The 114,590-nt window shown below is 43.3% G+C and overlaps 5 protein-coding genes and 1 long non-coding RNA gene across 12 annotated transcripts; 2 read left to right on the top strand and 4 right to left on the bottom strand.

Annotated features, from left to right (window-relative positions):
- Positions 1-12,737: 12,737 nt before the first annotated feature.
- Positions 12,738-33,464, bottom strand: LOC110497897 (protein NLRC3). 4 transcript variants are annotated; one of them, XM_036954854.1, is made up of 17 exons: positions 33,348-33,464; positions 32,802-32,887; positions 30,143-30,279; positions 29,880-29,996; positions 29,648-29,761; positions 29,416-29,529; positions 29,185-29,298; positions 28,953-29,066; positions 28,721-28,834; positions 28,495-28,602; positions 23,461-23,545; positions 22,713-22,941; positions 15,392-17,198; positions 14,720-14,893; positions 14,413-14,586; positions 14,181-14,227; positions 12,738-14,025 (listed from the first exon to the last, which is right to left on the bottom strand). In XM_036954854.1, the coding sequence occupies exons 3-17, from the start codon at positions 30,244-30,246 to the stop codon at positions 13,487-13,489; spliced, it is 3,954 nt and encodes a 1,317-aa protein (XP_036810749.1). In that variant the 5' UTR covers positions 30,247-30,279; positions 32,802-32,887; positions 33,348-33,464; the 3' UTR covers positions 12,738-13,486. The 4 variants fall into 4 exon arrangements, 3 of the variants coding, with proteins under 3 accessions (XP_036810749.1, XP_036810750.1, XP_036810751.1); XM_036954856.1 differs by lacking the exon at positions 33,348-33,464 and having other exon boundaries at positions 13,580-14,025; positions 14,181-14,297; positions 32,802-33,017; XR_005037740.1 differs by lacking the exon at positions 33,348-33,464 and having other exon boundaries at positions 13,935-14,025; positions 14,405-14,586; positions 32,802-33,017.
- A 1,144-nt stretch (positions 33,465-34,608) lies between these two features.
- On the top strand, positions 34,609-68,828 carry LOC110497898 (calcium permeable stress-gated cation channel 1). 2 transcript variants are annotated; one of them, XM_036954857.1, is made up of 24 exons: positions 34,609-34,850; positions 35,069-35,196; positions 48,686-48,946; positions 52,214-52,293; positions 55,743-55,830; positions 56,344-56,381; positions 58,096-58,238; positions 59,106-59,157; positions 59,275-59,383; positions 60,082-60,155; positions 60,242-60,322; positions 60,426-60,546; positions 60,748-60,881; positions 61,051-61,173; positions 62,000-62,153; positions 62,264-62,370; positions 62,873-62,959; positions 63,093-63,158; positions 63,277-63,439; positions 63,526-63,631; positions 64,131-64,298; positions 64,438-64,550; positions 65,005-65,094; positions 65,235-68,828. In XM_036954857.1, exons 3-24 carry the CDS (start codon positions 48,734-48,736, stop codon positions 65,430-65,432), a joined length of 2,508 nt encoding a protein of 835 aa, XP_036810752.1. In that variant the 5' UTR covers positions 34,609-34,850; positions 35,069-35,196; positions 48,686-48,733; the 3' UTR covers positions 65,433-68,828. The 2 variants fall into 2 exon arrangements, with proteins under 2 accessions (XP_036810752.1, XP_036810753.1); XM_036954858.1 differs by lacking the exons at positions 34,609-34,850; positions 35,069-35,196 and adding an exon at positions 45,652-45,862.
- Positions 45,039-76,907, bottom strand: ngb1 (neuroglobin 1; the record flags this gene model as incomplete). The annotated part of the gene is given in 7 exon segments (NM_001124388.1): positions 45,039-45,049; positions 52,695-52,716; positions 69,097-69,114; positions 74,686-75,177; positions 75,334-75,453; positions 75,710-75,818; positions 76,361-76,907. Coding segments are annotated over 4 exon segments (480 nt in total).
- LOC118941477 lies at positions 61,172-68,216 on the bottom strand. The gene is made up of 3 exons (XR_005037741.1): positions 68,042-68,216; positions 63,072-63,132; positions 61,172-62,147 (listed from the first exon to the last, which is right to left on the bottom strand). It is a non-coding gene; the product is annotated as an uncharacterized LOC118941477 (long non-coding RNA).
- Positions 76,908-82,517: 5,610 nt separating the features above from the next.
- Positions 82,518-92,486, top strand: LOC110497900 (ubiquinone biosynthesis monooxygenase COQ6, mitochondrial). Of its 3 annotated transcripts, none has more exons than XM_036954860.1 (10): positions 82,518-82,953; positions 83,671-83,805; positions 84,496-84,596; positions 86,282-86,408; positions 87,607-87,722; positions 87,830-87,930; positions 88,532-88,639; positions 89,226-90,177; positions 91,300-91,477; positions 92,142-92,486. In XM_036954860.1, exons 1-7 carry the CDS (start codon positions 82,923-82,925, stop codon positions 88,599-88,601), a joined length of 681 nt encoding a protein of 226 aa, XP_036810755.1. In that variant the 5' UTR covers positions 82,518-82,922; the 3' UTR covers positions 88,602-88,639; positions 89,226-90,177; positions 91,300-91,477; positions 92,142-92,486. The 3 variants fall into 3 exon arrangements, with proteins under 3 accessions (XP_036810755.1, XP_036810754.1, XP_036810756.1); XM_036954859.1 differs by having other exon boundaries at positions 89,226-89,483; XM_036954861.1 differs by having other exon boundaries at positions 82,523-82,953; positions 87,830-87,937; positions 89,226-89,483.
- A 1,071-nt stretch (positions 92,487-93,557) lies between these two features.
- LOC110497901 (ectonucleoside triphosphate diphosphohydrolase 5) lies at positions 93,558-108,463 on the bottom strand. The gene is made up of 13 exons (XM_021574355.2): positions 107,731-108,463; positions 107,261-107,340; positions 106,764-106,907; positions 106,311-106,386; positions 104,092-104,127; positions 98,329-98,417; positions 98,145-98,224; positions 97,962-98,023; positions 97,669-97,770; positions 96,739-96,882; positions 96,464-96,520; positions 95,385-95,500; positions 93,558-95,264 (listed from the first exon to the last, which is right to left on the bottom strand). Exons 1-13 carry the CDS (start codon positions 108,011-108,013, stop codon positions 95,181-95,183), a joined length of 1,353 nt encoding a protein of 450 aa, XP_021430030.1. The 5' UTR covers positions 108,014-108,463; the 3' UTR covers positions 93,558-95,180.
- Positions 108,464-114,590: the final 6,127 nt, after the last annotated feature.

Here is a 114,590-nt window from a genome sequence, read left to right on the forward strand (position 1 = left end):
GGACTGTAGCTTCACGTTTGATTTCTTGTTTTTTTATAGTTTGTTCATTGTTGTCTTTTATTAAAGAAGGAATATATTCATATTCATAGACTTGTTTATACTTTATTATTGACTGTATGTTTGTTTTACTCCATGTGTAACTTTGTGTTGTTGTATCTGTCGAACTGCTTTGCTTTATCTTGGCCAGGTCGCAATTGTAAATGAGAACTTGTTCTCAACTTGCCTACCTGGTTAAATAAAGGTAAAATAAAAAATAAATAAATAAAATATCCTCGTGACTGTATTGGTCTCCTCGTGACAGAATAACCCACCAAACCAGGACCAAGCAGCGTGAAAAGGAGGAACAGCGCTTAATGGGGAAATGGACCTGGGAGGAGGTGTTAGATGGAGCCGGACCCTGGACACAGCAGGGGGAGTATCGCCGTCCTAAGGAGGAGTTAGAGGCAGCGAAAGCGGAACGGCGATACTACAAGGAGAACAGAGGAACAGCGACAATATGAAGGAACACAGCTAGCACGGAAGCCCGAGAGGCAGCCCCAAGATTTTTGGGGGGGAGGGGCACACGAGGAGATTGGCTGTGTCAGGTAGGAGACCTGAGCAAACTCCTCGTGCTTACCGTGGGGAGCGTGTAACTGGTCAGGCACCGTGTTATGCAGAGATGCGCATGGTGTCTCCAGTGCACTATTCTAGCCCGGTGCGCTCTATTCCAGCTCCTCGCATTGGCCGGGCTAGAATGGGCATCCAGCCAGGACGTATTGAGCCAGCTCTATGTTCTGGATCTCCAATGCGTCTCCACAGTCCAGTGTATCCTGTGCCTCCTCCCCGCACTCGCCCTGAGGTGCGTGTCACCAGCCTGGTACCACCAGTTCCGGCACCACGCACCAGGCCTCCAGTGTGCCTCCAGGGTCCAGTACGCCCTGTTCCTGCTCCTCGCACTCGCCCTGAAGTGCGTGTCCCCAGCCCGGTACCACCAGTGCCGGCACCATGCACCAGGCCTATAGTGCGCTTCGGCAGTCCAGTACGCCCTGTTCCTGCTCCTCGCACTCGCCCTGAGGTGCGTGTCCCCAGCCCGGTACCACCAGTGCCGGCACCACGTACCAGGCCTACAGTGCGCTCCGGCAGTCCACAGCGTCCGGCGACAGTACCCAGTCCAGAGCTTCCAGCCAGAGCGTCCGGCGACAGTACCCGGTCCAGAGCTTCCAGCCAGAGCGTCCGGCGACAGTACCCGGTCCAGAGCGTCCGGCGACAGTACCCAGTCCAGAGCGTCCGGCGACAGTACCCAGTCCAGAGCGTCCGGCGACAGTACCCGGTCCAGAGCGTCTGGCGACAGTACCCAGTCCAGAGCGTCCGGCAACAGTACCCAGTCCAGAGCGTCCGGCGACAGTACCCAGTCCAGAGCGTCTGGCGACAGTACCCAGTCCAGAGCGTCCGGCGACAGTACCCGGTCCAGAGCGTCTGGCGACAGTACCCAGTCCAGAGCGTCCGGCGACAGTACCCAGTCCAGAGCGTCCGGCAACAGTACCCGGTCCAGAGCGTCTGGCGACAGTACCCAGTCCAGAGCGTCCGGCGACAGTACCCGGTCCAGAGCGTCCGGCGACAGTACCCGGTCCAGAGCGTCCGTCGACAGTACCCGGTCCAGAGCGTCCGGCAACAGTACCCGGTCCAGAGCGTCCGGCAACAGTACCCAGTCCAGAGCATCTGGCGACAGTACCCGGTCCAGAGCGTCCGGCGACAGTACCCGGTCCAGAGCGTCCGGCGACAGTACCCGGTCCAGAGCGTCTGGCGACAGTACCCAGTCCAGAGCGTCCGGCGACAGTACCCAGTCCAGAGCGTCCGGCAACAGTACCCGGTCCAGAGCGTCTGGCGACAGTACCCAGTCCAGAGCGTCCGGCGACAGTACCCGGTCCAGAGCGTCCGGCGACAGTACCCGGTCCAGAGCGTCCGTCGACAGTACCCGGTCCAGAGCGTCCGGCAACAGTACCCGGTCCAGAGCGTCCGGCAACAGTACCCAGTCCAGAGCATCTGGCGACAGTACCCGGTCCAGAGCGTCCGGCGACAGTACCCGGTCCAGAGCGTCCGGCAACAGTACCCAGTCCAGAGCGTCCGGCAACAGTTCACAGACCGGAACCTCCAACGACGGGCCACAAACCCGAACCTCCAACGACCGGCCACAGACCGGAACCTTCAACGACGGGCCACAGACCCGAACCTTCAACGACGGGCCACAGACCGGAACCTTCAACGACCGGCCACAGACCGGAACCTTCAACGACGGGCCACAGACCCGAACCTTCAACGACGGGCCACAGTCCAAACATAGTTGCTTAATACTCTAAATGGTTTTGAAATTAATTTACACTCTGTTGGCATAGTGTTTTTGTGAGCTCACCCAGCTCACCAGGAAAGACCACTGCCATATCAAACAATATTATTGGTATAACAGGAATAGAAAATTGACAATAGTTCTACAAAAGCAGTTTGTTTTTCACTAAGAGAAATCCTTTGGTCTAGTTCAGATGGAACCTAATACCAGATATTTTCATGACAGTTAGTGACAGGCTGTAAAATGTTGTGTTACTCAAAAAATGTGCAAGCAAAGTTTGGCACTTCAGGATCAGCAAACTACATTTTTAGCCTGTTTCCTCTGCTGTAGAAAAAAAATGTGTTTCTCCTTGTATGTGTAACTACAAATTGCCAACACATTTCAGCACCACATGGTGAAGCGTGATTCATCACTCCAGAGAATGCGTTTCCACTGCTCCAGTCCAATAGCGGCGAGCATTACAACCCTCCAGCCGACGTTTGGCATTGCGCTTGGTGATCATATACTTGTGTGCAGCTGCTCGGCCATGGAAACCCATTTCATGAAGCTCCCGACGAACAGTTATTGTGCTGACGTTGCTTCTAGAAGCAGTTTGGAACTCGGTAGTGTGTTGCAACCGAGGATAGACCATTTTTACGAGCTTAAGCACTCGGCGGTCCCGTTCTGTGAGCTTGTGTGGGCTACCACTTTGCGGCAGAGCCTAGACGTGAGCCTAGAGTCCTAGACGTTTCCACTTCACAATAACAGCACTGACCGGGGCAAACATTTGACAAATTGACTTGCTGGATGATGGTGCCACGTCACTGAGCTCTTCAGTAAGACCGTTCTACTGTCAATGTTTATCTATTGCGATTGCATGGCTGTGTGCTCGATTTTATACACCTGACAGCAATGGATGTGGCTGAACTAGCCGAATCCAGTCATTTGAAGGGGCACTTTTATATATATACAGTACCAGTCAAAGGTTTGGACACACCTACTAGATGGTACGTTCCTCTTTATTAATTTACTATTTTCTACATTGTAGAATAATAGTGAAGACATCAAAACTATGAAATAGCATATGGCATCATGTAGTAATAGCACCACTAAATATAAAAGATATGTCATACATTGTAAATGATTATAATCTTTCCGCTGTCTCATGTTGCACAGACAATGAGCATTAAGGAGACATAAGTATTCCTGAGGCATTTAACAGTTTCCCCAGGAGAGGCATGCAAAAGGTAGAGAGGTGTATGACATGGGATCCGACTTTGTAACAGTATTGCTTCTGTCCCACTCCTCACCCCAACCTGGTTGTGAACCAGGGAACCTCTGCACACAAAGACAAGTCCCCCTCGAAGCATCATTACCCACTGCTCCAAAAAGGCCACGGCCCTTGAAGAGAAAGAGAAACACCTACTGCAACGTCTCAGAGCGAGTGACGTCACCGATTGAAACACTATTAGAGAGCACAGCTAACTAGCTAGCAATTTCACACTGGTTGAGAACTTATTTCTATGTGTGAGAACTTGTTCGCTAAGGTCCAAACACTTAAAAGACACACGTATCCCCTCAGACCTCTAATTAAGTGGACACTTTTGATGACGTATCATGACGTCTGACTTGTATACACTTGCAGGGCAAGGGATGAAGGAATTATTTTTAAATGGACCACCCTTGGGCGGAAATTTGTCCCGCGATGATTGTGTTTTCAGCCATCGGTAGCTTGTGGTTGCTTCATCTGAACTACAGTCAATTATGAGAGCATGTCTACTTATATTAAATATCTAATTATTAACATACGCCTACTGTATGATAGCTAGCAAATGAATTAGCTAACTAACGTTAGCCTGGCTAGCTGGAACTTCTGGAGAAGGAAAATGTTATATTTCTACAATTTCCAAAAGTGTTCCAAACTCTTAAAAAGACATCCCCTCGTCCACTTACCCTCGCCTTATGCCCTTGGGGGGAATCCCCGTCGCCATCTTAGAGAGTGGTCCAAATTATCAGCCAAGCAAGGGAAGTTTGCCATGTAAGCCCATCAGCCCTCGTTTTTAGTCGGCTTTGCGAGTGTACAATAATGTAATGACATGACTAGATCATAAAGGAACAATTGTCCAGACAGAGGATTGACTTTACGAATTGACGGTGTATTAACCCAACTTTACACAGTAGGGCTACTGTTTGGCCGTAGCCCACGCCAAATAAATGAAAGCTAACCCACAAGCCAACAGTGACCTTCTCTTGTGAAGCCCAGACGTAAGAGAGAGAACAAAGGCTAAACCTGGTCTTAACTTCCAATGCTCCATCCCCATGCCCAACCCCCCTTCCGCCAACCGCCAGGATGCCCGGCATCAGAACATTCCAGGCATTCCCGTGATTGGCAGATAGCAGGTTGATAGGCATGTCGAACCCCGCGAACACTGGTAAGTACAACACAACCCACTACTAGCCTAACACATAACACACAGCTGTCTGTGCAGGTAATATTCACTCCGGTGCCTGAAACTCTCCATAATTCAATTCGTGACGAATAAATAAATAAATAAAATATCCTCGTGACTGTATTGGTCTCCTCGTGACAGAATAACCCACCAAACCAGGACCAAGCAGCGTGAAAAGGAGGAACAGCGCTTAATGGGGAAATGGACCTGGGAGGAGGTGTTAGATGGAGCCGGACCCTGGACACAGCAGGGGGAGTATCGCCGTCCTAAGGAGGAGTTAGAGGCAGCGAAAGCGGAACGGCGATACTACAAGGAGAACAGAGGAACAGCGACAATATGAAGGAACACAGCTAGCACGGAAGCCCGAGAGGCAGCCCCAAGATTTTTGGGGGGGAGGGGCACACGAGGAGATTGGCTGTGGTGGTCAGGCACCGTGTTATGCAGAGATGCGCATGGTGTCTCCAGTGCACTATTCTAGCCCGGTGCGCTCTATTCCAGCTCCTCGCATTGGCCGGGCTAGAATGGGCATCCAGCCAGGACGTATTGAGCCAGCTCTATGTTCTGGATCTCCAATGCGTCTCCACAGTCCAGTGTATCCTGTGCCTCCTCCCCGCACTCGCCCTGAGGTGCGTGTCACCAGCCTGGTACCACCAGTTCCGGCACCACGCACCAGGCCTCCAGTGTGCCTCCAGGGTCCAGTACGCCCTGTTCCTGCTCCTCGCACTCGCCCTGAAGTGCGTGTCCCCAGCCCGGTACCACCAGTGCCGGCACCATGCACCAGGCCTATAGTGCGCTTCGGCAGTCCAGTACGCCCTGTTCCTGCTCCTCGCACTCGCCCTGAGGTGCGTGTCCCCAGCCCGGTACCACCAGTGCCGGCACCACGTACCAGGCCTACAGTGCGCTCCGGCAGTCCACAGCGTCCGGCGACAGTACCCAGTCCAGAGCTTCCAGCCAGAGCGTCCGGCGACAGTACCCGGTCCAGAGCTTCCAGCCAGAGCGTCCGGCGACAGTACCCGGTCCAGAGCGTCCGGCGACAGTACCCAGTCCAGAGCGTCCGGCGACAGTACCCAGTCCAGAGCGTCCGGCGACAGTACCCGGTCCAGAGCGTCTGGCGACAGTACCCAGTCCAGAGCGTCCGGCAACAGTACCCAGTCCAGAGCGTCCGGCGACAGTACCCAGTCCAGAGCGTCTGGCGACAGCGTCCGGCGACAGTACCCGGTCCAGAGCGTCTGGCGACAGTACCCAGTCCAGAGCGTCCGGCGACAGTACCCAGTCCAGAGCGTCCGGCAACAGTACCCGGTCCAGAGCGTCTGGCGACAGTACCCAGTCCAGAGCGTCCGGCGACAGTACCCGGTCCAGAGCGTCCGGCGACAGTACCCAGTCCAGAGCGTCCGTCGACAGTACCCGGTCCAGAGCGTCCGGCAACAGTACCCGGTCCAGAGCGTCCGGCAACAGTACCCAGTCCAGAGCATCTGGCGACAGTACCCGGTCCAGAGCGTCCGGCGACAGTACCCGGTCCAGAGCGTCCGGCAACAGTACCCAGTCCAGAGCGTCCGGCAACAGTTCACAGACCGGAACCTCCAACGACCGGCCACAGACCGGAACCTTCAACGACCGGCCACAGACCGGAACCTTCAACGACGGGCCACAAACCCGAACCTCCAACGACCGGCCACAGACCGGAACCTTCAACGACGGGCCACAGACCCGAACCTTCAACGACGGGCCACAGACCGGAACCTTCAACGACCGGCCACAGACCGGAACCTTCAACGACGGGCCACAGACCCGAACCTTCAACGACGGGCCACAGTCCAAACATAGTTGCTTAATACTCTAAATGGTTTTGAAATTAATTTACACTCTGTTGGCATAGTGTTTTTGTGAGCTCACCCAGCTCACCAGGAAAGACCACTGCCATATCAAACAATATTATTGGTATAACAGGAATAGAAAATTGACAATAGTTCTACAAAAGCAGTTTGTTTTTCACTAAGAGAAATCCTTTGGTCTAGTTCAGATGGAACCTAATACCAGATATTTTCATGACAGTTAGTGACAGGCTGTAAAATGTTGTGTTACTCAAAAAATGTGCAAGCAAAGTTTGGCACTTCAGGATCAGCAAACTACATTTTTAGCCTGTTTCCTCTGCTGTAGAAAAAAAATGTGTTTCTCCTTGTATGTGTAACTACAAATTGCCAACACATTTCAGCACCACATGGTGAAGCGTGATTCATCACTCCAGAGAATGCGTTTCCACTGCTCCAGTCCAATAGCGGCGAGCATTACAACCCTCCAGCCGACGTTTGGCATTGCGCTTGGTGATCATATACTTGTGTGCAGCTGCTCGGCCATGGAAACCCATTTCATGAAGCTCCCGACGAACAGTTATTGTGCTGACGTTGCTTCTAGAAGCAGTTTGGAACTCGGTAGTGTGTTGCAACCGAGGATAGACCATTTTTACGAGCTTAAGCACTCGGCGGTCCCGTTCTGTGAGCTTGTGTGGGCTACCACTTTGCGGCAGAGCCTAGACGTGAGCCTAGAGTCCTAGACGTTTCCACTTCACAATAACAGCACTGACCGGGGCAAACATTTGACAAATTGACTTGCTGGATGATGGTGCCACGTCACTGAGCTCTTCAGTAAGACCGTTCTACTGTCAATGTTTATCTATTGCGATTGCATGGCTGTGTGCTCGATTTTATACACCTGACAGCAATGGATGTGGCTGAACTAGCCGAATCCAGTCATTTGAAGGGGCACTTTTATATATATACAGTACCAGTCAAAGGTTTGGACACACCTACTAGATGGTACGTTCCTCTTTATTCATTTACTATTTTCTACATTGTAGAATAATAGTGAAGACATCAAAACTATGAAATAGCATATGGCATCATGTAGTAATAGCACCACTAAATATAAAAGATATGTCATACATTGTAAATGATTATAATCTTTCCGCTGTCTCATGTTGCACAGACAATGAGCATTAAGGAGACATAAGTATTCCTGAGGCATTTAACAGTTTCCCCAGGAGAGGCATGCAAAAGGTAGAGAGGTGTATGACATGGGATCCGACTTTGTAACAGTATTGCTTCTGTCCCACTCCTCACCCCAACCTGGTTGTGAACCAGGGAACCTCTGCACACAAAGACAAGTCCCCCTCGAAGCATCATTACCCACTGCTCCAAAAAGGCCACGGCCCTTGAAGAGAAAGAGAAACACCTACTGCAACGTCTCAGAGCGAGTGACGTCACCGATTGAAACACTATTAGAGAGCACAGCTAACTAGCTAGCAATTTCACACTGGTTGAGAACTTATTTCTATGTGTGAGAACTTGTTCGCTAAGGTCCAAACACTTAAAAGACACACGTATCCCCTCAGACCTCTAATTAAGTGGACACTTTTGATGACGTATCATGACGTCTGACTTGTATACACTTGCAGGGCAAGGGATGAAGGAATTATTTTTAAATGGACCACCCTTGGGCGGAAATTTGTCCCGCGATGATTGTGTTTTCAGCCATCGGTAGCTTGTGGTTGCTTCATCTGAACTACAGTCAATTATGAGAGCATGTCTACTTATATTAAATATCTAATTATTAACATACGCCTACTGTATGATAGCTAGCAAATGAATTAGCTAACTAACGTTAGCCTGGCTAGCTGGAACTTCTGGAGAAGGAAAATGTTATATTTCTACAATTTCCAAAAGTGTTCCAAACTCTTAAAAAGACATCCCCTCGTCCACTTACCCTCGCCTTATGCCCTTGGGGGGAATCCCCGTCGCCATCTTAGAGAGTGGTCCAAATTATCAGCCAAGCAAGGGAAGTTTGCCATGTAAGCCCATCAGCCCTCGTTTTTAGTCGGCTTTGCGAGTGTACAATAATGTAATGACATGACTAGATCATAAAGGAACAATTGTCCAGACAGAGGATTGACTTTACGAATTGACGGTGTATTAACCCAACTTTACACAGTAGGGCTACTGTTTGGCCGTAGCCCACGCCAAATAAATGAAAGCTAACCCACAAGCCAACAGTGACCTTCTCTTGTGAAGCCCAGACGTAAGAGAGAGAACAAAGGCTAAACCTGGTCTTAACTTCCAATGCTCCATCCCCATGCCCAACCCCCCTTCCGCCAACCGCCAGGATGCCCGGCATCAGAACATTCCAGGCATTCCCGTGATTGGCAGATAGCAGGTTGATAGGCATGTCGAACCCCGCGAACACTGGTAAGTACAACACAACCCACTACTAGCCTAACACATAACACACAGCTGTCTGTGCAGGTAATATTCACTCCGGTGCCTGAAACTCTCCATAATTCAATTCGCGATGATTGTACATCCGCTAAGAAAAGTCTGCGAAAAGTTCAAAACAACATCAATGGAGAAGTCATCATACAAGTGTAAGTTAAAAACGAATGCAAATAAGTTAGAAATTGTGCTACTAATGCACATGATGGCACAACCATGTCTTGTAAATATGTTTTTGTTTGGTTATCTTTATGAAATTGTAGAAATAAAACATTTTCCTTCTCCAGAAGTTCCAGCTAGGCAGGTTAGCTAATTAATTTGCTAGCTATCATACAGTAGGTGTATATTAATAATTATATATTTAATATAAGTAGACATGCACTCAAAATTGACAATAGCGCATATAAAGCACCCACAAGCTACTGGTAGCTGAAAACACAATCATCGATGAAAGAGTGACGAATTTCCGACCATTAAATAGTAACATACAGAACATTTTTGACATTTTGTTTTGAACACAGTTGAAGTCGGTAGTTAACATACACTTAGGTTGGAGTCATTTAAAACTCGTTTTTCAACCACTCCATATATTTCTTGTTAGCAAACTATAGTTTTGGAAAGTCGGTTAGGACATCTACATGCCGGAACAAGTCATTTTTCCAAAAATTGTTTACTGACAGATTATTTCACTTATAATTCACTGCATCACCCAGTGGGTCAGAAGTTTACATACACTAAGTTGACTGTGCATTTAAACAGCTTGGAAAATTCCAGAAAATTATGTCATGGGTTTAGAAGCTTCTGATAGGCTAATTGACATCTTTGAGTCAATTGGAGATGTACCTGTGGACGTATTTCAAGGCCTACCTTCAAACTTTGTGCCTCTTTTCTTGACATCATGGGAAAATCAAAATAAATCAGCCAAGACCTCAGAAAAATAATTGTAGACCTCCACAAGTCTGGTTCATCCTTGGGAGCAATTTCCAAACGACTGAAGGTACCACGTTCATCTGGTCAAACAATAGTACGCAAGTATAAACACCATGGGACCACGCAGCCGTCATACCGCTCACGAAGGAGACGCGTTCTGTCTCCTAGAGATGAACATACTTTGTTGCGAAAAGTGCAAATCAATCCCAGAACAACAGCAAAGGACCTTGTGAAGATGCTGGAGGAAAACATGTACAAAACTACGGTAAAACGAGTCCTATATCGACATAACCTGAAAGGCCGCTCAGCAAAGAAGAAGCCACTGCTCCAAAACCGCCATAAAAAGCCAGACTACAGTTGGCAACTGCAAATGGGGATGGAGATTGTACTTTTTGGAGAAATGTCCTCTGATCTGATGAAACATAAATAGACCAGTTTGGCCATAATGACTATCATTATGTTTGGAGGAAAAATGGGGGAGGCTTGCAAGCCGATTAACACCATACCAACCGTGAAGCGTGGGGGTGGCAGCATCATGTTGTGGGGGTGCTTTGCTGCAGGATGGGCTGGTGCACTTCGTGCGTTTCCGTCGGTAGATTAGTGGGGTTCCGTGTGGTAGAGGGGACCAATCCAATTGGCAAAATAGATATAGTTATAGTGACCCAAGAAAATTGTCCGATAAATCTATTCAGATAGCAGCCCATAAGACAGATAACGTCGGTAGTCCAGTCGTGAAGGCCCAGTGGGGCTCTGCGTTGGCAGTAAAACGGGTCCGGATAGGTGATTGTAGCCCAGTGTGGAGTGCCATTGAGGGCTTTCACCATTTTGAAGTAGTCAACTAGGTGGGACTTGCTATGAGTTAAGGAAGAATCACAGAATTCAGCAGGAGGGGTCAGACAATGAAAAATATACTCCTGAGCAAACATTCCATAATTGCAGATGGCAGTAAATCAGCAACCTTCTTTTTATTTCTGTTCAAACTATATCAACTCCAGCACAGTAGGTGGTATGCACATTTTCAGTTTACTTACAAACTGCCAATACACTCATAAAAGTAAACAAAGAAGAAATTGACTACTTTAAAATGGATATAGCATCAATGGTGCTGCCCATGCTGTCACAGAAGCAGCCATTGCAAAGGTAAGAGATGAGCTCTCTGGTACATCTGTATGCACAGCAGCCTTCTATAAAAACAAAATGTTACTTGTCACATACTCAGTTAACAGCAGTGAAATTGATGTGTGCTAGCTCCCTCAACAGTATTACTGAGATTGAAAAATATTTTCATATCTGTCACATAATTCAACTGTATAATTATTGTCACTTAAAGTAATTGGTTGTCTATTTCAGGAGAGGAAGGACATGCATGACTTTCTTTCTGGCTCTCCTCCCTGCTAAGGCCGATCCGGCCCCTGCAGCGCAGACCTCTGCCAGCCACACCACCACTGCCCCTGAAAGCTTCTCCATGGGCCAATGAAGACAGGAGTATGTCCTGGACCACTGCTAGTGGACAGAGCCATTGAGAGCAGCTATTAATGGGCTACTGGCCAAGCACCACAGGAAGAAAGAGATCCATAAGCAGTTGGATCTGCTCTGCTATTAACACCAGCCCAGAGAACTCCTGGAGTCACTCAGCTCTGGCATTATGTTACTGCAGAGAGTGAAACGGTCAGTGTCCCAGTCACATACACTGCCATCTGCACTTACAAAACAGAAGGCCTCATCAACTCAATGATGCCATTTGAGGATTTTGCTACCTTCCTTCAGTGGAAGCTGTAGGCCACGAAGCAGAGGGGGGCAGTGTGGAAGGAGCAAACAGAGGAAATAGAAAATCCCCAGAACAGCATCCTTCCGGCCGTCTGTTCAGGTTCTGCCACCAGACGCTGAAACAAACCCCTAACACACATACCGGCTTTCCTGGAGTGGCAGGAAAATATCTACTTGCTAGCCAAAGTGTTTTGCCTGTACCGGGCACAGGAATTGGAGGGAGCTTCAACAGTATGCCTTTTGATAGACTAGAAAGTAGAAATGGATGGTGGAGAAGGGGGAGTGACTCTAAAGACACATCAAATCAAATTCTTTGGGTCAGAAACACACGTTTCACAGATGTTAATGCGAGTATAACGAAAATGTTGTGCTTCTATTTCCGACAGATATTACTGCACTAACAAGTAATCTAACAATTCCAGACAAACAAGTGCAGAAATAAATAGCTGAAAATCTATTTTCATTGAGTGAAGTGGATTGGACTCGTTTGATTTGCTTATTTCAGTTACTTTTCATTCTATTACATTACTGTGCATACATTGCTGTTTACCTATTTTGTGTAAATGTTGAACAAAGACTAACATTTTATTCTTATAGCTGTGATTAGGTCTTAAATTATAAACCAATTGCTATAGTTAGTGTGTGAATGTTTGTTGAACAAAGGATTGTGCTCCAACACTATCATAAATATGCCTTTGTTTTCAAAGTAAACCATTCTTTATGTTGTCTTTATAAGATGGACAAATATACATTACGATTGTGCTCCAACATTATAAATACGCCTTTGATTTCAGTAAAGTAAATCTCAACGATTTGAGAGAAACATGGTAATGTTTCACTGATTGCCCATAAAGGAAAATGGTTCCTACATGATAGTGCTGCTTTGTTACCCAACTGATCTGGTGTCCTTTCTGTCATCCTGTGAACCCCGTTCATTGCTGCTCGCAGCTATATTTCGATTCATAATATTTCTGTGGATACAATTATGACTGAGGCATCAGAACAAACGCAGCGAAGTCAGAATCCTGAAAAGCTAGTTTTATTTACAGCAGAATATACTTTACATGAGAACAGGACTTTACATGACAAAGACAGGACATAGAATGAAACAATACACACTTTATTGCCTGTAAAACAAATGATATTTGTTAGTACAATGTAAGATAAGTACAATGTAAGATAAGTTCATATGTATGCATAGTTAGATACAGTATTTAATTTAAATTGCTATTCCTGACATACATCACATTACTTAGTACATATGATATGCTTCAATGAATAACACACACAGTATGTAGACTACCTACATTAAAATAAACATTTACAGAGTATTGATGCTGAACATGAGAAAGAATAAGAAATAGATACATGTATAACTTTTAAGTGGATCTCCCTCAAGATGTGGCTGTTACTCTGACTTGTAAGAACAGGAAGTTATTCTACATGTCACAGACACAGAACCATGATGCCAGACCTAAACCCTGCATAGAGGGGCTCAGCGAATTGTACATTTCCATTTAAGTCATTTAGCAGACGCTCTTATCCAGAGCGACTTACAGTTTGTACTTAAGGTAGCTAAGACAACCACATATCACAGTCATGGTAAGTAAAACTTAAAAAAAACAGCTATCAGCAAAGTCAGTGCTGGTAAGAAAAGACAAGTGTGAGTGTTAGGCAAGCTAGATGTTTATTTTTTATTTTCAAGGGGGAGGTGTGCTGGGGACTTACTGGGCAGGGACTCTAAAGATGGGCAGGGAGAGGACTGTAGGAACAGGCTATTCTATCTGGCACAGGGACACTGCGGAATCATGACACCAAAGCCGAATTCCTAGGTAGAGTGGCTCAATGAATGTGGTGTGGAATGTGTGCAGGTGAGTCAGTGTGTCAGAGGAGACACTATAGAAGGACAGAGTGCCGGCTGACCAGTCCAGATACACTCCTACTCTGTTGGTGCTGGAAGGAGGGATAGGAATGGTAGTGGGAGTCTTATCATGCCTGGTAGTGAAGTAGTTTTTATAACAACTGAGAGCCCAGGAATTGTCATTGTAACCAAGCCCACACTCATCACCCCGTCCTTGCCTGTCAAGTCCATGGTAAGCCACTCCTATGTGAGCCTCTAGGCCTCTCCACTCCACCTCCCAGTAACAGCGCCCAGTCAGACGCTCTTTGCACAGCACTTGTTTCCAGAACAGAAACCTCTCTGGGTGATAAGGATACGACTGCTCATCTTCAAGCCGTGTCACTTTCCTGTTCTTCTCAGATAGAGTCATGTCATTGTGTGCTGTGTTGGGGTCCAGGGTCAACTCACAGGCATCTGATAGAGACACAAATACACATTTAAAATAAGACAACAGATTTGCACCTCAAATCTGAATAGGTAGAATAAAAACTGGATGAGGTAAGGTTAAGAGTTTTGCCCAAATTTCAAGACTTAAAATATAGTCATTCTTCACTGCAACCAAGACTTACATTTCTTGAGTGCTGATTTCAAATAACACTCTTCATTATGGTCCACGCTGTGACAAAACAGAACACCACCATATTTTAGGGTGTGAGACACCATTAGAATCATAGGATATGTTTTGTCTGTTCAAAAATACAAAAGATATCTTTCAATATCATACAATTGTTCGCAGTAGTTGTGTCAAAAAAGTACATTCATCAACTTAAGTTTTATGATTAACATCAATTACATTTCTACCTGAGTTTCTTCAGTCTGCAGTTTGGATCCCCTCGTACAGCAGTGAGCAGTTTCACTCCGAAATCACCTGGGTGATTGTAGCTCAGGTCCAGCTCTTTCAGATGGGAGGGGTTTGTTCTCAGAGCTGAAGCCAATGACGCACAGCCTTCCTCTGTGACCACACAGAATGACAACCTGCAAAAAGACTTGTCACTCTTAGAAATAGACCTATTGGTTCTGTGACATCCCAAGTATTATCCATGCCATGTGAAAGGCTGCTACACATCAAGGTTATGTTAATTTATGTACAAATGGGAGAAGTACTGACCTCAGTTTCTCTAGTTTACAGTGTGGACTCTCCAGTCCAGCAGAGAGCAGCTTCACTCCAGAATCTTTCAGGTTGTTGTCAGTCAAGTCAAGCACTCTCAGCTGTGAAGAGGTTGAGCTGAGAAGTGAGGCTAATGGTTCACAGCATCGCTCTGTAAGGTTGCATCCATTCAGCCTACACAATGGGAATACGAAAACAACACAATATCACGCTTTTAAAGTTCCAGTCATATGTTAATATCCCCTTGCTGTGGTTTTTCAGCTATCTTAATGGAAATAATACAATGTCACTTTAAAGGAGTACTACCCTACCTACTCCTCTTGAGATCAAATGTGGTACTCAAATGTGTACCTCTAGTTTACATTAAAATATCTGCCAAACAAAACTACTTTCTCAGATACCTTATTTTTTTTATTTTTTTATTTTTTACCTTTATTTAACCAGGCAAGTCAGTTAAGAACAAATTCTTATTTTCAATGACGGCCTGGGAACAGTGGGTTAATTGCCTGTTCAGGGGCAGAACGACAGATTTGTACCTTGTCAGCTCGGGGGTTTGAACTCACAACCTTCCGGTTACTAGTCCAACGCTCTAACCACTAGGCTACCCTGCCGCCCCAGATGAAATCTGTCTCTATTTTAAAACAAAATATTGTTTCATAGATGTATACTTACAGAGCTGTACTGGAGGCTTTGACCACTGGCAGCAGCCTAAGAAGACCTTCCTCTGATTTGGAGTATTTCTTCAGGTCAAACACCTCCAGCTCCTCTTCTGAAGTCAGTAACACAAAAACCAGAGCTGACCACTGTGCAGGTGAGAGTTTGGCTTCTGAGAGACTTCCTGAGCTCAGGTAGCTTTGGATCTCTTCCACTAGAGAATGGTCATTCAGTTCGTTCAGACAGTGGAACAGATTGATGCACCTCTCTGGAGAGGGATTTTGCCTGATCTTCTCCTTGATGTATTTGACTGTTTCCTCATTGGTCTGTGAGCGGTTTCTTGTCTGTATCAATAGGTCTAGTAAGTGAGTGTGATTGGACTCCATTGAGAGGCCGAGAAGGAAGCGGAGGAACAGGTCCAGGTGTCCATTCCCACTCTGTAAGGCCTTGTCAACAGCACACTTGTGGAGGATGGTTGCAGACGTGTCTTCAGACAACTGAAGTATTCTGGTAGTGGTTTCAGGTTCTGCCATTAGATTTACATTGTCATTGTTGAATGTGACAAACACATACACAGCAGCAAGAAACTCCTGGATGCTCAGATGCACGAAGCAGTACACCTTCTCCTGGTACAGCCCACTCTCCTCTCTGAAGATCTGTGTGCACACTCCCGAGTACACTGAAGCTTCTGTGACATCGATGCAACACTCTCTCAGGTCTTCCTCATAGAAGATCAGATTGCCTTTCTCCAGCTGTTGAAAGGCTAGTTTCCCCAGTTTTAGAATCATCTCTGCATCTGCTTTCCTCTGTGAATCTGTCTCAGCTTTCTCTAGTCCCTCTGGATATTTCTGTGTTTTGCGCAGTATGTTGCAGATCAGGAAGTGGTTGTACATTTCAGTCAGAGTCTTGGGCATCTCTCCACTCTGTGCTTCCAACAGTTTCTCTAGAACTGTGGCAGAGATCCAACTGAAGACTGGTATGTGGCACATGATGTAGAGGCTCCTTGATGTCTTCATGTGTGTGATGATTCTGCTGGCCAGGTTCACATCACTGAATCTCTTCTTGAAGTACTCCTCCTTCTGTGGGTCACTGAACCCTCGTACCTCTGTCACCTGGTCAACATACTCAGGTGGGATCTGATTGGCAGCTGCAGGTCTGGAGGTTATCCAGAGGAGAGCAGAGGGAAGCAGATTGCCCTTGATTAGGTTTGTCAGCAGCACGTCCACTGAGGTTGATTCTGTGACATCACAACAGCCCTCGTTGTTGAAGTCTAGAGGAAGTCGACACTCATCCAGACCATCAAAGGCAAACAGAACCTTGCATTTGTCAAAGTTAGAGATTTCAGATTCTGCGGTTTCATTGAAAAAGTGATGAAGAAGTTCCATCAAGCTGTATTTCTTATCTTTCATCAAATTTAGCTCCCGAAAAGGTAGAGGAAAGATTAATTGGATATTGTGATTTGCTCTTCCTTCAGCCCAGTCCAGAATGAACTTCTGCACAGAGATCGTTTTCCCGATGCCAGCGACTCCCTTCGTCAACACAGTTCTGATGTGTTTGTCTTGTCCAGGTAAGGATTCAAAGATGTCATTGCATTTGATTGCTTTTTCTTGTGCTGCTGGTCTCTTGGATGTTGTCTCAATCTGTCTCACCTCGTGTTCTTTATTGACCTCTCCACTTCCACCCTCTGTGATGTAGAGCTCTGTGTAGATCTTGTTGAGAAGAGTTGGGTTTCCTTGTTTAGCTATCCCCTCAAACACACATTCACATTTCCTCTTCAGATTGGATTTGAGTTTATTTTGACACACAGCAAGCTCACCTAGAAGACCTGAAAATGCAGACATCACTCATGTGTTACCTTAGTAAAGCGTTGAGAATCAAGTGGACATTTATGATAACCTATTCACTTCATTGAGAAAAACATGTAAAAAGAAAATGTAATTTTAATGAGTATTAAAAGGGGAAGTTCACCCAAAAACACTTCTGGGCCCTTTTGCCACCACCCCCCATCCCATGACTGCAATAGTCATTTTAATGACTTTCTCTACATCATTTTTCTGCTAACTTATTTCAGTAGGCAAATATTTGACAATTTATTTTGTTATTTTTGTATTGAAATCCAGGAAGTAGATTAATACGCATCATGAGTCGGGACCTAGGTCAGGACTGCTTATTAGTATTATATAAGTAATGGAAAAGGGACTTTCATCACAAAGCAAAGAACAAAAAAAAACAGTCAGTCGGACAGGATAACGTTACAGTAGCAAGCCAAATACATCACAAGCTACAGTAGCTCGCCGAATGGCAAACAAATAACGTTATAAATGACATTGTAGTGACTACAGGTGTTAGCAATTTAGCTTGCTAGCAACCTACTGTACCTTGAATGGTTGCATATTTTCCATCCATAGTGGAAAGACGGTAAACCCCCCCAAAGAATGCTGGGTTAAAAACAACCCATTTTGGGTTATTCGGTAACCCAGTGCTGGGTAAATATTGGACAGAACACAGAACATGGCCAAGATGTTCAAATGTTCATAAATGACCAGCATGGGCAAATAATAATAATCACAGGCAGAACAGTTGTTTTGACCTAGCCAGTTGGGTTGTGTAAACAACCAAGCATGTTGGGTTGTTTGGATTACCCAAACATGGGTTGATTTAATAACCTCTTAAGGATCAGACACTTTTTTTCAATTTTCATTAGTTGGTTTATTTTTAACAATCAGCTGTAATCCTTAGGTTCTTTTCAGGAGGTGTGGCCTATTAGGGAGGTGGCTTTCAGATCATTATTTTTGGCCACCAGTTAAAGTCATTCCTGTTCATCATGTTATGTATATACACTGCAAATTTCTATTTTCTTTTAATATTTTTTTGCATATTATAATATAAAATTCATAACATGAATATTTGCATATCCCAACATAGTTTTTAAGCTTTAATGAGCCTTAAACAAGTGTATCAGTGTTCAACCTTAACAATACAACAGAACAGATAACAGAACAGATGAACTGGAATGACATCTACTCTCACGGGTGGTCAAAAATAACTATACAATCCATATCTCAATAACCCAGCATCAATAGCCAAGCTGTTTAAAAAATAATAATAAATGGCCCAATGCCTGCAACCCAGCTGTTGGGTCAACCAAACAACCCAGCATTTTTTAGTGTGTGAACAGAACCCGGTTTCAACCAGTCCCAAAATAATCAATAACCTTTTTACATTAAAAAACATACTTTTTTGGCAATTCAATCCCGAGACACCAATCGTTGTTTATGCAACAATAAATACACATAGCTTTTAATGCATTTTAGGTCATTTCGGAAATGTACCATCTTGATATAAAAACACAGAAAACTATATACCAAAGCAATATACCTGTGGTGGGGGGTAAGTTGAGCCAAAGGGGGAAGTTGAGACACCCTTGTTTCTAGGAAACCATATGCAAAAATGAATAATTTGACCAAATATTTAGGGAAGATTTCATGGAGTCTGTGATAATTTCAGTCTGTGAATATTATCTGCTTGTAGTCATAGCAGATAATATTCTAATTTTTGTTGACTTTAATATTCAAAATGAAAAGTCCACAGACCCACTCCAAAAGGCTTTCGGAGCCATCATCGACTCAGTGGGTTTTGTCCAACATGTCTCTGGACCTACTCACCGTCACAGTCATGCTCTGGACCTAGTTTTGTCCCATGGAATAAATGTTGTGGATCTTAATGTTTTTCCTCATAATCCTGGACTATCGGACCACCATTTTATTAAGTTTGCAATTGCAACAAATAATCTGCTCAGACCCCAACCAAGGAACATCAAAAGTCGTGCTATAAATTCACAGACAACAAAGATTTCTTGATGTCCTTCCAGACTGCCTCTGTCTACCCAGGGACGTCAGAGGACAAAAATCAGTTAACCACCTAAGATGAAGTTGCACCCCTAAAAACTAAAAACCTTTCTCATAAGAAACTAGCTCCCTGGTATACAGAAAAAACCCAAGCTCTGAAGCAAGCTTCCAGAAAATTGGAACGGAAATGGCGCCACACCAAACTGGAAGTCTTCCGACTAGCTTGGAAAGATAGTACAGTGCACTATCGAAGAGCCCTTACTGCTGCTCGATCATCCTATTTTTCCAACATAATTGTTGAAAATAAGAACAATCCGAAATTCCTTTTTGATACTGTCGCAAAGCTAACTAAAAAGCAGCATTCCCCAAGAGAGGATGGCTTTCACTTCAGCAGTAATAAATTCATGAACTTCTTTGAGGAAAAGATCATGATTATTAGAAAGCAAATTATGGACTCCTCTTTAAATCTGCGTATTCCTTCAAAGCTCAGTTGTCCTGAGTCTGCACAACTCTGCCAGGACCTAGGATCAAGAGAGACAAGTGTTTTAGTACTATATTTCTTGACACAATGTTGAAAATAATAATGGCCTCTAAACCTTCAAGCTGCATACTGGACACTATTGCAACTAAACTACTGAAAGAGCTGCTTCCTGTGCTTGGCCCTCCTATGTTGACCATAATAAACGGCTCTCTATCCACCGGACATGTACCAAACTCACTAAAAGTGGCAGTAATAAAGCCTCTCTTGAAAAAGCCAAAGCTTGACCCAGAAAATATAAAAAACTAATCGGCCTATATCGAATCTCAAAGATTTTAGAAAAGGCTGTTGCGCAGCAACTCACTGCCTTCCTGAAGACAAACAATGTATATGAAATGCTTCAGTCTGGTTTTAGACCCCATAATAGCACTGAGACTGCACTTGTGAAGGTGGTTAATGACCTTTTAATGGCATCAGACCAAGGCTTTGCATCTGTCCTCGTGCTCCTAAACCTTAGTGCTTCTTTTGATACCATCGATCACCACATTCTTTTGGAGAGATTGGAAACCCAAATTGGTGTACACGGACAAGTTCTGGCCTGGTTTAGATATTATCTGCCGGAAAGATATCAGTTTGTCTCTGTGAATGGTTTGTCCTCTGACAAATCAACTGTAAATGTTGGTGTTCCTCAAGGTTCCATTTTAGGACCACTATTGTTTTCACTATATATTTTACCTCTTGGGGATGTCATTCGAAAACATAATGTTAACTTTCACTGCTATGCGGATGACACACAGCTGTACATTTCAATGAAACATGGTGAAGCCCCAAAATTGCCCTCTCTAGAAGCCTGTGTTTCAGACATAAGGAAGTGGATGGCTGCAAACTTTCTACTTTTAAACTCGGACAAACTAGGTCCCAAGAAACAAAGAGATTTTCTGTTGAATCTGACAATTAATCTTAATGGTTGTCGTCTCAAATAAAACTGAAGGACCTCGGCGTTACTCTGGACCCTGATCTCTCTTTTGACGAACATATCAAGACTGTTTCAAGGACAGCTTTTTTCCATCTACGTAACATTGCAAAAATCAGAAACTTTCTGTCCAGAAATTATGCAGAAAAATTCATCCATGCTTTTGTTACTTATAGGTTATAGGCTCCATTTTTATGGAATGGTCTGCCTACCCATGTGAGAGACACAAACTCGGTCTCATCCTTTAAGTCTTTACTGAAGACTCATCTCTTCAGTGGGTCATATGATTGAGTGTAGTCTGGCCCAGGAGTGTGAAGGTGAACGGAAAGGCTCTGGAGCAACAAACTGCTCTTGCTGTCTCTGCCTGGCCGGTTCCCCTCTTTCCACTGGGATTCTCTGCCTCTAACCCTATTACAGGGGCTGAGTCACTGGCTTACTGGTGCCCTTTCATGCCGTCCCTAGGAGGGGTGCGTCACTTGAGTGGGTTGAGTCACTGATGTGATCTTCCTGTCTGGGTTGGCGCCCCCCCCTTGGGTTGTGCCGTGGCGGAGATCTTTGTGGGCTATACTCGGCCTTGTCTCAGGATGGTAAGTTGGTGGTTGAATATATCCCTCTAGAGGTGTGGGGGCTGTGCTTTGGCAAAGTGGGTGGGGTTATATCCTTCCTGTTTGGCCCTGTCCGGGGGTATCATCGGATGGGGCCACAGTGTCTCCTGACCCCTCCTGTCTCAGCCTCCAGTATGTATGCTTCAGTAATTTGTGTCAGGGGGCTAGGGTCAGTTTGTTATATCTGGAGTACTTCTCCTGTCTTATCCGGTGTCCTGTGTGAATTTAAGTATGCTCTCTCTAATTCTCTCTCTTTCTTTCTCTCTCTCGGAGGACCTGAGCCCTAGGACCATGCCTCAGGACTACCTGGCATGATGACTCCTTGCTGTCCCCAGTCCACCTGGCCGTGCTGCTGCTCCAGTTTCAACTGTTCTGCCTGTAATTATTATTATTTGACCATGCTGGTCATTTATGAACATTTGAACATCTTGGCCATGTTCTGTTATAATCTCCACCCGGCACAGCCAGAAGAGGACTGGCCACCCCTCATAGCCTGGTTCCTCTCTAGGTTTCTTCCTAGGTTTTGGCCTTTCTAGAGAGTTTTTCCTAGCTACCGTGCTTCTACACCTGCATTGCTTGCTGTTTGGGGTTTTAGGCTGGGTTTCTGTACAGCACTTTGAGATATCAGCTGATGTACGAAGGGCTATATAAATAAATTTGATTTGATTTGTGAAGGAAGAAACCACATGGAAAAAGTGGTAAGCAAGTTAGGTGATTTGAAAAAAAATCACCAAGTCAATTGAATTTATTGCGTTAGAGGTTTCCTGATGCTTGCATCTAAAACAAAGTAGATCATTTTAAGATTGTTCTATACATCAGTTGGAGTCTCTATAAGCTTCAATATGCGGTCTTACACCTAACATGAAAGTGCACCGTAGTAGCTGTATGGGGCTAATATAGTCAAAATGTATGCCTTAGTGTAAGTTGAGCCAATGGCCATGCAATGTATTATCACTGGGATATGAGGTAACAACAGGACCTGGCCTATGTTAAAAGTGTTTTTTTAAAAGTACCAAATATTTGTGAGGTGTTAAGCATGTTTGTGTTTCAGAAATAAAGATACACATGGTTTTTAAAAGGTTCTGGTAATATTCCATTCAGTACAGAAATGTGTAGGAGCTTAACTTACCCTGTCCCGTGGATCAACTTACCCCATACCCAGAGATCACTTTTTTTGGACAAGCTATGTTTTCAGAACTGTAATGTTTAAATTAATTCGGATTATTTCCAGGGATACACACAATCCTGAAATATATGTATATCTCTTTATTATAAATAATACTATATTTCCCTCGACAGAGTGATGTTGAATAAATAAAAAAAGGCTCAACCCCACTCTCCCCTACTGACAAACAGCCAGGCAATCATTATAAATGGTCCAGAAGTATTTTGGGGTGAACTTCCCCTTTAAGGAATAAAGCCAGGAACCTCTTACTGTTCTCCAGTGTGTCAGCAAGCTCCTTCTGGTTCATTTTCCTCAGAATGTGCAGTGTGATCTTCAGCGCCCCCTCTCTGGGAATGCTCTCCTGCTCCACATCTTCAGCGTCCACCAATTCCTTATCCTCTGTCTGACTCTCAAAGCATTCTGGGAGATCTGGACACAGAATCTTCTTGAACTTCTTCAGCTCCCGTTTTACCAAAGCAATGGCATTTTTTTCAACCAACTGAAATGGATCAAAGGGTGTGAAAACCAATACAGTATGTATATGAATACAAAGATATAATACAAAATACTGAGGTTGGGAAAGTAAGGGAAATTGTAAGTAAGCATTTCACGGTAAGGTTGTATTCGGCGCATGTGACAAATCAAATTTGATATGCAACCAAAAATACATTATATGTTAATGAGATACTTTGGGATTTTGGCAATGAAGCCCTTTTATGTCTCTGCATCCAGTATGAAGGAAGTTAGAGGTAGTTTTGCGAGCCAATGCTAACTAGTATTAGCGCAATGACGAAGTCTATGGTATCTACTAGCATGCTAGCAGTTACCACAGACTTCCAGCCATTGCGCTAACACTAGTTAGCAATTGCGCTAACACTAGTTAGCAATTGCGCTAACGTTAGCAACTTCCTTCAAACTGCATGCCGAGACATAAAAATGGTATCCACGAGTTCATCTGACTCTGGGGAAGTAGATTAAACACTGCCGAATAACACATGTGAGACATAAGCCAGCCCACCCTGAATATGGAAGACAGTTCTGTTTGATGACTCTGGGAAGACTGACCACTGGGAACTTCTGACTCTGATCTCTGCTTTTTGTCTCTGTGGACAAAACATAAGATTTCACTTTACAACAACTGAAGGAAGGCCAGCTACAGGGGGTGGCACAGAGATGCCCCCGGCACCTCTCCGCCACCAATAGATGTACAAGGAGAAAAGTATTGAGCAGTGTTGGTTCCCTGGCTGATGACCATAGATGTCCAGAAAGAAATCACCCACCCGGTACAAATAATTTTTGTGTTACATAAATAGTCCACCCACCAAAAAAGGCTACAGAAAAGGTGTTTTATAGTCCAGGAAGCAAAACATGTCAACATCATTATGTAGATAATTTTATTAAGATGAATAGTTTGACCTTCAACTTGTAAAAGCTGCACATTAATTAAAATGTACATATTTGAAATTGTTTTGGGTTATTTCCCATAGCAACGTTAATTAGGTTGCCATGTTACATCTTGGTTACAATTGTTACACATGTTCCGTTGTCCATGCTTGCAGAAAGCAGCGCATGTACAATCTGTCCAATCAAAGATGGCGTCGCAGTGCAGACGTGGTTTGTTGTCCTCTCGTGTACTTTTTTTTCTTCGTATTTTTTGTATATATTTAAATTTATTTTCAATCTCTTTTCCATTTTTAAATTAAATATACCTTCCGGTAACCCGCCTCACCTAATGTGACACGGATCCGCTCATTTTTAGACCTCATAGCCAGAACCTCCATCAGAAGCTAGCCATCAGAAGCTAGCCATCAGAAGCTAACCAGCTAGCCATCAGCTAACCAGCTAATTAGCTACTAGCTATTTAGTCAATGTTAGCCACTGCTAGCGGCCTTTACCTTCTGCACAGACACCAGACGTTTTTTAAGCCTGAATAATACTTGCCAGGCTGCCAGTATCGGACTGTTTTCTCCACTACAATGCCGGATTCCTGCCGTAAACCCTGGACCATTACTCCTGATCATCACAGCTAGCTAGCTGCCACCGAGTGACCCAGCCCCGAAGCTAGCCCTGTGCCAGGCCCACCTCCCGGACTACTCTGTGATCACTCGGCTACACAGCCGATGCCTCCCGGACTCTCCCCCAACACGGCTAGAATCCACTACTCCACCGGATCCTTGCCGTAAGCTTTGCATCGGATCATCGCTGCTAGCTAGCTGCTACCGAGTGGCTATAGTGGCAAACGCCCCTGCCCCGAAGCTAGCTTACTACAACTACAATACCTCTTTCGCCATCTGGCCTGGACCCTTTGTTGACACGTCGCCCCGCCATACCACCATGACTGGTCCGCCGACGTAACTCCATCCGCTGTGCCCTCAACCGGCCTTTGCCGGATGTCGGAGCAGACGCCTCTACTTACCCCGGCCTGCTAACTTTAAATGCTGTGTCTCCCACGTGCCAGCGTAGTAACAACTACCCTGTACCCGGCTTCCCTGTTCACTGGACCCTATGATCACTTGGCTACATAGCTGATGCCTGCTGGAATGTTCATTAATCAGGGAACTCTATTTTGTTTATTTTTTGTTTATCAGTTGGCTCAGGCCCTGTGTGTAGTTAACCGACCCTCTCTGCCCATTCATCGCCATTTTACCTGTTGTTGTTGTCTTAGCTGATTAGCTGTTGTTGTCTTACCCATTGTTGTCTTAGCTAGCTCTCCCAATCAACACCTGTGATTGCTTTATGCCTCACTTTATGTCTCTCTCAAATGTCAATATGCCTTTAGTTTAGTTTACTGCGGAGCCCCTTAGTCCCACTCAACATGCCTCAGATACCTCCTTTGTCCCACCTCCCACACATGCGCTGACCTTACCCAGCATAACTAGCACGTCCAGGAATGCAACCTCTCTTATCACTCGGTGCCTGGGCTTACCTCCACTGTACCCGCACCCCACCATACCCCTGTCTGTACATTATGCCCTGAATCTATTCTACCATGCCCAGAAATCGGCTCCTTTTATTCTCTGTCCCCAACTCACTAGACGACCAGTTTTGATAGCCATTAGCCGTACCCTCATCCACTCCTCCTTTGTTCCTCAGGTGATGTGGTTAACCCAGGCCCTGCGTGTCCCCAGGCACTCTCATTTGTTGACTTCTGTAACCAAAAAAAGCCTTGGTTTCATGCATGTTAACATCAGAAGCCTCCTCCCTAAGTTTGTTTTACTCACTGCTTTAGCACACTCCACCAACCCTGATGTCCTTGCCATGTCTGAATCCTGGCTTAGGAAGGCCACCAAAAATTCTGAGATTTCCATACCCAACTACAACATTTTCTGTCAAGATAGAACTGCCAAAGGGGGAGGAGTTGCAATCTACTCCAGAGATACCCTGCAAAGTTCTGTCATACTTTCCAGGTCTTTGCCCAAAGAGTTCGAGCTTCTAATTTAAAAAATAGTCTCTCCAGAAGTAAGTCTCTCACTGTTGCCGCCTGTTATAGACCCCCCCTCAGCTCCCAGCTGTGCCCTGGACACCATATGTGAATTGATTGCCCCCCATCTATCTTCAGAGTTCGTTCTGGTAGGTGACCTAAACTGGGATATGCTTAACACCCCGGCAGTCCTACAATCTAAAATAGATGCCCTCAATCTCACACAAATTATCAAGGAACCCACCAGGTACAACCCTAAATCCGTAAACATGGGCACCCTCATAGATATTATCCTGACCAACCTGCCCTCCAAATACACCTCTGCTGTTTTCAATCAGGATCTCAGCGATTACTGCCTCATTGCCTGCATCCGCTATTGGTCCGCGGTCAAATGACCACCCCTCATCACTGTCAAACAGTCCCTAAAACACTTCTGCAAGCAGGCCTTTCTAATCGACCTGGTCCGGGTATCCTGGAAGGATATTGACCTCATCCCGTCAGTCGAGGATGCCTGGTCATTCTTTAAAAGTAATTTCCTCACCATCTTAAATAAGCATGCCCCTTTCAAAAAATTTAGAACTAAGAACAGATATAGCCCTTGGTTCACTCCAGACCTGACTTCCCTTGACCAGCACAAAAACATCCTGTGGCGGACTCCACTAGCATCGAATAGTCCCCGCGATATGCAACTTTTCAGGGAAGTCAGAGAGCTACAAAGAGCTACAAAACCTGGACCCGTACAAATCAGCTGGGCTAGACAATCTGGACCATCTCTTTCTGAAATTATCCACCGCCATTGTTGCAACCCTTATTAACAGTCTGTTCAACCTCTCTTTCGTATCGTCCGAGATCCCCAAAGATTGGAAAGCTGCCGCGGTCATCCCCCTTTTCAAAGGGGGTGACACTCTAGACCAAATTTGTAATAGACCTATATCCATCCTGCCCTGCCTTTCTAAAGTCTTTGAAAGCCAAGTTAATAAACAGATCTCTGACCATCTTGAATCCCACCGTACAGTCTCCGCTGTGCAATCTGGTTTCCGAGCTGGTCACGGGTGCACCTCAGCCATGCTCAAGGTACTAAACGATATCATAACTACCAGTGATAAAAGACAGTACTGTGCAGCCATCTTCATCAACCTGGCCAAGGCTTTCGACTCTGTCAATCACCGTATTCTTATCGGCAGACTCAACAGCATTAGATTCTCAAATGACTGCCACGCCTGGTTCACCAACTACTTCTCTGATAAGAGTTCAGTGTGTCAAATCGGAGGGCCTGTTGTCCGGGCCTCTGGCAGTCTCTATGGGGTTGCCACAGGATTCAATTCTTGGGCCGACTCTCTTCTCTGTATATATCAATGATGTTGCTCTTGCTGCGGGTGATTCCCTGATCCAGCTCTATGCAGACGACACCATTCTGTATACATCTGGCCCTTCTTTGGACACTGAGTTAACTAACTTCGAAATGAGCTTCAATGCCATACAACACTCCTTCCGTGGCCTCGAACTGCTCTTAAGCGCTAGTAAAACCATTTGCTGCCCGCACCCGCCCTACCGACTAGCATCACTACTCTGGACGGTTCTGACTTAGAATATGTGGACAACTACAAATACCTAGGTGTCTAGCTAGACTGTAAATTCTCCTTCCAGACTCATATCAAACATCTACAATCCAAAATGAAATCTAAAATCGGCTTCCTATTTCGCAACAAAGCCTCCTTTACTCACACCGCCAAACATACCCTCATAAAACTGACTATCCTACTGATCCTTGACTTCGGCGATGTCATTTACAAAATAGCCTCCAACACTCTACTCAGCAAACTGGATGCAGTCTATCACAGTGCCATCCGTTTTGTCACCAAAGCCCCATATACCGCCAACCACTGCGACCTGTATGCTCTTGCCGGCTGGCCCTCGCTACATATTCATCGCCAGAATCACTGGCTCCAGGTTATCTATAAGTCTATGATTGGTAAAGATCCGACTTATCTCAGCTCACTGGTCACGATAACAACACCCACCCGTAGCACGCGCTCCAGCTGGTATATTGCACGGGTCATCCCCAAAGCCAACACCTCAGTTGGCCACCTTTCCTTCCAGTTCTCTGCTAGCAATGACTGGAACAAATTGCAAAAATCGCTGAAGCTGGAGACTTATATTTCCCTCACTAACTTTAAACATCAGCTATCTGAGGAGCTAACCGATCGCTGCAGCTGTACATAGCCCATCTGTAAATAGCCCACCCAATCTACCTACCTCATCCCCATATTGTTTTTATTTACTTTTCTGCTCTTTTGCACAACAGTATTTCCACTTGCACATCATCATCTGCTCATCTATCACTCCAGTGTTAATTTGTTAAATTGTAATTACTTCGCTACTATGGTCTATTTATTACCTTACCTCCTCACGCCATTTGCACACACTGGAGTGTTGTTTTTTTATATTGTGTTATCGACTGTACGCTTGTTTATTCCATGTGTAACTCTGTGTTATTGTTTTTACAACTTTTACATGTTTTGAATCACATATTGTTCATGTTAATAAAATTATATATATAATGATGTTGACATTTTCAGTTTACGCTTCCTGGACCACCGAACACCACAACAGGTCTCTGAGATCACTTACCGTTGTCTTATGGTGATCTCTCTGAACTCTATTGGATGACCGATAGACTTGACACTCTTCATGGACAGACAGCTGGGTGTAGAGGAGTCTGGTCTCTCCATCTGGTTCCTGTTGAAAGGAACACAGTAATCAGAGCTGTTAAAACTATGTTCAGAATAAGTACATATTCTGCTAGTTTGACAACATGGTAAAAAGGAGAGGGTCGAGAAAATCATCAAACACAAACTTGTGATCAGTAGAAACATCTCTCCTCTGGAACTCTATGGGATGCCCCATTGACTTGTCACTCTTCATGGACAGACAGCTGGGTGTAGAGGAGTCTGGTCTCTCCATCTGGTTCCTGTTGAAAGGAACACAGTAATCAGAGCTGTTAAAACTATGTTCAGAATAAGTACATATTCTGCTAGTTTCACAACATGGTAAAAAGGAGAGGGTCAAGGAAATCATCAAACACAAACTTGTGATCAGTAGAAACATCTCTCCTCTGGAACTCTATGGGATGCCCCATTGACTTGTCACTCTTCATGGACAGACAGCTGGGTGTAGAGGAGTCTGGTCTCTCCATCTGGTTCCTGTTGAAAGGAACACAGTAATCAGAGCTGTTAAAACTATGTTCAGAATAAGTACATATTCTGCTAGTTTCACAACATGGTAAAAAGGAGAGGGTCGAGGAAATCATCAAACACAAACTTGTGATCAGTAGAAACATCTCTCCTCTGGAACTCTATGGGATGCCCCATTGACTTGTCACTCTTCATGGACAGACAGCTGGGTGTAGAGGAGTCTGGTCTCTCCATCTGATTCCTGTTGAAAGGACATAGTAATCAGAGCTGTTAAAACTATGTTCAGAATAAGTACATATTCTGCTAGTTTCACAACATGGTAAAAAGGAGAGGGTCGAGGAAATCATCAAACACAAACTTGTGATCAGTAGAAACATCTCTCCTCTGGAACTCTATGGGATGCCCCATTGACTTGTCACTCTTCATGGACAGACAGCTGGGTGTAGAGGAGTCTGGTCTCTCCATCTGGTTCCTGTTGAAAGGAACACAGTAATCAGAGCTGTTAAAACTATGTTCAGAATAAGTACATATTCTGCTAGTTTCACAACATGGTAAAAAGGAGAGGGTCAAGGAAATCATCAAACACAAACTTGTGATCAGTAGAAACATCTCTCCTCTGGAACTCTATGGGATGCCCCATTGACTTGTCACTCTTCATGGACAGACAGCTGGGTGTAGAGGAGTCTGGTCTCTCCCTCTGGTTCCTGTTGAAAGGAACACAGTAATCAGAGCTGTTAAAACTATGTTCAGAATAAGTACATATTCTGCTAGTTTCACAACATGGTAAAAAGGAGAGGGTCGAGGAAATCATCAAACACAAACTTGTGATCAGTAGAAACATCTCTCCTCTGGAACTCTATGGGATGCCCCATTGACTTGTCACTCTTCATGGACAGACAGCTAGGTACAGGGGAGACTGGTCTCTCCTTCTGGATTGGGCTTTAACACAACAAAGACAGATCTTCAGACAAGCTAGTTTAGCACACTCTGAAAAATACAGGCTAATTTAATTTCCATCCCTGCATATTATCACTGCTGAGCTTTGAGATGGATACACAAGATAACACCATCTCTTTTTTACTCACCTTTCTGTTACATTGGTGGAGGCAGTGGCCCCCTCCTCTCTGTCCCCAGAAATACTCCTTTTAGAAGCAGTGCCACTCCTCTCTTTCTCCCCAGAGAAACTCATTTTACAGGCAGTGCTCCCCTCCTCTCTGTTTTACTGTAGAAAAAGAAAGGGAACAAGTAAGATGAGATTCAGGGCAGCCTGGAAAATAAATCAAGAAAACTTGTACTGAGAGTGTTCTGACTGGGTGCATTACAGTAGGTTTGGTATGGCAAATAACTGTAGCTTACACCACCTTAAGGCTTACACAAAGGAATGTGAAAACAGCACAGAAAATCACTGCAACAGAGCTGCTATGCATAAATGACCTTTTCACCAATCACTGTCACAGCAAGGCACTCGTTCTGTATAGCCTAGTTAAGGACGGCCATTCTCGTTGTATTGTTGTGGCAGAGCCCCACCTGTTTAGCTACACATATACACATACATTGTGGTATCCCGGGAGGTCACCCTCTTGGTGATAGAGGGGAGGTACATGCCGCAACGCTGGCTCCCTCTGCTGGGAGTACATGGGCTGGGTACCCCGACACTGATGGCTCCAAGTAGAGGTAATTAGGGGAGTGTGCAGGCCACATAAAGGGAGCACCGTGGCACACCGCAAGGAAAAACAGAGAGACAGACACGGAGCAGACCCTGAGAAGAACGACCGAGCCAAACCTACGTTATTTTGTTATGTTTATTTTGTTGCCTAGTCAAGTCGTGTTTTCTGACTAGAACCTCCCTGTCTCTGTGTTAATCTTTGCACGCTCAACCCAACACCCCACGGATTACCACATATGGTGGAGAATGCGGGCATCTCAGTAGCTTTGGGTGCCGTGCGGTTGAGAGTACAGAGATTACCATGGAGGAACTGGTGGCTCAGTTTATCCTCAGCGAGCAGAAGCAACAGGCTCTCCAGGAGCGAGCACTGGAGGAACAACACCAACAAAACCTCAGACTGGTAGCAGATGTAGCCCAGATGAAGGATGGGATGGCTGAGGAGTCTAGCCCAAATTAGTTCCTGGTTAAGTTAATGGAGGAAGATGATGTGGAGATGTATTTGTGCACCTTCGAGAGGACGGCACAGATGGAAGGATGGCCCTCCCATATGAGATGAAGTCGGAGAGCATGCAGAACCCCCAGAGCCTGGAGGAATTGCTGACAGTGGTGGAAACCCACCAGAACACCCAGGACCTGCTGAAAGGGGCCCGGGATGAGAGAGTGGACACGGGGAGGGGGAAGAAAAGCACAGAGAGAGGCGAGGGGCTGAAGGGGGCCTGGACGGAACCAGCCGAGGCTGTGAAGCGGGAGGGCGACCTGAACCGACGCCGACATCCGCTGCTGGACCTAGATCAGAGGCGCTGCTATGAGTGTGCCATGCCGGGACACCTTGCGTGGAGCTTCCCGGGCCGGGAGGAGTCCATGCCCTCTGCATCCCCCCAGCTCCGGGGTAACCCGAATGGCGAGTTAAGTCACCTCCTGTTGGGCACACACAGACAGCCCCTCTGGTGGTTCCTGTACGAATCAATGGCGTCGATGCCAGCGCTCTGCTGGACTCTGGCAGCATGGTGACCCTGGCCCAACCGCAGTGGCTCACAAGAGAGGGGAAAGACAAACCAGGAGATGAGGAGGTGACAGTGTCCTGTGTACATGAAGAGGTACCCAGCTGTGCCAGTGTGGATAACCGCTCCAAGGGGGGAGTGCCAGATGCGCGCAGGGGCTGTTCCTAAACTGCCCGTGCCCATTCTCTGCAGTAGAGATTGCCCTCTCTTCCAGGCATGCGCGTGAGGTAGAAAGGAGAGGAAAAAGGATGGCCGCCTGCACAATCCCCAACCTGCTGTGGGAGGTGTCCACTTCCGGTTCTGACTTGGTGTACAGGGAGAACACTGTAAGAACGGCCCATGTTCTGAATTCTGTCGCTGTATATTTCAAAAGGGCTAAACAAATAGTTATTGAGTAACGTTACGTCCGTCCTAGCTCGCTCATTAATGTCGTAATTGAAATTACGGATGCCTCTTATCCGCTTGTCGTCCCCTTATGCCATAGTTTGTACATCTCAATTGTTATTAGAAACCACATTTGTTTAGGCAAGTCAACCATATCAGCTATGTTTAAAAAAAAAAGGAGTAAATGAGGCTGAATGAACTGTTTCGCTGCCAGACAAGGCTCCGCATATAGCCAGGTGTTGCAGTGCTAAGATGTTGGGACAGCTTTATGTAGGCCCTAACAGTTCGTGGGCACCGTTATACTGCAATTAATGTGTTGTGTAGTGGCTTTGCTGGCATGCATCCCACTTTTTTGCCCCACCAAGATTTACATGCTAAAATAGCAACTGCAGATGTATAACTCCCATTTATATTTGGATTTGGTCATCGTCCAAAAAGTTATTACAGCTTTAAGACCAAGTGATATTCGCTGTTATTTTAGAAATGGACATCTACAAAATGACTTCGACAGTCTATATTAGCCATATATATAACTCAAAAGAGAAGTCGTTTTACAATCGGAGTTATTTGTATCTCTTCTTGTCATACACTGAATGTAAATTATCTGTCCATATAAACCCCACACCCCTAGAGTGCAGTTCTGCAGCAAAAAACATTGACGGTTTTAATATTAAAACGTATTTTAAAGCCTACCTTTCATCGATCTAATGCGTGTTCGAGTGAAGTTTCACTTTCCAAATGAATGTGTTTCTATGGGCGCACGTCATCAAACATAGGCGCTAGTGGAATGGAAAATTAAAAAAATTATCAGAGGCTGCGGATTGTAGTTAGTAACCCTAACCATTTTACATTTCAACCATGAATGCTAATTCTTCAAATTTTACTGGTGAACCGTCCCAACCTGGACTCAGGGGTAGACGTAACATAGTAAAGTAAATCTGGAACAATCCAATTAGTATATGTTACATTTTGTATGGTATATATTAATTTGTGGATTTCCATCATCCATTTCATATGCCATGTTATGAATTGCAATTCGTAGAATATGTTCAGAATTTGCTAAACTTATTTCTTACGAATTTCAATTTGTTGTGGGTAATGTTAGCTAGGGGTTAAGTGTTAAGGTTAGGATTATTAGGGGAAGGTTTAGCTAACATGCTCTATACTAGAGCTTTTGTCAAATTAAATCAAATTGTATTTGTCACATGCGCCTAATACAACAGGTGTAGTAGACCTTACCGTGAAATACCTACTTACAAGCCCTTAACTAAATAAACTAAAGTTTTTTTTTATCAAATCAAAAAGTAACAAGAAAAGTACATAACAACAGCGAGGCTATATACAGTGTCAATGTGTCGAGTCAATGTGCGCGGGTACAGGTTAGGTAATTTGTAATTTGACTATGGATAGATAGAAAGGGAAAGTTCACCCTAGCTCTACCACTGCATATATATAGTCATTACTACATTACGTGTTTGTCATGAACATCAAAATTATCCACACCACAAGCTAGAACGAACGCAATTTAATTTTACTGGTACAATAATAATAATAATAGTATTCTACATAACATAACCGAAAATATAGTAGCACCGCCTAACGGCGTCAGCATACTTCCGTTCTGTTTGTCCATTTTGAGAAGCCGTAGCCAGTATGCTTCCTCGATTAGTCAGCATTAATCTAAAATAACTCAAGACATCTGTTATTCATTTTCATGTTTTTGGCTAGGAGATATTAGTCGCGCAATTTTAAATCAAACTACGATGTTTGGTGCATCATTTCTAAATGAAAACGAGTCGTCTCTCGTTGAATGATAACAAACACTTTATTGAAGAATTACTACAGTTGACCAATCGCTTACGAAGGGGCGTAGACTCCCGATCTTCCGCTGGCATGGAGAAAAAAATGTGTGTCAGAACAACCGAAAAAAAAAACCTTACGGATGTCTAAAACGTCTCAAAACTCTCCCGAACTGTTTCGGTTGGGAAGAATGCAGCAACTAAAAAAAAAAACGAATTTCTTATGAGATTTTAGGATGATTATGTGAATGGTCACATTTCTCTCATGATGCCACAACTCAACAACACGTGCCACTAGGCAAATATGTGCTGTCAATTAAACAAAACACAGATAGTCTATGATACAGTTAACACTGTCTGCTCACTGTATAATTCGAAACAACACTGTACATAACTAAGAAGATCTAAATGCATATTCCATGAAACTGATCGTGATCAAATGGTTGGCATGCAGATGCTGCATAGACGTTCAGCCTGGTCTCAAGTATTTCTAGCCATGGCCATCTTCTCTAGGGTACACATAGTTTTTTGTCTGCACAAGTCGCAAAGCGCGTGTTTGTCAAAATTATTCTCCAACAGGTGGCGATGATGCTTCTTCAAACTCCCTGAGTGTGGCAGTGGTCTAAGCATTAACAGATGCATCTACTTGTAAAACTTAAACTTTCCAAACATACATACAGACAGTAGCTTTAGCTTACAATGATGGGCTACATGAATATGATATTGCTCCATATGAATTAAAACCGACTTCTTAAACGCAGCTCAATGTCATATGTTAAATTAAAACATGTGTAGGCTAATAGACCCGCCATTGCACAATTTCATATTAAGTGTGAAAAAAGTGAACTGTCATAGCCGATCCAGATCTGATCATAGCCTATAAAAGTGCGGCATGTAGTGGTTAAACCGAAAGTTTGCTAGATCGAATCCCCGCGGTGACAAGGTAAGAATCTGTCGTTCTGCCCCTGAACAAGGCAGTTAACCCACTGTTCAAACTGTAAATAAGAATTTGTTCTTAACTGACTAGCCTAGTTAAATAAAGGATACATAAAAAAATTATAATACTCAATATAGAAATGCAGTCAAAACAATAACATATGGTCAATTGTCTATGCTAAACAACGTTTGTGCCCTTATCTTGGACTGGTGTCTAATTTACAGGCGGCCTGTTAGCCAACCCCTGAGCAGGTGGGAGTTCCTGCTCTTGTTTCTTGGAACTGATGCAAAATGAGCAGCAGCAATGCAGCATCCTTCCCGACCGGACGCTAGCGATAAGGAGCATTTGAGAGGTAATCCACATTCATTGGGCGTTTAAATCAAATTTTGCTTTTGTGCAATCTAATTCTATTTGGCGAGCGGTTGCTGGTTTTGGTTAAGTTATACAGCTTTAAAAAAAGTGGGCGGGTTGACTGTTTTGATTGTAGCCTGATAGTAGCCTACAGCAGTGAACAGCTAATAAAACCAACGGAATCACAGGGAAAATCGAAAACCTTGTCTCCTCATGCATTCCAGGATAATCCACATTTCCCTAAAAGGTTTGATGTGCAGCACTGGCGAATTGATGAAGACATCAATCAATATGTAGGCTATTGGTTCATTTGAAGAACTTGTTGTAGTCTCTCGGTCTGTTAGGAAACAACTATGTTTTTCATAAAGGACCTATTTAGTTATGATGCGTGTCTGTAGGTCAGGATAATGTAATATTGTGCAGGTTTCAGTCGGTTAGTGCGACACTGAAGGTACATTGCAGAGGTTTACACCACTGACAGACACACCCCTCACTATACCGTCGCGGGCATTGTGTTGATTAGTTAGTGCCCATGCACAGCCTGTTACTCTCGGGTCACTTTGAATACATTTAGGTTGAAGGCTATAGCCTAATTAAAGAAAACCAGCAACGGTTACACCAACTTCTTCTAAGATGTCTGATAATTGTGGTTTAGATTAGATTGCCATATCAGTGTGTTACTGCAATCACCAGTGGGATGTAAACTCAAACATTACCAATCCAAAGCAACATGGTAATTGCTACTCCACCTTAAATTATTTTATGCTTGCAGTCACACACGAGGCATTGAGAAGCCATTATTAGCCCCTTTAATTTTCTGTGATTTTTATTTAACTAGGCAAGTTGGTTAAGAACAAATTATTGTTTACAATGACAGCCTAGGAACAGTGGGTTAACTGCCTTGTTAAGGGGAAGAACGACATATTTTTACCTTGTCAGCTCAGGGATTCATTTGAGCAACCTTTCAGGTACTGGCCCAATACTCTAACCACTAGGCTACCTGCCACCCCCTGTATTTGGAAAGTATTCTGACCCCTTGACTTTTTCCACATTTTGTTACGTTACAGCCTTATTCTAAAATGGATTTAAAAATAAATCCTCAATCTACACATGACAAAGCAAAAACAGGTTTTTAGAAATGTTTGCAAATGTATAAAAAAAATTAAAAAACTGATAATTTATTTACATAAGTATTTAGACCCTTTGCTATGAGACTTGAAATTGAGCTCAGGTGCATCCTGCTTCCATTGACCATCTTTGAGACGTTTCTACAACTTGATTGGAGTCTACCTGTGGTAAATTCAATTGATTGGACATGATTTGGAAAGGCATACACCTGTCTATATAAGGTCCCACAGTTGACAGTGCATGTCAGAGCAAAAACCAAGCCATGATGTTGAAGGAATGGTCCGTAGAGCTCCAAGACAGGATTGTGTCAAGGCACAGATCTTGGGAAGGGTACCAACAAATGTCTGCAGCATTGAAGGTCCCCAAGAACACAGTGGCCTCCATCATTCTTAAATAGAAGAAGTTTGGAACCACCAAGACTCTTCCTCGAGCTGGCCACCCGGCCAAACGGAGTAATCAGGGGAGAAGGGCCTTGCTCAGAGAGGTGACCAAGAACCCAATGGTCACTCTGACAGAGCTCTAGAGTTCCTCTGTGGAGACATACATTTCTGCAGCACTCCACCATTCAGGCATTTATAGTAGAGTGGCCAGACGAAAACCCCTCAGTTAAAGGCACATGACAGCCCGCTTGGAGTTTGCCAAAAGGCACCTAAAGGTCTCTGACCATGAGAAACCAAAATCGAACTCTTTGGCCTGAATGCCAAGCGTCACGTCTGGAGGAAACCTGGCACCATCCCTACGGTGAAGCATGGTGGTGGCAGCATCAGAGACTGGGAGACTGGGCGATTAGTCAGGATCGAGGGAAAGATGAATGGAGACAAGTACAGAGATCCTTGATGAAAACCTGCTCCAGAGCACTCAGGACCTCAGACTGGGACCAAGGTTCACCTTCCAACAGGACAACGACCCTAAGCACACTGCCAAGACAACGCAGGAGTAGCTTCAGGACAGCTCAGATGAGCTGAAGGCAGTCATTAATGACCTTGGACCACAGAAGGTATTTGCACTGGTGCCAGACAATGCTGCGAACATGAAGGCTGCTTGATGTAAAGTGGAGGAGTCCTACCCTGGCATCACACCCGTTGGCTGTGCTGCTCATGTGTTGAATCTGCTCCTCAAGGACATGGCACTAAAAACAATGAATACACTCTACAAGAGAGCCAAGGAAATGGTTAGGTATGTTAAGGGTCAGTAAGTTATAGCAGCAATCCAACCTCACCAAGCAAAGTAAGAAGAATAAGAGCACCACATTGAAGCTGCCCAGCAACACCCATTAGGCTGGTGTTGTCATCATGGTTGACAGTCTCCTGGAGGGGAAGGAGTCTCTCCAAGAAATGACCATATCACAGTGTGCCGATATGGACAGCCCCATCAAGAAGATCCTCCTGGATGATGTATTTTGGGACAGAGTGGTAAGCAGCCTGAAACTCCTGAAACCAAAAGCAGTAGCCATTGCACGGATTGAGGGAGACAGTGCCATCCTATCTGATGTTCAGACTCTGCTTGCAGATGTAAGAGAAGAAATCCGAACTGCCCTGCCCACTTCACTGTTGCTCCAAGCAGAGGAAACTGCAGTTCTGAAATGCATCAAAAAGCGTGAAGACTTCTGCTTGAAGCCCATTCACGCCGCAGCGTACATGTTGGACCCCAAGTATGCTGTCTGGTGCAGAGATCAACAAGACCTATGCTGTCATCACTACCGTGTCTCGCCACTTTGGCCTGGATGAGGGCAAGGTTCTTGGCAGCTCTTTCCCCTGTTGCCTCAATCGTCCTCCAAATCCCACCAACATCAGCCACCTGAGAGTGCAACTGGTCCTTGTTTGGGAACACACACAAAAGCACGCAACAGGCTGACCAATACAAGGGTTGAAAACTTGGTGGCCATCCGGGCAAATTTGAGGCTTTTTGAGCCTGACAACGAGCCATCCTCAACAAGGTTGGAAAGTGACAGTGAAGATTAGGCCTTAGCATCTGCTATTCAAGAGGTGGACATTGAGGAGGTCCAGGGAGAAGACATGGAAGCTTGAGAGGAAGACAACCAAAGCTTTAGTTTCTAGACTATCATGTATGTTGGAAACATTTCTGGGAGATTTGTTGTTGAAGAGTTAACTCATTTAATTAAAGTTCAATTTGTAACTAAATAGATTTTTATTTCTATTGGAGGGATGTAATAATTTGCAATTGTCTACTTATGATAAGGTAAAAGGTTTATGTTTCTGTCTCCATATATGGTATATATTTCCAATGCAAAAAACATCTACATTTTTAAATGGTATTCATTTGCATATATTTTTGTTAATTCCATGGAAAGTTTCCACCTCTGAGTATTCCCCAAAATGTTTAACCCTAAATATCATATAGCTTCCCTGTGACGTTTCATGCTATTCAATATGAATGCACGATATATCGGTGAGCATATTGGAATCGGCTGATATTAGCTAAAAAGGCCAAGATCTGCATCGGCCCGATGTCTGTCTAGTTTAACGGCAACGTCAAAACTGACGTGCATACCTAACGTACGCAGATGACGTAATGACGCCATGAAAATTACAGCGCTACACAGAACAAAAGCAGAAATGTACTAAGGGAACACTTCCAACAACTGTTCAAGTCGAGCAGTCATTTGAAAGAGTAAGAATTTCAGCGAGACAACTCAAAGGCGAAATCCATTAACGCCAAGATAATGGAATTCATTGCCTTTGACAATCAACTTTCCTCTGTTGTGGATGATGTTGGTTTTTGCCAACTGGTCAAGCCCCGGTACACACTATTTTTCAGATGTTGCCCTACTTGAGTTACGCAGTATTGTTGAAACGTACATCTATGAGCTACTTGCTATGGGTGTCACTGCTATTACCTTCAAGACTGACATTTGGACCAGCGACGTCAGCCCCATGAGCATGCTGAGTCTGACAGCACAGTGGGTCGACGAGGATTTCGTACTGAGAAAAGCCATATTGCATGCTCATGAATGTGCTAGTTCTCATACCGCTGCTACCATTTCATTGGCATTTGAGAACATGTTTGAAACTTGGAAACATGAACACACTCATAGCGCCATTCGAACAACTGACTCGAGAGATAAGCTCATTAACTGCGTCTGCAGCAGACGTGAGCAGACGCTGGGCCAATTTGTGTGCCACCTTATGGGACTCCCAACCACGGCCAGATGTGATACAGCCTGATTTGAACCAGGGACTGTAGTGATGCCTCTTGCACTGAGATGCAGTGCCTTAGACGTGTGTGTGTGTGTGTGTGAGTGAGAGAGAACTATTTAATTGTACTAGAATGCTTAATGTTTATCGTTTCTTTGGCAAGGAAAATATTGGATATCGGTATCGGCCAAAAAAAGTAATATCGGTGCATCCATACTATTTAGCGGGAGTCCTCAGGGACTCCTTCCAACACAACCCAACTCAAACTTCCTCTCACATCAAATATATCAGTTTTCCCCATAGACATGTACCGACAGTGTCATGTATCTACCTCGCATTTGCCTTTGGAATTATACTTATATTACCCTCTCACAGGTCCCACTAATCCCAATCCATGACTCCCTACTGCCCAGGGCTATGCTGTCTGTATTGGACTGACCCCTCTGCCTCAGACTGGTTTAGGCCTCATATTGGGGCTTGGTCTAGTTCTGAACTGTGGGACTCTGCTCCACTCACAGAGATGCAGTCAGACAGCCCAGGAGCCCGGAGAGAAGCCTGTGATTTGTGGGTTTTACTCAGTGCCTCTAATTGGCTTCATTCATGTAACTCATCTGTCTGCCTGTTACATGGGTGATATGTGAGTTGTGTTGATTAAAAACCTGAATGAGATTGTTTGCCAGTGCCCTTTTGTTAAATATGTCATTTGTTTGATCATAATCTATTGATGTCTGGCAGATTTGATTTAGACATCACTGACTAGGAACAGAACTCTCTCAACAGAAATGTTATGAGATTGTATCGCCACTTTCTTATTCCAATCTAAGACAGTATATCTAGATGTTTATATAAGTAGCCTCTAGTTTTTATAGTAGCATGAATGATCTTCCTTTGTAGCCTACAAAATGAGAGCTACTTAAACTGCCAGCCTGGCCCTAATTATCAATGACATAGTCTATACAGCAGGCTTGGTATACACACAGTGACAGTGCTCCTTAGGGAGCCTACTGAGCATGTTCAGTGCAAACAGGAAACAGGTGTTCAGTTTGTTGAACAAGGCCAGTGTGTGCAGTCATCACCCCAGTCACGTTATGGATCACCCAGCCTTCAGTAAGAGGCTGCCTTGGCCAGAAGAGTCCTTTCAGCAGCCATTCTGAGTGTGTGTGCATTTGTGTATGAGAGAAAAAGTGAGAAGATAGTAAATAAGGAGAAAGCCCCCCTCCACCCCCACTTTAGAACAGGTGGAACAGCAGATTGTATCCCCTACGCCTCCTCCAAGCTGGGCCTCTTAAGGACTCCCCTTCTTCCCCCTGTCTCTCTGGACAGATGGACGTTCCTCAGTAGCCTGTGGTCAACCAGAACTGCTCAGGCCTAAACCAACTGTGATACAGAAATAAAAATAAACCTGACATAAAAACTAGCTTTGTAACAGCGTTTTGCCTTTTCCAATAGAACCTACAGTATTAGTAGAAATATGGTGTTATGGCTTTACATTTCATTGCATAACTAATGACCATTAACATAATAGGAGCTATTAGGGCTAGATTCAGTCTTTATCACTAGCTGTGTGATGCTGGTCATGCGTATATCACATCCATCTGTTATTTTAATTTTTTTAATTTGACCTTTATTTAACCAGGTAGGCTAGTTGAGAACAAGTTCTCATTTGCTACTGCGACCTGGCCAAGATAAAGCAAAGCAGTGTGACACAGACAACAACACATGGAGTAAACAAGCCAATGACACAAACAAGTCAATGACACAGTAGAGAAAATAAAGTGTATATAGTGTGTGCAAAAGGCTTGAGGTAGGCAATAAATAGGCCATATGAGTGAAATAATTACAATTTAGCAGATTGACACTGGAGTGATAAATGAGCAGATGATGATATGCAAGTAGAGAGACTGGTGTGCAAAAGAGCAGAAAAGTAAATAAAATAAAAACAGTATGGGGATGAGGTAGGTAGATTGGGTGGGCTATTTACAGATGGACTATGTACAGCTGCAGTGATTGGTTAGCTGCTCAGATAGTTGGTGAGGGAAATAAGTCTCCAACTTCAGCAATTTTTTTATTTAATTTATTTATTATTATTTTTTGCAATTTGTTCCAGTCACTGGCAGCAGAGAACTGGAAGGAAAGGCGGCCAAATGAGGTGTTTGCTTTGGGGATGATCAGTGAGATATACCTGCTGGAACGTGTGCTACGGGTGGGTGTTGTTATCGTGAACTGAGATAAGGCGGAGCTTTACCTAGCATAGACTTAGATGACCTGGAGCCAGTGGGTCTGGCGACGAATATGTAGCGAGGGCCAGCCGACTAGAGCACACAGGTCGCAGTGGTATAAGGTGATTTGGTAGCAAAACGGATGGCACTGTGATAGACTGCATCCAGTTTGCTGAGTAGAGTGTTGGAAGCTATTTTGTAGATGACATCGCCGAAGTCGAGGATCGGTAGGATAGTTTGGCGGCGTGAGTAAAGGAGGCTTTGTTGCAAAATAGAAAGCCGATTCTAGATTTCATTTTGGATTGGGGATGTTTTAATGAGTCTGGATGGAGAGTTTACAGTCTAGCCAGACACCTAGGTATTTATAGTTGTCCACATATTCTAGGTCGGAACCGTCCAGGGTGGTGATGCTAGTTGTGCGGGCAGCGAACAGTTGAAAAGCATGCATTTGGTTTTATTAGCGTTTAAGAGCAGTTGGAGGCCACAGAAGGACTGTTGTATGGCATTGAAGCTCGTTTGGAGGTTAGTTAGCACAGTGCTCTGTTATCAGAGCTCTGCTGCTCCATTGCTTAAAAATGGCAATATTCACTCATCTCAATTCTTTAATTTGAGAGGATTATCGGAGTGCTTTACTCTGACCTGTGAAAAGTGAGTGATGTCAGAAACTACCCCGAGGAGTCTTTTGGTGTGCTTCAAAATCACTCTTATATTTCAATTAGGGGGCTTCAGAACATTTCTTTAGCCTGTGGGGAGGACCTCCATCTCTGGACCTGCTATTGTTTTATTTATGCTATTTGCAAGCCCTCGGAGAGGGTCCTTTTATAGAGGTTGACCGATTAATCGGAATGGCTGATATAATGAGGGCCGATTTCAAGTTGTCATAACATTAGGAAATCGGTATTTTTGGACACCGATTTTGCAGATTTTAATTTTTTAATTTAATTTTTTAACACCTTTTTATTTAACTAGGCAAGTCAGTTAAGAACATTCTTATTTTCAATGACGGCCTAGGAACTAGGTCTATGATTTGATAGAGCAGTCTGACTGAGCGATGGTAGGCAGCAGCAGGCTCGTAAGCATTCATTCAAACAGCACTTTTGTGCGTTTTGCCAGCAGCTCTTCGCAAGCACAGCGCTGTTTATGACTTCAAGCCTATCAGCCAAATGGCTGGTGTAATCGATGTGAAATGGCTAGCTAGTTAGCGGGGTGCGCGCTAATAGCGTTTCAAACGTCACTCGCTCTGAGACTTGGAGTAGTTATTCCCCTTGCTCTGCATGGGTAACGCTGCTTCGAGGGTGGCTGTTGTCGATGTGTTCCTGGTTCGAGCCCAGGTAGGAGCGAGGAGAGGGATGGAAGCTATACTGTTACACTGGCAATATTAAAGTGCAGATAAGAACATCCAATAGTCAAAGGTATATGAAATACAAATGGTACAGAGATAAATAGTCCTATAAATACTATATTAACTACAACCTAAAACCTCTTACCTTGGAATATTGAAGTCTCATGTTAAAAGGAAGCACCATATGTTCTCATGTTCTGAGCAAGGAACTGAGACGTTAGCTTTTTTACATGGCACATATTGCACTTTTACTTTCTTCTCCAACACTTTGTTTTTGCATTATTTAAACCAAATTGAACATGTTTCATTATTTATTTGAGACTAAATTGATTTTTATTGATGTATTAAGTTAAAATGAGTGTTCATTCAGTATTGTTGTAATTGTCATTATTACAAATACAATTTATTTTATATCGGCTGCTTTAATCTGTATCGGCTTTTTTTGGTCCTCCAATAATCGGTATCGGCGTTGAAAAATCAGAATCGGTCGACCTCTAGTCCTTTATCCCAGAGTGACAGACAGTTGTCGAGGTGACAAAGGTGGTTGAGTCAATTTGAGTTCACACTTTATTTACGTTTAATTTCTCTGCCATGACCGGACTCTCTTCCCCTGGTGACATCTGCACGCTGAAGCAGGTCGCGTTAATGAATCTGGGTCTGACAAAGGTTTTACTGTCCATGAATCCTTCTCTTTATTTTATCTGCATTTAATACGGTAGGCAATGTCAGATACTGCATGGAGTCAGGTGGGCGCAGTATGTCTTTGATCTGCATTTAATACGGTAGGCAATGTCAGATACTGCATGGAGTCAGGTGGGCGCAGTATGTCTTTGATCTGCATTTAATACGGTAGGCAATGTCAGATACTGCATGGAGTCAGGTGGGCGCAGTATGTCTTTGATCTGCCACAAATGTTTCAGCACTGTTACCCATGGGCTGACCCTTTGCAACATGTATAGCATTTGTCATTGTCATCACTGTCATGTACAGCTATATTTTTGTTGACCTCTTTAGAAGTGAGAATCCTTTTCATAACTCCCATAACTCCCAGTTATAAGACACTTACTTATAAGATGAATATTGATTGGGCACATCTCAGAATCGTTGGCTGATTTGTGTGATAATTCTCGAACATCACTCTCTGTTCCTTGTTCTACTTCATTTAATGATTGAATCAGATTCAGATGGCATGCCTACTAATAATTCGATATTAAACTGATTTATGGCAGAATGCCGAGTATTAGCATTAGTCATGTAAACACCTTACTCTGCTTATCTTATTTGTTTTTCTGACCAATGTTTCGATTTAATAGGACATATAAACAGCTTAATCGGTGTTCCAGTTGTGTATTTGATCTGCGCATGTGCCAGCACTGGATAGCGCAAGCTTCCCTCTTATGCGCGACTGAAAGGTTGCGTCTTATAAATTGTTTCCACCACACACAAACTTTATTTAACCAAACTGTGGTAGAACATTTATTTTGATTGGCAAATTTCTGCATTTATCAAAAGTCCCATCAGTAGACAAGATTATTAGGGAAATCGTACTTCTTACAAAGCATGTAAACATTTTAAACAAACTATTATATTAACCTAACTATCCAAAATATTTGCATCATTGTGTGTATGTAACCATTAGTGTGTTCCTCTCATGCACTGGCAGAAACATTGATCAGAAAACCGGCCATGATTACAACCCACTCCAACTGAAAATTGCTTTCAATCAGTATCCTGAGGTACAAACATGGACTAGGCCTACCTCAGTTGGCCTTTGTAACATAATGTGCTGTTTGCTGGCTTGATTTGTGTTTCACAATAACCTATTGAAGGGGTACTCTAATTGGGATGACACAGCTGTTGGTCAAAGATGCAGATAATGTATTTCAGAGAATGATTTGACTGAACTGGTTGTGAGTAATGGGTAGAAGCAGACCCATTGAACTGTTTGCATTGCAGGTTTAGTGTTACCCAGATTTACCCTTTCAGGGTTTGTTTGTATAAAGTATTTTTCTGAGCATCATGGCAGCAAAACCTCAGTTGAGCACGCGTATGCACACACACACACACACACATCCACTTCTGCTGTTTTTCTGGTGCATTGACCAAATTAGCCGGTCTGAGCTAGCATTGCTCTTTTTATTTTTTTAATTGCCTCCTCGTCTTATAACTGAGGTTTCAGGATCAGCTCTTTTCCCATCCGCTTTTTGATGCTCTGGCCAGATGAGCCTCTTCCTAGTACTGCCTGCCAGCCAGTCATGGGAGAGAGGCACTTTTATAGCCTGAGCCAAAATCCAGTTTCTAATCTGCTGCATTGGCTCATTGTTCTTATTCAGGAATGAGGATCAGAGGAACGATCAGAACACCCAAGGCTCTAATATTCCCACAGCAGGCAACAGAATCTGAAGGACTTATAGGAAAGTGTTTGTACATTTTACTTGATTGCCTTTTTTTAAACCAGGCTGCCGTTTTGGAGGTGGGAATCATAAGTAAGTGGGTGTTTGTTTGTGAGGAAGTGTGTGTGTGTGTGTGAGCCACAGAGACTTTGTGAGGGGTGGGGTGTAGTACTGTACAAAACAGTGTAGCGTAATCTGCTGAGTCTCATTGCTCGAGACTGAAGTTGGTTGTAGTGCCCCATGACCTGACACAGTGGGTGGCCCACAGCATCCTGCCCTGCAGTGTGGAGCTTCTGTACAGTAGAGGAGGCACACATCACATCAGGAGCAGGATCCAGCCCTCTGGTGATGAAAGACTCAGGAGGGATGCTATAGCTAGCAAGGAGTGGCTATGGAGGAAGGGGAGGGACATCTCAGTGAGCCGATGCAGGTCTGTCTGAACTACAGTATGTTAAGCTCTTATTTGTTGGAGAGTGAGTATCTCTACCTTAGGTTGTCGGGCTGTTTCCCTGTGTATTGTGTATCTCTCCCTGTGCATGGCCGTTCAGTTTTGTGGTCTGCACTTGCTCAACAAGTGATGCAGTCACAGCTACTGTCTTTAGTGAATGGTTATTGGTTATATTTAATTTCTGTAATATTCACCATCCTCTCGATCCTTATCATTTCATCTACAACTAGTATGATAGAGCATCACCATTATACGCTAAAGTAAAATAAAATATCATTTTAATACATGTCATGCAAGTCTCTCTTGTGCTTTTGGTTACTGATAGGTTGGGCCACAGTTGGGCATTTGTGTTATTCCATCATTTTGTTTGTGTTTGCATAAACAGCAGTGTTCATTGTTGGATAGCCCTTTCCGATATCACATGACTGTGTCTCTGGCTGTATTGCTTGTTGGAAGAGCGCTTTTGCTTCAAGTCTGTAGTCAGCTTATTTTTTACTGTGCACAGCTGTACTGTAGTTAAGTGGTTAGAACTCTTATTGGAAGTGAACACTCATTTAACAGATAATGAAAATGGCATGCTGGGACAGTGAGGAGGGCAAATTCGATCACTAGTGTAGAAACGCATCTCCTCAGAGACACCGTGTTGGGTCTGATTTGGTCCTGTATCCATGGGAACTTCCCTCCCAGTGTTGTCCTCAGAGAAACCCAGATGCTCTGGGCAGCAGACAGATGCTGCACAATGATCTGATACCAATCTCTTCACAGATGGCTTTCTACATGAGTGCGCCCAGTGTGAAGTATATGCCTAGTGGTTTTATAGCTTTTAATGTAATTTTCACATCTCTATTCATGTAGCCATGTCCCAGTCTGATTTTTGCATCTGCTAGCGGTTCATTAGCTCGCCCACTGATGCTTGCAGGAAATATCTGCTTGTTGCTCCATCTCTCCATCTGCACAGCGAGCGCCCCATGGTGTACTTTAACATCACATACCATAAAGTGCCCTAGATTCACAGGAAGTGACGTTATTGACGCAGTCAAATCACACCAAATGGACTGCACTTAATGTTTTGAGGGTTTGGATGCCTACTAGCGTTTTCTTGCTCTCTGCAGTTTTGGCTGCCTTTTTTACTGCTGCAAATAACTGACTCAGTTATTTGAGGAACCTTAAAATTAAAGCATAACCTTGTTAAGCATGTCTCCTACTCATGTCTAAGTATTAGTTTGCAGTACAGCAAGGTTCAGATAGGGCTTAGGTGATGATATGGACTTTACTGTGTCCATTTGTAGAGTGAAAAGTGTATACAAATACTGTAGAGCTAAGAGATGATCTTTGTATTGATTGGTCAGAGAGCTTGGGAGTGTCCGTAGCTGCAGTTAGCTTGCTCAGACCCTGACCGAGGCCACCGCAGCGTGAGTGATGTGCTAATCTGTGTTCTCATCCATACCGAAGGAAATCCACAGATACCGTCAATAAACTCTGTACCTCAGCAAGCTGCTCATGGATCAGTTGAGTACACAGTGAAAAGCCTCTAAGCTACGTAGTATCATAAATTACTTCATTTTTACAATACCAATTTAGTGTACATCACCTCATTTATTGTAAGCAGTGTTGTGGTGCATACTCTAATCAATATTTTCCTGCTTCGGTGGTTCATCTCTTGCTCATGATTTGCGGTTCTTTAATAAGTCATTCTGCTGAGAATGAAGCTGTACCTGTAGGCTACCCCACTGAATTGTTCACAGCGGCCAGGCTATGTGACCTGTCCACTTCCTGTCTGTCTGTGGGCCAGTGAAGATTGACGGCCGCTCGTTATCTCCACATGGCGCTCCAGTCCACTGCTGCTCTGCGTTCACACGGCTTTATAAAGACCATCCATGGCTTTTTAATAGACCTTCATGACTTCCTCATACTCAGCTCATGGTGAAAGCCACACGCTTGTGATACTAGGACTGGCATCACTCTGCCATGGCCTGTTGACAAGACCAGGGAATATTATTACTGCTTGATAACCACTCGGTGGGTGTTTCACCAGCCATAAATGTCATGATTGACTGTTGACGGGGTGAAAAATAGCGGAGGCACATGTTAAAACTATCCTAGTTTTTAAGATCCAACTATAACCAGAATGTTTGATTTACGGCTTAGTTTTCTCAGAGACGAACAATAATATGCCTCGGTATGATGACAGCCTACGGTCTTTTTGACAGGCGGTCTGTTTTTATCACTGGGAAGATACTTCAGATGATGGCTGTGCTGTTTAGTAAGACATCCAGGCTATTGGATATGCACACTTACTGCAATATCCCCAAGGATAGAAATGACTCTACAGAGGGTGTTGAGTTACAGTTTCAGGAGTCACTTCTTGTTTAATGTGTGGGGTGCTCTGGAATCAGACTAACAAATAGGCCTTTTGTATTGGGGTGAATGGGAAAACGACAAACTACTATGGCAACAAGCGACATGAAGGAAGCTCATGCCAAACATTATCTCATTGGATTGATGGAAGCTATTAGTTTTCACCTGGTCCTTTGTGACCTCCAGATAAATTGTTGTGTGTAGGCACACAGACCAAGGTCAATGCCATGCCACTTGGGCCTGAAGGCATTGGAGGGATCCTCTTTGTGCATGTACAGACAGGCTGAGAGTGGCCCATAGGGAATCCACACTGTTGTCCTATTTTATTAGTCGTATGTACAGGATACACATGGTGTTCACTGTCCAACTAAATGCTTATTTGTTGTTTCCTTCTTTTAAAATTGCATACCTTTTCAATACTAATCACTTTACTGTTTCTCTCCTCAGTTGTGTTTGTATGACTTCAGCCCCTGAGACGTAGGCCGAGGCTCACTCATGGCGGACTCTAAGCTGTTTGTGACGGGGGCGCCCCCTCTGGATGTGAGGGATATGGAACTGGATGTGCTGGGCTTCCTGGACTCTCTGGGGGAGGACAACATCACTGCAGCAGAGAGGTGCTACCGCTCCCACTCCCGCAGCAGTGTCCTGCAAGGCCTGCCCTTTGGAGGGGTGCCCACGGTCCTCGCCATTAATGTTGTCATGTGGATGGTATGTTGCTGACACAGAGATGTATACGTACACACACACACACGGATACATGTATGTTCGCGCACACACACTACAGTGCTACGACAATCTCAACCTTTCATTTTATCTCTGATAACATGATAGTAAACATTGTTTAGTATCACGTTTTAGTACACTTTCTTATCCTTCCCAGATAGAGGAAGTGGTATGATATGAAAAGAAAGCCAATAAAAAGCTAAGCCTCTATCTTGACAACTCCACTTACTCTACCTACAAGCCTTCACATTCGTATGCACATGATGCATAGACTGTACTCATTCTCCTCCTCTCTCTAGCACAGTATGTCACCATGCTCATACTGTTTCTAAATTACCCTCCCCACTCCAGGATACTAATAGATATAAAATGAGTGATTGGACACACCTGTTCCACTGTCAGTTCTTGTCAAATTAGATTCCCTCTCTGTTTATCAGTCTGTCTACCAGCCCTGTTTAATTGACTCACTGTGATTGTTCCCTGGTTGTCAGGACAACACAGAAGGTTAATAGCAGTGTCTTAACGAAGGGTCCAAATGAAGTCAACTTGATTATCACCATGTGACGGCAGCATGCCTCTGCACCAATCAGAACTTCACACAGAATAATAATCTGTGGGGCATCAGCAGAACATGGACACCCACGCAGGGACAAGAAATATAAGACAGTAGAGAGAGGTGGAGAGAAACAGGGATATCAGCTATGCAGAGAGCTTGCAAATTGCATTTGGCTATGAAAGTAAAAGCAGAATTTATTAATCTCATCACCGCTTAATCCAATACCTTGTCAAACATTGTCCTCATTACCCATGCATGGCTTTACACGTTTTGGTAATGTATAGTTCAACCTCTTTAATGAGATCTTGCTTTTCACAACATTATACTCCTTACCCAGTACCCAATATCTCATCTAGCCAGCAGATGATTTACAGTGCATTCAGAAAGTATTCAGACCTCTTGACTTTTTCCACATTTTGTTACGTTAAATAAAAGCCTTATTCTAAAATGTATTAAATCGTTTTTTCCCCTCCGTCAATCTACACACAATACCCCATAATGACAAAGCAAAAACAGGTTTTTAGAAATGTATCACAACCCAGAAAGGTTTCCTCCAGATGTGACACTTGGCATTCAGGCCAAAGTGTTCAATCTTGGTTTCATCAGACCATGGTATTTTTTTTACCGGTTTTTGCTTTGTCATTATGGGGTATTGTGTGTAGATTGACGGAGGGGAAAAAAACAATTTAATATATTTTAGAAAAAGGCTGTGACCTACAGTGTAACAAAATGTGGATAAGGTCAACGGGTCTGAATACGCTATTCATTTTATAGATCTATTCCACAGGATATTGTGTAAAATGAGAGATGATCATGTTTTTTCCATACAGTGTATTATGTGCTCCAACACATTCTTTCTCTCCTTCATAATGATTCCCTGGTTCTCACTTCCTGTGTGTTTTGAGAGCATGGGACAGGGGTCCTATTCACAGTTGTCTTGCTATTAACCAGTGGGCCTAGATGTTTTTGTTCCAGCCCCAAACGTTTAATGTTTTGTCTGATAAGAAAATGTTTTACTGACACATTTTAATGACAAAAATAAACAATACAATGTGCTGCGCTAGTCAGTAGCAGGCACTGCAAGAAGCCTCTGTAGTGACGTAGCTACTGACTGGTTGGCTAGCTGAGACCGAAGAGACGAGAACGTTTTGCTAACTGAAGTATATATTCTGACAGTGACACAGTGCCCTCATGTGGACTGAAGCAGTACTACAACATTTAACCCCGTTTTTAAAATTGGTAATGTTGAGGTGGTAGAACTGGCTAAATGAAGTGAATCATAGAGGTCTTATTCCATTCTACAGGTAAACATGCATGGCTCATGTCTTATTTCCATATAGGCTATGTAACTATTTGTAAAAAATTTTTAAAAAAAAGCTTATTAAATTGGTGAAATTATTTAATTGAGCATTTTATTTTTGTTCCTATTTTATTCACTTAGCTATTTACTTTTTCTAGCGTTGCATTGTCAAGCATGTCATTGCAGTGAGTATTTCATGTGTATATGAAAAATAAACAATCTTGAACTTTGATGGGGAGAGGAGAAAAGATGGCCATTTTAGGGTTTGTACAGAATATTGAAAATACATAGGCCTTTAAATGATGTGACCTCAAATGTTGTGTCATTTGAAAATCTCACACTAGCTGGTAGAACTGACGAGGTCTTAACTTATCCATTCTACAGGTACATTTTATGGGGCTTATGTTTCTTTGTATTCATATAGCCTATATTGCTTCTTATCTGTCATATTCAGAGTTGTGTAATGCGTACACTTGAATTTGTCTTTACAGTTGAGATGCCTTGGTCATGTCAGTAACATACAGTAACTCTAAAGAGCATCTGGCCCTAAAAATCAACTTCTCCTTTAGAAAACAGCATGTGGTTTCGATATGAGTCAGGATCATTTTGGTCATGAAATCGGTCTCATCCAAAACTGAGTTTTGTGAGACTTGTGGTCATGACTGCATCACAATGTAAATTAAGGTTGGTTTTGTTTCAATCCTGCCCACAGCTGGCAGCACACAAGTAATCATCAAACTTAAAGGTGGGCAACATGAACATATTGTCTCATTTACATTGTAAGTTATTCACCATCTCTAACTAGCCCTGGAGATAGGCTATCCAAAGTCAGTCAGATCGCACACCAGGTGGCTGACGGTATCAGGCAACATAATTTGGCTAACCCTAGTAGTTTTTGCAATACACTATAGATGTATGTGTTTCAGAGTACAGAGATCCACAATAGCAACTAATTGAGTACTTGCAGTGTCTGCTGTGGGAAGGTACAAGTTACCTGAAAAATATCTAGTCTTTCAATGTTCTAATCTCTCAATATTCATCTCAAAGTGCACCAAATTCCTGCATTTTGCTGTTGAAATTCCATAATGTCTTTGTGCTAAGCTCCCAATGTCTTCAAATCATAGAAACGCCCCTGCTATTGACTACACTAGCCTGACTATACATGCTGACCCCTCCTTGGTAGTTTCCAAGACAACCAACCACATACAACTCTTAGGAAAATAGATTGTTATTGCTGCTGAATATTATTTGTGCATTCCTCATATTTATTTCCATCTGAAAATCCATGATGTACATACAAGTCAAAATATTATTTTTATGTTTAAGACTTAAATGAGAGATGGGTGAGTGTTCTGAGGAGCTCCTTATGTCCTATAACTCCTTCTTTATATTGCAGTTTCTGTTACTGATCTTCTCCTGTTTGAGGAAGGCTGCGTGGGACTATGGCCGCCTGGCTCTATTGATGGAGAATGACAGGTACAGTAAAACCTTTGCTCTCATCCTCCATTCATACTCCGTATGTTATAGGTTTGGTATATGAGTTGAGGCAACACTCAATCTCCATACCAGACCTATAATATACTGAATAAATTGAAAGCATAATTCATGACCACTTGACAATGCTCCTTGATATTAGCTCCCCCTCCTGAGAAGGCATGGTACTGCTCAGGCATTCTCATACTAATAATAGTCATATCTGCAAATAGTCATATCTAGGAAAACCAAAGTTCCAAAGGCTGGGCCTAATATAGTGTATAGGAGGTCATACAAGAAGTGCTGTAGTGATTCACATGTTGATGATGTAAAGAATATTTGCTGGTCTGTGGTGTGTAATGAGGAGCAACCAGACGCTGCACTTGACATATTTATGAAACTACTTATTCCAGGTACTAAGAAGCACTCACCCATTAAGAAAATTACTGTAAAAACTGATACATCCCCTTGGATTGATGAGGAATTGAAAAGGTGTATGGTTGAGAGAGATGAGGCAAAAGGTATGGCAATTAAATCCGTCAGCCCAACTGATTGGCAAACGTACTGCAAATTAAGAAATTATGTGACTAAACTAAAAAGAAATAGAAAATATACTATGAAACAAAGATGAATGATAGTAAAAAGCTTTGGAGCACCTTAAATGAAATTTTAGGACATTTTTGGCTCCATTCATTGAATCAGAGCTCATTCGTCACAAAGCCCTGGCAAGATAAGCAAATTTAGGGATGACATGCCAGCAACAAATGCTGACACTACACATCCAAGTATATCGGACCAAATTATGAAATAATTGTACTTTTGAATTCCGTGAAGTCTGTGTGGAAGAGGTGAAAAAATTGTCTTTCAACAATGACAAGCCACCGGGGTCTGACAATCTAGATGGAAAATGACTGAGGATAATCGCAGATAATATTGCCACTCCTATTTGCCACATCTTCAATTTAAGCATATTAGAGTGTGTGTGCCCCCAGGCCTGGAGGGAAGCGAAAGTCATTCCGCTACTCAAGAATAGTAAAGTCCCCTTTACTGGCTCAAATAGCCAACCAATCAGCCTGTTACCAACCCATAGTAAACTTCTGGGGGAAAATTGTTTGACCAAATACAATGCGATTTCATTGTAAACAAATTGACAACAGAATTTCAGCATGTTTATAGGGAAGGACACTCAACAAGCACAGCACTTACACAAATGACTTATGATTGGCTGAGTAAAATTGATGATTGTGGGGGCTGTCTTGTTAGACTTCAGTGCAGGTTTTGACATTATCGATCATCGTCTGCTGCTGGAAAAACACATGTGTTATGGATTTACACCCCCTGCTATAATGTGGATAAAGAGTTACTTGTCTAACAACTCAGAGGGTGTTCTTTAATGGAAGCCTCTCAAATATAATCCAGTTAGAATCAGGAATTCCCCAGGGTATCTTTTTTTTTTTTTTGCTAACGACACGCCACTGACTTTGAGTAAAGCCAGAGTGTCTATATATGCGGATGACTCAACACTATACACGTCAGCTACTACAGCGACTGAAATGACTGCAACACTCAACAAAGAGCTGCTGTTAGTTTCAGTAGGTGGCAAGGAATAAGTTGGCTCTAAATATTTCTAAAACTAAAAGCATTGTATTTGGGACAAAACACTCACTAAATCTTAAACCTCAATGAAATCTTGTAATAAATCATGTGGAAATTAAACAAGTTGAGATGACTAAACTGCTTGGAGTAATCCTAGATTGTAAACTGTCATGATCAAAATATATTGATGCATTAGTAGCTAAGATGGGGAGAAGTCTGTCTATAATAAAGCGATACTCTGCCTTAACAACACTATCAAGAAGGCAGGTCCTACAGGCCCTAGTTTTGTCGGACCTTGACCACTGTTCAGTCTTGTGTTCAGGTACCACAAAAAAGGACAGGAAAATTGCAATTGGCTCAGAACAGGGCAGCACGGCCCATGGATGTACACAGAGCTAATATTAATAATATGCATGTCAATCTATCCTGGCTGAAAGTGGAGGAGAGATTGACTTCATCACTACTTTTATTATGAGAGGTATTGACATGTTGAATGCACCGAGCTGTCTGTCTAAACTACTGGCACACCCATGCATACTCCACAAGACATGTCTCAAGTCCAGAACAGACTACGGTAGGAACACAGTACTACATGGAACTCTATTCCACATCAGGTAACTGACGCAAGCAGTTCCCCTTATGGAACAGCGGGGACTGTGAAGCAACACAAACATTGGCACCGACACACACACACACACACGATAACATGCACTATACGTACACATGGATTTAGTACTGTAGATATGTGGTATTGGTGAAGTATGGGCCTGAGGGCACACAGTGTATTGTGAAATCTATGAATGTATTGTCATGTTTTTAAAATGGTATAAACTGCCTTAATTTTGCTGGATCCCAGGAAGAGTAGCTGCTCCCGGGGATCCATAATAAGTACAAAATACTTTATTTTCCCTGGCTTTCTTGCTTTGAATGAGCTGTTACAGAATTGCATTGCTTTACTAGAATTAGTTTTTAATCACTTTTTACACACATCACAATCTGTGAGTATCTATTTTTGTTCCAAGATCTCCAATGTTGATACCATAATATTCATAAAGCATTCATGGCACAGACACACACACACACACACAGTAGCTCTGTAGGATGATTCTGATTTGTCTGACTTTTAGGACCTTTTTTTGCTTTCGAAGTGGTCTGAGGTCCAGTCAGTAGTCTGTGTGGGTCTGCAGATTGAGTCTCTGCAACAGCTTACTTCTGCCTGACCTGGAGCTACTCTCCAGTGAGCGTGGGGTTGATTAGTTCTGCCTGACCAGCAGCGGCTCTCTGCTACCCCCGAGTCAGCGACATCTGCCGAGCGGGCTGCCGTCGTGCTAATTCAATTATACCGCTTAAAGTGTCTCGCTGTCAGCGACGTCGCCACGAGAGAAGCATCACCAAACTTAACCATCACAATGCTTCATTGGATTCCAGGAACCCTGTCTAGCTCCTTTATTTCCCCTCCTATCATTGATATCTCAGCTGCGCTGGAGATCCCTCTGTTTCAGCTTGACTTGAGTTCTAAGAGGAGTACAGGGGCCTGCATGGTAAACCTATTAGACCCAGCCAACACTATTAGCACTCATGCTGTCTGCAAGCTCTGTGCCCACCTGTCTGTGGGAAGGAAAGGATATTAACTTCCCACAGTCACTCAACGCTGTCCATGTGACTGTCTAGAAATCATCCTTCCAAGAATGTGTAATGGCTGTAGTCTCATATTGCGCCGACTTGTTGCTCATGCAGTACAGTATATTCCCTCATGGGATGGCAATCTACATGATAAGCTTCCTTCCCTCCTATTCTGTAGGAAGGAACACATTGTCCATCAATATGATAATCCTGGTATTTCTTCTGTTTCTCAGCCTCACGTCCTTGTTCTACGGAGAGCAGAGTGAGAAGGAGAAGTCCCCGTCAGAGTCCAGCCCTTCAGACTCCGAGACCAAGGACTTGGTGAGTCCAACTGTTATTATGGATCCAACTCCAGACCGTAGGATCGGTCTAGGCGTATAGCTTATGAAGGGTGACCTTTTTGAGTGTGAATAAAAGTGGGGCACACCTTTTTCTGACACTGACCAAAGCACTTGTTCTTAATTGAGTTGATAAAACGTCCAACTGCACAAACAAAATATGAAAAGGCGGACAGTTCAGACAATGACTTCATAGACACCTGCGAGACTGGTTAGGGTCACCACCACCATCGATGTGACACACCATGTTTATGATGGCGTAGGACTGACTCAGACATGAGCTCTTCTCCAAGAGTTTGACAGCAGTAAAGTCGTTTATGCCTCAGACTAGACCTATTAAAGCCCCATTATCCTCTCAGCTCGTAGACCTTAATGTTATGCAAATGACAGATGCGTGGCGAGCCAGGCGTGCTGTGCAATGCCTACCACAGTCTGTCATCGATTTGTATTTAATAAGCGATCCACTGAATGTTTTATGTCTTTGCTCCATCTCTAGGGCTTCTGCTCTTGGCTTACAACAATCTATCATATGAAGTAAGTGTAAAACTCTTGACCCTTTAACTCTCAACCCCATCCTCACTTCTATCATATTTTATTGCTCTTCTCTTCAATGTTGTCATCCCAAAACGCAAACTCGTGTTATATCTCATTAAGCAGTGAAAACAAACGAGTGTGTGCTCATGGGATCATTTGTGCCATGATTTACCATAGAGTATTTGCACTTGCTCGAGTCTGACTCACTTTCACTCAACAAATTTAGGCCCGTAAAACAGTGACTTCCTCTGTGTCCATGGTTTCCAATATATTATGGTGGAGTTTGGGTGCATCTGGGTGCTGTTTTTAGTCCTTGTGTTAGTAGCTGACTGTATACCTCACCCTGGGATCCCTGGAAAAGTGCTAACCCACCCTGATCGAGCTGTCTGGCCTGGCCTGCTTCCCTGCCGTGGGACCAGCAGGCACCTCCTGTTTTTTCAGAGACGAGTGGGTTTTCAGACCCCCCGCTTGGGCTCCCCTTAGCCACCACAGGTTTGGCAGGAGTGGAGTGGCGTAGTTACACTGAGGCATGAAGAGCAGGCCCCACAATATCACTACCGTGGAGTACCTCTGAATCTGTCTTGGCACAGAAGACGATTCTACACTTCCCTCCACAATCCCACACTCTTAAGGGAAAAAATGTGCTATCTAGAACCTAAAAGGGTTCTTCGGCTGTCCCTGTAGGATAACCTTTTGAAGAACCCTTTTGTGTCCTAGGTATAACCAAAAAGGGTTACGTTATGGGGACAACCGAAGAACCTTTTTGGAACCCTTTTTTCAAAGTGTTTTTGAAATGTATTTTTAATTTCACCTTTATTTAACCAGGTAGGCCAGTTGAGAACAAGTTCTCGTTTACAACTGCGACCTGGCCAAGATGAAGCAAAGCAGTGCGACACAAACAACAACAGAGTTACACATGGAATAAACAAACGTACAGTCAATAACACAATAGAAAAAATATATATACAGTGTGTGCAAATGAGGTAAGATTTGGGAGGTAAGGCAATAAATATGCCGTAGTGGCGAAGTAATTACAATTTAGAAATTAAACACTGGAGTGATAGATGTGCAAGTAGAGATACTGGGGTGCAAAGGAGCGAAAAAATAAACTATATGGGGATGAGGTAGTTGGATGGGCTATTTACAGGTGAAATTATATGTGAGCTGCTCTGACCTCTGATGCTTAAAGTTAGTGAGGGAGATGTCTCCAGCTTCAGTGATAAATTTTTTTTGCGCAATTCGTTCCAGTCATTGGCAGCAGAGAACTGGAAGGAAAGGCAGCTAAAGGACGAGTAGGCTTTGGGGGTGACCAGTGAAATATACCTGCTGGAGCGCGTGCTAGGGGTGGGTGCTGCTATGGTAACCAGTGAGCTGAGATAAGGCGGGGCTTTACCTAGCAAAGACTTATAGATGACCTGCAGCCAGTGGGTTTGGCGACGAATATGAAGCGAGGGCCAGCCAACGAGAGCATCCAATTTGCTGAGTGTTGGAGGCTATTTTGTAAATGACATCGCCGAAGTCCAGGATCGTTAGGATAGTCAGTTTGACGGGGGTATGTTTGGCAGCAAGTACATGCTGTCCCCTGTAGTCCCCTTCTCAACAACACACTGCTTCTTTCTAACTCTGGCTTTAGTCTCTTTAAGGTGAGTTTAAATCCCAGCCTGCTGATTCTGCCACCCTGGGAAAATCCTCTCTCTCTGTGTTGTCTCTCCAGGGATGATGAGATCAGGAGTAAATGTGGCATCGACGCTACCACCTACCTGTCCTTCCAGCGCCACATCATCCTGCTCATGACCGTGGTCTGCCTGCTGTCTTTGGCCATCATCCTGCCTGTCAACTTTTCCGGGAACCTCCTAGGTAATTTAGAGGGAGGCCTTGGCCCGTGTTGGGAGGCCCAGGGATATCCTAAACGGCAGGGGAGGTAGAGGGGCACCTCGCAAGGAGAGACCAGGCCACACATGCATATGCAAACACACAGATGCACGCGTACACACACACACACACGTGGGTGGGCTTGCACTCTCTCACACACACACACACGTACACCACAGTTATAAACACAAACTGACAAAGTCTGTCCAGGGACATCCGAAACGTAGGCCACACAGTCAAATGCGTGCACACACACACCACAGATACAAACACAGACAGACATTGTCTGCAATTTGACTTACTTCTCAATTGAGTTACATTAGTGGTATTTAACTTAGGCCTTCCCCAAGCAAAGTATGAATATGAAAACTTTAATTTCCTCCCGACATACACTTTGGTGTCAGAGGTTGTTAGCTGTAATGGATAGTAGAGTAGATGACAGTTAAATGTTGAGCAAGCTCCCATATAGAATGTAAAGCAAACACGTTTGAGGTCTGGGGGGACCAGGGTTCTCCATAGCCACTTTATTACTGTTGGCTGTCATCTATATGGACCATTGTGTCACCCTGTCATTAAATTAACCAACACCCTTATATCGGTCACCATAGAAACAGTAAATAAATGGAGCGAAACTAAAATAGAGGGTGGAGACGTGACTAATCTTGCAATTTTGTCTTAAACTTTTCACTGAGTTTTTACTAAATTGGATGAGACAATCCTCTGTTTGATCCATTTGCCATCTTAACCATGTAAAGATGAGGGTATTCCTCTTAAAGTCTATTTAAAGTTTGAAGTCTCTTTCTTACAAAAAAATGACTGTTACACAAATAACTGTCGTTTTCTTTTCTGTAGGGGATAATCCTGAGAATTTTGGAAGAACGACTGTGGCTAATCTTCCTGCAAAGTAGGTCAAAGGCCTGGGTCTTCTCTTTTTGCCAACTTCAAGAAATGTTCATGAATATCTTAACCATCATGGTTATTCAATAGTCATGTGAAATGCCTTTTCTTTATCTTCTCTTAGGGACAGCTTCCTGTGGCTCCACAGTATCTTTGCTCTGCTCTACTTCATCATCACAGTGCTGTGTATGGCCCACCACTCCTCACGCCTGGAGTACAGAGAGGACGAGAAGGTGTGTGAGGGCTCCTCAAACCAGGCCAAATGCACTGGTGTAAAGTACTTAAGTAGTAATTTAAAGTATTTTGGGGGGGTATCTATACTTTACTATTTATATTTTTGACAACAATTCCTAAAGAAAATAATGTACTTTTTACTCCATATGTTTTCCCTGACACCTAAAAGTACTCATTACATTTTAAATGCTTAGCAGGACAGGAAAATGGTCCAATTCACTAACTTATCCAGAGAACATCCCTGGTCATCCCTACTGCCTCTGATCTGGTGGACTCAATAAACACATATGCTTCGTTTGTAAATTATGTCTTAGTGTTGGAGTCTAACTAAAAAAAAAAATGTTTAAATGGTGCCATCTGGTTTGCTTAACATAAGGAATTTGAATTTAATTTATACTTTTACTTCTGATACTTAAGTATATTTAAAACCACATACCTTTTAGACTTTTTTATTCAAGTAGTATTTTACTGGGTGACGTTCACTTTTACTTGAGTCATTTTCTATTAAGGTATCTTTACTTTCACTTAAGTATGACAATTGGGTACTTTTTCCACCACTGGCCAAATGTGTAATGATTACTAGGAAACATAGTCAGGTTACTGTCTCTGAAAACTGAGAGACACCTTTTGATGTGTGTAATGCATGGTTACCATCTTACTTTTATTATAGGGCAAACTTATTGTTGTTTTTTGTCAGGTGGCCAGGACTCTCATGATCACCTGCATCCCCAGAGAGATCTCCGACCCAGGCCTCATCACAAAACACTTCCAGTAATCTTAAGTTTACTTCTCACTTCTTTACGCACTCAGAATAATGCTGATAGTAATAAACCTGGTCCCTCTTCCCTCCACTCTAGTGAGGCTTACCCCAGCTGTACTGTCACTGACGTCCGCTTCTGCTTCAATGTACACAAACTGATGATGCTGGACTCTGAGCGGTACAGTAACTATGACAATATAGAGAAGTTAGTCAGTAATCCAATACAATCACTGTTTTGTTGTTTTTTTTCCTCTGTGCAGATTTGAGTTGTTGTGTTTCAGACGGAAGGCGATGAAGGGAAGGCTGTATTTCGCCACTATGTCCCAGAAGGAGGGGAAGATCATGATTAAGACCCACCCCTGTGCTACCATATTCTGCTGTGATGTGTGCGGCTTTGAGCAGGTACTTTTGTAACAGAAATGTTTGTGAACCTTGGTCATAGTAATTATGGTGCATTGATTGCGTTTTGCCACTGGATGGCACTAAAAAACTACATTTGATTTGAGCGGCAATGTGCAGTTTCGTCTGTGAATAGAAATTCAATAAGGGACATGACTAGACTTAATGAATAATACTGGTATGTTGCTTTTCAACTCTTTGCAGGTGGATGCAGAGCAGTACTACAGTGAGCTAGAGGAGAAACTGACTGATGAGTTTAATGCAGAGAAGCACCGCATCTCGCTCAAGAGGCTGGGCATCGCCTTCGTGACTTTTCGGGATGAGAGGATGACTGCTGTGTGAGTGAACTATGACCCCTGACCTCTGACATGTTAACTCACTGTTCTGCAGTCTCCCGCAGTGCATGCATGGCACGCCAACATGTTACAGGGTTTGATTGAATGTGCTCATGAGTGTGTCTCTGCCTGTTTTGTGTGATGACTTTGTGTGTTGTGTTTCTCCCTACAGTATTGTCAAGGACTACAGCCGGGTTCGTTGCCGTCGGAGACCCAAGCAGTCTAGCATCACCACGGTAGTTCAGTCTCACAGGTGGGGTGTAGGCTATGCCCCAGCTCCAAGCGACATCATCTGGTGAGTGAGGAGGTTATCTGAATGCAGATCATGGCTTGAAATTCCCTCCCATTTGGTTATCTAACTGTACTTAGGCCGGAATTCAACCTGACGCATATTAACGAGCTGTGCCCTGCCACAGACTTTTAAAGCTGTTTGCGGAGGTCGTTAACCTGCTACTTTCTCTTACAAGAGCGCCGTCTCTAGTCACTGCCATGTGGCCGTTCCACTCAACCATTTAACCATCTTAATTAGATGGATTTTAGAATTATATTTGTGTGGGTTATCTTAGATGGTGTGTTTTTTATTTTTTACAATGAAATAGTTTGTTGGTAGTTTAGTGTATTTGAGATCAGTTATAAAATGAAAGGTTTAGATGATAACCATCAGCCCCTCTGAGGTCACATAATGTGAGTGCTACATGTGTATGGTGGGATTAGCCGGTGAGGTATCCCAGCCACGCGGCGCTCGCTGTTTGTGCTTCATGCCTCATTGGCTGTGTGTATGGCAGTGTGTGTTTGTGTGGAGGGAGTAGTACTGCTTCCTGGTGCAGGTAGTCTAGACAACTGTGGGGCTCCCGGTCACGGCCGGCTGTGACACATTGCCTCTGCATGTCGCTCTGGGTAACCGACTGTTTCCCTTCTTTAAAAAGGAGTGTGATGTGTCCAACCTGTTATCCACTCCAGAGTAGTCAGTGCGCTGGAGCATACTCCCTCTCACTTTAGGGGTTGCTTTTGTTGTATTCATACTTTGTGGGTTTACACAGTAGTACAGATTAGTGGCAATATGACGTGAAGGCTTTTGGATAGATGAGCATCTGACTTCTTGTTTACTTCTCTGTCTCCAGGGAGAACCTGTCGCTGTGTGGCTCCCGCTGGTGGCTGCGCTTTGTCCTGCTCAATATCCTCCTCTTCCTACTCCTCTTCTTCCTCACCACGCCCGCCATCATCGTCAACACCATGGACAAACTCAACGTCACCCGGCCTGTTGACAGCCTGAGGGTCAGAATTCATTTCAGAATTACAGTGTTTGTGGTGCTGTACCAAAGCAAATAAACTCCAGAATGAACTATATTAAAATGAACTCATAATGTTTTGGTTTCTCCCCATAGAGCCCGATCATCACTCAGTTCTTCCCTACCCTCCTGCTCTGGGCGTTCTCTGTCCTGTTACCCTTCATAGTCTACTACTCTGCCTTCTTCGAGTCTCACTGGACCAGGTAGAGTACTGAACTGCTGCAGGCCCCAGCAGACACTGTCTGACACTCAACCTATGGCCTAGTTCTGTCCCTGAACACCTTCAACAGTTCTCTCTCTCTCTCCTCTCTCTGCGTGCGCTGTCTGCCTGTGCTACTTCTCTAGTCAGGTTGTCATAGTGATCTCTGTAGAGATAATGATATGCACAATGGTCACTATGCACTGAGGAGCAGAATAGCTCTGCATCCGGAGGAGACAACCTCACACGGCACCTATGAGCACCGTCTCTTTACATAACCGCCCCCACCACCCACCCATGTGTTGTGAAGGCGTGGTGTGTGAACGACTTAATGCAAATCAAATGTTTACAGTTATTGGTGTGAAAAGCTCTGCTCGTGGTAATGAGCCCACTATGAAGTCCTTTACATTTGAAATAGTGTGAGGGAGTGCAATTCTAACATATACTACGTGTTTTGTAACTACATGTCCTCTGTTGTAATGTGGCCTATGTTGTGGGGTCCTCAGATCCAGTGAGAACCAGATCACGATGCACAAGTGCTTTGTACTGTTGGTGTTCATGGTGATCATCCTGCCCTCGCTGGGTCTCTCCAGGTATGAATATAGAAACATACATGCTGACCTAACAGATCATTTATAGTTTCCTGCTATGATCGTTACGGAGATTACACATGATCCAAGACCCTGTGCTTCTACTCTAATGTACCTGTGGTTCTTCCATCTCTAGTCTCGACCTGTTCTTCAGGTGGCTGTTTGATGTCAATTTCCTGGAAGACAAGAATATCAAATTTGAGTATGTTTAATTGTTCTGCCCTCTAATGCCATGGTACCATATGCTTAGCTGGCATTGAAACAATTGCCATATACAGCGAACATGCACCTAGGCTTTGCTTCCTCTCCTCTGTGTGCAGGTGTGTGTTCCTGCCTGATAACGGAGCGTTCTTCGTGAACTACGTGATCACGTCCAGCCTGATCGGCACGGCCATGGAGCTGCTGCGTATCCCAGCTCTGATGGTGTATGCGCTGCGTCTCTGCTTGGCCAAGCCCGGGGCCGAGCGCATCCACGTCAAACGGGTGGGAGGAGCAGTATTTGACTGTATTATTTGTGTGAATTATTTATGTAACTTTTCTTTTCAAGTGTGTTTTGTTGGTCTCTCCAGAGCCAGGCCTATGAGTTCCAGTTTGGTCTGCAGTATGCCTGGACCATGTGCATCTATGCTGTTAGCATGACCTACAGTATCACCTGTCCCATCATCATGCCCTTTGGTGAGTGTGTTTGTGCGTGCCCCCTCCTCCCTGTGTGTGTGTGTGTGTGTGTGTGTGTGTGTGTCCGCTCGGTGTGGAGTGGAAGCCTCTCTCCTGCTACTGTAATGTTGGTCACCTCTGCTGCCAGCCTGGTGCAGACTGTGAAGTGAATGTGCTGTAGTCCCAGACACTCAGACACAGCGAGCTGGGAGCCAGACGCCCACTTTACTCCTGTCTCTGCCCAGAGCCGCAACAATCCTTTATTTACTACTACTCTCCAGGCCTTGACGCATGCCTTCCACATTGTATCAGTCCTGGGCTCAACTGCATGCTGTCTTTAACCTGTGATTCACTCTGTAGCCCAGAGTTGGGGTCAGTTCCATCTAAATTCCGAAGTCAACTGACAGGAATGGGAGTTGAATTGACCACAACTATGCTTTAGATGGAAGTTAACAATATTATAATAGGTGATTGGCTGCATATGTCCTCATCAGTCAGCTCTGTAATGTCTGTCTCTCAGGGCTGCTCTACCTGATCCTGAAACACATGGTGGACCGCTACAACATCTATTATGCCTACGTGCCCACCAAGCTCAACCAGCGCATCCACACTGCAGCCATCAGCCAGGTCATCGTGGCGCCCATCCTCTGCATGTTCTGGCTCCTGTTCTTCTCTGTGCTCAGACTGGGTGCGTACTTCCTGTTACCGTAGTCTATCAAACGGATGTGGGCTAGCCACTGTTAATCAGATTTAGCTTAGTGGCAGCTAGAGTGGTCATATGGTGGTGAGGTCTTGATTGTGGTTCTTCTCTTTCCTTTGTGCTCCAGGCCCAGTGCATCCCATCACCCTCTTCACCTTTGTGTCCCTGCTCTCCTGCCTTGCCTTCTCCCTCCTTGGCCTATGCCTTAGGAAACAGCCTGACAAGTCATCAAGCTACCAGGTCAGCTACCGTATTAACAATTGGACATAGTGGAGTTTTTAATTTACATTTTATTTTACCTTTATTTAACTAGGCAAGTCAGTTAAGAACAAATTCTTATTTACAATGACGGCCAAACCTGGACGACGCTGGCCCAATTGTGCGCCGCCCTATGGGACTCCCAATCACGGCCGGTTGTGATGCAGCCAGGAATCGAACCAGGGTCTGTAGGGACGCCTCTAGGCTAGCAGAGCCTTAACAGTTTTTTACGATAGGCCTAATCAATGACGTTAGAGTTTAAGTGCTTCAACCATATGCAATGTCTTTATGTGAAGTGGTGTTTAAGCGTCTGATGTGGCTGTGCTGGTGAGATTGAATCCCAATCAGAGATTATTCTTGACCCCTCCTGGACTTCTGGTGGGTGTAGAGCACAGGCCCTCAAAGGCTAAATGACTTCTGTGCCAATGTGTTTCAGATGTCAGACCAGGTGTCTGCTGACCAGCCAGCAGAAGGGGCCTTCGCTAATGCAGAGAGAAGCTCCACCCCCTCCACCACCCCATCTAATGTACCTGCCTCCCTTCAATCACACCACTCTCTCAATTCCTCAGAGTTGTACAATATTCTCATAACAAGAAGATCTGTATGGGTAAAATCTCAGTTGTAGTCATTAGTAACTTATCTCTGTCTCTGTGTCCCTCTCCTCAGCTGTTTCTGGCATCTGTGTTGCTGGAGCCGGAGCTAGGCCTGACCCCGATGCCCTCCCCAGCTCACCAGAGCTACGGGACCATGGCCAGCTCCCAGGACCAAGAGGAGGAGGAGAACCAGGTTGAAACCGTTGAGACAGAGCTCCAAGAGCCCCCAGACCCTTACTACGCCATGGACAGCCCAGTGGGTAACCAGTGACCTACACCTGTGATATAAGGGAGCGAAAGATGCCACAATGCTGCATATTTACCTTTTAACCTCAGAATCACATCCAACTGCCTCAGCCCCTCTGACTGGACCCATGTTTGTGAGACCATTTGGATTGTGTCTTTGGAGGTTCTTTGGAACCCAAGGCTGAATTAATTTCTTCCTCAGCCCTGTGGTGGGGATGTGGAGAAAGGATGCAAGTGGCCTTCTCTCCCTCGGTGTACAGAAGTCAAAGTGACCACACCACAACATCTCTCAAAGCTGTCATCATAAATGAACCATACGGAGGATACTTCAAACAAAAGTGCTGTCATTTTCTGACTTACTGCTTCATAATGTTCTCCCTTTCTTCCCTCTAAGTTGCATGGAATGAATTAACTAGCGAGGAAGGACACTGGGGCAGGAGTAGGGGTGAATTTCACCAACTACCCTACGAGACAGAGTGGTCTTGGCTCTGGTGTGGTAGAGCTCCGTGAGGCAGAGGGTTGCGGGTTGTAATCAAGCCATCTGCAGTGAGAGAACAGGACAGACGGATGGAGGGCAGAGTGGATCTCAGAGCGGATCTCAGAGCTCTAACACTCCCTATGGAAGAGAAGGCACAAGGAACCCAATGGGACCTGATGTTATTGTATTTTTTTTTTTGTCAAGGTTATTATTTTTGCTATTCTGTAGTTGCCCGTTGTATGTGATGTTATTGTGCTGAAGGGCGAGGGGCAGGCTGCTTATTGTTTAATAACAATGTATTTATGGTGCCATCCCTTTATTGTTTATAAATATGACTGGGAAAAAGCTGTCTTCTTGTTGGACAAGTCCAGGTAGTCAACCATTTCAAAACATGATCTCCAATTTACTTTGGTTTTATGTTTTGCATAAATGTCCGGCAGCAAAAAGTAGTCAAGAAAAAATACTAATCGTTCTCTATTGCATCGTGGTTTCAGTAGTCCAAACCAGTCTTCTCCACTGCATGTTGAGAATGCTGTATAAGAGAGAGGATTTGTCTGTACATTGAGGGTGGACATGGAGTATAACAAACTAAACGGCTTTCTCTAATGCTGCATAAGACTCAGCTGACAGTCATACAGTAACCTTTGCTAGTGTTGTATTGCAAGTGTTTTGCTGCTCGGAGGAGAGGTTTCCTTGCCAAACTGAATGTAAACTGATTGTGGTTAGTAATCGTGCTCTCTTGCTGTGCCTTGAAGAAAATCGCTCTTTCGTCTAGCAATCCAGCATGGCCTGAAATATGCTGCATGGACTGAACTAAAAACCAGGGAAAAGATGTAGACAGACTTAAATTAACAAACACACACAGAGTAGCGTATGGCCATAGTTCTATCAAATGCCACCCATAACCAGCTATTATCTTCCTCCCATCATTTGTGTGAGCAGCCATCTTCCTATGAATAGTTCCCTCAGCCAATAAACAAGCAGGGTTTAAATAACTTATGAAAAACGTATTTTCAGTGTAATTTGAGTATTTAAAAATGTGGCCAAAGTCAGCTTCTATTTAAAGTATTTTCAAATAATTTCCTATAAATTGCTTTTTTATTTTAAACAATTAAAAATGTCAAATTAAAATAACACCCCTAGGACCAGGTTCAAATGCATGGTATTAAAATATTTGTATTTGAAAATACAATTCTGTATTTGACTATTTTCAAATACTTTACAAATGTATTTCCCAAAATACATTCTAATATTCAACTGCTTGTATTTTCATAACAAAAACGCCTAAATACCTACTTCAAAGTGCATTTGAAAGTCATTTAAATACCCAGATCTGACAAACAGTGTGCTCCACAGACCACTGAGCTAATGATGTTGACTCTATGTGCTGACTGGATTTTCTAGTCTCATTTTATTTTTTTTATTTTTTTTTTCCTTCCAATGAAATCATTTGGATTGTAGCTTAAGGTGCCTTGTTGTGGGTGTCACTCTCTGTCTGCAGTTTCTAACTGTTGTATTCTGTGATCATATAGCCAAGCTCTTTGTAGATTCCTTTGAAACTTGTTTCTCTGGTGTCTTGGCCCTTCCTACAATGTTATGATAAGTTATTGTTAGTTATGTTTGTCATCATGCAGAAATGGTGGTTCCTGGTTTTTCCTGAACCCAAAGAAAGCTACAGAATATATTATATATATATATATATATATATATATATAATATAGTACTCCAAAATTAGAACTGTAAAATTGTTTGCCTAAGAAATGTCACCCAAAGATACAGGTCCAGGTAATTTTTAGTGCATCCCTGGGAAGGTTGCCATTTTATGGTCTTTATTTGCTATAATTTTTGTTATTATTATTATTATTATAAATAGTGTTTGTTAGAAGTGGTTTTGTGAAACGGACAGAATATTATAGGATAAATCTAGTGTCTTATAAAATCTAAGTTATTTGTTTAATTTCAGGGGAACTAGAATTGTTTTATGAACAAATGTCCAGCATAAAAACAAACTGATCATCCCAAAACGAGTCACTGTGTTATGTTCACGGTGTAGGCCTACGCTACCATCTGAGATGTTAATTGTGGAGAGCAACACAGTAAAATCAGTTTGAACAGCACATCACAGAAACCATAAACAAAAAAGTGCCTAAACTCACCAAATAAGTGCTCTGGATTTCAGCATGTCGTTTCACAGGCCATGAAGTTCATATATAGGCACTACTTGGTCAATCCGATGTCTACATTGGCCGTGCAGCATTTACAGCGGTACGGCCTCTTCAGAAGTCAGGGCATTCATACTTCTTGCGCTTCGTGGAGCAGCGCAGAGCTGTTGTCAAGGAAGTGAGTTTGTGTTTATACAGGACCTCCCGCCCTCACCTACCGTCAACCAATCATGTAAATGCGGAGCTATATGGAGCTAAATGGAGCTCTCCATTGCTACACAAGTTGAGGCTACGGCGACGCAGTACAGAGCTAATTTTGGCCTCTGCATTCCTCCGTAGGCTCCGCAATTGCGTCACATCATCCACACGGTGCCTCCTACCACATTTTTAGATCAAGCATAAATTGTCTCTTCCTATTTAAACATGTTAATCAATTTATTTTTTATGGTGGTCATAACGGTTGAGTAAACATCAAAAAGAAAGCTTGGTTCTTTATGTTCCAATAACAATGAGTGGAGGAATGTACTTGTAAAACTCACTGAGATTTGATTCCAAATTAGCTCTGTTGTACCTCTGTCATTTGTGCTCATACATCAAATGCTCTTCACATGGGTGCCCTGGCTCTATTTTGGGGATACAGTGGTTTTCCACTTAGGCCAAGCTCTTATTTTCATCCTTTACAGGAAACTGGTGTGTCCTTACTGAAGTACTACTTATAGATTTCTCTGAATCATTTACTTTAGCAGGGAAATAAAGTAAAACAAACATTCTGTCATCTTGATGTAAATGTGTGGCTTGTTTTTCTTTTTAACCTGAGGTTGAGGAACAGTGGGAGAGTGTGTAGCACTGACCTCCGACCGGACATGCCTGAGCTGTTCTGTGTCAAATGTCTTTGAAGTGCTGTGAGTGCAATTCAAGTTGAATCCATGGTCGCTAGTGCCCCACATCTTGTGCTACAGGGAACAGGCTCCCTTTTCTCCTCTGTCTCCTGTGGTCTAGGGAAGGGGACAGAGTCACAAGTTCAGCAGAAGGCACGGCGCTTCCTGTCAAGGAAAAAGCCAAGGGGGACCTGCTGAGAGTTGACCAGGCTTTTATAGTGTTTTTTTTTTATATATGGTGTGGTTTCTCATGCTGGCCATGAGAAAATGTAGCCTACAATTGACAGCGGCTCGTTGTCCAAGCACGTTTGGATATTCAGCAATGAGTGCTAGGTTCTCACACAGGGTCCAAGAGAGAAGGTTAATCTGCCATCATTGGTCAATTTGCCATCATTTAGAAACATTTTCAGAAACTGGTATTGTTCTCAAACTATTGTCCTCAAATGTTCTGATTTGCAATGTATTGCATCAAAAATTATATTTGACACAAAATCCCCAATTTTGTCGAGGCATTTTAATGGTCAAGCCTCTTGGTGCTGAATCAAGGTTGTGTGGGGAATGAGTTTCTCTGCTGATCAGATTTGTTCACAATGACCATGAATTTGCCTGGCAGCACTATGTCCCATTGTTAATAGGAAAGACTGCGCCCCGGTCAGAGCTGCAGAGAGAGGGTTAATGCATGCAGGTGCTCACCTCCCTGATGACCCACTGTTTGGAGAAGTGCTTCTGCATACAAACTAGCCCTGGTACAAGCCTGTGTGCATACTGGAGACCTCATTGGTCCTGTAAGCTTCATGTGGGGATTGTAGGTTGAATGGGGGCAACTCATTGAGTGAGGCTGCCTGTCGCCAGAGCATGGTAGAGAAGGAAAGCTGAGTCTCCAATACCACTGAATAACATCGCCCTTAGTGCTGTTTTGGACAAATGTGCATCAGCATCCCTAAAATCTATGCTTAGTGCGCTATCAATAATTCATTTACAGAGACTTTAATATGGGGAAGATAAAACCTATTATTCTGATAAGTTTTTGTGTGGGATAAATCACTGCCATTTTGACCATTGAGAGAGATATATAAAACGCCTCACATTTTCCCCTGTCACCACAGGCAACTGCTTGGAGCACGCTTCTTAGTGAAAGGTGAATTCCTTTGGGTGTATGGCACAGAGCTTTTCCTCTCTCATCTCAGAAGCTCAGAATAGAATGTCTCTACCTCCTGCAGCCCACCATATTGTCATTTCCCCCACGGCTTATGCTGCCTCCTTATTTCCACATGCAAATTCCGCTTAATCAGTTGCTGCTGTTTTATATTTGCATATTTTTAGTTAAAAATTATGTAAAGAAAACAAAGCTTATATTTTTCACCCCCAGATTGCATAAGTTTACAGGAGACTTGTAGATGCAGGCTATAGTTGTGAGTGTACTCAGACAGATGATCAGTGTGTTCCAGGCCAGACAGGGCTTTGAAGGCCAGACAGGGGGGACAGTGTCTTGCTCTCAGATCTTGGAGGAGATCGATGTGAGATCCAGTGTGGAGCTGTGAAGGTCTTGGCAGGCAGCGTGTCACAGAAGGTGGAGCTCATTAGAGGAACGTTGTCCTCATGAAATGCCACTGTCTCCATCTCCCAGAAGAGGTGTCAAGACCTGTTATCTAATGCAGGAGAACAGTGCCATTAGAGGGTGGCTTCATCTGAGTGTTACCATGGCTTCATACTTCAATTAGAATATAACCTTTCTAATGTTTAGACTGCAAGTCAGTCAAGTGAGAGAGATACTACCTTACTGGAACAATGTTCTGTATCCCTGCCTGTACTTTTTAGTGGAGCAGTCTGTACCAACAGAGAAAAACATAACAAGCACTCTATGCCAATTGAGACACCTCAAGTTAACTGAGAAGTCAGTTGTAAACTCTAAGCTTTCAACAGAAAATCTTCACCTGTTTGTGACATGTTAACAACACTGTAATAAAACTGTCATGAAACAGCAGACAGAAGTGCTTTTCCTCTGGTTGCTAAGGTAAGTGTTGCCGTGCAGCAGTGGTGAAGCCATCAGTGCTCAGCTGCCTCCAGGCTGGATGATCTTAGAGTGCTAACCTGATTAGCCCCAGTCTGCTAGCCCCCTCCATCTCTCTACAGCCCCCTTCTCCTCTGTATCATATATCTGCCGCCCGCCAGCCAGCACCACTTGAGGAGAGTGTCTGTCTTCCTTCCACTTTGGACCTTTGCTTAACAGTTTCCATGACAACATCCAATCCCCCTTCATTCCAAAACACATTGCTTGTCTGTTGTCTTTTCTGCCTGCTTTTCTCTATCAAAGTCTCGACTGATCCTCCAGCAGCTATCAGGTATGGTAATGTACAATGTCCTCAAGTGGCCTCATGGGACAACTGTTGATCACTCTGGAGTACAGATACTTACCTCAATTATTCTGTATCCACCCATCTCTTGTGTATACTTTACCTATGGCAAGTGGCCAAACCGTCTCTATATCCCTACATATGCCACTGGGTTGTACAGCTGCTGCTTCACAAGACCTTTATACCTATAGTGGAGGTGAATACGCCATAGCAATCCTCAGCGCAGCAAATCATCTCCATGTTATGTGATGAATGATGTGTTAAACTAAATGTTTTTCTCAGCTCAATCCCCCGAATTTACACCCCAGCCTAAGTGTTACTCCCTTTGAGTTACAGTAGGACAGGCAGTGACTAGCATCAATCAACCAAAATCTCAGACAGAGAAGATGGCGAGCGCAGCAGAGAGACAGATTTGGTTCATGTCAATTACTGCTTTATCACCAGAGCAGACAGCCAGCTCATGGATGTGACTTTTACAATGATGCAAGCAAATTGAATATGCGAATGCTTTGTGGGATAAATTAACCCAATGTGTTGAATGGAGCTCGGGCAATCTGATACAGTACCTAACTTAGTCCCCATCTCTCTCGCTCTCATCTCTCCCATTCCCTCCCGCACGCGCACACACACACACAAAGCTTCGCTTAATACTTTCAAAAATGGTGTACGTCTGCATTTTGAGGGCAAGAAAGCACATTAGCCATGTAGCGGCTAAGAGTTCTTGGAATCCTGGGGATGTGATGTATGTGACATTTGCATGATTAAGTGGGATGATATTCACTCTGCTCTCTGGTTTTCAGAGGAAGTCCCTCTGATCTCTATAGCCACAGGGAAGGGGCCAGCCAGCCACTGTTACATAATCCCAAGGAATAGCCAACCGGAGCGAGGGAAATTGTGCATTGTGTGATTGATTACAAACCCTGAACTCCGCATTACTACCATCGCACTGACAAACAAACCAACATAGTGGAAGAAAAACAATAAACATTGTCATCTTTTTTTCAGTAGTATGTCCACAAAAGATCACCTTTATTTACTATTAATTGAGTAAGCACACAACACATTACATAAGTATAGGATGGGGTCCATTTTACGAGCTGTTTGGTTGAGGGAGTATGTATTTGCATTGTGTCACGTGTTTTTGGTTAAAGGATAGTTGAAATCATTGCTGTTCGCAGCTGAGTTGACGAGGTAGACATTGAGACACTCATAAACAGAATATCATGTTATTTAAATGTACCAATGCAATTCACACACACACACACAGAAAACAGGTCTACTCTCAGATCTTTGAAATCGAGACAATACACACCGCAATCTGCCTAGTGCCATGTATAGACATATTAGAAAATGTGTTCAACTCATAGGTCTGGTTTCCTAGACTCAGATGAAGCTTATTCTTGAACTAAAAAGCACGTTCAATGTAGATTCTCTATTGATAATGCTTTTTGATTCAGGAGAAGGGTTAATCTGGTAAGGGAAACTCATTATGCTTGTTGGAAAGTGGGAGAGAGGAACAAATCTGAATTGGTAGTGCTGCCATGGCCTGAAAATAAAGCTCACAGGTGATTGAAAGGAAAGATAAAGTGAGATCTCCTTTAGACATGGTAATGCAATGGTTGTGTATTCAATGCCAACAGACATCCTTGTAGGGATCACACATTGATAATATGGCAATTATACTGATTGAGGAGAAATGTCTCTCTTACATTTATCATGACTTAAGGATAAAAGCTCACTCATCAATACTTAAAATGCTTAACAGCCTTGTGCTGCAAATTAAAAGAAAAATACATGGATTTGACATAAATGTTGTGGTTAACGTAACAGTTTGGAAAAACTGTGTTTGCAATGGCATATAGTCATTCACATACGTAAAACACTTAAATACAAAAATACATTGTATAAAAGTAATCTCAGACTGAAGCAATATTCACCACATATCAGCAGATTGGAGATATAGTAGTGTAGTGTTATTATCAAATACTTGGTGTATTATAGCTAACTTGGCATTGTGACTTTCAATGTACAGGAAGATAACGACACACTGTATAGAAGCATATGGGTAAATGTGTTCATAGCAGTAAAAAGGACGTACACATCTCTAACTATCATCTCTGTCATCTCTAACTATGATCTCTAACTGTCATCTCTAACTATCATTGCTTACTATTTCAGGTTGGATGTAGTGAAATTTGTTTATCAATAAATGCTTTACGGTTGTCCACAGAAAGATACTCCAAGTTCTTAACTATGAGCTAAATAGGGAAGAAAAAATGTCTGAATAAATCCTGGCTTTGTTTTTTTACCTTTATTTAACTAGGCAAGTTAAGAATAAATTCTTATTTTCAATGACAGCCTAGGAACAGAGGGTTAACTGCCTGTTCAGTGGCAGAACGACAGATTTGTACCTTGTCAGCTCGGGATTTGAACTTGCAACTTTTCAGTTATTAGTCCAATGCTCTAACCACTAGGCTACCCTGCCGCCCCAATTGTCAATTACCTATTGGGTCCAAAAAGCCTAAATAGATTACTACTATATTTCTGGCCTGTTTACAACATATGATAGCAGTATTTACAATATATAGATACAGTATGTGGTTCAACACCACTTTACATTTACAATTAGTGAAAACTGAATGAGCCTAAACTAAGTCAAGCCCAAAGACCCTCAAGCAAATAATCTACTGTTGAGTTCCATTACATCAATTAGCTAGAACTCAAGAGAGGAGAATAACCATTTATTTTAGAATAAGTAACAGTCAGTTGAAGCCTATTGAAATATTATGGTAATCCGCATATGGCAACGTGAGCTTTACAACCTCTACTGTCAGAGGAGGGGAGGGGAGAGGAGAGGAGAGGAGAGGAGAGGAGAGGAGAGGAGAGGAGAGGAGAGGAGAGGAGAGGAGAGGAGAGGAGAGTGCCACATACACATTTCAGACAAAGGTGCACATGGACACCCTAACAGTCATAGAGATCACATAGAAAAGCTTTAGAATACATGAACAGTTCTTGTCATTTTCTATTGAGCATCATCAAAAGTAATGTGTTTGTTAATAATACCAATGGCTTTAAGAATCAAGATCACCTCTAAGGATTGTTACACTCCAGGTCATGGACACACACAAAGAAAGGAGAGCATTAGTATGTGCCATTATCAGGTCCCTAGCCTAACTCAAAGATATAAATATAGAATCATGACAATCACTCTAAACAATAATCTTGGACATATTGTACTTTTGTGATCAATGTTTCTATATCACTGGTTGATTTGGGAGAGGGCCCATATTGTAGCTGCCCATTCCAGCCAATAATAATACAGCCAATATAGCCAGTGTTTGACAATTGTGTGACTAAGATACATCACAAAAACCACCACAATCAATGTCATTATTTGAGTAGATACATCAAGGCATTATTTACAGAGCAATTTCAGTTATTACCTTAATTTAACCCTATGCTTCCTCTAATATGAGGAACTCAAACTGCAGCCCAAAGGTCTGGTTGACCCATAACATCCCCACAATGTTATAGCAGCACTCTGGCAGCTACAACATCCACAGCAAAAACAGTTAACTCTGAACACCAGGTGATTCGACCATTATTTGTTGTGTCAAGTGTGATAACGCCATTCGTTCACCATATACAGCAATCAAACCTTTATGCTGTGAGTTATACAACCTTACTCCATAGCAACCATGAGGGTGATTAGACAGCAACTGGTAGCAGACCCCAAGCGTATGTCTCAGTCAGTCTTGTGTTCTCCGTTCTTGGCCCATCCTCTGCTCATGGCCGCCACTACAATGGTGTACATGTTGAGCCAGGCCTGACGCAGCGGGGCTGTGTACCCCTGACCCAGACTGCACTGCAACATGTAAAGAAGGGACTCCCCCACCACCTGCAACATACACACACATGCATGCAAATGTTCTGAATATTGGCATAGATTGGTAAATTGTTGGAAGTTGTGTTTCTTAAAAGTTGTATAGTGTACAGTACACACAGTATGACAGTAATGTATTAGGGTAAGTGATCAGAGTGACAGTAGTCTTACAGCGAAGGACTGGGTGTTAACCCCGACTGCCTGGTGCTTCTTCCCCAGGTTGAGCAGAAAATCCTCCAAGGTATGGAGGTTGTCCAGGTGACTGACTGCTGCATCGATCACCAACATTACCTGGACACACAAGCACACACACACACACACAAACACGCACAAGAATGTACGAACACACACACAAACACGCACAAGAATGTACACACACACACAAACACACACAAGAATGTACGCACACACACACAAACACGTACAAAACAAAGAAACGTGAACATACACCAACATGCAGCAAGAAGTTAGACATTTCCGTGGATTTGTTTCCATGAATTAGCCATTTAACTGTCAGTTTTAACAGTGATGGGCTGAGCAGAGTTACCTTTGTGACATGGTCCAGGAACTCAGGGCTGGAGAGGCAGTCTTGTATGGTGCCACAGTTTGTGTTGTAGTGAAAGAGGTTGAGGAGTGCAGGCTCTAGTTCAAACAGTCTGCACAGACACAGAACACAATACAGATACTGTAGATACACGTAAGTCACACAATAGTTCTGATTTTAATGTCTGGTGTAAGCTAATAGGACTGTCGGCAACAGTTCTTCTCTAGCGTCTGTTTTAGTAGCAGCAGTTCCAAAATAAAGACTATTGCAGCCAGTCGCCAAGCAACAAGTCAAGCCTCCAGTCCCGGTATAGGGAGTGTACGATGCACTATCTGTGTTGGTTAAGTGTATTTCTCTCTCCAATTACTGTTTACTATGGTGACTACATTATTTACACTATGTTGCACTATGCCGGGATATTTTCAGTGCATACAACTGCAGATTGTAGTGAATGGTTAGGTTTCAGTAAACTTTCTTACAAAACTAAATGCTGCAGATATCAACAAACACTCTGTTTTGGTACACATACAGTAAAGGCTGATATATACGAATCACCATGAAATCTTCATGGAGGAACACATGCAACTTCTCCTAACGCCTTTGTTCCCTCCATTCCTAACGGCTCAAATAAAAAGCTTTAGCTCAGAATTGTACCTGGAGAACATGATGACTCCGTGTGGAACTTTGTTCTTGCCAAGACTCTCCCAGCTGACTCGGATCAGCTCCTTCTCTTTCTCTGTCAGCTTCTCCATGCCCAGGGTCGCTCAATGTGAGGACTAGTTCTCGTTGCAGGAATACGCCAACCTCTTTGCAGGATCAGAGGAAAAGCCTCCGGTCTGGGCAACCCATTACACTGTTGTAGACTCGGCTTGGGAAACCTCTGACGACCCACCTGGAAACTAAGTGTAAGTACAAGAGGGAAGACATAACATAGCAAAACCAAAACAATAGAAAGAGGAACTTATGATCGTTGGATGTGTGCAAATCCCAGCATACCTTGGTTGTGAGACTCTTTTCTCCTCACAAGCTACCTGTGTGTGTGTGTGTGTGTGTGTGTGTGTGTGTGTGTGTGTGTGTGTGTGTGTGTGTGTGTGTGTGTGTGTGTGTGTGTGTATTTGTGTGTGTGTGTGTGCAGAGCTGCTTTGGCAGGCACCCTTGTGCACTTACTTGCTCTCTTGCTCACGGTGCATTCAGAGAGAGACAAGTCATCCGCCGCTCTTATCTGTCACACTGACTGCTGTCTCTGTCCCTCCCCCTTTCTCTCTCCCGCTATGCTCTCTCTCCAGCACTGTGGATTTGTTCACCCCACTAAAGAAGGAAAGATTTCTCTCTTTTTATCTGTTGAGTATGTGATGAGCTACAGCTCCTCCTGCAGGTGAACCAAGGGCTATCAAAAACATAATCCTCCCCATAAATAAACAAACACATATAGGGTGCACCTTGACTTGCACTGTCACCTCCAGAGGAGGCTGGTGAGAGGAGCTATAGGAGAACAGGCTCATTGTAGTGGCATGGAATCGAGTCAAACATGTGGTTTCCATATGTTTGATGTGATTGATACCATTACATTCATTCCATTCCAGCCATTACAATGAGCCCATCCTCCTATAACTCCTCCCACTGGTCACCTCATATAAGGTTAGAGGGCAATTAACTAATGCGGGATAAGTAAACAGTTAATCATAAGCATGATGTTGCATAATGGGGAATGTCAGACCCCAATTGGGGGCCAAAATTAACATTTTAGAGTTGCTCTTTAACCTTGCTATGAATCTTTCTACCATCAGATAGTTTTATGCCCAAAAACTACACTGAATGACACTCTGTAGTGCTTCAACCACAGACACTTAATCTGGAGCACTTGAATAATGAAATGTGTGGGAATTTTTATATTGTAGCTGAAGTAATAACAGACTTGAGGGCTCCACCTTTGCAAAAGTATATGGTTATTGTTTAACTGCTTGGAGAGGCGTCTTCTCAGACACTCAGATGACCAAGTCTGGTGGCCAAACTTACAGCATGTCATTACCCCACATAAGAGATGGGTTTTTTCTCAGCCATGCTATTGCCTGTTTTATTGGAATGCTTGTGCTCAACCGTTTCATTACATAGGTTTTTTCCCACACCTTTAAAGTTAGGATGTAATTAAACAGCCTTGCCCTACTATTCTCTGGGCCAGAGAGGTGATAGTGTTGTATTCCATATGATCTTATGCTGTTAGCCATGGCATTCTCTGTGTTTATAGTAACTTCTGTAGGGAATACCCAAGATGGTAAAAAGCAGTCTCCTGCTTGACCACTGGGGGGTGTAAAGAGGAGAAACATGGTTTCCATGACAACCTCACTGGAGCCCTTGAACTTCTGTCATGTGATGCTTGAGCTCTCTTGGATCTGTCATTCAAGCATCTCCAACCGATGTGAACCTGGTTTGATTGATGGGATTTCAGCTGATTGATGGGATTACAGCTGGTTTGACTGATGGGATTTCAGGCCTACTGTACAGTGTAAAAGACCATTTAAGGTCACTCAATGTCTTCCATAGCCATCTTTATTAGAATACAGCCAAACATTTGAGGTGGGACTTCACATCACGGTTCTGTGATGGTACCCTCCAAATGACCATATAAACTGGTCTCCATGGAGACAACAAGGTATGGCTCTGGAATGGGTCCTTGCTATCTGGGATCCTTGGGACGTCACTACCCCATTGAAGTTGAAATGTAAAATGGTTATGGTAAGGGTTAAGGTTAGGGTAGGGGTTAAGGTTTGGGTTAGGGTTTAGGGTAGAGTTGCCCCTAGGATTCCGGATAGCTGTTAGCCTTTGGAATGGTGGTCGGCTGCCAGCTACAGTGTGTAGGGATCTGTTGTCAGCTTCTTTGAGTGTGTTTCATCAGCCAACTTAAAAAATGATATCTAGTAATGTACATACATATTCAGATATTTCCATCTGGTTAGCAAAATCCCATAAATACATGGCTGTAAACTGCTTCAGCTCACTGTGGAGGCCAGTATTAAACCCCATTTGAAGTGGAAATGGGCAGAGAGCAGTGCACTGAATGACTTTTGTGATGGCAGATGAATGTCTAGACCTATATACTTAACTGGCACTGTGGCTCTTGAAATAGCCAGAGACCTTAACCAAAGCATCAAAGAAATGTCAATTTCTGACGTTTCCTGTCCTTATTGGACCTGTCCATTGGCAACATATTTATGGCCTTGCATGACAGATTTAATATCGTACTATAATATCCCTTAGATCACTGTCAGCACTTTGATTTATCAGTGAGGGATGACATACTAACTACACCAGGACCATTCAGAATCTGTAGTATCGGCCTATGTTTTGTTTTTAAACCCTTTTTCCCATCTGGTTACTAAGTATCTGTTCTCCTTTGTAATGCCACGCGTATCCCGGCAAAATTGTAGAAAACCAAATAAGCCCCTTATAGTCAGTTTTAATAAGGTTGAAATATTATGCAGCCATACATTTAATATTCCATAATACCCTGCCATTGTCAAATTCAAAATGACTTACAAATATATAGTTATATAAACCTTTATTAATTTTCTCACATTTGCTCCAGTTAATATCAATTTAAAAGCTCCAGAGGCCACATGTCCCTGTTTAGAAAGGTCATAATCCATAACAAACATGCCAGACAGTCAAAGACCGGGTCAACATAGTTAAATTAGACTATAATTATTTTAGAACATAGTGCTCTTTGAAACAAAATGGCTATATGGAGTTTCATGCCCGGGTCGACCTTTTTGATCATACATTTATTTCCACTCTGGTTTTCACGCTCTCTTCCTCTACCTCTTCAATTTTCTCCCAGACGTCTATGTTTCCATCCCTAAATCAGACATGTCGGGTTAGAAAATGTCTATATTGTAATTACATCAACGTTTTGCTTGGCTGCAGTATTTTGTCACCTCTTCGCTAAATACTTTATGACAGTCTCCCTGTATTATGTAATGCAACATTGTATAAATGACCAAACCACATGGCGCCCTTGGAGTTCCAGCTGCAGTGGTATTATATATTGTATGAATACAACTAACAGTTAGTGGGTAGACACACTGCTACACACCCTTGTTGTCATTGTAGGTACCTTTTCTCCATGTTACTCTCAATACTTTGGTCATCACAATCGTCATCAGATTTGAAGATCGGTGTCGTTTCAAACTCTCATTCAAACCAGCTTCCCTCTGCATAGTCGCTCTGCGTTTTTCTACAGCAATTACATCAAAAGCAATGGAATAGAAATGGGGCAGTTAACAGTTCAAACGCTCTTCTCAACTGTTTGCAATTCCATAAATGTAGTTTCCAGGCCCATAGTTTACCTGTGACACCTGTTCAAAGAGGTAAGGATGGTCAGTGACTCTGGTCTTCATATCCTGTAGCTCCTTCTTATACTCTTTCATCCTTTGTTGCTCAGACTCGCTACAAGTACAGAGCCACAGACACATTAGGTAAAGAAATACAGTACAACTCTTTAATCAGTCTGTTCTTTTCAGTTTTCATCTAAGGAATTTCCATGTCCTCACCAGTGCTGTTTCAGCTTCTCACCTCTTTCAGGCTGCTGTGAGGGTCCATGACCTTGGCACGGACAGCCACTGTCTTCTTCATGGCCTGAGACATCATCCTGTGTTTCCTCATAAACTCTGCACTCTCCTGCTCCGTGCTCTCCCTCTGCTCCACAGACCTTCTGATGGACCATAGGACAGAGAGAGTAATAGTCATCTTTACTGTGATCTGTGCGAATGAAAGAGACACATCTGATAGTGAAGTTTACAGTTCCCTCTTACCTAATGGCCATACAGCGTTTCCTTGCTGCATCTGTAATGTAGGTGGGAAGCGTATCTGTAGACAGCGATGTTAAACCACCAAAGGAATTGCTTCTCTTCAAAAAGGCACTGACTATGGATTCCTGAGAACAAAAATTACACGAGGAAACAAACCAAAGCCAAAGTAATAAACATATCAGTTCTATACTGAACTAAGTTATATTTGCAGAGTGCTACAGTAAGCTCACTTGTTCTTTTTCAGAGCTGCTCCTGCTTGTTCTTGAGGGCAGGGTTGATGTCCGCAGGTGGAAGGGCTGACACTTGGTCACATATTTCCTCTCGGCCCTCCTCAAGGCTTCCCTGTGGAAAGCTTTGTGCAGCCTATCAAAGTCAGGAACCTGGGAGGTGGTCTGATCCAGGAAGGCCAGGACCTCCTTCTTAGTGTGCTGGAAGCTGTGAGGTTCAGGGTTCTCAGTATGAGTTTGGTTCTCTATAGGTGCTGTCGACTTCCTCAAGTTCTCCTGGGCCCTCGGCTGGATGCATATCATCCTGCGCAGCTCCTCCTCTACAGAGCATGCAGAATTCAGTGGGGGAAAAAATTGATTTAGAGAGGATAATAATACATTTATAACACCATTTCCTGTACCTTAGCAACATCTCAAGAGATGTTTTTTTAGGCAACACACCTTTCAAATGCTCTCCATCAGCTTCTCTCTCTTCTTCTCATCTCTCTCCAGGAAGCTGAAGGGCTTCTGCATGGAGGGCATGAAGTCCTTCCTCTGTTCATGGCCTTCCTTCCTCTCCCTCTGTCGCACCTGCATCATAGAGGTGCAAAAACACTTGGACAAGCACAGGAACAGCACGGAACTTCCTCTGACACTCCGCGTCCTCTTTCTCCTCTTTACTTAGTTGGTGCTGCTCTGTTTCTGTTGGCCTTGATGCTGAAGTTGCTGTGGTCCTCTCTGTGTGACAGTTGTGACGGATTCCCAGGCTGCAGAGGATGTGATAGACCTCTACGATTGCCTGACCTGTTGGGAGGTCCTGGAGTACTAGACTACCTGTCGACATCTGCTGACAGCATAGAGTTCTGCTGGATCCTTCTCTCCAGGCCCTCTCCCTGTCTCCTCTCTGTCTCCTGCAGCTGCTGCTTGTGGGCCTCCTTCATTGCTTGCAGCTGGTGTTGGAGCAGCACGTCTGATCTCAGGCCATCCTCCAGGAAAGCCTGATGATCTACAATGTTCCTAGCAGCAGTGTGTCCTCCTGAACCCAACACTCACCAGACAGCTATGGAAAGAAGAAAAAGGAAGACATTTTGATTATATTCCAAAAACACCTCTTCAAGAAACACCTCTCACAGTGAGAAAAACCCAGCTATTTTTATTTTCCACAGAACTGACAAATATCAGGAAAAAAACAGGAGAAAAACTCCAGCAGCACATGGTGTGAGCCTGCGCAAGGGTTGCCCTAGCAACCAAACTGCTTCTCCTAACATTAGCAGAGAGGTATTCTTATGTCTATGGTGTTAACATAGTACATGCTAAACTACTGTTTTAGGGCAGAAAAATAGTATTGTTTCACAATGCATAACTACAATCAATTGTGAGATGAAAATATAGTGGAATGTCGAAAAATAGATATTTGAAAATAACCTGATTCTCGTGCACGATAGAACTACCGTATACTTATTCCAGCGCAACATTCTTATCCCCTTCTTCCTGCTTCACAATAAAGACAGTCATATATCGACGTCATATATCCATACACACTGTTACAATGTTATAACTTTAGAATTACTGGATAATGTTTAGCAAAACCAAGATATTTGACTCCACCCCTGCAGCCCTCTAACGTTTGATTGGCTGAAGTAAAAGCTTGAGGTATCATGTTCATACATTTTAGGAACACATTTTTAATGCAAGCGGCGTGTTAAACTGTGTCTCTTGTACATTGCCCTTCTGAATTCTTTAATTTTGAATTATGTTTTAATATGAATAGCACCAAAGTGCAGATAACTTGTGAATAAAACTAGTGCGGTTCCTTGTTGTGATTGGTTAAGCAGTACAGGAAGTACCTGCCTCGGTTACATATTTTTTTTCGCCTTTGTTACATATATATAAATATACAACATGGCTGGATTATAGAATGGCCACCGCTGCGAATAGGACATATGCAAGGCGAGTTTAGTCCTGATTAAGAACATCCCAACAATACAGTTGGAGTTGTTTTAGGGTTAGACGAGTCCCACGTTACGTTGTTTTAAAGATGCATAGTCTCACTAAAGCAACGCTGGTTTTAAATGGAATTGGGCGGCGGTGTGTTGCTGTGAATCGTTTTTCAGGAGCAAAAATCATTTGCAGGGGACTCGCGTGTGCAGCAGAACATGGGGAACATGAAATGAGCTTTATGATGTCATTATATCTGGAGGAGGAATGGTTGGGACCGCTATGGCTTGGTCTTTAGGTGAGTCGAGGTGATCTCCTGAAGCTGCCAAGAGACAGCCCAATCTGCCCCTACAGTTGCCCCCTCTAAACTTCTTTCTATAGCCACAACTTCATAAACCCTGCCCATGTCTACAATTTATCTACATAAAATACAATTTTAAACTAAATCTTAACCACACTGCTAACCTTCTTTTGCCAATTTTTACTTTGTCGCAGTGTCATCTGATTTTGTGGCTGTGTCATCTGATTTTGTGGCATTGTAATCTGATTTTGTTGCTGTGTAATCTGATTTTGTTGCTGTGTAATCTGATTTTGTGGCTGTGTCATCTGATTTTGTGGCATTGTAATCTGATTTTGTTGCTGTGTAATCTGATTTTGTTGCTGTGTAATCTGATTTTGTGGCTGTGTCATCTGATTTTGTGGCTGTGTCATCTGATTTTGTGGCTGTGTCATCTGATTTTGTGTTTGTATAATCCGATTTTGTGGCTATAGAATTTAGTGGAAACCCCTCTAAAGTATTTGTCTTAGTTCTATGTTGCTTAAGTAAGGTATAATTAAAACAATCATGTAGAGGAACTTTTTAATTTCTTGTTCTCTTTAAAACCACAAGTGGTGCCAAAATGTAGGCTATAACAATGCTTCACTGCTCTGAACATCATATCATTAGATAGTCTGTCTGTTTATCATTTTGGACGCAGTATCAATCAATTTCATAGATCCTCATTATTTTTGACAGGCACGGATCCAAGCTTGGAGGGGAAGAAGATTCTGCTGCTTGAGGCAGGCAACAAAAAGGTGATGGACAAGATCCCAGACGCCTATAGTACCAGAGTCAGCTCCATCAGCCCGGGCTCTGCCAACCTCCTCAGTGGTACACAATTAGCAGCTCTGTTTTCCATTGGCAGCTAATAGCATCAGAAACATTGTGGAAACCTCTCTGCCAGCAGATACACATGGCTACAATAGTATGAGGTTCATAAAGAATAGTAGGAGTGAATAGTTGTTAATATCCAGTTTGGTAGTCAATATTAATTGTCAGGGTTGGTTTATCCAGTTAATATGGACAGTATATCTTATCCAATGACAACATAGCTCTTGTTTGGGTGGCCAGTTTGCTGTCTGATTAAGCCTATTTGTGGTGTGGCTCAGTAGAAAAGGTTGTCAGGAAGTCGATTAGGGATCAGTCCCATTCTGTCATGTCGCACATGCTTAGCAGGGATCATATCTGGCCTCTAGTCTACATCAGTCATTGATGGGATCCTCTAAACTATTATTCATGTCTCCTTGGGTTTTACTTGACACACTGATGATGAACTGCATGTCAATAAGGAAGTGAAAGTAGTGATTTGGATACCCATCGCTATGTCATGCCCAGTTAAATTGACCTTGCCCACTTCATATCTCATTTGATCAAATTCCTTTAAATATCTAATTTGATTTTTGATCTAATTTAATTCCTTTAACAAGTCATTATGGTGCTTGTATGCCTCATACATAACATTCCTACATTTTATAGATGAGCATCTTGTAGTATATAAAATAGTGTGTGTGTGCCTTTCAGGTGTTGGAGCATGGAATCACATTATGAACATGAGATGTAAAAGCCCTATCAGAAGATGCAAGTCCGTTTTTGGAAACTCCACTCTACCACAAGCACTAAAGGTATTTTTTAAAATCTGAAACACCACTATATACTTACTTCCTTGCGTCAGTAACTTGTTTGGCTATAGAATTTCAGGAAAATGTCATCTCCACTGCCATTTAACCTCCACTCAATCATGTACTTTGCTGAACGTGCTGTACAATGCAATTTTCCTCAGGAATCTATTTGTTCACAACAAAAAGGCAAACTCAATAGTGGTTTAAAACACGCATTTCGTTCATTCCTCTGCCTAATTTATACATCCTCATAGGCCATGCAAATGCAAGGGTGCTTTCAAACCCAAAAGACAGGAGGAGGTACATTTAAAACGATGACCAAAACTCCCTGGCTTGGTGAAAGGTTTGGTTTTCCTTCTGGCCACAGTGGCAGAGTGTTTATTTATTAGGAGCACATTTAATAGGAAGAATACATCTATTTGGCAGCTTTGACTAGGCACTCATTCTCTGTGTCTACTAATTATAAAGATTCATGTGACAAACAGGAGGCAGGAGATGAAAGATGACGGGATGTAACGATGTCAGCAGCAAAGTGACCCTGTTTTACAGCTGTGGGCACAGGCTGAGTCCCTTCTGTAAGATGTGGTCAGTTTGTATCAAAGACCAAACCTCAGGGTTTCACTCATGGCCAAGGATGTCATCATAAAATGCCATATGGTGATTGTGGTGATATACCTCTCCCATAATACCTTAACTGCTCTGCTCCTTTTTCTGCTTGTTTGTTTCCTGATGCATATTACAAGGATAGAGGAGCAGTGCGTTGAGGTTAACCTAAAAAAAGATCTTCACTATCCCAAAAAGTTAACTACTGTCTTAAAAAGGAAATATAACCTGAAATAGGGTTTTGAGAAAGGAAAGGTTTCCCTATGAGTCATTAGTAAGCCATTTCCAATGGTCTCTCCCTTGTCTGAGTGTTAGGATGGAAAGATAAACAGGTTGTAAAGCTCCCGTTTGGGGATTTCTCCTAGCAAAGAGGACAATAAGTACATAGCAACAAATTTCTTATCAACAGAAGTATTATTTTTCTCCAACTTAAAAACTACTTGCAGTTTGGTTTCATTAAATCTTTCAAGCAGCCAACCACTTGTCACAAGTTGCAAACCCACCACCATTAGTGGTTTTCTTGTAGAGTAAAACCCACTACTTTATGTTGGAAAAAAGTAGTTTAGCTGTGTTACTTCTGAAAGATAAGGTCTGTCACCTTGGTAGCAAGCCATCAGTCCTACATAAGCATAAACACTTTCTGCGTTGCATTAATCGTTTCAGAAACCATCTCAGACAGTCTCAGTTGTGAGCCACAATTATGTTTTCGTTCTGACTCTCAACTGTTTTAGGATACATGAACAAATATTTACTTGCTCAGTAATGTTAACTAATGTTTTACTGTAGCCTACTTATTTGTTGGGCCAAAAATATTCCCATAAATCAACATCACTAATGACCTTTCATCGTGCTTCAGTAAACTTCCATAGAACCAAGTCAACCATAGAACCAGAAGGGTGTTGGTGACCTTCCTAGAACTTAGTATGGTACTTGAAGTAGTGTCTGCCAAGTTCTGGCTGCAGATGAACAACTTTGATGTGTTCAGTTCAATGAGGCTGTGCTTCTTTGGCCGGCTAAATATAGGGAAAGGGGGTGCATTTAAAGATAGAGTTGTAGACCACAGGGATAATTGGTCTCTCATTTAGGTTTGGGATGCCTGCTCAGATGCCCTGATTACATTCGATAAGGAGAACCTGCAGGACGAGATGGCATACATTGTGGAGAACGACATCATTGTGGCAGCCCTAACAAAACAGCTGGAGAATCTGTCTGGTAAGAAAAGCAGCTTCATGTACAGTCCAGTTGCATTGATGATTTTCACATGAAACCCTCTCTATGTACCAGCAGTGATGTGACTCTCCTTAGAAGACCTCTTGATTCCATTGACATCCTGTTAATGAGCACTGGGTCTGGCAGCTCATGTAATGTCACCACATTTGTTCCATCCTGTCCCTGTGTTTTATTTATTTGTACTTTCCCCAGTGTCTGTTTTTAAAGACCAGTGCAGCTCTTGGACATATCCAGGTTTTTCCTGCTATTTCAATCAAGCGCCATATTCCCTGTGTGCCAGTTAAAGCACTCCATAGACCCAGTGCCATGGGAAGACACGTGCAGTGGTCCAGTGACCTATTTAATATTGACATGTGCTTCCACACCATGAGGATGCTAAAGTGCTGACGTTGTATTGTTGCTGAAATTAGACAGACTTTTTTGAGGTTCACAAATGAAACTTGAGCACTGCTGTGTGATCGACTGTAAAACTACGTATTTATAAACAGCCTTTTTAACATTTTGCACGAAACATATTTTCCTTACGTGCACGAAGTTGGTCCTCTACTTTCTTTTTTCTTCCTTTGTTCATGATGTTTCTCTGCTTCTGAGGAAGTACATGAAAAGCATGCACTGAGCCAGCTGGTTTGTAGTAACTCTGCTCTCAAATCACTGCAAGCCAATATTTGTCACTAGTAGTCAATCTGCGGATGGGAACCTCTTCAAGTGGGCAAAGCCAAGTGTAATTCCAGATCCTTTCTTGTCCGGGATGACTGGCTACTGATATTCCAAGACGGTGGGAGTTTTTAGTGCAACCCCAGCATGCTGGCAGCAAGTGGAAAGTGTGGCATGGTCTGCTTGTAGATAAACACTATTAGTCAATCCTATGCGGCAAGCCAAGACCATTTAGAAGATTGTCAATGTGAGCCTCGGCAACTGGTCCCTGCCAGAGAGGGAAACCAATGGTGTTTTACGAGGTGGTTTGTAGATCCTCCACCGCTTTAGTCACTTACAGCCAAACCTTACTCTCTTTTTTTTCCTTTTTGGAGGGAACAAGTAGCAAAGCCTTAATTAGTGTGACCAATGCTGGTCCCTTTCTTGTTTAGTGAAAATAGGGGTACGCATTTGACCTAAAACAATTCTCTGTGGCGAACCCAGGCTCTGCTTTTGACCAGCTTTTTCTCTGTGTTTTGTCTGTCAGATCAGGTGAAGGTCCAGTACAAAACCAAGGTGGTGATGTCTCACCAGGTAGCTGAATCCATCCCCTGGGTTCAGGTCACCCTGGCCAATGGACAGACATTTCAAACCAAACTACTGGTCAGTCCAACAGCTGAGTAGTAACTCTTTTATTTTATGAATGTTGTGAATGTTATTGTTTGTAATGATGCTCTAGGCTATAACCACTGTGATTGGCTGTTTTTTAGATTGGAGCAGATGGGCCAAATTTGATGGTGAGGCAGGAGGCGGGGATACCCACGGTCAAGTGGAATTACGACCAATCAGCTGTTGTGGCTGTCCTGCATCTGTGAGATGTACATCTTACAACCTGTCAATTTCACCAACACACCCTGTATTACCATATAATAACACATAGAGGGATACTCTATTATTTTCATGTTTTACAGTATTTATCAAATTTATTTATAAAGCCCTTCTTACATCAGCTGATATCTCTGTACAGAAACCCAGCCTAAAACCCCAAACAGCAAGTCTTGCAGGTGTAGAAGCACAATGGCTAGGAAAAACACCTTAGAAAGGCCAGAACCTAGGAAGAAACCTAGAGAAGAACTAGGCTATGAGGGGTGGCCAGTCCTCTTCTGGATGTGCCAGTTGGAGATTATAACAGAACATGGCCAAGATGTTCAAATAAGTGACCAGCAGGGTCAAATAATAATAATCACAGTGGATGTCGAGGGTGCAACAGGTCAGCGCCTCAGGAGTAAATGTCAGTTGGCTTTTCATAGCCGATCATATACAGCCAACAGAGAACAATGTTGCGTGGCAGAGGTTCCTTCCAACAGGACCCATAGCAATGTTACCGGTTAGTGTTTATGTTCAAAATGCAAATTATATTTTTGCTGTTCCTTCTTTTTATCTGACATCCCCCTTCTCTCCTTTGGCTGTAGTTGTCGGACACAGAGAGCTCTTTGGTGTGGTCGACTAGCCACCGCCTTGCTGAGGAGCTACTGCAGCTAGTTGAGGAGTGCTTTGTGGACACCATCAACTCTGCCTTTGTGAGTCAGGCCTGACCCCACCAAATCAGCTAATGACAATGAGGAACAAGTGCCAAAATACAGCAGAGAGAGAAATGGATATCTGATATATCCGTATGTGATATGAAAATATGGAAATGCTCTTGTTAAAATACCAACATATGCACACTGTAAGTGCACCAATGAACCAGTCAGCCAATACCAATGGGTGCACTTGTCACTGTTCTCTATCTACACTACATCATACGTGTAGACAATGCCAACGTTGCCGGCCTAAAGTTGCTTTCCCAAGCCGGCTATTTTTACTGGTCCTGCCAATAGGGTCACCACGGTTCAGTCATGCTTGCTTTCAGGCCTGGTTCGCTAATTAAACCTGTGGTCTGCCAGTGTTGGTCATTACTGCATGGAATGGTTTTCAAACTTAGCTAATTCAACAGCACGGCCTGACCAGCTTCTTCTTTTAATTAGCAAGGCTCCTGTAATGCCGCCAAACCATTTTGTTAGAAAGGAAAAGTACACCCACTCTGCATTTCTGCTCTAGTTTGCATCTTTGTTAACTTCTTCTCTCTAATTGTCTACCACACCCCTCTCTATCTTTTCTGTACAGCCCCCTTCTCTGTCGGTCTATTCCTCTACCCTCTGTTACTGCCTCTCTTTCTCTGTCTCTTCCTTTCTGGCTTGATCTCTTCCTCTGTCTCTCTTCCTCTCTCCCTTTGTGTCTTCGTGTCTCTCTCTATCTCCCTCTATCTGTGTCGTCTCTGTCTGCCAGTGGCGGGGCAAGAATCGGCCCAAAAAGCTGGGTCATGTTCCTCCTGGGCATGGGCCACGCATCAGAGTACATCAGGCACCGGGTGGCCCTCATCGGGTAAGTCAACACTCATCCCTGTGGGACACTGAGTTATTGAACTTCACATCGGTTTGCCTTGGAAAACCATTACTTATAATTCACTTGGAATTTTGTAAATAGAAGGTTTATATGCCCTTATTCTGTAAAGGTATAAAAGGGTCATAAAAACAATCATTATCGACTGCATCTAAAAAAAGATTTGTTTAATTCCTCAGCTCAATCATTGGTATTTCTGTATATTTGAAGGGAATTCTTGCTCTGGTCCTACCCCATAGATGTAGTGACTAGGTCCTACCCCGTAGATGTGGTGACTAGGTCCTACCCCGTAGATGTGGTGACTAGGTCCTACCCCGTAGATGTGGTGACTAGGTCCTACCCCGTAGATGTGGTGACTAGGTCCTACCCCGTAGATGTGGTGACTAGGTCCTACCCCGTAGATGTGGTGACTAGGTCCTACCCCGTAGATGTGGTGACTAGGTCCTACCCCGTAGATGTAGTGACTTGGTCCTACCCCGTAGATGTAGTGACTAGGTCCTACCCCGTAGATGTAGTGACTAGGTCCTACCCCGTAGATGTAGTGACTAGGTTTACATGGCGGGGGTCTTTAGTTTTCTTTGCAGGGATGCAGCACACCGCGTCCACCCTCTAGCTGGCCAAGGAGCCAACCTGGGCTTTGGGGATGTGGCCTGTCTCACTAACTTTAAGGATCTGGGTTAGTGACTATACTAAACAGACACAAAACACAGCAGACATAGCCAGTGGTTTCTCATAAGCTTTTTCCCATAACCCAGGCTAGGACGCTTGCTGTTGTTCTTGATTATAAAAAGAACCGGCTTTCCTCCAAAATGTATTATTATTTTTTTCTCCCATTCTGCCAAGGACTGTACATTGCTTTTTCATAGAAATGGAAATCCTGTTATGTGAATCTTTTATTTGTTTTATTTTGAAGTCAGAATAGCTCCAATGTATTGACTGAATGCAACAAAAATTAAAATAAAATGTTCACAGGACCAGAATATGAAACTCTTTCCCCCATGATATGTAACCCCTGGTGTTTTGCTCTACTCTGTGCTGCGTTGTGCAGGGGCCATGTAACCCCTGGTGTTTTGCTCTACTCTGTGTTGTGTTGTGCAGGGGCCATGTAACCCCTGGTGTTTTGCTCTACTCTGTGCTGCGTTATGCAGGGACGATGTAACCCCTGGTGTTTTGCTCTACTCTGTGTTGTGTTGTGCAGGGGCCATGTAACCCCTGGTGTTTTGCTCTACTCTGTGCTGCGTTGTGCAGGGGCCATGTAACCCCTGGTGTTTTGCTCTACTCTGTGCTGCGTTGTGCAGGGGCCATGTAACCCCTGGTGTTTTGCTCTACTCTGTGCTGCGTTATGCAGGGACGATGTAACCCCTGGTGTTTTGCTCTACTCTGTGTTGTGTTGTGCAGGGGCCATGTAACCCCTGGTGTTTTGCTCTACTCTGTGCTGCGTTATGTAGGGACGATGTAACCCCTGGTGTTTTGCTCTACTCTGTGTTGTGTTGTGCAGGGGCCATGTAACCCCTGGTGTTTTGCTCTACTCTGTGCTGCATTGTGCAGGGGCCATGTAACCCCTGGTGTTTTGCTCTACTCTGTGCTGCGTTGTGCAGGGGCCATGTAACCCCTGGTGTTTTGCTCTACTCTGTGCTGCATTGTGCAGGGGCCATGTAACCCCTGGTGTTTTGCTCTACTCTGTGCTGCATTGTGCAGGGGCCATGTAACCCCTGGTGTTTTGCTCTACTCTGTGCTGCGTTGTGCAGTGGCCATGTAACCCCTGGTGTTTTGCTCTACTCTGTGCTGCGTTGTGCAGGGGCCGTGCAGGGGCCATGCAGCATCTGTTGGAATATGAGGCGTAACGGCAGCGACACAACCTGCCGATGATGGCCGCCATCGACCTGATGAAACGACTCTACTCAACTAACGCTGCCCATGTGGTTCTCTTACGCACCTTCGGTCTGCAAGCCACCAACACACTACCAGCCATAAAAGTATGCTATCTCTCTCTTTACTAAAGTGAACCCCCAACTCTTCAATCACACAACACTTGTTCAAGTAGAATTGATCACTTCTTGAACCCCCAAGGTTGGGTCATCTCTCAGCAGTAATCCCCACCTTGGCTTTGCCCATGACCCCACCCCACCCTCTTCTGATTACATGGCTTTTTACTTCAGCACTGCCTATAATTTCCATGGTCGAGAACCTACTACTACAGCAGCTAAGTTTAGCCCCAAATTTAGCGTTACCGAAAGTGTGTGGGTGGGGTGCAGGGCTGGCCCCGGGGCTGCGTTACGGCGGTATTGCCTTGTGTTTTCACACCCCTTTTATTACAGACCGCTCATGTGAAATGGCTTTATTTCATACTAAGTGATTCAGACCAAAGCAACCGTAACTGGTTGTAAAGGCATTTCCCCCCTGGAGACCCAAAGTTATGCTTGACATTTTTCCATATTAAATGTTCAGTTTCCCAGTTTACAGATATCGCATACAGAGGTTTGTTGTGCCACTTTTTATGCAGACAGGAAAGATGCTAGTAATTGGATTTAGTAACACTTGCTAGTGCTATACGCAGATGGATAAGTATGGATGGATGGATAGAAATGGATGTTTTAGATTTGTGAGTTGCTCTGTTGATCTCGTTCTTTGTCTCTCCAGGAGTAGATCATGGCGTTTGCAAGCGAGTGACACGTACACTGGTCCTGAAGTGGCAGTTTGACGGGACTCCAAAGATGATATGCCACTGTGACTTTGTGAATGGAATGTAAAGTGTAAATTAATAAAGTTATATATTATGCTCTGTTATTACATGAACATCGCTATACCTGCATGTCTTTCTTTGTGTGTTGATGATTTTGGAAACTTCCAAGCATCATTCTGTATCAGTTTCACAATCTGTTGGAATTTTTATGACAGAACATTTGTTTCAGAAAACATGTATTTAAAATGTTTTGCAAATGTATTGAGAATGAAATGCATAAATATATAATTTACTTAAGTATTCACCCCCCTTGAGTCAATACTTTATAGAAACACCTTTGGCGGTGATTACATCTTTGAGTCGTCTTGGGTATGTCTGTATCAACTTTGCAGTTCTGGATTTGGGGATTTTTCTCCCATTCTTTCTGGCTGATTTTCTCAAGTTCTGTTAAGTTAGATGGGGAGCGGCGGTGAACAGCAATCTTCAAGTCTTTCCACAGATTTTCAATGGGATTCAAGTCTGAGCTTTGGCTGGGCCACTCAAGGACTTTCACATTCTTGTTCAGAAGCCATTCCAGTGTTGTGTTGGCTGTATGCTTGGGGTCATTGTCCTGTTGGAATGTAAGTCTTCACCCCCAGTCTGTTGTTTGCACAGGTTCTCATCAAGGAGTCTCCCAGTCCCTGCCACTGAAAAGCATCCCTATAGCATGATGCTGCCACCACCATGTTTCACGGTAGGAAAGGTGTTCGTCGGGGGATGAACTGCCTGGTTTTCTCCAGACATAGCGCTTTGCATCCATTCCAAATAGTAACATTTTTCTCTCATCAGGCCACAGATTATTTTGCCTTATCTGTCTTTCATGTGTCTTTTTGCAAACTTCAGGCATGCTGTCATGTGCTCTTTTTTTCAAGAGTGGCTTCCGTCTGGCTCTCTCCCTTAAAGCCCAGATTGGTGAAGTGCTGTAGATATTGTCCTTCTGGCAGGTTCTCCCATCTCAGCTAAGGAACTCTGTAGTTTGGTCAGTGTTCATTGGGTTCTTGGTCACCTACCTGACCAAGATCTTTCTTGTCTGGTTGATCAGTTTGGTCTGAACGCCAGCTTTAGGCAGAGTCTGGGTAGTTCCTTACCAAGAACCCAATCAAGTTGTAGCGACATCTCAAAGATGATCAATGGAAATTGGATGCATCTGACTCCAATTTGGAGCGCATAGCAAAGGGGTGTAAATACTTATTTCTGTATTTCATTTTCAATAAATTTGCTAACATTTCTAAAAATAAGTCTTTATGTTTCAGCCTTTCATGTGTAGATAGGTGTGATTATTATTATTTATTTTTATTCAGGCTGTAACATGGAATAATTCAAGGTATGAATACTTTCTTAAGGCACTGTACCTGTACACCAAGTACACTTTTAATATTTTATTCAAACATACTTGTATAATGTATGTTTTACTTGCACCAGGTTTTCATAAAATGTGATTTACATGATCAGTTATCAAGCAGTTCACCTTAACTTTGAACATTATGCAGCAGAAATAAAGTTATCTTTTGCGAAGTCAAAGCAGTTACAGTCTGGTAAGTATTTTACTTATACAGGTTTACTTTGTAGTATTATATACAGCAGTAGTTATTGTACATATTTGCTACTGAACATATAGCGGCTATTGTTGAATAGGCTAATGCATTGCATTAGAGCAATTATACAGCGAAGTTCATTTTGTACAAATTGCACCAGCATTCAAAATAATCAGGATCTGAGATTTAAATATTTGTACAGTTCACAAGAAAATTCCAAACAGTATTAATAAGCATGTATGTGCCTTGCACCTAGAGCTATAACTGAAAGATTTATGGGTTTAAGGCCTTTGATATACCTGACATGCTTCTTAGGCTGTATGTATCAGTCTATGGATGATATAGTACTAGAGGGATATTGAAATGACTGGTTGCTGAATACAGCCACAAGCCAAAGCTACATTGTAATTTGGAGAGGGTCATGTAGTCTTGCCACGGTTGATCGAACAATGACCATTTAGTGCTCCACTGTAGACAACACAAATAACGCAGACTTTACCAACAGTCAGAAACACAAAGCACTCACTTTTCTGATTCAATTCAACTGGCCATTCTACACAAGGCCACATCTACTAAGGCTGCACTTTCAAAACATAGGCATCAACGTCATAACGTATGTATTCATATATCAAATGCAAGACATACTCAGTGAGAACACTACCATCTCACCCTCTCTGTGCTTTACTTGCCCTCTGAGTTGTGGCAAATTGGTCACCTCCTTTAACATTGATGAATATGTACAACTCTGTAGACAACATCCAAGCAACAGTTCTCAGCTACAGCATAGGCAGTTAAAGTGTTATGTGCAAAGTATGAGGGGAAACGTTTCTGTTTACTTAACTTCAATGATATATTGCTTAACTCTTGTGAGGGAAAATATCTTGTTCACCTGTCCTACAGTATGATGTACTGGAAATATATTTCCAGATAGAATGAGTTGCATTCAGAGCTATGACTGAAGGTTGCATTCCTGCAACTTATTTTCTCTCCAAATATTCCACTGTACATTACAGTGCACTCCAGGACCACAGTAAGCACCAAAGTTCTCTAAATACCTGACTAGTTGCAGTGCTTCTAACAACTCTACATGCTCAAAGGTAGCCAAATAAGACTGCATTTCAGGTCAGACACCCCGAAGGAAGCGCATATACTGTATAAACGCTTGCTTTACAAAAATAAAGTCAACTCACTAATTATGGATGAAACATACAGTAGAAATAGCTGTCCTTCATTATAAAAAATATAGTGATTTCTTTGTCAACAGTTCTTGGATTATTTGCAGGAGGGTGCTGGGGACGGAGGGGAGGGGTTGGCTGGAAAAGCTTGGCAGTGCTGCTGAGCAGGTGGGAGGGATGGTCGGGGGGGTGCCCCCATTAACAGGCTGTCCCTCTCAGTGCCTGCAGGCAGGTAGAATAGCTGCCCTTAGTGGATGTTGAGGTTGTTGAAGTGATCGAATGTGGCTCCCAAGGCCCAACTTGTCTCAACATTGTTCACCTTCTTGGCGAGCTGTGGATCAGAACAAGAAAAAAAACATACAAAATAAACCATCATGTTAAGTTGACCTATTAACCTCTTGGTGCCTGTCCCCTCCCTGTGTGCCCAGTGACCTGTTCCTGACTGTCTCACCTGCAGCACTGTGTTGTCCTTGAAGCCAAAGCCCTCCTTCAACAGGCATGTGATATATGTCATATCCATGCAGAGGAAGGGGCTGATGGGACGGTACTTGGTCATCTTGTTGCACACTTAAACAAAAACAAGACGGCACTACATTAACAACAACTCACATACCACTGGCAGAAAGCAGAGAGCACAGGTGGGTGTATTTAGAGATATCTTGTGTCATGTTCAAAGTGGGGTCAAGCAGCACACAACCTCTAACCCATATGCCACATTATAGAAACCTGGTCATCTTGTTTTGTTTATTTAGTTTGTTTAGCTGACTGAGCAAGGGGGTGTGAGAAGAGTCAAGGGTCAACACATGTTGGTGAATCTGGGGGTGGGAGGCCGAGCCAAACAGACTAGTTGTACACAGCGTGTCTCTCTCAGTCTCAGCCCCCGGGTCAGGTTGGGTGTTGTGTGGCTGTCAGGTACAAGAGACAGAGCTCAGAGCTGCCCAGGTCAACTGCCTGCCAACCTGCCCAATGCCAGACGTGTTCATCGAGACCATGTGAAAGTGTTCTCACAATGCAAATAGACTTTACATAACACACCAACTCACTCCTGCTAGCTGTAAATCTAGCACAACATGGGCATTTATTTTGCCACACACTCTAATGGATTAACCAAGGCTATATGTCCATCTAACGCGTCAGGACACTTTTCACATCACATTTGTCAATTATGTGTAAATGTCTTAGAATATTAAATGTATATAGAATATTAATGTATTTGTGTATGCTCCAAGAACAGTTAAGAATCAGACATTTCATCTAATGGTCCTTGGTTATATTTGAAATGGCAGAAAAATGTGCCAATGTTAGGTTAGCTGTGTCAAGAAGAAGTTTGGCCACAAGGTTGAATATTTGTGTGAGTTCAAACAGCGTGTATTTTTGCAGGCAAACTTTGTGGGGTAAGGAACTGATATTTTGTGAGGCCTTGTGAGATTGTTGGAGTCTAAAATAAAACCAACATTTCTTGATTGTACACTGTGTACTGTATCAATATAGTCAACATGTGTCTAAGAGAAAAGCCTAGGACTCTCTCACCTTCTTTGGCTCTCTTCTTGAAGTCCCTGACTTCTACCATACCACCCCGACTGCCATCTGGAAAACAAAAACAAGACTAGCCTACTTCTAGTGATCTGCTACAACAGTTGTCATTTCAGTTTGCCAAGCATAATCATGAAAAATGCAGTAAATGTATTTGAGTAGAAAACAATTAAACCATTATTTTTTATTTAAACACTTCATATCATTGAGGTTTTACTGGATGCAGACTGAATGGGGATTTTGTAGCTGTCCTGCTCTGTGTGTCTTCTCACCAATGAGGCCTGACTCCACAGCTCTGTCGAAGTAGTAGGAGAAGGCGTAGAAGATGCTGCTGCCCTTTATCTCGAATGGCTGGTGCACGATGCCTTTCACCACCCTCATCACCTCATAGTAACACAGCTTGTACCCTGCATAGCCTGGAGAGAGATCACATCCTTAGTATCTAACACAAGCTGTACTCAATCTTCAAGGTAGGTATCATATTTAGATTACAGCGTTATGTCAGCTTTATGACAACAAAACACCCAATTCAGTTGTTATCAAGAATAATTCAAAATCAGCACCAACAATAAAATATTTATTTTCAAATGAGAGTGAAATAACTGAGTTTGCTGCATGCTTGTGGTGGAATGCACTGGGAGACCCTGGAGCCTTTTTATGATGTCAAAATGGGGTTGAGGCTATGGGCTCTCAAGAGCGCGACACTCGAAAAACCCTAAAAGTACACTCACAGCATCCTGGGATTGGTTGGTTACAACCAGGGAAACCAAGTGCTGACAAGAGTAGCACTTAGCATAGGCCTGTTGGGTGATCTATTTTTACCACATAATTGTGAGCGGTCAACATCAAGCCTTTCGTTACACAGAGAAATAACATCTCTGGGACTAACCCAGTATCTTTTGGCTACATGACTGTGGTATGGGAGTGTTGCATTATTTGCGGAGTAAACTGACAATTTTCCTCTCATTTAAATACAAGGTTTGCTGTATTATAACTGTTGAAAGTCTGAGTGCAGAGAGAAAGAATGACAAAACATGCATTTTGCACCACAATGCAGCTGGCTCCAGTGGAAAAATGTTCCCAACTCTTACTCAACTAAACTCTTACATTGAGCTATCGGAGACAGAATAATTGATTTCTAGATTAGAGGATTATTTAAAAAAATGATGTTAACGAAATGGTATGTTTTATTTTGCACTTACCATCAGGAATTCCGCTAACTTTGTAAGTGATTCCACCAAAAGTCCAGTCCTGTCTGAACTTCTTGGGTAGACAGGAGCTTGTGAAAACTTTCCACTCCAGACCTGAAAGAATAAACCAGATTGGTTATAGGATTGTCCACTGTCCCCCTGAGGATAACATTTAAATAGTGTCTGATTTATAGAAATCTTAAGTGTGTCTTGCAGCATTATACAAATCTATTCATCTGTCATGAACAGATGAATGACTGCAGATAAGCTTGCATATCTAAGTAAATATGCCCATTTTAAATTACCATCAGCTCCCAAAGCCCCAAGAGTTGCCAATCGAGCAGCTACAAGTCCATTTCCAAGGTAGCTGAATGAGGACAGAAATTCAGAATACGTTCATGACAATGCCAAAGTAATGTGAGTATACTGTTTTGCATTGTATGCCATGACATATAAAGTACCTGCTGTACCAATGGTTGATTACAAACCTGTGAGTGTAGAGCTGTAGAGTGTTATTGAACATGTTGATGTTGGCAATGTAACTGGCTGGGGCGGTGAACACTGTTTTCTATGGGAACAGAGAGAGGTGTTCAGTAATATGTAATTAAATAGCAATAGTTCTCTCAATCTTTGCAAAACGTCACTAACAGTGGAGTTCAGTTGAACATTTACCTTTGATTTTGGAAGGAAAGTGATCTGGGTAGATCCTCCACCCAAGTCCAGGATACCCACTGTCTTCCTGGTCTTGGCATACAAGTGACCTAAAGCAAACAGATGTAAAGTCAAACACACAGAATTGGAAATAGAAAACTATAGACAGGATGCTATCCATCATCAACATTATAAACAGAAAGTAGAACATACACATACTGTACATTGACCACATACTGCATTTAGCATTCATTCATATTCCAACCACCCGCCTGAGACAAAGACTGGCATTCTAACAGATACAGTCTTCACAAGGTTTTCACACACTGTTGCTGATATTTTGGCCCATTCCTCCATGCAGATCTCCTCTAGAGCAGTGATGTTTTAGGGCTGTTGCTGGGCAACACGGACTTTCAACTCCCTCCAAAGATTTTCTATGGGGTTGAGATCTGGAGACTGGCTAGGCCACTCCAGGACCTTGAAATGCTTCTTACGAAGCCACTCCTTCATTGCCCGGGCAGTGTGTTTGGGATCATTGTCATGCTGAAAGACCCAGCCACGTTTCATCTTCAATGCCCTTGCTGATGGAAGGAGGTTTTCACTCAAAATCTCACAATACATGGCCCCATTCATTCTTTCCTTTACACGGATCAGTCGTCCTGGTCCCTTTGCAGAAAAACAGCCCCAAAGCATGATGTTTCCACCCCCATGCATCACAGTAGGTATGGTGTTCTTTGGATGCAACTCAGCATTCTTTGTCCTCCAAACACGACGAGTTGAGTTTTTACCAAAAAGTTATATTTTGGTTTCATCTGACCATATGACATTCTCCCAATCTTCTTCTGGATCATCCAAATGCTCTCTAGCAAACTTCAGATGGGCCTGGACATGTACTGGCTTAAGCAGGGGGACACGTCTGGCACTGCAGGATTTGAGTCCCTGGCGGCGTAGTGTGTTACTGATGGTAGGCTTTGTTACTTTGGTCCCAGCTCTCTGCAGGTCATTCACTAGGTCCCCCCGTGTGGTTCTGGGATTGTTGCTCACCGTTCTTGTGATCATTTTGACCCCACGGGGTGAGATCTTGCGTGGAGCCCCAGATCGAGAGAGATTATCAGTGGTCTTGTATGTCTTCCATTTCCTAATAATTGCTCCCACAGTTGATTTCTTCAAACCAAGCTGCTTACCTATTGCAGATGCAGTCTTCCCAGCCTGGTGCAGGTCTACAATTTTGTTTCTGGTGTCCTTTGACAGCTCTTTGGTCTTGGCCATAGTGGAGTTTGGAGTGTGACTGTTTGGGGTTGTGGACAGGTGTCTTTTATACTGATAACAAGTTCAAACAGGTGCCATTAATACAGGTAACGAGTGGAGGACAGAGGAGCCTCTTAAAGAGTTACCGGTCTGTGAGAGCCAGAAATCTTGCTTGTTTGTAGGTGACCAAATACTTATTTTCCACCGTAATTTGCAAATCAATTAATTTAAAATCCTACAATGTGATTTTCTGGATTATTTTTTCTCATTTTGTCTGTCATAGTTGAAGTGTACCTATGATGAAAATTACAGGCCTCTCTCATCTTTTTAAGTGAGAGAACTTGCACAATTGGTGGCTGACTAAATACTTTTTTGCCCCACTGTATTCAGGGCCTTCAGAAAGTATTCAGACCCCTTCACCTTTTCCACATTTTGTTACGTTACAACCTTATTCCAAAATGGATTAAATAAAACAAATTCTACATCAATCTACACACAATACCCTATATTGACAATGTGAATGTATTAAAAATAAAAAAACTGAAATATCACATTTCCATAAGTATTCAGACCTTTTACTCAGTACTTTGTTGAAGCACCTTTTTACGCAGCGATTACAGCCTTGAGTCTTCAAATCAAATTTTATTGGTCACATACACATGGTTAGCAGATGTTATTGTGAGTGTAGCGAAATACTTGTGCTTCTAGTTCCAACAGTGCAGCAATATCTAATAAGTAATCTAACAATTCCACAACAACTACCTAATACACACAAATCTAAGTAAAGGAATGGAATAAGAATATATACATATAAATATATGGATGAGCAATGACCGAGTGGCATAGGCAAGTTGCAATAGATGGTATAAAATACAGTATATACATATGAGATGAGTAATGCAAGATATGTAAACGTTATTAAAGTGGCATTATTAAAGTGACTAGTGATGCATTTATTAAAGTGGCTAATGATTTCAAGTCTGTATTTAGGCAGCAGCCTCTCTGTGTTAGTGATGACTGTTTAACAGTCTGATAGCCTTGAGATAGAAGCTATATTTCAGTCTCTCAGTCCCAGCTTTGATGCACCTGTACTGACCTCGCCTTCTGGATGGTAGCGAGGTGAACAGGCAGTGGCTCAAGTAGTTGTTGTCCTTGATGATCTTTTTGGCCTTGCTGTGACATCGGGTGATGTAGGTGTCCTGGAGGGCAGGTAGTTTGCCCCCGGTGATGCGTTGTACAGACCGTACCACCCTCTGGAGAGCCCTGCGGTTGTGGGCGGTGCCGTTGCCGTACCAGGCAGTGATACAGCCCGACAGGATGCTCTGAGTTGTGCATCTGTAAAAGTTTGTGAGGGTTTTAGGTGACAAGCCAAATTTCTTCAGCCTCCTGAGGTTGAAGAGGTGCTGTTGCGCCTTCACCACACTGTCTGTGTGGGTGGACCATTTCAGTTTGTCCGTGATGAGTACGCAGAGGAACTTAAAACTTCCCACCTTCTCCACTGCTGTCCCATCGATGTGGATAGGGGGGTGCTCCCTCTGCGTTTTCCTGAAGTCCACGATCATCTCCTTTGTTTTGTTGACGTTGCATGAGAGGTTGTTTTCCTGACACCACACTTCCGAGTGCCCTCACCTCCTCCCTATAGGCCGTCTCATCATTGTTTTTAATCCAGCCTACTACTGTTAGGTCGTCTGCAAACTTGATGATTGAGTTGGAGGCGTGCTTGGCCAAGCAATCATGGGTGAACAGGGAGTACAGGAGGGGGCTGAGCATGCACCCTTGTGGGGCACCAGTGCTGAGATTCAGCAAAGTGGAGGTATTGTTTCCTACCTTCACCTGGGGGCGGCCCGTCAGGAAGTCTGGGACCCAATTGCACAGGGCAGGGTTGAGACCGAGGGCCTCAAGCTTAATGAGCTTGGAGGGTACTATGGTGTTGAATGCTGAACTGTAGGCAATGAACAGCATGCTTACATAGGTATTCCTTTTGTCCAGATAGGATAGGGCAGTGTGATGGCGACCTATTGGGGCGGTACACAAATTGAAGTGGGGTGACAGGTAAGGTGGAGGTGATTTGATCCTTGACTAGTCTCAAAGCACTTCATGATGACAGAAGTGAGTGCTACGGGGCGATAGTCATTCAGTTCAGTTACATTTGCCTTCTTGGGTACAGGAACAATGCTGGCCATCTTGAAGCATGTGGGGACAGCAGACTGGGATAGGGGGAGATTGAATACGTCCGTAAACACACCAGCCAGCTGGTCTGCGCATGCTCTGAGGACACGACTAGGGATGCCGTCTGGGCTGGCAGCCTTGCGAGGGTTAACACTTTTAAATGGCTTACTCACGTCGGCCATGGAGAAGGTGAGCTCACAGTCCTTGGTAGCGGGCCACGTCGGTAGCACTGTATTATCCTCAAAGCGGGCAAAGAAGGTGTTAAGTTTGTCTGGAAGCAAGACGTCAGTGTCCGTGATGTGGCTGATTTTCTTTTTGTCGTCTGATTGTCTGTAGACCCTGCCACATACGTCTCATGTCTGAGCCATTGAATTGTGACTCCACTTTGTCCCTGTATTGACATTTCGCTTGTTTGACTGCCTTGCGGAGAGAATAACTACACTGTTTGTATTTGGCCATATTCCCAGTCACCTTTCCATATTTATATGCGGTGGTCCGTGCTTTCAGTTTTGCATGAATGCCGCCATCTATCCACAGTTTCTGGTTAGGGTAGGTTTTAAAAGTCAGTGGGTACAACATCTCCTATGCACTTCCTTATAAACTCACTCCCTGAATCAGCGTGAATAGTCCTTATCACGGGTACATCCTGTTTGAGTTTCTGCCTATAGGAAGGGGAAAGCAAAATGGAGTCGTGGTCAGATTTGCCGAAAGGAGAGCGGGGGAGGGCCTTGTATACATTGCGAAAATTAGAGTAGCAGTCTTCTTGAGTATGACGCTACAAGCTTGGCACACCTGTATTTGGGGATTTTCACTCATTCTTCTCTGCAGATGCTCTCAAGCTCTGTCAGGTTGGATGTGGAGCGTCACTGCACAGCTATTTTCAGGTCTCTCCAGAGATGTTCGATCAGGTTCAAGTCTGGGCTCTGGCTGGGCCACTCAAGGACATTCAGAGACTTGTCCCAAAACCACTCCTGTGTTGTCTTGGCTGTGTGCTTAGGGTGGTTCCCCTGTTGGAAGGTGAACCTTCGCCACTAGGCTGAAAGCAGGTTTTCATCAAGGATCTCTCTGTACTTTGCTCCCTTCATCTTTCTCTTGATCCTGACTAGTCTCCTAGTCACTGCAGCTGAAAAACATCCAAACAGCAAGATGCTGCCACCAACATGCTTCACTGTAGGGATGGGGCCAGGTTTCCTCTAGATGTGACATTTGGCATTCAGGCCAAAGAGTTCAATCTTGGTTTCATCAGACCAGATAATCTTGTTTCTCATGGTCTGAGAGTCCTTTAGGTGCCTTTTGGCAAACTTCAAAGCAGGCTGTCATGTGCCTTTTACTGAGGAGTGGCTTCCGTCTGGCCACTCTACTATAAAGGCCTGATTGGTGGAGTGCTGCAGAGATGGTTGTCCTTCTGGAAAGTTATCCGATCTCCACAGAGGAACTCTGGAGCTCTGTCAGAGTGACCATCGGGTTTTTGGTCACCTCCGTGAACAAGGCCCTTCTCCCCGGATTGCTCAATTTGGTCGGGCGACTAGCTCTAGGAAGAGTCCTGGTAGTTCCAAACTTCTACCATTTAAAAATGATTGAGGCCACTGTGTTCTTGGGGACCTTAAATGCTGCAGACATTGTTTGGTAACCTGCCCCAGATCTGTGCCTCAACTCAACCCTGATTCAGAGCTCTGCAGACAATTCCTTTGACCTCATGGCTTTGTTTTTGCCCTGACATTCACTGTCAACTGTGGGACCAGACAGGTGTGTGCTTTTCCAAATCATGTCCAATTAATTGAATTTACCACAGGTGGACTCCAATCAAGTTGTAGAAACATCTCAAGGATGATCAATGGAAACAGGAAGCACCTGAGCTCAATTTCGAGTAACATAGCAAAGGGTCTGAGTACTTATGTAAATAAGGTACTTCTGTTTTTTATTTTCAATACATTTGCAAAATTAATTATTAATTGTAATTTTTTGCTTTGTCATTGTGGGGTATTGTGTAGATTGATGGGGAAAAATATGTATATAAACCATTTTAGAATAAGGTTGTAACGTAACAAAATGTGGAAAAAGGGAGGGGATTTGAATACTTTCTGAATGCACTGTAGGTCTGTGGCCACCGAGAGGAAGAAAAAGGCTATTGTTTGGGCCATAGGATAGGTTTGAAAAGAAATCTCCTCTTATTACACAAACACTGCGTGAAAATTGAGGGAATTTTACATCCCATCGTGACCAGATGGTGGCCAACATGACTCAATACAAGACAGTCAGACAAAGACAGGAGTCTTTCACTGCCCGGCAACTGTGTACAGTGTAAACCTCAGAAATGACCCCCCTGACCATTAACACCACCTTAGCAAAACATGAGCAATGCCTTACCTGTCAAAAAGTTCACCGTTACCCAGGCCAGGACTCCTACGAGAGAGAGTAGATGGAGAGAGTGTAAACATTCCCTTGAACAGAATCATGTGCAATTGTTGGCTTTGTAGTCTTGTAGTTGGAAGTTATCATATATATTGCCATTTGAACACATGCATAGAGGACAGACTGAACTGTCAGTTCAGAGATTGGAGTTTTTTTTAAATATAATTTAGCAGCTGTGCTACATTAGTAATATTTGTCTGACATGGATAGACCAACCCAGGTAATTACTACTGTCTCAGATCTCATGTTATGGTTCTCATAAAGTGAGTCTAATGAATTGCACATCTGATGAAACAGGAGTTAGTGCGTGTGTCTTAATGAGTGATGTGGAGGATCACTTAATATTGGGCGTGGGAAGGGAACTCAGACAAGGTTATTTAGTTGCTCTATGAGGTAGCAATAGAGCTCTTATGAGGAAAGAGTTGGTATAAACAGTGGGGCAATAAAGTATTTAGTCAGCCACCAATTGTGCAAGTTCTCCCACTTAAAAAGATGAGAGAGGCCTGTAATTTTCATCTATGACAGACAAAATGAGAAAAAAAATCCTGAAAATCACATTGTAGTGAATTTATTTGCAAATTATGGTGGAAAATAAGTATTTGGTCAATAAAAGTTTATCTCAATACTTTGTTATATACCCTTTGTTGGCAATGACAGAGGTCAAACGTTTTCTGTAAGTCTTCAAAGGGTTTTCACACACTGTTGCTGGAATTTTGGCCCATTCCTCCATGCAGATTTCCTCTAGAGCAGTGATGTTTTGGGGCTGTTGCTGGGCAACACAGACTTTCAACTCCCTCCAAAGATTTTCTATGGGGTTGAGATCTGGAGACTGGCTAGGCCACTCCAGGACCTTGAAATGCTTCTTACGAAACCACTCTTTCGTTGCCTGGGCGGTGTGTTTGGGATCATTGTCATGCTGAAAGACCCAGCCACGTTTCATCTTCAATGCCCTTGCTGATGGAAGGAGGTTTTCACTCAAAATCTCACGATACATGGCCCCATTCATTCTTTCCTTTACACGGATCAGTCGTCCTGGTCCCTTTGCAGAAAAACAGCCCCAAAGCATGATGTTTCCACCCCCATGCTTCACAGTAGGTATGGTGTTCTTGGGATGCAACTCAGCATTCTTTGTCCTCCAAACACGATGAGTTGAGTTTTTACCAAAAAGTTATATTTTGGTTTCATCTGACCATATGACATTCTCCCAATCTTCTTCTGGATCATCCAAATGCTCTCTAGCAAACTTCAGACGGTTCTGGACATGTACTGGCTTAAGCAGGGGGACACATCTGGCACTGCAGGATTTGAGTCCCTGGCGGCGTAGTGTGTTACTGATGGTAGGCTTTGTTACTTTGGTCCCAGCTCTCTGCAGGTCATTCACTAGGTCCCCCCGTGTGGTTCTGGGATTTTTTTCTCACCCTTCTTGTGATCATTTTGACCCCACGGGGTGAGATCTTGCGTGGAGCCCCAGATCGAGGGAGATTATCAGTGGTCTTGTATGTCTTCCATTTCCTCATAATTGCTCCCACAGTTGATTTCTTCAAACCAAGCTGCTTACCTATTGCAGATTCAGTCTTCCCAGGCTGGTGCAGGTCTACAATTTTGTTTTTGGTGTCCTTTGACAGCTCTTTGGTCTTGGCCATAGTGGAGTTTGGAGTGTGACTGTTTGAGGTTGTGGACAGGTGTCTTTTATACTGATAACAAGTTCAAACAGGTGCCATTAATACAGGTAATGAGTGGAGGACAGAGGAGCCTCTTAAAGAAGAAGTTACAGGTCTGTGAGAGCCAGAAATCTTGCTTGTTTGTAGGTGACCAAATACTTATTTTCCACCATAATTTGCAAATAAATTCATTAAAAATCCTACAATGTGATTTTCTGGATTTATATTCCTTATTTTGTCTGTCATAGTTGAAGTGTACCTATGATGAAAATTACAGGCCTCTCTCATCTTTTTAAGTGGGAGAACTTGCACAATTGGTAGCTGACTAAATACTTTTTTGCCCCACTGTACTAACCACCTGGTTTGACAATACTGCAGTGTTTTGCTAATCTAAACAATGTATGCAATTAAATGATTGAATGAGTTTCACTCTTTACCAACATAACCAAAATACCACAGTAGCGTAAAATAAAATTAGAGAGATGTTGGTGACATACCAACATAATGGCATACCTTCATTTGTTCCATTCATTATTGAGACACTGTTGTTTGGTACAAAGAAGGGGGACTCGCCAAAGACTTCCCGAACCTACATAGACAATTTATGGTGAGAGTGCATATTAACAAAGAACATCCTGAATAAAGACAATAAGAACAAAACATGAAGCTAAAATACCATTATATCTCTTTTATCTAGACTCAGGAATCATTCATTTGTCTGAGAATGATGGAATTCAAAAACCACAAGCATAGCTAGAGTAGCTGCATTAATTTAATAATTCAATTTAATATTTCAATTGACATATTCCACTACATTTTGCACAGTGATGGCCACCAAAAAGTCAGAAGAGTTTTCCCCGTTCTTTCAAGGACACTTGTAAGCACTTAGCGGTTTCTCGACCCTATCCTTGGCGGGACGGGTCATCCCTGTGCCAAACTGTCTGAGGGTAGAGAAAACGCGCATACCTCATCCAGCAGAGCGTTAGCCTTCTCCTCGGGTAGGAGGCGGAGCCCGGCTGTGGCTTTCAGGACCACCGGGGTCTGCTTCCACTCATGCTCTGGCACCGTCTTCTTGGCCACCTTCAGCAGCGCTCTGATCGTGTTCCCACCCTGAATGGGATAACAGGCATTAACAGATGAGCATGGTCGCCACTGGAACACTCTCAGCATATCCGTGACCAAACTAGGCTGATATGGATATTTCAACAGTGAATTAAGTATATAACGGCATTAACATATTCAGTTGATTAAAGGGTTGATATGTATGTCCACATATGCTGTTCACATCAGGTTTGTAAAATGTAGATCAAGAAACTAAAGATCAGACGTAGTGATAGCATCAGCAGAATCAGTTCATGTAATTATATGGTCTACATCACATTGCAGACTGTAATGTGGACTGTGGACAAACCTCCTAATTCCCCCAATCCCTAAATGAGAAAATGATAGACATGATTACATACCTCTTCAGGCTTATCTTTATAGGCAGACAGACCAGGCTTCACTGCATGATACATCTCATTGTCCAGAACTGGCAGCTCAACTAAAAAGAGAAACAGTGGATGCATTCAAATGTCAAACAAGATGAACATGTGAAATAATAGAATTCTGTTGCATTTAGGTCTGCTTTTAAATTAGCTTTGTTGCCTCAATCACTCCATTACTTTACAATCGCTGATGTTTAGACAGAGTAAATACAAAAACAAATTCCCTTCTAGAGTCCATTGGAGGTCTGTTTTTAGGGATTTCAATCACACTAACTACAACTCAGCTTGCTCTCTCCCCATGCTGACGGCACATGCTTGTGTTTACACCACTGAGCGAATTACCCAACAGCAAACAGACTCTCTGGGAGACCGCTGAGTGTAACGCCCTATTGGCTCCTGAGGCAGAGAGTGAATGAGATAGACAGAAAGAGAGAGAAAGCACTCACCAGGGTCTTTCTGAATAAACTTGTAGATGTGGATACGGGTGCCTGTGCTCCCAGCATCGAACATGATCCCATAGAAAGTGCGGCTGTTGACAGGTTGGGAGACCTCAGGCAAGACTTCAGGCAGGAGGTTTTCGGGCAGGAGATTTTCGGGCAGGAGGTTTTCCATGTTAGCAGAGTGTTCGTGGTGGACTGTCTGGCGGTGATAGTAGGTTGCCTCCGCTTGGAAGTTCCAAGCCAGAACCCACATGCACATTACTGTAAGGATTAGCATCTGAAGAGACATCGTTTAACACCCGAAGAAACACTGATGTTTTTGTAAAAGCTAAGCAAAACACGTTACAGTGCCTTTTTCAAGTTAGTCTTCAGAGGAGCAGCACAAAATGCAGTGGCAGCAGCTTGCAGAGGTGATGAGAGGGAGGCAACCGGAGAGGCAGAGGCAGTGGGTAGCAATGCACACTCAGGACTGTCTGGTCATCTGTTTACAGTATATAAAGACATAAGGGCTTGGTGTGGGGCCACACCATCATAGGCCATCCACCAATCCTGTTGCGTTCCATCTCAGTTCCTTCAAGAGTCCCCCCTTCCGAAAGAGCTGAATACTGAATACCTGCTTATCAGAAGATTTTATTCCTAAACTGGGTAACACTAAACCATTTTTTTTCTTAATCTTTAGTGTGCAAACTGGAGCCAAAAATCCCCCTAAAAGAAGAAAGAGGATATATCAAGACATCAATACGACTGGCTTGCAGAAACTTGCAGCAATGTTCTTAAAATACATTTTATTGGTGTATTTAATTAAGACTTACATGCAAACTTGCCGATTACAAAAATTCCTTCCCTGTATCTTGACTTTTACATGCACACTTCAGTTACTTAAATTTTCCTGAATTTGCTTAATTAGCATGATGTCAGAAATAAGTTATTTTATAGTAGATTACTTATTTAAAACTCATGTTGCTTGCACTCATTAGTATTTTGAAACAAAACTTTATAACTAAATATAAATATAATAGCTATTTCATAACTGATTCAAATGTTTGTTTTTCTAGTCTTAGTTTTAAAAAAGCGTATAAAGAAAAGTAGACAATCTAATATACTTTGGGACTCTATAGTGAGGATATAAAATGGCATTAAAGTCATTAAAATTAGGAAACCCCAAATGCTACAGCAGAATTTGGAAATTTAGACGGAAAATATTAGTCATTGCGGGGTAGAGGAGTTGCAAGATGGATTGTGCATTACTACCTGACAGCCAAAGTTGTGACAGGCAAGATCATTTTCTCTGGGTATGCACAAGTCATTTTTTGCGTGTACTACATTCCGAACCTATCATGATGTGTGAAAATGACCACATTACAAACATATGCTGCAACCCTTTAAACCCCAACCAACCTTTCACAAGAGATGTGCAGATGCAACTTGCACTTCAACTTACATAAATGCTGAAAGAATGTAAGCAATAATCTCACTCCTACTCATCCCTGTGCTAACCACAAGCTTTCCTAGGAAAGACATTTAAAGCAAGTTTCACAGGAGAGACCATGAAAAGCATGAGTGGCTGCTCTCAGTTTTAGGTCTGTGGTTGCCTGGTTGGCAGGCGTCTTTAACCAGTCTATCAGCAAAAGTATTCTAATGTACTGTTCAAAGTTTCCAGGTGGGAGAGAGGCAATAACGATGCACTACTGCAGCTCAGCAAAGAGGCCCTTCTAACTCAGAGACCTCATATGAACTGAGCTTTGCACCAGAGTGAGATTTCCTTCACTCAGTCCCCACGAGAAGCTGCAGCAACAGTGAACAAAGACTGGGCTGAAACATGTAGAATTTGTATATTTCTAGATGCAGGCTTGCTGAACTGGTCTTACCCAACTCTGCTTCTGCTACTAATGAAACTGGTTCACCACCCAGTCAAACAGAGGGTGAGAGAAGCACAAACTGTGGAGGCATGTGTCAGCTAGCTCAGCTGGCAGGGTGAAATTGAGCGGGAATGGGGGCGGCCAGTTGTCCTGCAGCAGGACTTGAGGAGGGCAGATAGGAGGTCCACATAGAGGACATTCCAATCCCGGGACACTCCGCTGTGCAATGCACTGTTCCAACATTGTAATTTGGACTAAAAATATTGCACTTTTCGCCTTCCTTTTTTTCTAAATACTGTGGGTTCTTTTTTCAAATCCTGTGGCTCACCAATACGGTCCGTTCCCCCTATCAAAGCGTGCATGTGCTGGACCTCTCATTAACTTTGTGTCAATTTAAGAATATTCTGATCTGGCATGCCATGACAACATTGTAATGCTTTATGAGTCCATTTAACAGGTTGCTGGCTGCTCACACTCAAAAACACAAGATGTCATAGAGTTACTTACTCTAGTCCTTACGAAAGCCAGGACGCGTGTCTGCTGTCCCCCCATGCTGCTATCTCCAAAGTCCTTTATGGGAAGACGAATCTTGCCCTGACAAAGACAAAAGTATTCTACTTTATAATTAAGTTTGGCATTCAGACATACAGTAACCTACAGTAAGTACTACTATAGAAAATGATGTACAGTATTCTGATCATTTGCAGTGTTTTGATGGATCTGACACTTGGGAGCTTACTACTTGTACTTATTACACACTGTGTTTACGGTATGAGTCAAAACATACGCCATACCTTCATGATCCAATTACAATGATTTCAGAGGACAGCCATGGTCTGACAAGTTCTGACCAATAGAGGTCAAATGACTAATGTGAGCTGAGCTGCAAAAAGCGAAACTAGAACTGTTCAGTGGTTGTGGTTGAAAAATTATATTTTGTTTCATTGACATCCATCTGTTAATTTTTTGTTGTTGAGAGAAACAGTAACTTGTAAAGCAAGGTAATTGGTAAATAATATAAAAATCTATATGAGAAGTTTCGTTAGCCTATAGGGCTTTAGGGAGGGAGGCATAGACCTACAGAAATGAGGCGGCAGTATGACACAGCACATACTAGTCAAAGGTCCAATAAGAAATCCTCAGTGGTGGCCTATCTTAAATACAACTTTTGATGTTTTGTTGCAACTTAAACAAATGCTTTAAAGCATGAGAGGTGACCCGGACTTTGTAATCCAAGCCTTGCAATCTATTATTAATATACCGCAATGTTACCCTCAGGAATTTCATGTTTGTGGGTGTCCTACCCCAAAACTCTATTGAAGAGACCTAAACCTTGTCATTACAATTCCAATGATAATGACAGCTTCGAAATGCTCAGGGTTATTTCAGTTCTCTACTCCCTGTCATAGCAATTAGCTTTAAATTTAGTCCCCAAACTCTGCATGATGCCAGTGCAAAAAGATATATTCTAAAATTTACAGTAACTACACCCTGAGATTTTATGATATACTTTTTTGTTCAATGTTATGTTAAATATTGTTCCTTGGGCACCCTCCAGTTTCCCCAAAAAGCAGAATTTGGAAGCCAGTTCAGCAATGTGGGCTTTGGATTCAAATGACCTGCAATAACTTTACATTGTTTATTTCAGTTGTTTGAGGTTCTCAAAATCTACAAAGTCAACTGCAATTTGTTGAATTTATGTAATCCACAAAACATCTGTGTGATCCTGATGGCTGCGTAACCTGTCAGAGGTCCAAGGTTCTTCCCAGGACACAGAACAAAATTCCTCTTAGAAGGGGTGCAAATGTCATTCCATACCAGGGGGTTCACCTCATTCCACATAGACCTATGAACAGATCCTTGTGTCATTCGAAAATAATTCAGACCCCTTGACTTTTTCCACATTTTGTGGAATACCCCATAAAGCAAAAACAGGTTTAGAAAATGTTGTACATGTATAAAAAAAATATAAAAAACAGAAATATCACATTTACATAAGTATTCAGACATTTTACTCACAACTTTGTTGAAGCACCTTTGGAAGCAATCTCAGCCTTGAGTCTTCATGGGTATGATGCTACAAGCTTGGCACACCTGTATTTGGGGAGTTTCTCCCATTCTTATCTGCAGATCCTCTCAAGCTCTGTCAGGTTGGATGGGGAGAGTCGCTGCACAGCTATTTTCAGGTCTCTTCAGAGATGTTCGATCGGGTTCAAGTCCTGGCTCTGGCTGGGCCACTCAAGGACATTCAGAGACTTGTCCCGAAGCCACTCCTGCATTGTCTTGACTGTGTGCTTAGGGTCGTTGTCCTATTGGAAGGTGAACTTTCGCCCCAGTCCAAGGTCCTGAGCGCTATGGAGCAGGTTTTCATCAAGGATCTCTGTACTTTGCTCCGTTCATCTTTCCCTGATCCTTTCCCTTTCCCTGATCCTGACTAGTCTCCCAGTTCCTGCCGCTGACAAACATCCCAACAGCATGATACTGCCACCCCCATGCTTCACCGTAGGGATGGGGCCAGGTTTCCTGCAGACGTGACGCCTGGCATTCAGGCCAAAGAGTTCAATCTTGGTTTCATCAGACCAGAGAATCTTGTTTCTCATGGTCTGAGTCCTTTAGGTGCATTTTGGCAAACTCCTAGCGGGCCAACATTTGCCTTTTACTGAGGAGTGGCTTCCGTCTGGCCACTCTACTATAAAGGCCTGATTGGTGGAGTGCTGCAGAGATGGTTGTCCTTCTATAAGATTATTCCATCGCCACAGAGGAACTCTGTCAGCGTTATACCACCGGGCTCTTGGTCACCTCCCTGACCAAGGCTCTTCTCCCCCGATTGCTCAGTTTGGCCGGTCTGCCAGCTCTAGGAAGAGCCTTGGTGGTTCCAAACTTCTTCCATTTAAGAATGATGGAGGCAACTGTGTTCTTGGGGACCTTCAATGCTGCATAAATGTTTTGGTACCCTTCCCCAGATCTGTGCCCAATCCTGTCTCGGAGCTCTACGGACAGTTCCTTCGACCTCATGGCTTGGTTTTTGCTTTGACATGCGCTGTTAAGTGTGGGGCCTTATATAGACAGGTGTGTGCCTTTCTAAACCATGTCCAATCAATTTAATTTAACACAGTTGGACTCCAATCAAGTTGTAGAAACGTCTCAAGGATGATCAATGGAAACAGGATGTACCTGAGCTCAATTTCGAGTCTCATAGCAAAGGCTTGTATTTCTAAAAACCTGTTTTCGCTTTGTCATTATGGGGTATTGTGTGTAGATTGATGAGGAACATGTTTTATGTAATCAATTTTAGAATAAGGCTGTAATGTAACAAAATGTGGAAATTCAAGAGGTCTGAATACTTTCTGAATACACTGTATATTGGACATATTCCCAGAAGCAGAAAATGATCATGTCTTTCTTGATATTCATGCAAAGGTCTGTTGATGGGATGTTTATGCATGCATCGTAAATTCATTAGACCCTAATCTATGGATTTCACATGACTGGGCAGGGGGGCAGCCATGGGTGGACCTGGGAGGGCATAGGCCCACCTACTTGGGAGCCAGGCTCACCCACTGGGGAGCTAGGCCCAGCCAATCATGAGTTTTTCCACAAAAGGGCTTCATTACTGACAGAAATACTCCTCAGTTTCATCAGCTGTCCGGGTGGCTGGTCTCAGACGATCCTGTGAAGAAGCCGGAAGTGGAGGCCCTAGACTGGTATGGTTACACGTGGTCTGCGGTTGTGATGCCAGTTGGACATACTGCCAAATTCTTTAAAATTACGGAGGTGGCTTATGGTAGAGAAATGAGCATTCAGTACTCTGGCAACAGCTCTGGTGAACATTTCTTCAGTCAGCATGCCAATTGTACGCTCCGTCAAAACTTGAGACATCTATGGCATTGTGTTGTGTGACAAAACTGCACATTTTAGAGTGGCCTTTTATTATCCCCAGCACAAGGTGCATTTGTGAAATGTCCATGCTGTTCAATGGGCTTCTTGATATGCTAAACCTGTCAGGTGGATGGATTATCTTGGCTAAGGAGAAATGCTCACAAACAGGTAAGTAAACAGGGAAGTAAAGATCTGGGATATTTTATTTCAGCTTATGAAACATGGGACAAAAACTTTACATGTTGAGTTTATATATATTTTCAGTGTATATTATGTAATTCTATGGTGTGTAACTTAGCCCTTAATTATGACTCTCAGTTCAATTAGATTACAAATAAATCATTGGACAAAGGTGTTTTTTTATAAGGGGGTGTTTTGTTAAGAGCTGATGCTCAGTTTAACATTAACACGCTTGCGGTATGGTTTTTCGAACCATAAGAACCTTATCTTTCACATCAGTGAAAAATGAAAAAACAAAAGGTTAAATTCACACACAATAGTGGCTGCTGAGGAGAGAACAGCACATAATAATGGCTGAAACGGAGCAAATGGAATGGCATCAAACACCTGGAAACCATGTGTTTGACGTATTTGATACCATTCCACTCCAGTCATTACCACGAGCCCATTCTCCCCAATTAAGGTGCCACCAACCTGTTGTTATACACACCTTTATAGGGTTAGGATTTCCATATTTCCATGTTGCAGTGCTTGTTCACAGAAAACAGACAGAAGACAGAGTGGACCACCTGTGTTAATTAACTATCTGCTTCTCCAAACATCTGTGTGTAAACAGAAGACAGATGTGACAAAAATACAGTTGGCTGCAACTGTGTTTAAACCAGTTAAAACAGTGTATATTTTACATTTGTGAAATGTTTTTGATGTGATATGAAATTAGAGGGATTTATGTTTCTAGAACCATAGCGCAATTGAGAATCAATTCAAGATTAGATGGATAATTTGCTGTTTTGGCTTCCAGAACCATTTCGCCAATAAAGGAACAAGGCCCTTGGACTATAAGGAGTAACGTTAGGCTCCCTTTAGTTAGTCCATTGTAGAGCTCGCCAGTTTGTAATCCTCAAAAAGAGAAATTAGTTACCTCTGGTTGGTTCAGCCATTCCTATG

The sequence above is a fragment of the Oncorhynchus mykiss genome, chromosome 19 (assembly GCF_013265735.2).
Source record: "Oncorhynchus mykiss isolate Arlee chromosome 19, USDA_OmykA_1.1, whole genome shotgun sequence".
Classification (NCBI taxonomy): domain Eukaryota; kingdom Metazoa; phylum Chordata; class Actinopteri; order Salmoniformes; family Salmonidae; genus Oncorhynchus; species Oncorhynchus mykiss.

Coding starts and splice junctions, on each gene's coding strand:
- LOC110497898 (XM_036954857.1), top strand. CDS start 48,734: ATGGCGGACTCTAAGCTGTTTGTGACGGGGGCGCCCCCTCTGGATGTG. Junction 59,158..59,274: donor GTGGCTAATCTTCCTGCAAA/GTAGGTCAAAGG, acceptor ATCTTCTCTTAG/GGACAGCTTCCTGTGGCTCC. Junction 63,159..63,276: donor GACAAGAATATCAAATTTGA/GTATGTTTAATT, acceptor CTCTGTGTGCAG/GTGTGTGTTCCTGCCTGATA.
- LOC110497900 (XM_036954860.1), top strand. CDS start 82,923: ATGGTTGGGACCGCTATGGCTTGGTCTTTAG. Junction 84,597..86,281: donor CTCTACCACAAGCACTAAAG/GTATTTTTTAAA, acceptor TCTCTCATTTAG/GTTTGGGATGCCTGCTCAGA. Junction 86,409..87,606: donor ACAGCTGGAGAATCTGTCTG/GTAAGAAAAGCA, acceptor TTTGTCTGTCAG/ATCAGGTGAAGGTCCAGTAC.
- LOC110497897 (XM_036954854.1), bottom strand. CDS start 30,246: ATGAGTTTCTCTGGGGAGAAAGAGAGGAGTGGCACTGCTTCTAAAAGG. Junction 23,546..28,494: donor GAGATCACCATAAGACAACG/GTAAGTGATCTC, acceptor TTTTGTCCACAG/AGACAAAAAGCAGAGATCAG. Junction 14,894..15,391: donor AAAGCCTCCAGTACAGCTCT/GTAAGTATACAT, acceptor CCCATTGTGTAG/GCTGAATGGATGCAACCTTA.
- LOC110497901 (XM_021574355.2), bottom strand. CDS start 108,013: ATGTCTCTTCAGATGCTAATCCTTACAGTAATGTGCATGTGGGTTCTG. Junction 98,225..98,328: donor CTTTCCTTCCAAAATCAAAG/GTAAATGTTCAA, acceptor CTGTTCCCATAG/AAAACAGTGTTCACCGCCCC. Junction 96,521..96,738: donor TGTGGAGTCAGGCCTCATTG/GTGAGAAGACAC, acceptor TTTGTTTTCCAG/ATGGCAGTCGGGGTGGTATG.